This window comes from Polyergus mexicanus, unplaced genomic scaffold, assembly GCF_030449975.1.
Source record: "Polyergus mexicanus isolate NDT 795.1 unplaced genomic scaffold, iyPolMexi1.0 SCAF_12, whole genome shotgun sequence".
NCBI lineage: Eukaryota > Metazoa > Arthropoda > Insecta > Hymenoptera > Formicidae > Polyergus > Polyergus mexicanus.
In genome coordinates this window covers 5,770,457-5,914,635 of record NW_027223332.1, presented here as the reverse complement: position 1 = coordinate 5,914,635, position 144,179 = coordinate 5,770,457, and the positions used below count along the sequence as shown (strand labels likewise).

At 36.4% G+C, this 144,179-nt stretch overlaps 6 protein-coding genes across 11 annotated transcripts in view; 2 read left to right on the top strand and 4 right to left on the bottom strand.

Moving 5' to 3' along the window:
• Nucleotides 1-2,356, bottom strand: part of Toy (twin of eyeless) — a 33,968-nt gene extending 31,612 nt beyond the window's left edge. For all 3 annotated transcript variants that reach the window (XM_070304873.1, XM_070304874.1, XM_070304875.1), the window contains exon 1: nt 1,479-2,356. The gene's annotated coding sequence lies outside the window, so the exon portion shown is untranslated. The remainder of the gene's footprint in view (nt 1-1,478) is intronic.
• Nucleotides 2,357-28,743: 26,387 nt separating this feature from the next.
• On the top strand, nt 28,744-48,852 carry Tsl (membrane-attack complex domain containing protein torso-like). Of its 2 annotated transcripts, none has more exons than XM_070305040.1 (4): nt 28,744-29,508; nt 45,994-46,324; nt 46,625-46,964; nt 47,740-48,852. In XM_070305040.1, the coding sequence occupies exons 2-4, from the start codon at nt 46,023-46,025 to the stop codon at nt 48,133-48,135; spliced, it is 1,038 nt and encodes a 345-aa protein (XP_070161141.1). In that variant the 5' UTR covers nt 28,744-29,508; nt 45,994-46,022; the 3' UTR covers nt 48,136-48,852. The 2 variants fall into 2 exon arrangements, with proteins under 2 accessions (XP_070161141.1, XP_070161142.1); XM_070305041.1 differs by lacking the exon at nt 28,744-29,508 and adding an exon at nt 45,624-45,832.
• Nucleotides 48,853-49,157: 305 nt separating this feature from the next.
• LOC138938210 (tetratricopeptide repeat protein 5) lies at nt 49,158-51,930 on the bottom strand. Its single transcript, XM_070305039.1, has 8 exons — nt 51,617-51,930; nt 51,173-51,523; nt 50,846-51,088; nt 50,684-50,737; nt 50,409-50,594; nt 50,118-50,290; nt 49,870-50,014; nt 49,158-49,787 (listed from the first exon to the last, which is right to left on the bottom strand). The coding sequence occupies exons 1-8, from the start codon at nt 51,698-51,700 to the stop codon at nt 49,668-49,670; spliced, it is 1,356 nt and encodes a 451-aa protein (XP_070161140.1). The 5' UTR covers nt 51,701-51,930; the 3' UTR covers nt 49,158-49,667.
• A 1,869-nt stretch (nt 51,931-53,799) lies between these two features.
• LOC138938267 (A disintegrin and metalloproteinase with thrombospondin motifs 7) lies at nt 53,800-95,326 on the bottom strand. 3 transcript variants are annotated; one of them, XM_070305119.1, is made up of 17 exons: nt 94,544-95,326; nt 87,101-87,266; nt 75,159-75,493; nt 61,215-61,503; nt 59,856-60,175; nt 59,483-59,757; nt 59,155-59,301; nt 58,867-59,017; nt 58,677-58,766; nt 58,196-58,511; nt 57,810-57,937; nt 57,434-57,681; nt 57,045-57,162; nt 56,528-56,790; nt 55,749-56,263; nt 55,202-55,375; nt 53,800-54,331 (listed from the first exon to the last, which is right to left on the bottom strand). In XM_070305119.1, exons 2-17 carry the CDS (start codon nt 87,195-87,197, stop codon nt 54,186-54,188), a joined length of 3,612 nt encoding a protein of 1,203 aa, XP_070161220.1. In that variant the 5' UTR covers nt 87,198-87,266; nt 94,544-95,326; the 3' UTR covers nt 53,800-54,185. The 3 variants fall into 3 exon arrangements, with proteins under 3 accessions (XP_070161220.1, XP_070161221.1, XP_070161222.1); XM_070305120.1 differs by lacking the exon at nt 75,159-75,493 and having other exon boundaries at nt 94,544-95,325; XM_070305121.1 differs by lacking the exons at nt 75,159-75,493; nt 87,101-87,266; nt 94,544-95,326 and adding an exon at nt 69,223-69,268.
• Nucleotides 95,327-101,312: 5,986 nt separating this feature from the next.
• Nucleotides 101,313-111,813, top strand: LOC138938150 (A disintegrin and metalloproteinase with thrombospondin motifs 7). The gene is made up of 18 exons (XM_070304926.1): nt 101,313-101,407; nt 101,649-102,024; nt 104,435-104,600; nt 104,862-105,166; nt 105,493-105,617; nt 105,686-105,832; nt 106,058-106,204; nt 106,341-106,488; nt 106,983-107,078; nt 107,651-107,860; nt 108,380-108,616; nt 109,363-109,486; nt 109,569-109,695; nt 109,920-110,040; nt 110,336-110,479; nt 110,573-110,691; nt 110,925-111,094; nt 111,206-111,813. Exons 1-18 carry the CDS (start codon nt 101,313-101,315, stop codon nt 111,811-111,813), a joined length of 3,465 nt encoding a protein of 1,154 aa, XP_070161027.1.
• Nucleotides 111,814-112,246: 433 nt separating this feature from the next.
• Nucleotides 112,247-125,090, bottom strand: LOC138938149 (A disintegrin and metalloproteinase with thrombospondin motifs 7). The gene is made up of 16 exons (XM_070304924.1): nt 125,003-125,090; nt 122,510-122,877; nt 121,951-122,286; nt 121,788-121,877; nt 121,397-121,521; nt 121,164-121,310; nt 120,392-120,550; nt 119,786-119,930; nt 119,347-119,439; nt 116,793-117,002; nt 116,360-116,474; nt 116,035-116,295; nt 115,214-115,334; nt 114,875-114,989; nt 114,197-114,447; nt 112,247-113,826 (listed from the first exon to the last, which is right to left on the bottom strand). The coding sequence occupies exons 1-16, from the start codon at nt 125,088-125,090 to the stop codon at nt 113,058-113,060; spliced, it is 3,393 nt and encodes a 1,130-aa protein (XP_070161025.1). The 3' UTR covers nt 112,247-113,057.
• Between the last annotated feature and the right edge of the window lie 19,089 nt (nt 125,091-144,179).

Genomic DNA, 144,179 nt, shown 5'->3' with positions numbered 1-144,179 from the left:
ATTTTTTTATATATTTGCGATAGTAAAATTCTCTATATAATAGTGAAATATAATAAATTATAGTGAATTATAATGATACAATAAAGACGTAAAATATAAGAGGATAATAATAACAGAATGACCAGTGAAAACTTTTCTCTCGTTTCTCGCTCTCTCTAAAACGTAATTTCATCGTACAAGCTTTATCATCGAGTTATACAAACTTCAAATTCAAATTGATCCTGGAACGAGATCATAATAGAACGAATAATAATAGAACATAAATAGAGCGTCTCTTGTACGTTAAAAAACCGAAGCTCTCGTAAAAGGCACCGCGATATTGCCTCTCGCACTTTCGTTAAACAAGTGCGATGCATTCCGCTTGCAATCGACAGCTTTTTTTCGCGATCATAATGAGGTACTCGGTCGTTAACAACGCCATTGTGCCACGCGCAATTTGTAGCTAACCGTCGCACCAAGCCGCGCGCCCAAGTTATTACCTCTATTTCGGTTTATTACAGTTTTCTATAGATAGTAAGAGGCAATTCTCTGCGGGCAAAATTCGTTTCCTTGCCACCGTTTTCGTCGAGCAACAAAATATATTTCTCTGCACTTATTATATAAATGAAATAAAAGAATCTCGTAATTTTGTAAATCAAGCTTTGCTTAAAACCGAAAAAAACATACATCATAAAAATCTATAATTCTTAGTAATGAAAATAGTCTATTTATAAGTACAAAACAATTGTGATAAAATCTACATATGTAATTTGTAGTAAATCACTTTTCTCAAAGATTTTATGTGTTAGATATCGTTAAAACTGTTTATATCCAATCGTATAAAAATTATATAGAACAATCAGAAAAATATATGGAAAGTATAATAAGGATATTACATTTATAATGAAGCGATTTACACTAAAAAAAAAATCATAAATATTCTTAATATTCAGATTCTGTATCTGTAATTGATTATATAAAATTCTGAACGTTGGAATTAATTTATTAAATTGACAATTGCGGTTTACTTGTAATTCTTTTTTCTAAAAGTAATAATTATTTAATTATATCAGTAATCAGTTGTCAGGAATTAATATAGAGCTAATATAAAAAGTCCGATGGCTATTTGCAGCATATAAAGTGCTTTAGAAATGAGAAGAGATACATTTCATCCATTAAAAACGAGAACAATATGAATTAAAGAGGAAATACGGAAACCCCTCCTGGCTTTTTTTCGTAGAATCATTATACAATTACTATAATAGCATAGATCGAATAAAAGTATTATACTTGATAATGGATAATTGTATCCAAAGTAATTGAAATTTGAACATAAATCATAATTAGATGACTAATATAAGTTTTGTTCTTAACATTTTACTAACCACGTTTCAGGGAAAAGCCTGCGTCTGCAAATAAAAATCTTAAACTTACACAGTGCCGGTAAAATGTTAAGAAATCCCGTTTAGTTTTTCATCGCAAATTGAATGCGAACGTACCGTGTCGAGAATGGCCGTGGTCAGGCCGGATCCAGGCACCAGCTGAAAGCACAATCCGCGATGACGTTGCTCCGTTCACGATACTTTCTCGGCACAGCTCCCGTGGATCCGAAGCTCTCGCGCTCCTCGGTTTGCCGCGCCGATGAGGGAATCTCGAGGAATCAGCTGTCGACGAGTGGATACGCGGCGATTCAACTTCTGATCTCACTGTTACACTAGAATTGCACAGTTTAACGAGAGTGCATCGAATCTCGCCACGTTGAATCCACACTGTTGACGATTAAACGCAGATTGTTGCTGTGAATTTTGAACGAGGCACGATGACAGATCCGAGAGGCCGGGACCACGTCCTCAAGGTCGCGGCGAGGTCTTGTCAAGCGAGAAGAACGCGCAAATAAATTGACGCCGTATCCCGCGTTACAATAGAAACAAGAATATCCAGGAGCTGTCTTCTCACGATAACGCTTTCCGGGTACAAACGTGGAGAAGCGCGGGCTCTTCCCGGCGGTTTATCGGAGTTTATCGCGCCTGGCTGGCTGCGGACGAGATGCTGCGAGCCGGAGTGCAGTTGAACGCGCGGCGTCGGTGGAGAGGAAAGAAGCACGTGCCCGACTCCCAAAACAGGGGTGCAGTGACGCGTCGCTGCTGCGGTGCGCGGCGCCCGATTGACCACCAGAGTCTGCCTTCCCGCATGCGGAGATTCCTGCCGCACGATTTCGGCGCCCCCACCCCTAAGCGCGTTCCCTCGTACACACCGTCTCCCTTCGGTCGGCGTTGTCCCTGTTCTCTGCCCTGCTGCGCCTCGTGCCGTCTCCGTTCCTCATCCTTTCTCCTTTCTCCCCCGTTCACTCTCCTTCTCTCTTCTTCGTTCTGTACAAGCCGAGTGTCGACCAGGCAGTTGCCTTGCCTCCGGGCAACGTTGCCCCTGACGAGGCTTCTCGACCAGGACCAGCGCTGGTATCTGGGTGGAGCCATACCATCGGTGGCGTGGCCGCGGCTCGTCACGCTCGCCGACAGTGGGGATAAACTACAATCGTGCCGCGCAGCTCGACTCGGCTTGGCGTCGCGCAACTCCAAGCGGCGCTTTTGATGCGGCCCGATCACCGCGATCTGACATTCTACCATGGAGGCGGTGCCTATCGTGGGCGGTGCTCTGTTCCCCGGTCTGATCGAGGAACCCCGACGACGCCATTGTTTTCGGCGCGGGATACTGCGGAACGCAGCGCGTGCGAGGTTCACGCCGACGCCCGGCGTCGCGACGCCACTCTCGCACGCAACGCCGTCGCCGGCCGTCGCCCGTCGTCGTCCGACCGTCTCTTTCTCTATCTACTTCCGCCGAGCCGTTTCGCCAGGATTTTACGCGCCGACGAGGTAAGTCTCTGGTTGTGTGCACGCGTGAATGTGTAAAAAAAAAAATGTAAAATTACGATACTACTTGAGTCTCGCGTAAATTCCTTTCCTCCGCGCGTGCGACTCCGGTTCCTTTGTCTTTTTCTCATTCGCTATCCTTTTGTCAAAGTGACATGTTATAATGCTGCAGTGAAATAATTGAAATATTTGTTCGAAAATTTTAAACCTATTTCAAATTTTAACATTTATTGAATCTACTATTGAATGTTCGATCATATATTTGATTCTACTATAATTTATTTTAAAAAAAATTGTTATCATCTTCTTTAACAATTAAGATTTATATTTAAAATGAGTTTCCTATCAAATAGATTACTTTCGCAGTGTTGATTAGTTTATTTCTTTGCAATTAGAAATAATATGAATTAATTTTAATTTGTTGATTTTTTTTCACGATCTTACCCGTTCATACATATTTCGAATACAAGGTGGATAAGAATAATTTGACGCGTGGATGGACGTCGAGTTTGACATCCTGATGCCGTTTTCACGCGTAACATCCATCGTGCAATCATCGTCATAATCCACCCTCCGATTTATCTGCCTTCGGCAATCCGTCCGATTTTTTTATCTCCGATTCTGTCTATATATGCAGTCGCATATATGCAGTCGCATATATGCATGAGCATTGTGTTAGTACATGGAACTTCATCCAACCCTCTTCTCTTGCTTTTATTTTATCTTTCACGTTTTCTCCATCTATATATATATATATAAGTATGGGTTGACATAAGAGAGACGCGGTAGGATTCCGCTAAAAGAACCCATTCTAATGAGAGATAATGGCTGCCGCGAATAAAAAACGGCGTTTGCTCTTTCTTTGAGAATTTTGTGAGCGCTTTAAAATGATTACCTCGCATACAAAGCAAGTCGTACGAAACAGTTGCGCGGAATTAAAACAAATGAATTTTTGTAATATATATTTAGTAAATAAAGCTGATGGTTGAGTTGAAAGGTAATATTTACTTTTTAATTTATTTTTTACAGTAATTATTTTTTATATTTACTATATATATATATATATTTATATGTGTGTAATTTATGATATAATATTTATAGTACACACACCCAAGACATTAAATAAAAAGAATGCTTTTTGTGCTTATTGTTTCTGAAAATGTAAAACTTAGAATATATTACGTAATAAAAACGTAATCGTTATTTCCAATCTGTAAATTCAATAAATATATGAATAATTAGAGTAGATATTTTTCGGCAGGAAAATAATTTTCATAAGTGATTGAAAAAAATCTCTTTATGGAATCTGTAATTTATTGTCAAAAGGATCAATGCAAGTGTTAGTTTACGAGGAAAGAAAGAGAGAGAAAAAGAGATCAACCCCTTCGCTTAAAATAAATACCGTAAGAGAGTCGAGATTTCTTTGCTCGGTCGGATGGAACAGGTGGGTCCAATTAGGCGCCAATTACCTGCGTATCTAGCTCTTTCTCACCAGCGTGGCAATCGGCGGGATTAACGACGCGCTCGGGAGAAATAACGTAGCAAAAAATATGCAACATAGATACAATGTGAGCCGTCGAGAAAGTTTCATCCAGCCGACGCGCAAATTATTTCATCATTCGTCGCGCCGTATAAAATCCTCCCCCAATCGTTCGCGAAAAAAATCTCGTCGACTACCAATTATTTTTATATTCGAAAAGCGCATGTATGCTTGCCGATTGTTCGTACCAATCATAACTTCATATTGTCAGCATTATACGACGGAAAATTGATTTTACAATACGATTTTATCCCACACGTTGTCCCCTGCCATTAGTAATGTACGAGCGGAAATAAAAAACTGTATCAGCCTGATATAACCGTCGATAAAAGCATTTGACATTTATAATAAAATAAATTGAAGTTTGTGGGAGATAAAAGTAGGAGAAAAAAAACTATCGCATGAGATCCGATACTGAGATTATTCTCAAATTATAATATGAAAATTTCTTTTAATATTCATTTATTTTTTCTATTTTCAAGAGATCTCTAAATTTACACAAATAATTTTTTTCTCTCTTCACTCTTTCTCTCCCCCCCCCTCTCTCTCTCTCTCTCTCTCTCTCTCTCTCTTTCTTTTTACATATATATTTACACAATAAAAAACTGAGAAGAAGAATTAAAAGTCATCTAAACGTTGTAGGATCAGCTGGACTTGTGTGCATTTGTACCAAGTATTGTAGTAATTTCGCGAATTAAGGTTACTTTATCACGAATATACACGCAAGGATAGTACGTAGTCGCAGAATAGGTACTTAATTATCAGGCAAGGTGATCTCGCTACCCTCGCGACACTAAATACGTGTATCCGACCGAGTATGCAATTAATCAGCCAGGCGTGATTAATCGAAGCCGGAGCACGAGAATCGATGTCGTGCGTAGAACGTTCAACGAAAGATCTGTCCTGTCTGGCCTTCAAAGCAACCGATAAAAGAGAGGACTATAGTTAACGAGGGATGACAACATAAGCGATTCAGCGAAAAGTTGCAAAATAAAAATACAGAAACGTCGAATGACAGACAGATAAACGCGGAAGAGATAAGATTTTAAATCTTTAGAGAAATATAATCTGAATATTTTTTAGCGAAAAAATTTCCCGTGTGTTCATTAATCAATTTCATTTTTTGTGTGGCTACTTTTGAAAGTGACTTAAATCAAACCTTGAAGGTTTTAATTGCATCTTAACTTTTTTATCGCTGTATTACATCGTTTATCTTTATAAGATATTTAAAAAAATATATATTTTCTTTTAATTTGTGTATTATACTTTAAAATTTGACTTACGTAAGATTTATCTCTAACATAAGATAAATATATATATATGATAATCCTCCAATAAACGAATTATCGAGAGGATTTTAATATACCGCACTTTTTCCGATCGGATTCGGTAAAATTGCAAAAACGATATCAATCGGAGAGTATGCGATAACCATTGGGATAATAATGTCTTTACTATTATAGTTACGCTAATATTCTTTGCAGCTAGTATAGGTAGGTTTCGGTTGATAGCCATGAAATACGGGGTAGCAAGTCGCTGTCAAAGTTCGGTAGCGTGTCTTTCGACACGGTTCTCGTGTATCTTTCGGCTTTAGCCACCGCGTACAATTGGATTTATCAAGTCGGAATCGAAACGCGACAAATCCCATGTGTACGTGCGTTTGTCTACGATATATACAACATTGACATTTCGGATAATCGCTGATGCAAAACTAAGTTAATTAAAATATATATAATTCTCTTTCTTATTGATACAATTGTCCAAATATGTCTAAATACATTGAAAAAAAATAGAATAATTTATAAATAATAGATAAATCTCTCTTTCTCTCTTTATCTCCATTATCGTATAATATTATTCCGAACTGTTATATTATTTTTTCACCAATTTTTTTGCGGTATGTTCGTAAATTTGTATATGCGGATTTCCGTCTATTACTGTATCGAATATATTGTACGAAACAACTAACGCTTAGCAATATTTTTAATCGAGCCGATTTCATACGTAACGGTGTTATTCGAACGTTTAACATGAACAGAATACTATCGAGGCCGCATTGTTGGCAGCATTTTCATCCGAAGCATTTACAATTCCTCTTTATTGCCTTTCGGCTTATCCGGATTGCGCCTCGCGCATTTACGAGTTGTATTTCATCCTGATAATCGCCATTAAGTTAACGAACTGCAATACGGACATTTGAACGCATGGAACACGCGGATTAATGTACATTAATAAAATTATCCGTGTGAACAATGGATTATGCGCTCGCGGGCTTTAAATGTATCGTTCCACGACAAAAAGAGATCGGCGCAATTGTGATTATCGGAACAAAAAAAATTACGCGGAACAAAGATACGCCGCTGAGAATAATAATTACAATTTGCCAGTAATTGATTTAGCCATGTACGTATAATAACAACAGCGGTAACAATCGAGCAATTTACTACAAACGCGATATCTGCTTTTACTCCATGTATATTCCTCTTATTTCAGAAAAAATATATATGTATAATGATGTAAATATATAATTAATACGCAAATTACATATAACGAGTAACATTTCGTATAAACAATAGCGAACGAATGAGCGCGAGGATATATTATTGAATACCCAGTAATTTGTTAATCGGTTATTCATGCACAAGAACGAATATAAGTTGCGCCTCGATATCCGGCGCTCTTTAAAAGCCAACTTTGCCCCGAAACATAGTTACCCTCGCGAAACTTTCGCCGCCGAACGTATCGGATTACTCTCCGCGCGATCGCCCTTCTACGAGTTACGCTCGTTACGCGGAAATCGGGGACCCGTAAAACACGGCGGCGTTAGGTGAATTTTATTATTCTCTGATTTCAGGCTTCGGCGCCCGGCGACGCGGATCTCGCAGCAAGTGCATCTCTTTTGCGGCGAACGGGGCGCCCGACATCGCGGTGTAATCAGACACCGGCGCAAGAAGGAAGACGGGGAAGTAGAGACGTAAATGTAATTGGAAACATCCGAGAGGGAGATTTGCCTCTCGTTTCTGTTCCACGCCGCGCGGCTTGCCTGTTTCCGTTCCTCCCTCGGACCATACGTCGCAAATGCAAGCGCCATGCCGCCGCTTTATCTCGCGTTCATCTGCGAACTTTCGCGAGGTATGGTAATTTACGAAAATATGTGTATCTTTTCGGGACAGATTGTCACCTTTTGGAACTGCTGACTATTAAATATAAAAGACTCTCGCAGTAATAAAGACTGATATGCTAGAGATGCAATTATCGTGGATCGTAATTAAAGGGATATGAATACGGCTCGATCTATAATTACATATATAATTTTTCAGATATTAATAATATGTTATTTTTTACTCGACTTTTTTCAAAGATATTATATTTACGCGAGAGTTTCACACGACGTACGCATGGCTAAGGGAGAAAAGAGCTTTCTTTGTGACGACGTTTACCATTACGTACGTGCAGCTTTGTAAATGGCAGGGCGCGCGCGCCACGCATGATTAAGCAGAGCCCGACGATAATGCGCTGCGTGCGGCTCTTCGGCGTAAAGAAGGTGTAAATACCTCCGGATGATTCCTCGTCCAAGGATCGAAGCGGATCGCGCAAAGGGAGCCGACACGGAGGCGGCTCCTTTCTCGTCGATAATTTCAATGGAGAGTTTTTCTCATAGAGAGCCACTCGCGTCCCCCTTCTCTCTCTCTCTCTCTCTCTCTCTCTTTCTCCCTTTTTCCGTCCCTCTTCGTGCCGAGGTACGCGTGTGCACGGAAAACGATAAAAAAGACGAGATCTCAAAAGGTACGCGGAGCACCGCCTCTGATGAATGCCGCAACCAGTTGGCCACCATGTTTTCCCTCCGCCGATGTATGTACGCCCTACTCTCCGAAACATCCCCTGTGCCGCGTCCCTCCGTATGCCGACTTCCAACCCCTCGCAAAACCGCGATTGAACCCTTGTACATCCAGCGCGTACATACTGCGTATACTATGGCATACAGAGATGATTTTACTTGCACTTTGTGAACGAGGAATATGTAACTTGTACAGTGTCGAGCAATGCTGCACAAATATGTACATTAATAAATTGAATTTGCAACCAATGATTTTAGAGCAAGAATGAAAAATTATTGATATGCTTCGCAAAAGAGGATACACGTTCTATTTATATAGCATATATAATGTGACTGGTAAAAAAAATTGACATGTATAATGATAAAAAAAAGAGAGAGAGAAAGAAAGAAAGAAAGAGAGAAAAGTCAGGCAACAAAGCTCTAAATCAACATCTGGATAAATACTGATTAAAATTCTTCAATCAATTATATCTGTGCCAGATATAAAAATATTACGTTATCGTCTCCAGTTTAAGAACACGCAAAGATTGCTCGCGAAAAAAGCGCTCTTCGGTTTTATTACTTCGTAATAACGGATCGGACGGATATATACAAAGTGCACGACGGGGAGAGAAGAAAAGGCAAAGATGAAGGAAGGATAGTGAACAGAAGAAGATAGTGAAAAAGAAAAAAAAGGATGACGCGGACAGAGAGCGAGAGGAAGAGAAAGCCGGCCGATAAACAAACTGCCGAGGATCGCGGCACTTTAATCTTCCTTTAGAGGCATCGGCCGCTCTTTGCGGCGTTGAATGAAAAGAGAGCAGGATTGGAGGGGTGAGGGAGACCCGACCCCACTATCCCATCTCTCTCTCCTCGATGCACTCGACCCCGCGACTCATTATAGCAACATGCGGTAAGTATGCTCGCGTTTAAGTCTCGGTTCTATCCTTCGGGCGAAGGCTACCCCAAACGACGTCTCGGTTTTAGTTACACGTGTATATGTGCCCGTCGCAAAAAAGCGATAGTCGAGAGCCAGGAACACGACGAAGGTTACCGCATTACGGCACTGTCGAAACCGGCGCGGCGGGGCCGGGGACAGAGTGGAGGAGCATCCCTTATTTCGCGGCGGGGCTCGTTGCACGGCTCGGCGCATCCGAATAGTCTCACTCCCTTGATCCGGGGTTCCAGGTGGTTTCTGACCCCCTCTCTCTTCCCCGGACATACTCTCGAAAATTAGGCATCGTCGATACTGAGCCGATGGTATGCGTTTTACAGCTGCGACGCGATAGAAACGGCCAGAAAGCCGCTCGCGTGTCTATATCTTTGTCCTTCTAGTCCTCGCCTTTAAAAAGTACGATACTTTCGGTATTCTGTTAGATTAACTATTGGTACAAAGCTTAAAAATATATCTGAAATGATATTGATTTGATATAATGTGTTTAAGTTAAGTTGAATTTTTATGGAAATTTAATGAAGTTAATAAAAAGAAAAAAAATTATCTATTAATTATTACGAGTTTACAGAAGAATAAATATTAAAGAAGGTATACTCATTTCGAAACATTGAAATTTAAATATGAAGTTAAACTATCTTCTTGGGTACTGCGAAATTTATAAGAAAAAAAAAAAAAAAAAAAGAAATGAAATATAAATATGTATTCCCACAAACTTTCTTACTCTCACTTGCAGTTGGAATATATTGACGAAACTCCGTAATATACATCTTACGAAAACTTTCATTGAAACTTGAAATTCTACAATTTGAGATAAGCCATCTATGTAAATATAAAAAAAAAAATTAGCATCTACATAACCGAATATGCAATTTCTGTGAAAAAGCCCGCGACAAACGTCGAATGTGAGGTTTTTATCAAGTAAATCAAAAGCGAAAATCAAACGATTGCAATTGGACGTAAATGCAAAATGCGAATAAGCTCCATTGTGTCTATCGCTACTTCGAGCAATATTTCGCACGGATAGCGCTTAAATTTTCAGAGAGCGCGATCAGGTAAGAGAAGAAGAGCGGCGGCCAGAGAGAGCATGGGAGAGAGATACCGAGGGAAGAGAGAGAGAGAGAGAGAGGCCCGGAGATAATCCCGATGATGATGGCGACCAATGCCGACGTGGTGGGACTTACCCCCACTTCTTGTACCGAGTGCCAACCCCCGGGTAAGAGGCAACGATACCGCCGAGGTCTGAAAGGCCGCTGCGAATAACGCGCTTACGCGCGATCATCCGACCGCGATTCTCGATGCCCGTGACAGATCGTGCCGCGGCGTCCTTGTGAATATCGCGGGGCTAAAGCCTGCGCTAAAGAGCGAAAAGAGCCCGAATGGAAAGGAGGGAGAGGGGTGCTAAGTCTTTCGTGGATGGTCGGGCGCGCGCTTCGTTCTCGACGACAATACGGTGTAGATTACTTTTCAGAATAGGCGGCGTGACGTAAACGCGTCCCGTCGGTTTTCCTTCGCGAACAATGCCCGTGTTTACCAACACAATTTGGCTCGGATTTAGGCGCAAATGTATGTGCGCCTAGATGTGCGTGTGCCGAATGATGCGTAGAGTATCTAGCTAGAAATCCTATATATACGCAAATGTCTATATTTATTGTTATATCATTTACATTGGCAAATATTAAATTTTTTCATAAAATGTTATTGAAATAAAAAATAATAAACAATAGCAGGATGATTAGAATTACTTACATTATCGATTACAAAAAGTATTCAACTGACTAAATGATATTCATATGTAATATTAGTTACGAAAAATATAAAAAATATTGACGTAAATAAAATATTTTCCATAATAAAAATTCGATCTTTTTATTTCATCATTTCTGGAAGTATTCAGTTATCCTCTTAGTTTAACCTTCCAGAAATGCAATTGTGGTTGAACAGGTTTGGTAGCCGAGAAGACGCATCATATGGTGAATAATATTATTTCACGCGGCATGATATTAACGCGGACATCTCAAGAAGTTAGAAAAGGGTCGAGCGCAGCGCGCCGCGATCGAGATTGATTTGATCTACCCCCGACAGGGTGCCAGACGAAACGATACGCCTGGATATTGGAGCCTGATGAAGGCTTCTCGAATGTCGCATCGGACAGAGAGCAACAGAAAAAAGAGAGAGAGAGAGAGAGAGAAAATAAGAGACGAAGAGAGAAAGAGAGAGACAGAAGCTGATTGAAATAGAATGGGAAACTGAGCGAGAGGGACACATTCCTAGACAGCTTACCGGGACAACCATCGCATCAGCTATCGCACAGTTTCTCACATCCAGAGGTGGCGGATTTATTTCTACCTCTTATCCTGTGTCGTAAGGCGCAGTTTCTTGAAAGTCGCGGCTCTCTGTACAAAGAAATCCTTGAGGAAGCAACAACGGTGTCATCTTCGAAGAATTTGAAACTACCAGGATCACTTGGCATATGCCTGTATATGCTGCTTTCTGTTATCTATTGAAATTATCGGATACCTAAAACATAATTAATGTATAAAATATATTGAATATAATAATTAACACCTTTTATATTCTTTATATGTACATTGTTTAAATGTTATATTTTTTATATTCTGTATGTTAAATAATATGATAATAATGAAATTTTAATTTTTTATTGTTATAAAAAAGATGAATCGCCGGTGCTTTTCACGATTTATGCGTAAGAAGCGACAATCGCTCAAGTATTCATTGTCATTATCCTTGTATTATCCCGACCCGTTAAAACGATCAGCGTAACGCGTCTATAAAACATAGCACTTATCTGAATCCTTAACGGTAAATGGGGGTGAAAGCGCCGATATTTATGGAGTACTGATTACATCGTATAATAGCAAGTCGACTCACTGGGCGCGCTCCCCCAATGCATAGATCCCTCTTCCATTACAAAAAGCCAGTCGAGTGTGAAGTATTATCATACAAATATAATCCTCTCTCGCGATTCTCTGTTCGAAGAAATAATATTTGTCCCCCGATCGTACGACCAATTATCTTAACTTGTACGATATGTTAACGTGCATATATATGCACACATGGGAGAGAGATATACTTGCTTTCCTTCGATTATCGTGTATAGACGAATAAATGTATTCATACGCGATATTTAATATAGATGCGTTTCTTCGATCTTCATACTATTGTCAAAAATATATCTTTTTACATCACAGTGTTTTATAAAAAATTTATTGTCAATGATAATCGTGTGTATACTTTTTTAAATTGCCTAAAATAATGAATAAAGAGTACTTTTCTACAAATATAAAATGTGATATAATATTTATTAAAATTCTATAAATATAATTTTTTGCCATCTTTCTAGCATTTTTTATCTTATATTTTCTATTTATAGAAGGGAAAAGATGTTATTCTCTGTGATTTTTATATAAAAAGAAAGAAACATTTTACGATTGACTTGGTCTTACGAAGGAGATGACGTTCCGTTAGATCACTTATTTCCAATATCGAAGAAATGTCTGATACATGATGACACGTAAAGATACAAGACAGGTTGTGTAAAGTGCGAGTTGTGTGAAAATAGAAGAATTCTCAGAGAGCATATTCGCTTATTCGACCGCGGTATAATCGACGACGTTAATAGAACCGTTTATTTTTTTTTATTTTTCTAATTTTCTACGAAACAGTTGGCTCTCTGATTGGTCATCTGCGCGAGATCGATCATATATCATACATGAAAAAATTGATTCGACAATGATTCGTTTTTTCCATGGCTCAAAGTGAAACCGCAAAGTGAGAATCTTCTAAATCAATCTACACGACGGCATTTATCGAAGCACATCCCTCAATCTCACTGCATTTCGGATAGTAACGCATGTCCAAGGCATTAGAAGCAGAATCGATGGCCCTGGGATTTCTTTCTACATGGATATTTGTCTCTGCACTTGTTCGTATAGCGGAACATTGACGTAAATCTCAGCTTAACGTTCTGTCTGTAATTTTTTCTACCATTGTTATTGTATGATAATATTTGGAAGAGTTAAATCACAAAACAATCGAAAATATATATGAGATTATTATTTTTATTATTATTTTTGGGTAAACTGGGTAATCGGCGAATATTTATAAAGCTTTTGTAAAAATAAAATAATTTCAAATCTTTATATATTTATGTATTTTAAGAAACAGTCTTTGTTAGTTCAAGTTTAAAATTATTTTTATTTCACAAAATCGCTGCATATATGTATTGAATTTCATTAATATATTTCATGTTTACAAAAACGTCTTTGTATTAAAGCCAGTATAAAGCATTTTGTTTAGTTTTCTGACAAGTCGTTACATAAGCTAGTGCAGTTTCATTCACATTTTGTCGAATCACTGGCAGCAACTAATATAGTAGCATTCAAATTAGATGCCTCGTTTCCTCTCGCGGGACTTCCCTCCCGCCGTATGACAGATATATCGAGAATTAACATCGTCGAAAATGGAAAAAAGTGCGCGGGATATGGTAGCAGAAGAGACAGGACCTTGTTCCTCCGAGAGACTCTGAGACTCTCGGCATCGGCAAAGCATTCCTCATGTCAGAACATCGCTGTGCATCTAATCTTCGGCGAAGAGGGAATTGGACGAGGTCAGCGGGGTGCTTCCACGAGAGGCTACTGGTTTCTCGTTCGTTCGTGCCCTCATCAAACTCGGGAGCTCGTGTGCTCATCCTCGGGAAGACGTCTCAACGTGAACCCCGCGCCCCGCTACGTCCGTCTTCAACGTCCGCACGAATTTCAGCGGTGACTTCGCGACCCAACCTGCGCATAGGGAAAGGAAAGAGGAAACCCGACTCCTTTTTTTCGAAGAACATTGTGAAGGGTATTAGTTGGAGGTGGAATGAGACAGGTCATTCCGAGACCCAAATTGATATGAAGAAAACCAACTCATACAGGTAGTCGGTATTGATGCAGGTACAGGTATCGGTCGGTCGAGCCCATCGGTGGTCTTACTAAAAATCAAATTACTTTTTTTAGTCGATCAAAATACACAAATGCAAATTCTAAAAGAAGGTACGTTAAGACGATTGAAATGTAAGGAGTTATAGGATACAAAATCGTTTTTTTTTTTAACAAAATAATTTATTAAAATATTCGTAGATCTTGATTGTAAAAATTTTAATTGCAATACAAAGTGATATAAGAGGTGACGAAATACGATACGGGCAAAATCTTTGGAACATTACTTTGATTGTTTCTCGATTTCCCGATGGCGTACGAGACATCGGCGTCCAAGATTATACGCGAATCCTTCTTGCAGTCCCGTTCGTCGTATGACAACGAGATCACTCAGTTCGGTGACAGGGGTGCGTCCGACCGCGTTCTGATATACGCGTGATGAGAAAGACGATGGTGGCAGGACGAGGAAGCGAGCAAAGGGAGAGGAGACATACGTTCGAGAGACAGAAAGAGAAAAGACGAACACGGAGCAGCAGTGGACAAACGGACCACCCCGTCTGCGAGCGATCATGTCCCGATCACGTAAACTAGCCGCCCCCTCATCCATCATGCCTTCGTCATGCGCTATCACATGTTACCAGTCTCTCTCTGCCAAGCTTCTCTCCTCTAATAATTCTTTTTCTGCCGCATCTCCTCTCTCGCGACGTCGCAAATTGGCGCAGGAGAACGCGTGGAACTGGTTGCATCGACCGGTCACCATTCTCAGACGCGTAACATATAAAATGGACTATACATTTATCATATGTTTCTGTGACGTTAATATGTAAAAAAAACTGCAATTAATTTTTTTCCATTGAACGGAGAAAGATTTTTATTGTGTGTGAACATATAATAAATATATTTCATAAATATTTTAATACCAAAATTTTAAAAAATATAGAAAAATTTGTAGAGAATATATGAATAAAAGAGATCTTGTTTCATATAATATATTATATATAGAAATTATAAATAAAAAAAACTATAAATTGTAGAATTTTTTTAGAAAAAATTAAGAAAAAAAGATTACGAAGAACTATTTTCTTACTGTCACTTGTCGTTTTTTGTGTATTTATTTGCAATCTGATTTTACAAATTAAGACTGCGAACACCGATAATTACGAATTGTAATGATACGGTTAACGCACTTTATTCAGGGGGGTTGTACGGTTCCATAATTCCATGTTGTATGTTTGGAGTGGCTTTCATAACTTGGGTAGCAGCAATCCGGCGTTCTCCGCTGGACAGTGAATCGCTAATTGCTGATTGATCATTTCTGAATAACGCAATTAATCGAGCGAGATGTCTGCGCGATTGCAAAGGGAATATCAAGCGGATTGCGAAAAGGGTGCTTTAAGTCGGCGACTCGAGACAAGAGGCTTCTGCAATAACCTGCAATAATCAATTCCTGCATCGTGTATCAATCGTATATCTCGATAGTTTCATCACTTTTATATATTAGCAGGATGTATATAATATTCGTATATAAATATTATATATAATCGTGATTATGTTACTAATAAAAGAATAATCGAAAAATAAAACTTTTAAAAGAAAGGGAGAAAAAGAAGAAAGAGCGAGAGAGTGTGTGTAATTTATTAGAGAATAAACTCGAGTTACATATATACGCGTTTTTATTTGCGTGCGGAACTATATTTAAAACTATTATATTTAATTAAGCTTTTAGATTATCTGAGGATTTTCTCTTAAATAAATCTCTGACGTAACGCCCGTGCGTTGGAATATTGAGAAACGGATCGGGACTCGATAGAGCGCTGACAGCCGGGGGCGTAAGAGGGTGAGAAACGTAGGGCATAAAATGAATAAAGGAGGTTCTGGCGGCACGTGCTAGAGCTACCGACCGCAAAAGAGGCGGCTTATATTATTATAACGTGGGCAGGTGGGCGAGACCGTCTATTGATGGCACTAACGAGGGATCGGTAATTATTATCCACGACTTAACTCCTAGCTGTTCGTGCAAAGACCTTTTATTGTGACGGTTCACCCTACTTCAACCGAATCGATCTGGCACGCGGGAATTTCGTAACACGCCCACGACTATCAATTTAATAAGCATTATGACAATTCAATCAAAACACACACATAAATTGTGCTACTTGATTGTTATAATACTTATATGCTTGGCACTCAAGTTTAAAATTCAAAATAATTAAATTAGCATAACGTAACATTTTTTTATATCTTTTTTACAGATATGTATTTTCGAGAGCTAAAATGTTTCAAGTTTATTTTTCGTGCCATATTTTTTAGTTTTGTTTTAATTATATATGTTTGTTTGTTACTTTTTTGCAAGAATACGTGAAGAGTACTTCCTTACATATATACTTTTCATTGTTCACCATACACGCTTGCATATGATTATGATAGTTGAGATTTACATTACACGACTCACTCTCTTAAGATTTGATGGAGTTGTTGACCCTTCTTATTGTACTCGCGTGCCGCAGCGATTATATACTTTCAGCGCATTGTGAAAGCACATTTACCTGTCCAGTCAAAGTAGACGATCCATCATTGTGTCAACGGATCTTTACAGTATAAAGTATTTGATACGTTCTCATACCTAGAATTCGCTTAAATTTGTTCTTAATCAAGAGATAATGTTTATGAAACAGAGAAAAATTTGGACATATCAAACTGTGTTGTGTATGAAAAAATTTATAAATTGAATAAATAATATATAATATATAGTAATATTTAAATTTATTTTACATTAAATATAATAGTATACATATATATATATATATATATATATATATATATATATATATGATGAGATAGTGTGTCATTCCTTTTTATTATAATATTTAATTCTTCAGTCGTAATTATATATGTACGCGCTTCAAACATTTTACTGATTAATTAAACACATACACAATAAGATACGTAGACATAATTCAAAATTGACTCGTACAAAAATCTTGAAAAAGGAAACGATATGACAGTAATCCAATACATATAATTTAGTAAATTGTTTAGTAAAGCTTTAGAGAGAAAGAGAAAGTAGCGACTATCACTAAATATAATATCAAAACAAGTTAAAACACATATTTAACTTTTTTACGTAGTTTATGTGAAAAACAATATATTAATGTAAAAAAGATCTTGCTGTAATATTTATGTATTATACATAGAGAAACTAAAAAAGATATAAATCTTTCGAATTTTGAAAGAAAGCCAACTACAAGAAAAACGGATAATATAATATTTTTATCAAAAACTAAAATTTTTTTCACTTAATACTTAAACCCTTATTGACATCATAATCCTTTTTAAATAATAAAGTCTTTTCAAGATAATAGGTGCGGTATAATAGAAATAATTTTATTTTTGCTTTATAAGACCGTTTGAAGAGCCGCCAATTCCAGAAACACTTCAAAATCCCTGGTCAAAACGGGAAATAGACCGGACTTGATATTACAATGCGAATATACGTTCTCAGCCTCGTTATTAGCCGAGATTTAGATATTTGGATACCCATAATCCCTTTTTTTAGTTTTTTTTCCGCCGGGTCTAATCCACCTGACTAAAAAGTGACAAAACTATTGAGTATTTTGCGGCTGGCGATGTGGCGCTCCACGAGGCCTGCTATCTGATTGTAAAAAACCTGGCCACGGAAGATGATCTTCACATGACAAAAGGCGTCTCTCAGTCCATGGTTTCCAGAAATTTCGAAAAATTTGCCGCGACACTACCTAAGGCTAAAGCTCCCGGCGAAACGCGGTTGCGGTGCGTTTGAACAGCAACTTGGCTCGCACACACAAGGTCGTCACAAAAAGATCGGGCAAACAAAGATGTTTGTGAGCGGGCCGCAATATTGTATAAATGTTACATTCTATAATTCTGTCCGAGTTGGTTTTTTTTGCTTCGCAGCATTTAAGCCAGGATAGAAAAAAAGGGCTTTTAGATACTTAATTAAAAGTTATCAGTTTCTAATAAGAGAAATAGCGCATAGAATACGTAAAGGTTCGATAAAAATAACGCCTAATTGAATTTTGTGTCGGAGTCTAGCGTAAATTGTTACATTTCGCTCGTATATCAAATATTAAAATATTACAGAAAATATCTGATTGACATGAATGTGGTAGTCGTAGTAGCATAATGGCGGTCTTTGATGTGATAAGAATCGCAAGAAGATGTCTCCAATGAATGTGGATAAAAGAGTAAGAGCCGGATAAATGGGAGCGCGGGAAATCAAGAAATAAACGAAAGAGCCGCGAGTGTGCTGGTGTGCGTTGCGGCTGCCTACCACGCACTTTAACGTCCCCTGTTCTCTCGCGCTCGTTACTGAAATGAATGCCCGATACATACGCGGTGCGATGGTGGGTTCCGCCGAGTCGTTGGTTCAGACGAGGAGCGAGATAAACGAGAACGAACGCGCGGGAGACGCGAAGAAAGAGAGAACCAGCTTCGCGGGTCGAGAGTAACAAGAAAGAGAAAGAGGGAAAGGAGAGAGAGAGAGAGAGAGAGAGAGAGAGAGAGAGAGAGAGAGAGAGAGAGAGAGAGAGAGAGGCGGTGGCGGTCTCTGAAAGATGTCGGCCGCTTTGATGTTCGCCGCCCGTCATCTTACGCGTTACCTCACCGCGGCTGCGAGAACGAATGGCAATGCACCCTCTCGACCTGCGGACGTGTGTGAGAGCGCACACGTACACGTATAACATAGACGTATACTCACGTACTCACCATCTCGCCCGAGAATCGTACGCGAGGGTGGAATTGTTACCGCGGCACCCCTAGCTCTATCGTACTCTCGACTGCTCGTCTCGATACGCGTTACGATAGCGTGGGCCCCCCTTGTGAAACACCCCCTCTAGATTGCGCCCTTCGACCTCCCGCCGACGATACAGTTTGCAAACAGCGTAAAAATGCCACTCGATTATTCTCTCCCGCGATACAAATCGTTGTCGGCCGGAGGCCGGAGGTGACGAAGTCGATTAGCAATGAAGAAGGTGATGAAGCGAGATAAACATTTTTGCTTGAGACTTAGTTGATCAAAGTCGATCGGATAGGATAGATTTTATACTCTAAAGATTTCTTAAACTTAATAAAAATAGTTTGATATCAATTCTTTCGATATAATAAAATTGTATATATTTGCAAAGTCAATAAAATCGCTAAATTTAAATTTTATTCAAAGAACATCACGCTATGATATTTTAAACTCTGTAAATGTGCGACGATCTTCATAAAATATTTATAATGTACGATACTGTCTGCAATATGAGAGTAACATATCCTGCAACATAAAGCAATCATTAGAATCGAACCGGTAATAGTAAAGCGATGGCACAGTTAATTGCACTGGCGAGCGATCGAATCGGGCGAAGAAATCACTATGTCGTAAGAGATCCACCGTTCGCGATATCACGATGATCACGACCTCGATCGGCGCTCCAACATCAATACCCATTAATGTTTATCGCATCGGCGATCGGATCGCGCAGTGGACAAAGATTTCACTGAGGCCGACGGTAACCATAACGAATGACCTGCCGGTGAGCGTGCAGGTCTCGTCTCTACGGATGACGATGTATTAGGACCGAAAACCTGGACTGGCATCCAGAAGAGGAGTCGGCTACTATCCGAGAGACCAACACAAATGATCTGGTGGCACGTTGCTGGCGATCACACGGCAGCTTTCCTCAATGAGGAAAACTCATCGTCAGGGTTGCTTCAAATTTTTTTTAAACACGGAAGAGCTCCTTAATCGTTGATTTTTCATAATTATCGTAAACGCTATTTACATATCTTGTTAAGCTGCATGATCGGCAAAGCCGTTCGACGAGTTTTTATATTTTTCTACAATTACTGTTCTTTTGTAATTGATCATATTTGTTTTTGTTATACGATCAACGCATGAGCCTTTTTAAAAAGTTATTTACGATAAAATCATGCTAAGTTAACAGCAAATTTATTAGCAAATAAAATAAAAGTCTGATAAATAATTATTTTTAATAAAATTTCCTGTTTGTTCTAATACATGATATTTGAAATATTTTACAGCAAATTAATATTTAAAGTATTTAACAAAATCTTTTTACATAAATATAGCAATTGATTGACGTTTTAAAAATTAAAACGCAAATGTATCAGAATATTTAGGCGTGTATTTAGCGCTCGCTAAATTTTATAGAATTCAAGAAACCACATTTTTTCAATATAAAGCACTCGTCGATACGCTTGACAAATGTCTTCTTTATCAAGCGGCAGTATAGTTCAAGTTTACAATTACCGTAGTCTGTTGGGCGCAAAATGAAGTGGTCCGAATGGTCTCTCATGGGACTACGTCCTTTCCGAGGGGTTCGATTGAATACTAGGCGCGCTTCTTCAAGAATCTTATACCTATGATTCGTCACTAGCGAAAAATTGCTTCGATAAAGAAATACGGCGCCTTTATGAATTGATTCATCTGCGTTGCTCTCAAAATTATTGTAAGTATAATAAAGCTAAACTCTTCGGCCGGACAGTAGCGATTTCATCGATTCCCTTTTTCGTCGAATTTCTTTTTTCATCGGGAGAAAACGGAAGAATCGCTCAGTCAGGATGAATCATCCTCGCATTTTCGAGAAGGCCACCGTGAATGAACGAACGGCATTATTCGTCGCGAGGACGATATTGTTCGATGTCCTCGTGAACGACACGTTCTCGAGATGACAATTCTTTCCGGTTCTTTCGCCGACTCTTTTCTCGCGTAAGTTGTGACGAGCGAATGAGTTGTTTGTCGTATGAATACGTGGATATTTTTAATATAGTCCAGTATATACAATAAATTGCAATATATATATTGCAATTTATTGAGTATTGCAGGATTACTGAAAATTCGTTCGTTTTATATGAAATTGTTTATTATGAAAGAAATAATATAAATTTTATAACGATAAACTAGTATATATAATTTTCTTTTTACTTTGGTTTTAACGACGATATCGATTTTTATAATGGGGATACTATTATTAAGTATTATTTGTACTGCGCCGACAATTGCATCGATATATTTTTTTTTTCTTTTAATCGTTACTACAATAATATTTTCCGACATATTGCGGGAAATGACACAATTTATCCCCATGGTCAAAACAGCTTATGAACGCCGATGCCAACAACGTACCCGACTGTCCCCAAGCTTTGTACTGATGTAATCAGGGAATATATAGGGGGGATCGCAACTAATTGTAATCGCGTAACGGACCCGTGCAGGATGACGAGAGGCGTCACAAAGAATTGATTCTACCAATTGTAATCTTGTAGGGAAATTCGGTGCGGTATCTCTCATCATCCAAATTGTTCTCCCGAAATATAAAATGTATGAAACGTATATATATTTCTATTTCATCAAACAATCGAAACACGGAGATCTATATTCTATTATAATTATTATATTTTCCTATAGTTTTAATCTTGTTCTTTCAAAGGAGTTAATCTCATTAATTATATAATTATATATACTTCTAATATAATATTTCGCATATATATATGTCAGTATGTAAAATATTTCGGCTGTGAATTATCTTTAATATGATATTCAGCCTTGGTGGCGTAAACAATAGCGCACTAATGTTTACGTGTGCAAACCTTCTTATTATTTGCACGTTAACACTCAAACAGTATAGTGGTAGTGTAAAATGCTTCATATATTGTCAAATTAATTTTCTAAACGCGATCGCGACTAGTATATTGACACATAATTCGCGATTATTTTAATTATTACAATTAACAATTATTTAACTTTGGTAAACGACATGAAGCTGTACCGCGACAATAATAAAGTGCGTATCCCGTGCAAAGTATCACGCGATCGTTACGTATACGACTTAATTATAATTAAGTATTTTCGCGAGTGAGTATGAGTGCCATACAGAATTGTAAAAAAATTGAGTGTGTGCTAAAGTTATTAACTATGTTGATATTAAAATTTCGCCATCCTACAAAATTCTTCTACTATTCATGCCCACGCATAGCATTACTGTGGAGGACGGAATCAAAGGCAGCGATGAGTTCGTACAAGTGGCCAACATCGTCCGTATCAAAAGGCATCGGCTTCCCTTTCACCGATATACAAAACGAGCGGCCGCCACACCGCGTCGACGATGCGAGAGAGGCTGCTGGGCGGTCGTCGCGTAATCAATCAGTATCGTGGGAGCATCAAAGCCTGCGTTGATGCTCTCGCATAGTCCTGCAGAAAACTGTAAGCGTCTATCATCGCACGCGATTTATAAATATTCGTCAATATCCTAAAATTGATAAATCTTGCGCAATATTTCTTCTGTGACTATAAAAAGAAAAATCCTCTTTTGCGTTATAAATATTCTTTTAATATTTCAGTCTTCAATACGAAATCATTCGTAATTTTGCAAATTTGACATTTTTATATCATATTAAATATTCGAATAGCAAATAATTAAAAATAAATAAGACAATTACAAAGACTTTTTATATTTTTAATACGTATGGAGAAAATCGAAACGTACAACGGACAAAGCAATATATTATAGGCAATACATTCTCCATCTCTGATATTATAGTTGTCAGAAATCGCCACCGTTGCTTTCCTGGCAACCTAACGCGACGTAAGATGCCTACGCTTTTACGATACAAAGTAACGCAATGCAAGCCGATTACGCCACTGACGAGTGCATTGTGCAGCCGTGGCGAGTAAACGAGTCACGCTACGTCACGCTTCGACTCGCCGTTGTCGTTGTCATCGTCACGGCGGCGATAGCCTCCCCCTTCTCTTCCTGTGCAAACACCCCCCATCAATCCCGTCATGCGTACACGGGGTGAATTGCGTTACGTCGCCTCCAGTTTACACCGCGGGCCCACACTTTGCGCTGGCTAATAATGATCACCAGGGACGCGGTGAGTATAATGAGGTTGACAAGTCGTCGACGATGATGATGGACTGCGTCGCGATAGAAGCGAGGGGGTTGAGACAGGCCCTTCTCCGCGACCCCCGCTACTGAGAAGATTCGACACGGCCAGCTGGAGCGATCGCGCTGTTCCGCCTTCGTTTTCATTCTCTATATTTCCGGGGGATGATATCTTCGGTCATACACGGGCGCTCGCAATGGGGGGCAAGACTACATTAAATACAACATTAAATTGGCACCTTTATGCTGTATTTTTTTCTGAAGTATATGAATGTTATATATGTAGACAAAGATAAGGATTGTTTAATTTTTAAAAGCTCTTGTAAATCAAATTTTTTTTCTGAAAATAACAACATATTGAAAAAAAGGTGAGTAATGTTTAAAAAGAAATTATTTTATTTATTCTTCTAATATTAATTTTATAAACACCTATCATTATATGCAAAATGTTGGATGGGTCAACACTTTAAACCTGTTAAGATATTTTATAATATTACGAAAGTAATTTCTCTACAGAGACGCCTATGCTCATGTGTTGACGCGTTGCGTTATGATGAGCGTGTAGAGCCGATTATGGTATACATATTTTATGCGAATGACTTTCATGTTTCGCGTGTTGGGTACGTAGTGAACCCTCCTCGAACTCAAGTGGCCGAGTTGCGAGAATCTCTTTATTATGCGAAGGCTAAATTTTTATTCATGAGACTTGGTCACAGTTACGCTACGATTTTGGGGATATGGACATTTTGAAGATTGATGGCATATTTGCATGCATTAAGCATACTTTGTTTTTATTGCGACAAATGCGTTTGGAATATACGACCTCATATTTAATTCCAATATGTATTTGATATAACAACAAAAGACACAAAAGTAACAAAATATATTTCTGTGTATATCAAATATCGACAATATAAATATTGATATTTACTGCATGTGATGCATGTAGAAAAATATATAAGTCTCTCAATAGATAACTTTTTGATATGAACAAGTTCTTGGCGCCCTCTACTTCTAACCAGTCGATGATAGAAAGGATCTCTAGATCTGAATATGTAAAAAGAGAGTTGTGTGATGCAATTGAAAAATGAAAATAATAGCCTGATAAAATAAATAAAATAAAATAAATTTGATAATCCTTGAAAAAAAATTTTAAAAAGTAGCATTTTTCCTTTCACGAGTATAATAAATATTTCTATTGCTGAAAATTTAAGAAAATATAAATCATAAATTATAATATATTCTCATATAAAGCTTTTACTCAATATACCAGTCATTTTATCCTAATTTATTGTGATTATTTTGTTATCTACAATAACTTATTCAGAAACATTTCTTAAACGTGATGTTAGTGTCATTATACCCTGGAAACATATCTAATCGATCACGATATTTTCGATTTATTATAAAATAATTTTTGTTTGCACAGTATCACGACTATGGAAGAAATCGTGAACTAACATAAAATATTAGTGAGATATTATATATATTCATAATAAAACATCCGTTTCCAAGGCTGCGAATATACTCACACAATCTCGCATGTAGGATACAACCGGTTCCATTAAGCTTCTCTATAATCTGGCAAATGGATGCACTTGGTTGCACATATACATTTATAATATTCTTGTGAAATGTCATTCGAAATTAATAAATTTGGAAACACATACACACAAAATTAACTTGCAAATTAAATATAAGGAAAAGTAGGATAAAACCGGGTACCTTTTTGGATTTGTCTTCCTACAAAAAAATTTTGCCGACTGTTAGTAGTCTTTAGTGAACCTTAAACTATGAGAAAATAAAGCTAATTGCTGAAAAAAAAATTTTTGGATATCAAGAATAACAAGATTTTGTGGAGAAGTTAAAATATACGGTTTTGTCCCACCGGTAAGGTCAAACCGTGTACCTATTTGAAAATATGCAAAACATCGTGTAATTACAAAATCTAGATTTACTTTAATCAGAATCAATATAAAGATGTATTCTATTGATAAAAATCATAAATAAAAATATCCTCTTGTTCGCGCGATATTGGTATAGGACTTCCTTATTTAACTTTTTAACTTTAAGGGTCTCGAGAAGCTTTTTTTTTTAGTGATTTATTTTTCTGAACGTTAATTTTTGTTTTCAACTGCTTTTTGTAGAGATACAAAGTCAGGATAGCATCCCCTTTTCATTATATCAGATGTGTAAATACCCGGTTTTGCGCCACCACAAGGAAAGTAACGAATACGGTGGTTGTATATTTCGGCGTACAAAATGCCGATCAAAATTAATAAATAACAAAACTAATGAAATAATATAATATACTCTCTAATATGTATAGAATGCAATGCCACACTTATCAAAACAGATCCTCTATACAGAAAAAGTCCACGACGATTCGATTCTTGCCTCGGATCTTTGGGGGATTAAAAACTTTAAACTTTTATTAAAAAAGAAATATCAAGTGCATAGGGGCTCAGTTTATTTTAAAATAATGATGGCGTCAATCTACAAGTAATAATATATAAGTTAGCCATAGATAGCAGCCATTATTACGAAAAAACAGGAGTACCCAGTTTGACCCGCGTATCCGGTTTTACCCAACTTTCCTCTATATAAAATTTTAAGTTATATATTATAGTTTATATGTACCAATATGTACACATTATATTTTATTAAATTTTTATATCCATTCTTATATATGCATTTATTAATTTATAAAAATTTGCTGTAATTATTTGAAACACACGTTAAGCTTTTTTAAAAAAAAAATTTTAATAATTTTAATGATTATTTTTTATTGCTTTTTAATATGATGTTTGAGAAACAGATAATTAAATAATAATTAATTCGGTAATCATTGCTAATTATGTTGAGAATTTCAAAATGTTTTCCGTGAAAGCAAAGTTTCCGAAAATTATAGCCTATAGGATATTATTGCACAATTTTATCGATACCATACGCGTTCTTCCTAAGGTTGCTTAAGATATAAAGATGTGCTATAAGGAAAAGAATTTCACGCAGTATGCGGTCTTTGCATTTTCAGTCCGTTACACGACCTTTTCACACTCATTTTCTCGCTATTGTGACTCGTAATTACCGCATCGTTTTGTGGCGGTCGCAGCTGCAAAATCTTGAAATGCATTTATCTTGCGCGAAGGCAAGAAAGCCAAGTAGCGGTTTATTACATTTTTTACACTAGGTTATCACGAGTGTGAAAAACAATATTCGAAAAATCGAAATAATCATAATTTAGCTTACATTTAATAAGACTCGAGGTTGTTATCACTATTAATTTTATTACAATATATTTTTAATATCCAATATATAATATGTTTCTTACTCTAATCAATATGTAAACTAATGTTTAAACAAATTAACGTGAATATCATTTATGATAAGATTTCATCGTATCTATATCTCTGAAGCTAAAGTTGTGTAAAGTTTTCAATTTTTAATTGTTCATAATTTTCTAAGAATTATTAATATCTCTCTCGACAGAAGTCAATTTCAAGAATGTGGAAAAGTCTATGCATATAAAAAAGACGATGAACTTGTAATATCTCGCACAGCATCTTATATGATACAAGTTCTTGAGTAAGGTACGCGTACATGCTTAGGAATGTGTACATGTACATATGCACGCACATATTCGTGGTATTCATGACCTTCACCCTTACCTGGTTTCTGTGACTGGTCATTTCTCTCGCAATGGACAAGAAACGTCTTAAACTAGTAATTAAGTAAGTCTGTTCGATGTTTTACAGGTATAAGTATAATGTGAAGGATCGCTGGAGAAGGGAATATCTTATCATAAACGCGGCTTCTGCGGTTCAGTTTATGTACCAGGCGGAAAATAGCGGTAACCGCAATCTGAAGATCGCGTAGTGTATTATGAGCAGACTCGTGCGATGCGTTATTAACCCCAGAGATACCAATTCTTTCTTGCGGTTATATATATTTTCTCCTTATGATTAGAAAATGTAGATCTATCTAGACGGGATATTCCTGTCGCATTTATCAGAACTGGTTTGTTTGCGTCTCGATAAACTTCGAGTTTTTACATTTAAAGCATTTAATATTTTCTACAACATAAAATAATATTAAAAATGATCATATTATTGTAATAATTATACATGCAATAATTACATTTAAATACAATTCTTATTTATGATTTGCGAATAGATAAGATGAATATAAATTTTTGAAGAACGTACTCGGATTAAACAGAATCTTTAAGACTGGATTATCTCGCGACACAATGAAACATTGACACAATTGCAAGTCCTGCGAGACTCTCGATATAGGCTAAATTTAAATGCCTTTCACCAGCAACATTCATGATCACGTAATACTCCGCGTAACACGTATAATAACCGGATCTGAAGTAAACATTCGTTCGGTGAAAACGATCCAAAAAATTGTCTCGCTTGCCGATAAGCGTACTCCAAAATTCTTCGCCGCTCGACTGCATAAGACTAAGCATTAGCATAGGTATTAGAGAGAAAAGACAATTGAATTTATTTACTGGCGAATGAACGTGAGAACGGAAACGAACGCTAGAGGTAGCGCAAATTAAGCTTTATTGTTAAGGAACGGCAGGAAGAGGCATTATCGTAAGAAGGAAGTTAGTTGGTAATGAAACGACACGAATCGGTGCAAACATTATTATCAAATCTTGCAAAACGTCGATTAAGTATACGCTAAACAATTATTAAATATATTATCTGTTAATTTATATCGTATTAAAAAATTAAAATTGACTAGTTCAGGAATATTAAAATAATTAAATATTTTTGTATACATAAATAAAGCGGCAATTTTATTGTGTTTTATTAATTTTATTCAATCTTTTTTTGTTTAACGATATATGCGTTTTAATCTTTTCCTATTTTTCTTCTCTCTCTTTTTCTTTTTTTCATCTTTTTTTGTATTTTATTGTTTTGAAGATAATTTTTTCTGATTTAATTCTGATAATATTCTACGTTGGTACTGCAAGAGGACATTTATGTATATTTAAGCGCAGTTTTTTTTTTTTAAATAAAGGTAATCAATACACAACTATACTAAGACAAAAATGGAAAATGACATGTAAATCGTATCAGGAACGACGCCTTCACTACCATGCATATACAGGGTATAATTGACATCGTTCTCCCATTTGTTCAGTGAAGGTTATCCGAAATGCTTTACGTATAAAGAGACTGTAACAAAACGTTATATTCCAGTATATTCTTTTTTTCTTAATGTTATAATAAGAAAATATTAAAAATTTCTCTTTTAATAAAATATATAGCAAAAATGATAAGACAAGTAACAAAATAAATATTAAAAAAATAATATACATGACTTCTCTCATATAATTAATTTACCTTAAATTACAACTTTGCAATTACTAACCATATAAAATATCAGAAATTATCAAGCAATGTTAATTAAATCTGGGGAGATGACTAGTAAGTATCCGGGAGTCTGCGAGGCCCGCAGGAAGCCAGATCCTTCTTATCTGATCTACCACCCATAGCGAAGTAAAATGCTCCCTACCATCGCCGATTACTCACACGTGTACACATTTAGCGCACGCACACGCACATAATGCGTGCGTATCTATATAGTGCATTAAGTCACGCTTGCACATGCCGTGCGCTCTCTCGCGGGCACTCGCTCGCTCGCTCGCTCGCTCGCTCGCTTGCCGCGAATAGATTCGAGATTTCAGCCGCAGTCGCAGACGTTCGGTGCCCACGGTCAGATCGGGGGGCCCAGCGCGAGAAAGACCCCCGAACGTCGCGTCGATCGCGCTCAAGATCGATCGATCGGATCGTCGGCGAGATCGCCAAAGTGTCCTTCTTTCTCGTCGACTGGGAAAACCCCTTTCGACGGGGCGCATACATGCTCGTACGAAGCTAAGACGGACGCGGTGGTTATCCGTTTATTCAATCGATCGATCGATCGATCGATCTACGATCTAGCGCGTCGCCGCGCGAAAATCTTTGGTATCTGCCTTCTACGAGAGAAAGAGAGAAGCATCGAAAATCGGGGCGAGTGAAGAGGAACGGCAACGCTCCTCGATGACCGGTTTGTGTTATCGATCGACTGAAAACCGACAGGTCGAGAGATGGATGCAGCCGCGAAAGATTGCCGACAAGATTTCATCCCGGCATAGATCGATCGGTGTACGTGTTGATTGATTTTATGAGTAACGTAATATGTTAATCGAATGATCTAAAATCGATTATATATAGAACGATCGGAATTGCATTACGCGGTTTTCAATTCATTTCAAAATTCAATAATGTTCCTGTCGATTGATTATGAGTGTCGGAATAATAGTGATCGTAAAGAGAAGCCATTCGACTTGCAAATACATCCGACTGCTTGAAGAACCAGTAATGATGTTCCTTGATGCTTCAAGTTATACCGCATGACATTCAACTACTGCAAAAAGTTCCGGATAAACAAGTTGAAGTGACGGAGATGGGGAAACCTAGAAGTGCTTAGGTAAGATTCTGATTAATCAACGATTTGAATATAATCGTTAAGACTATTAAATGAGAAATACACACACACACACACACACACACACCGTACTTGCAAAATTACAATTTTAACTTATGGCGGAAATTTAAGAGTTTTATTATTAATCAATAATTACGATATATATATATATATATATATATATATATTCTTTTTGCGTTGAGAGTATAAAAGAATAAATTAATTATATAAGATAAATTAATCGTAAGAATTGTATAATTATAGTACAATTAATCGTTTTCTTTACATTATATATTGATGAAATATTACCGCTCTACGCTACAATTGTCTCAATAATATTGTGGCTATCTACATAGAGAGACAATTGCGAAATAAGCAATCTTTATGTAAATAAGAATGTTTTTTGTCCCATGATCGAATCAACTTTTATTTTCTATTTATGTCTTGGTTCTGAATCCTAAAATGTTTTCGCTCTGTCTGTGTGTGTGTCTGTGTGTGTTTGATCTTATCTATATAAAACTTTAGATTCCCAGTTGAAGTAAATGTCTGCAATCAAAGTTAAAAGTTTATTAATACGAATTTTTATTTTTAATCTTTAAATTTATATATATATATATATATATATATATATATATATATATATATAAAATCTGTAAATTTTGGTAAAATATGTTTTAAATTTTTTAGCCACAATTATATAAGTAAGACGACGTATTGCTAAAAAAAAACTGGATTTAATATTGGTTAAACGGTTCACGCAAAAGATATAGTAATTTTGAAACATTTCTTACGATATCTTGCCGATAGAACGTCTAGAATTTGGCATATATAAACCGGCATCGGTCGCCAATAGATTAAGAGGTGGAACCGATTTGCCGTGGACTGGTATACCTAAATAGATTCCAGGAAGAAAACTTATCGTTGTTAATAAATATGCATGGCTATGCGTGCGAACTCGCTCTACCCCGACATTGCGTATCAATTTATCCAACCCGTTATTCAACATCACATTCATTCAAACGTTCATATGGCACTCCAAAATTAATCGAAATTCTATCCGGATTATTTGTACTAATCGCAATTTACTTCGCACCGTTTGTTTCATCGGTCGATGTGCAGCTTCCCCGTATATTTGTGATTATGCAATCACAAATCACTAAAACCTAATGAAATTTGTTCGATATATATATATATATATATATATATATATATATATATTTTTTATGATATACACACAATATAAAAATGTATCGACGTGACATATTAAAAAATAAAAGTACAAATAATTAAATTATATAGTTACGAAAAAAGGTTTATATAAAAAATGTTAAAAATGCAAATTATCTCTGATTTAAATGATTGTATTTAACTATGTTATGACTTTCCGCTTCGAAATTAACGTGGGGGTTTAATAAAGATAAGTTCAATATGATGCGATGTGTGGAAAAGTCTCACGATGCAGTAAATTATAATTTTTTAAGTGATGACCGTCTATCTATTTGCATTATCGTGTAATAAACGTCGTATATCAACAAAAATTTAGGTCGACAGAAACTAGGTTTCCTCGCGTAAGTTTTAATGATGATTTTTCTAAACAAGAATAAATAATTGATTATAGAGATATCATCAAGACATGTAATCAATGTAAAACATGCAAATTATAGGCAATAAATGTTTTTTGATAAACGAATAGATATTATGTAATGTTTATTTCGTAATTGTTTCTATAATTTGTAGTTATTTATTTTTATTGTGATAAATTTGGATAAAATAATATCAATGTATGCAATTTATCTTTATTTTTTTTGTTGCACAATATTATTTTATTAATAAAAGGGTGTCTAAAAAATTGTATTACCTTTTCATCATGAAGTACGCTGTGTTGGAAGAGAAATGAAGCACAAAATATTTAGTAATCAGTGTCTGACCGAAGAGGACAGGCAGCCTCGGCAGAAAGTTGGATTGCGGCATGGCAGCCTTGGACTCATTGTACTTAGGGAGCCAAAGAAGTTTGTCCTAGTCATCCGCATGATTTGCTTCGATCTCAAAAGAATTTTAATGCGTTATATCCTCGCACTATGAAAACATTAACCTTCGGTCAGTTGTCGAGTACTTTTTATCGAGTTGCTTTTTATCAAACAATCTCAAGTAACAAGAACGTGAATCGTATTGATAATTGCAATAGATTCATTAAACTCATTGTGGAAAACTTCAAAAGAGCGATGTATCGAACATAGAAATCAAGAAGTAAATAAAAATATTAGACACATTAGCAGCGTCTCTGTCTAATTACGAATACAACCTTCAACATGTGAAAGCAGTACGATTGTCTGTTACGGCGTGCTTTCATACACACATTTATGCGTCAGACTAATAAAACGATCCAGACGGGATTACTAAGAGTTTTATTTATAAATTCGCGCAAAAAACTTTGCGTCGTAGATTTTTATTGCAATCAATTACGACGAAGGGATATCCCCCTTATCGTTCAGTAGTTGCACATGCTGAACACATGCTGAATAAATGCTCGGGTTCTGATTTGTGATACAATACGTGAGCATATTCGAGTGAATACCCAAAGCAGAATTTGTTGCTTGTGTATTAATGGATGCGTATAATTAACCGCTTATGATTTAACGGCAGCTTCTTTAAAAAGTTACATTACGTAAACTAACGCGATATGGCAATTTCGCTCGTATATTTATCGCACATTTAATGTTAAATGCAGCTCTTGCGTTAATTGCGTGATATGCATGACAAATGAATGAAATTAATTTTATATCATTATAATCAAATATATAAACATTGTGTTTATGTGACATACAATGGCACGCCATTAGAATTACACAATAATCACTTTAAATTCTTTATGTTTTCGACTCTTGTTGCAATCAGTAATCTACATAATGATGTGAAAAAAAGTATATGAAAAGGATTGATTTGCTGCACCTGATTCGCTTCAGAAGTTACTGAACTACTTTCGATGATGCCGAAGAAAATGGTTCATTTACTCGCACAGTAAACGTGAATTGCGTGTTAATAGCTGATTTGCCACGTGGTTAGTTGTCCGTTTTATTACATAAATTCAATACAAGTGTCTTTAAACAATTCTTCTTGATAAATGAGCTGATCTTTGATATCGTTGAACCACAAGTTCAGTTACACTATCGAGGTTCTGCATCGAGGTCTGTCTCGAGATCTTGGTCCAGACTGATCTTTCGCACACACACAATCGCGGAATGATTTTATTTCGATGAACTCTTTCCATTACACAGAATTGTAAACGCGGACAAGGAAATTAATTTGTAGATTATCGTAGATAACGTAAATCATAGCGTAACTGATAATTCAAAAAAGATATAATAGAGTATTGTGTGTTTTCAATATATATTTCTCATCACTAGAAAATATGGATATTTTTAAATATACAGTTCTTTTTTGTGTTATCTTTTTACGTTATTATTATTCTGCCATTTGAAACAGTAGGAATCTAACCTTTTTTGCATTATATAAGTGTTAAAGGAATATTTAGGTCATGGTATTGATGCTGCTCACCTGATTACAGTTAATTAACAACAGCTTCGCCAAGTCCTTGATGAAAACCTTCAGACGTAAGGTTGCATGTCGCTAAAAAAAGTACATGAGTTATTATTAAATTATGGAAAAGAAAACAGCAAACTTAGCTTAAGTATTTTTTAGCCTAAGTGATGTCATTCGACTTTTTCTATTTTATAATAAAAGGATATTGCGAAATGATATGGATACTGAATATGTAAATTTAACAAATTTCAACCGAAGGATGAATAAATATTAAAACTTCTATTTCTTAATAGTTTCCACATTTTTAATAATGCTAAGTAAATAACTAACGTATTTGCGATTATACATATATTGTGCACTTAGAATCTTCCGTTTGATATAGTGTGAACAATATAATGTGAAAAATATAAAATGTAGATCAGATTAACGATGACTATATTATGTATCTTTACCTTTCTTTATTTCGTATTAGCTACCTTTTTTTTTATTTGTGTTTTTTATGTTGTTTGTTACGATTATATACATCATTACTGAAATAATGAGTACGATGTTAGTATTAAAATGTATTTCACTACTTGCGCGAGAATTTCGTCAACAGCGTTTATTCACGTATATGATCGCGCAATTATAATCACCACTAATAATAGATTTCACTCAACGTTAAAAATATGATATTATTTCAGCACTTTTTCAGATTTAAACCAGTGGAAGACGCTAGAAAGTAATTGCTATTGATCTTTACTCTTTTTTTGTATATATAAAATTATTCTTCTTAAACAATCTTTTAAACGCTTTTCTAATAACAAATTTAACATTCAAAACTCTCGTAACATCTGGATCAAATCAGTCTTTGGCTGTAACGAAGTATCAAATGACAAGACTGAGTCAGCTTGCTAAGAGTTGCTGTATGCGATCATTATGAGCAACCTTATTACTCATAGACTTTAATCGATCATCTTGCAGGTGCGACGAGTGAATTGTACGCGGACACAAAGCGCGCGATCGACTACGCCATTTAGAGCCGTTGGTTTTCACCGCGTTTATCACTCGTATCATGCACGCACTTTCACACTCTACCGAGGCCGAGCACGAGATATCATGCCAGTAGACCCGGAATAAAAAGTCGACTGTTAGACTCGCGGTTGTATCACAAGACACGTGCGCGAACGAGCTGGTGACCGTCCTTATGCCAGTTACCCATATTTTCCACCAGGAATAAGGCTTATAGGTGTTATAAGGCTTCGCGATTAGAATACCTACCACATGTAAATTTTCAAGTTATTGAGAAACAGATTATTCTTAGATTACATTTACTGACTTTAACGCGCAGCTCGCCTTTGTCTGTTCCGAGATTTTATCATTATTTTAATTATTTAGCATTGGACACGCGATCGCTCTGCGATTACCGATATATAATCGTTATAATTATATTAAAATATTCAAAAGTCTCGTCAAAGAAATAGATACGTTTATTCTGCGATAGAGCGTCAGAGATAAATCTATACTGAAACTATAATGTGTATATAATATATGTATGAAATTATTTCAAGTACTAAAAAGTCTCAGGAGAATAAAAAATGATTAGTTTTCAGATCCGGTGGACTCGAATATGATCATTCGCTTTTATATTACGTCAATAATAAATTATTTTACCGTTACGTTAATATTAAGGACATGCGTGGACATATACGTATATATCGCTGTATAGGAAATGCAAAACAGTTAGCGCCTTTCCAGGCAAATACGCTACTAGATATTTACTAGGAAATCGCGAATCAGGTTGTGTAGATTACAGATCTTTCTCATTAATCATGAAAGTAATAAGGGATAATGCGTGAATTGTCACGATGTTAAAGTGACATGCTACATTGTATTGTACTTTTCCTGCCACTGACTCACCAAAGTCAAGATAATGAATACGATAATCATACTTATAACTTTTATATTTGCGGTGAAAGCGATTACTAAGTTTACATATCGCAATAGTAATGGACAGACAGATCTGAAAATATTCTACAGAAGAGTTTCTTGAAATCCAGTTCATTCACTTTGGAAAGATTTACCTGCGTCATCATATTTTCCTATCAATGTATCGTACGGGTATAGAGTGCCACAGAATTCTACGAAGAGAAAGCATAAATTGAGCTATTGATTTTGGTATTTGTGATGACTTGCATTACGCGATTGTATTAATTATACATTATCTTAACAACCTATCAGTAATATTATAATTAATTTTTTTTTTTTTTTTTAACATGACGCAATAGATGAGAAGAGTTTATAAATTTTATAAGAATCAAAATAAATATTTATAAAACATATTTCTAAGAGTTTTTGTTTTTGATTTTATATCATTATTGTATATTGTAAAACGAACGTCAAAACGTAACATTTCTTGAGCAACAACAGAAAATTTCGATTTAAGCGATATTCTAGGATTCGCTTCGTCGAAAATACTTGTCGAGTCATGCCCGATCGTTTCGTATTCTGCATTGTCAGCGTTCACGTTCTGGACGAATCAAGCAGCGAATTGTTTCTCATGACTTGAGGTTAATGTCTCGAAGATATTCTTCGAGTTTCGTAATATTAAAGAAGAAATCTATGTAAATATATAATTCTTGTGCTCTGGCAATATGATAAACCTATAGAACTGGCAAGAGATTAATTTGAGAACTTTCTTTCAGCAACTCGTTAACTGTTGATCAGATAATTAAATTTATAATTACATATAATAATTTAATATTACAAATTTCGTTACATTTGTGTATAACTATGAAAAAGTGATATATGTCTTTAATTTATATAAATTATTTTTTTCTTTAAAAAATGAATTAAATTTTATTTACAATATCAATATCATCGATATCACATACATAGAAAATGATATCGATGACACATCCTAGCAAATGGTTTTTTATGTTGCACCGGATTTTTTCGTTACCTTCTGATTTTATGTCGCAACCAGAATCACTGCTTGAGAAGACGCACGGTTGATAGAACATCGCAATGCGAAGATGCAGTCGCATCCTCTGGCATAAATGTCATGGGGAACTCTATGTAAGGTATATGATTCGTTGGCGTAAACTCGTGATATTTTCCTCCTAGGATAATAATAGATGAAAGAATTTCTTAGAAAAGCATTTGTAATCAGGCATAATATCTTGCGAGAGATGATAAATTATTTAAAAATAAAAATTTTTAATAAGCTATAGATAAAATATGGTATAGTAATAGTATAGTTAAAGAAAAAGAATATAAGAAAAATAAAAAGAAATAGAAGGGTGCTCATTGTCAGACAGAGATTTACAAATAACAAATATAAATCCTAAAACATTTATTCGCGATGCGAATTAATTAATATTGTAATTTTAAATTGTGGTTAATATATAAGATTGAAAATATTTTTACTTTTTAGTGACAGAACACTGACAGAAAAAGACAAGATTAAGAACGTTCATGCGACAAAGGAATATATTTAAATACATTTGTGGAAATGTATGCAGACGTAAGAAAATATAATGTTTTTGTTGTGTGGAAAATGAGGAGATAAAAAACGAGTTGTTCTGCAACATACAGATAAGAAGATGATAACAGTGCGTAATATGTGTGGTCAACTTATGTACATAGAGAGTAATATATAATCTAAATATAGAAATCTATTTTTTGATTGAGATATTGCGTGCTTCAAAAGTGATTATTCGTAGATTTCAATCTGTATTTTTTTGATATAAGAAACGTCTTTGTTCAAGTTGTTGACAGATTCGATTTATATATTACAAAATCTCAGTCATTATGCATTCGTTCTATACTCGAATCTCTTGCGTTTAAAAAGCGATATTTTACGAAAAAGTATTATACACACACAATTAAACAGGATTATTATCATCCCAGGTTCGCGTATATATCCTCAGTATGATTATATTTCATATATATATAATACAACCAGGTATGAGAGTTCACGGGAAGGCAATACTCTTAGTATCTCATCTACGTACGACCTACAGCGCATTTAACATACCTATGCAAATGTCAGGAGGAATCTCGCGGATATAAAAGAAAGACTTTTTCGCGTCCGATGGTAATAACATCTCGAGGCGAGAAATTACCTTCGCGCAATTTTATAAAAATCTGGTTCTACCCGTTCTGGCTTTTTGCCGAAACAAAGAAAATACAAGTTGGATGGAAAGAAGCCTTGGCACGACCGAAACTTTTAACCATACGACGTACGTTTTGTGCATTTATTTCTGTCTCTCATGAATAAATTTGATAGAATAAATTTATTAGTAGGGGATACGTTCACAGAATTTAAAGTGTAATTGATATATTCTTTTTATACACTCTAATTATCGTATTTACTGTATCATTCGCAATGATAGATTATAATTGCACACAAATCTTAAAAATAATATTTAATAATATTTAAAAAAGAAACATATCTTGATTAAACCATATTTTAAAAAGAGGATGAAAATATTTCTACGCGAAATGAGTAAGAATGTTTCGTATTGTATCTGTTAATGCACTTTTAAAGATAAATCTTCACTTTGCACAATTATTTGATACAACGAGATTAATTTACATTCGTGCGTCAGTCGAGTGAATGACCTCGATCGCGACGTACACAGAATTGGTTTTGCGCAAAAAAAGAAGGCTAACGCACTTTAAAAGTCAGACTGTCGTTGACCGTGTAATTGACCGCATCCGCAAGTCAGACAATCATATTGCGTAATATATATTGATAATACAATAGTAAGACAGCAGCATTGTTTGTACGAAACAAATTTTCGGCTACGCTGTCGCATTGCTTTTTAATTATGAAAAGGCAGATAGTAATTATTTTCGATAATTATTTTAGATTCAAATATCGCTAATCGTGCTATCATGTTAAACATAGACAGAATACACGTTAAACCAATTTACTCATTCGCATTACGAGAATAATCACTATCATATACTGTATCCAAAATAGTAATCATCAAGCTTTCCAAGCTTATATTGACACGTTACTCGGTATAATTAAGTAAGACACACGCAGTTATTTTTTTTATTACGTTGTGCTTAATGACTATGCAAGATAATATCTCTATATATAAAAATTAATGTGTAAAAACTATTATATGTAAATTAATATGATCATATCGATAAAATAATGTTGATGAAGATTTATAGCATTTATAGAATTTACTTATATCCTGGTAAGATTTTTTTCTGAAAATTTAATAATCGGAGAAACGCCGTTTAATTAAATCTTATTCGCAGAAATGTCTACATACACATATATCTACACTCCTTATCAGATAAATTATGAATTGCGAAATGAGCCGCGTCGGCTAAATTGTTTTCATTGACTGCTGCTCGTGTGAAGATATTTATCGATATCACGCAGCGGCACAGAATCGTACGTCTGATTAAATTGAAATTACTTTGCAAGCGTGGCAGAATTGTATAATCTAAAAAAATACATTCACGTTGTTTGATAAAAGAGTGGAAGCAAGAGTGGATCACGATATATTCATTATCAAACGCGAATATCGTTATATTATATTAAATGTCGATTTTATATAATATCGTTATATTATATTAAATGTCGATGTTAACGACAACATAATCAGTAATTAAAAAATTGTAAAAAATTTTTCGTTTCATTGTCAATCATAATTTCTGGACAATAATACAAAAGTAAAAAGAAAAACAATTATAGGAAAGATAAAAATTAATGAAGATGAAGAAATATAATGCAATATTGTGTATAATCGTAACAAGTGTACAGTCGATTGGAATAGCGACATTAAAAAGTGGAGTTATCTTCTGGTGTAACAAGCATATAGTCAGTGACCCGTAACAATTAGCGTCATAGGGAGGGAGCCTTTGCGATATAGAGGGGAAAGCCGATCTCAGCGGAAATGGAATAAACTTGTATGATCTGGTAGAATATGTTGTCTGCATTTTCTTATGGTAGTAGACTTTTTCAATAAAAAGCTTTCTAGTTTTTTCTGCTTTTAATTTTTATATATAGTTATTTCAATAATTTTTATATATGTAAAAATCTATATAAATTTTTATTATTTTGTCAGCGTGTTATTGCATAAGATGCACAATTATAGTTAAAATTAATAATTAAAGATAGTACAAAAAGAGATTGGATATAACTCTGAATTTTTTGCGTTAATAAGCGATTAACGATGGGTGCATGGAAGTTCCGTGCGATAGTTCGATTTCGATGATGAATGATCTCGTATAACGGATTATTAAGTACATGTTTTTAAGATGTTGAGTCACGTTCATATGTAAATGATAGTGCTTAACAGAATTAGCAACGACGACGTGACCGCTTGTCAAAATATCGTGTGAATAAGAAATTAAGCCGGATAACTACAAAATATTTGAGATGATATCTTATACACGTGCAGAAAATTAATATACGCCGTCTTCCACGAACCACGGACATATGTTACAGATTGAATCGTATAAATGTCGTTTTAAATAAAACCAACTGGGTATAATTTAGTTTTTACATAAAAAAATTATATGTATGTACATATTTTATGGTAGGTAAACCATTTTCGTTAAAAATTAAATATATATGTGTGTGTGTGTGTTTAGTAGTTAAATATATTAACCATTTTACAAGAAATGTGCATAAACAAACTGCAAATTAAAGTTGCAATTGAATCAAGAAGTTTCTTGATTTATTTAACAAATAATGCGTTGTGTTTATATGTACTTCGCAATCGTATATTTTGATCTCATCAGTATTTCAAATGTGAAAATATTGTTTCTGCCTCTCAAAATGTTACAGAACTGGTTCCGCTAACAAGCGAGTGGATATATTTACTTCAATACACCTGAAGTTTCCCAGTGCTCGTAGTTTTACCATAATAGTAGCGCGAGATTAAATTCAGATTCTAAATTTCGCAATCAATTTTTTTGCTCGACGATGTGCTTTCTACCGATCGCGTTCAATCGCATCGAAATTTTCTGTTGCCACGTTAATCACCGCTAGTTAGTCCGTTTGTGTCGGTCTACTTCAATTAGATTCAAAGCGGTTCCTTGTGTACCATTCGACGCTCCGTGATCGCGTTTCCTGCGTTTAATAGGACAACGTAACGTGCCCCTTTCAAGTTACGCACCGCGAGGCTATTTAAATAATTCTTCCCCATTGACTTCTGTACTACTGTGTATCACCGGACAAGCGAGTAGCAACCGGTCATACGCTCAATTATTATCTTCAGACCGAGATTTTCTTGTCACAGCAATTCATTATGGACGTAATGATAGTAATATGCTAATAAGAAACTGAGACAAGTGATCCATTCAATTTCTTATCGACTTCGTGTCTTCAGTCTGCATCTTGAGTTTTATCGAATTCTCGAAAAGGTACTGCGGTAGAAATTTTTATAGTTTCTTATTTCTCATGAGATTTATATAACCTCTTCATTATATTACGATTAGATTTATCTTTCTCGATGCAATGACAGATGAGACGTTGTCTCGTTACTATAAAACTCTTTTGGTTGTCAATGATATGAATTACATTATACTGCGATATATGATTATAAACGTATGTATATATACACACACACAAACATAAACGTTTAGAGTCAAAAAATGCTCTGTACTACATAGATTTTTTGACAATAGAAAATTATTCAATAGCTTGCCGATACTATTAATTTTTCATCTATCAATAAATCATATGTCTTTTGTATATCTTATTAGAAATCTCATACTGTATGCTGTCTTTTTAAATTATATAGTTTTCTAAAACTATTGCATTGCATGAATAAATGTTTTTTTACTTTATTTATATTATTTACTCTAAATTGTGTATTTTGATTCTATTTTTATTTTAATCTATATTTTATCTTAATATATATCTTTATTAAATTTTATTTATTTTATTTTATATATAAATACAAATTTTCAGGAGTCACACTCTGCAAGCATACCTTATTACAATACTTTAAAGATATGTATAAAATATTGTCCATATGATACCTTGCATGTGTTCATGTATACATATTACACAATGCTATCTATCATTTGATGCAGCAATTGGTTATATTGAAATGCCGTTTTATTATGGTGAAATAATATTAAATTTCGCAAACTTTCTATTTGATATACTAACAATAAGTATTTGTCACTGCAAAAGCGTCTTTCATTCTAACATTTCATCTAAATATGAAATAAACGATCACCATGATTTGTATAAATTAATATTATAATTTACAATTACCGTTTAATTTTTATCTATTTTAATCCATTAAATAAAATTGTTTTATATTGAAAGTAGTCGTAGTTTAAATTGAAAGTAATTTATTATCAAGAGAAAATTCGTTTCAAGTTCTAATCATGTTGATTTGATAAACCACTCTTACATGTTCGAAAGCAACGGCGAATGCGGAACTTGTTCCTTCCGTTTTTCTAATTTAATAACTTAATTTTTCTTAATGTTTTGTTCTTGTTGTAGGTTTTTCAAAGTCATTGGTAATATATTATCCAAGTTCGTTGATTGAAGATTTAAAATTGAGATGCACAGTTTCCAAAGTCTTAGTATTGCAAAAATCTTTAATAAAATACATTCAATAAATATTTATCAAGGAACGATATTCTTTTGATAGATTATAATAAAATAAAAATTGCATTTACATTTTACATAAAAGTGGCTCTTAAGAAATAAGCCACATTCATAAATATATATAAAAAAGGCGCTTTTATAAATATTTTATTATATAATATAAAATGAAAATATTTGTCAAAAAAATTGTTTTAAATTTTAGTTTTGCAAAATTAATGTTTTTTGATGCAATAATCGACGAGGATAACGATAGTAAATAAAACGATCGAGGCACATTCTTTATTTCATTGCTTTTACTGTAATCTCATGAATATGTATGACTACTTTTGTTTATGGTTAGCAACTTCGAATCTAGGTATATAGAGCGATCTTCCTTTTGCAATAAACTGATAAACGACTTCCTATTACACATGAGTTACCGCAGATTTATACGTTTTGTCTGGTGCCGATGGCATGAAATCGTTTAAATCCGAAACGAAACTTACGCCTATTGTTGCGGAAATAGCACACACAAAAGCGATAATACATCATACTTCATATTTCACACATTGGTATCGTGTTACTTTAATAATGGAACAAAATATATGCGCTAAATAACTCGTATGTCTTAATTTCACTACGTTGACCTAGAAAGATTTAGTCATATGAAGAATACAATTATGGAAAAATTGTGTAATTTAAGCGGACGGAAGTGATATCTCAAATGCTATACCCGGTACGTTTAAAAAGTTCCAAAAAGGATTTTTTTTAAAGACGTGCTAATGGCATTATCTATCAATCAATACTGGAACTAGATAGTATATAATCTTTCTGAGTCTCCCATAATTTTTTCGTTGCGTTAATTTGATTGAGAAATAATTCCATTAGTACATCTTAACAAAGAATCATTCTTGGAACTTTTTGAACGTACTGGATATATCAGATTTCATATAAAAACATACGATTCTCAATAGAAAATTGCTCTCTGCTATTTTTTAAAAGTATATTTAAAATCTATTTACGAAGTGGTGATCAATGAAAAAGGTGATCAACACTTGTTAATAATCTACATTAAAAGACATTTTTAAATAAAAAATAAGATTTTTAAAAAGTTCTTAAAAAGCCATTTATACGAAACCGATATTATGATTGATAACGAGCAATCAACAGTAAAATGGCTCTCGAGAAATGATCTTATAAATATTTTACCTATTTAATTAAGTAAAAAATATTTAAAAAATCTAACTTATAAAGAATTATCATGTTAAATCTTTTTAACAATTATATATCGTATATAATAAATAAATAGTAATTATATGATAATAAAATACTTGAAGCACAAATAATACGTGCTTAATTATGTTAATATTGTTATAAAGTTAATGAAACAATCAACCTCGGAATACCCACGCAAAGTCATTTTTTTCGCGCAAAGATAAGAATCCTGAGCCCTGTTGCATAATTATAACTTTACGCTAAACGGTTTGATAGTATTCTCATGAGCTTCAAAGGCTACTAGGACAAAGAAGACAGGAGCGTATAGGAATGTCAAAGTTTACCAGAGTATCCGATTAAGCCGTTTGACAAACTGTAGAGCGAACACAATAGAAATGCGCGATACGATCCGCTGGGGATTAATTTAAATCGAATTGCCGAGTAGCATTGTGCAAAATTGCAATCTTTTCAATCCCTAGTAACAACGAGGAAGATGAATTGGGGCGTGTGCGTGTATCGTTTGAGACTTGAGAGATAAAAACCGCGTGTTTCAATCGGACTATCGCGCACTCGCGTTATGTCAGTTAAACGTCGATGTAATGCGCGTTCAATTGCACGTGCTCGTGCAATCGCACGATAAATGTCATTTAACTTTACGGTCTCCGTTAATTATTACCAATGGTTGATTAATTATTATGCGCTCCCACGAAGCTTCATTAAACGTTAAATTAATTTCTATCACGATCATCTATCATATTTACTATACCATATTTCACGGTTCGTTACAAATACAACATTATTCACAGACAGGCATTCATAAATGCAATCCATCCAGAGAGTCAAAAAGGTTGAATAATTCTCATCACACGAGCAAATAATCTATAAATACATTATAGAGAAATATCGCGTGTTTTTCTGCTTGAAAAGTCGGAAAATGTTTCGATGTCCCTCAAAAATCGATTATTTAATAATAGAAAGAATGATTGAGAGCTGACTTTGTTGCTCCTGTCAAATCTAATCCATCAGATTCGTTTCCCTTGCGGGGACAAGTAATTTCATCTCTTCGATTAAACGACAGAAAACTTAATTACTACCGTTCGTGTCGGCGTATCCCTGCGGGCAAAGCAAGAGTTCTAACCGTCTCGAGCTCTGACCACCCTTGATGAGATTTCCAAAGCATGTTACGCTCCTATTGAACCACATCATTCTCTTCTTCCGCTTCATTGAACATTGATAGCACACGATGTTTATCTATTTTCCTGTGTACTATGCTTTTAATGCTATCTTAATCATTTCTGTAAGAAGAAACACATCACGTATCTCTCATAAGTTTACGAGTTTCTTTTTTTAGGCTTGTATCCGCGAGGAAGAAGTGTCCATTCGAATGGTAGGCGTTTAATTTCACTTTCGCTCACTTGCACTTTGAACCTACGTTGATTCTGGCGAATGAAAACGCAGAGTGTATCGGCGCATCTCATGTATTACAATACATATAAGCGAATATGCTTAATTGAGTGAAAACATTAGAAGACACAAATTAATCATTTGTCATGAGAAATGCAGGAAGAAACCGTTATTTAACCGTTATTTAACGTTGTCGTTATCCGATAACGTTTTATTTGATATGTAATCAAACTTTCTCTATTTGTAACTACATTGCAACTTTTATTAATAGTAATATATTGAATTTTCTCGAAAACAGCCCCTCCTCTCTCTCTCTCTCTCTCTCCCTAAATTATGAAATTATTATATCTTAAAATATCAATACTTCATGTATTATTCAAACAAGTTGCGGTTCTTATTCATCAAATAGCTATTTTCTTAAGACAAAAAAAGATAATTCATTTTTTATTCTTCAAAAGAGAGAGAAATGGAGAGAGAAATTCAAATTATATCAAATATAATATAACAGTGGCTATGAATGACATTTCAATATATAATACATATTATTTCGATAAAACTATTGATATATTTTCAAAATATAACATTTTTTTGTTCTGTTTTCTATAAGTCCGCGAAATTCTAAAATTATATCCGAGAGATAGTGAGGTTCGTCGTCGCGTAAAAGTGCAATCTCGCAAAATTTGAATCGCTTCACGGTGCCGTTGATAATTATAACTGTCAGCTCGTTTTTATAATCCTCGAGGCATTATGTTACATTCATGAAACTCGTGCAACTGCATATACTCTATTCAAATTCAAATTGCAGAGTAAACAGTATTTTATGCAAATTCTAACTATAAAAAATAAATACATAAATGCATCACTATATTATAATAAGCATCAATATTCGTATGTATCGTATGTATAGCTGCCTTTATCTCTCTATTTATATGCTGTTCGTTCTAAAGGCATAATTCAAGATCGCCGGCGTGCCAAGGTTTGGATATTCATGACGATTGTCCGCATCATCATAATGTCAATGTAAAACGTCCGTTTCCGTTCCGAGATGCGATAAAGTAAAACGGATGCGGGATAATTCGTTGCCCGGAGCCTATTCGTTGTCGACTGTATAGAAGAAATTTATGTGCATTCACCGTTCATCCCGAGCGAGAAGAAGCGACTCATCGAATCTAGATATGCACGGAGGGTAGGAAGGAGAACGAGACGATTCAGATACACGAAACACCTGTGTCAGATAGACCATGGTGCTCGTCCGGTATGAGGCAAGTGGGGACGAAGGCCATGGACTTCGCTCGTGCAAACACCTCGGCGACGCGCACCTAGACCTACATAGCAAGATAGCACGCCGCAACACGGTAACGATTTCTTGCGCCGAGACGTGCAAGTGTGGTCGGAAACCGGTAGTCGCAGCTTCCTCTCGCAACTGATTGTGAGATAGGCTTCCCGGCATCCCAGAGTTTGCAAGATGCAATTTTGCAAACGTTGTTTCGTGGTATAAGATTGAATGGTATAAAAGAATACTCTCTGGTATATCTACGAGATTGAATTGAAAATGAACACCGTCTTTACGAAGAAATGTTTTTATTCATGGAGATACGCGATATAAAGGTAGCCAGTAGGATAAAATCACTCTTTAGATACGAAACATTGCGTCAAGAATGTCAGATTTTTAAATATCTTATGAAAGGATAAATGTGTGTCATACGTTTCGCTCGCTATTTATTCATGGCTTGATTATATCTAATATCTATTCGCGATCTGTGTTTCAGGCATTACTGACCTAGGCAGCCGCCCAGAGATGTGGTCACGAACGCGGCTCTTCCTCTTGGCGTTAACATTCGCGTTGCTGATCGGCCACCACGTTACCAGGTCGCAGCGACCGCGACTCGGCGGTGCCGTAAACGTTTTCAGCCGTTACGGCTACCTGAGTATCAGTATGCGAGTGGTGCCGCGCAACGATACTGAAACTTGGATATTCCGCGAGCCCACTCTCGATGTCTTCAAGAATGCCACGCCGTTACCGTCCAAGCAGCGTCAGGCAAAAATAAATAACGCCGTCTTCGACGGCGACTTCCACATGGAATTCTGCGACAATATAAGGCACGTAATTATATTCGATGCCCTTTTAAAAGATAGAAGAAAAAGTTGGATCAAATTATCAAAATTAAAAGCTAATTTTTAAGACTTTTATGGCATTTATTTGCAATCTGTATAGTCAAATACGAATTTAATATAAAAATTATTTGTAATATATATTATTTGTTTATTTTCTTTGAGTAGAAGGTTGAAAGAAGATCTATCAAGAGATCCATCTAGTCTATCAGGATATTCTCAAATGAAGTAAATGTATGTATTTTTATTATCTGTATAAATGTATTTTGTGTATGTGTGTGTTTACAGACAACTTCTACAGGCATACTTCCGTGACTTCACTTTCGAAAGACTGGAGAGGCCGTGGCGCGCCTTCACTGGAAGCTGGTCGAAGGCGGCAATAGCCAGGCACCTCGGCATAAACTCGTCCTTCATCACGGGCGATCACTGTTACGTTCTAGTGCGCGTCGCTAGATTCCGTGATAATCAACGACTCGCTGGCACCGCCGAGACCCTCGTCCTCGATGATTCCGTGTTGCGGCAGACAGAGAACGTCACGGTCGGTGACACTGCGAGTGTTGTGCGATTCATCAGGAACTTCGGTTCGCACTATATCGCTTCTTACATAACGGGAAACTCGCTCTATCAGGTAAAACGATCAGAGAAGCTAAGATGACAATTCAATAATATATATGATAAAAATTGAAATTTTCTATTTTAACGTCCATTCTTTCGATTCTATGCGAACAATAATCGATTTTAAAACATATTGATTCCGCAATGTGGGTTTATTAAATAATTCGTTTAACAAAAGGAGAAAGAGTAGTACGAAATTACAAATATTTTCACGAATATTAGAAAAATGTATTTCTTTGAAACCAAAAATCTCATTATGCAGGCATATTTAAATAAAGTTGCGCGATTAACCGGTTCAATATTGAAACAATAATAAAAACGGGCATGATATTCGTCTCTTTGCATCGATGCATCTTCCTTAATTATGCGGTTCGCTGATCGCTGTCGCAATCGGCTCGTCGTAAGAAGAATACAGTCTCGATTAGATAAAAGTGAAACAAGCCTCATTTATCGTACGCTCTATCGCGCAACGGAAAGAGAAAGAAAGACGTGCGGCATTTTTATTTCCATTTAGGCGTAAAAACTGCACAGAAACACCTCATTATGCCGAACCTAGTTCTCACTAGTAGTAGTTTACGACATCGCGTCAATGTCAGTAAAAGTGAAATTACGAAACTTTCTGCTTGAAATGCGATGCCGCAATATGGAGATTCAATCTCTGATCTTCGTTAATTGAAGAAACAGCCAAAATATAAAGCATCTCGTTATCCTAAATACCTATATAAAAATTTAATGTCATTTGAGAAAAACGTATGATGAAATATTTTTTGGAATATTTTTTCTTCCAGGTTTTCGTGTATACTCCTCAGGTGTATTCACGAATAAAGGAACGGTTGAAAACACGAGGAGTTGCAGAACTATCGGCTCTCGAACTGAGTAACTATTTCTCGCCTTGGTACGCCGAGCACATGGGTTCCATACAATCGGCGAGTGGCAATCGTAGCGTAGAAGCATGGGCCGTACAACGTCTTCGGGTGCAATATTATATCTTCACTTACGCCAGTCTGCTGAAATTGCACGGCGATACAGCATTGCTTAGGCAACTGAACGGCCTCTTGGACGACGAGGCGCTGCTGCAATTACAATTGCGGACATTGGCACCCGCTTTCAAGGATCCAAAAAGACGCGAATGGTTTATGGAAGTGATCGATAACTATTTCAAACTCTGGGAAGTGAATATGTGATAGTGTAATATGCGCCGATTGCAAACAAACTTGAAACATTTAGAATATGTGTATGTCAAACGGCGTGAAAATATAACACTATTAATTTCAGCATGTACAATCTATGTAGGTATCTTTGGATCAGCTGAATTGATCGCAACGATTTAGCGGTCATCATGACTCATCAACGAGAACTCTATAGGTTTTTGTTGAACGGAGATATATCCTTCTGCCACACATATATATATATATATATATATATATAATGATATAATCCTGCGTAAATGCTGTTATTGTTAGAAATAAGTATTTATTATTATAATCATATTAGAAAAAACGCCTTTGCACAAATATTTTTAATATATCACAAACAACACACATTATTCGTACGATTTGATTGAAAAATATTGTAAGTTCTTTATTCAAAATTAATCCATTGATATGTGTGTAAAGATGTATTTATATAAAGATTTGTATACGTTTTGCATTTATTTAACTTGATATCATTGTATATACAATGAAATCAAATTAATGAATCATTTTTTTCGTCTCAGATACATTCGTATTTTATAATGAGTCCTGTTATTTTTTCAATCAGAAAATGTTTCCATTTTCATATTTTTTTTTTTTAGATATAAATTGATAAGGAACGGTGCGTATGTATTTGCAAACAAGTTTATACTGCGACTCTGTGGACCAACATTATAGAAGATTGTATACATTATATAACAAATCGGACTTATTGGCATTGCAAAATAGTTGATTATAACATTACAAACACTTCCTTCTTCCTCCTTTTCTTTTTCTTTTGAAAAGCTCATAATATAATAAGATGATTAATTTTATAATTTCATGAGAGACTTCAACAATAATTTTAATGGAAACTAACGATATTATAAACTTTATATGCAAAATAAATTTTTTAACACGCCATTTAATAAATGTCAACAAAAATTGAATCGAAAAATTATAACAATTTTATAAAAATATTTGTTGTTTTTTGTTCTCTATATTTTAGTATTTTTATATAATTTAATTGTTACATATGACAAATTATTAAACACCGAACAACACAATAATACAAGTTAAAATATATAAATAAAATATTATGTTTTTGCTCTTTCTCTTCAGTCATGAGTTAAATATAAAATATATGTATATATATACACGAGTCTTATCGCTCTATAAATTGGCAGATATATTGTTTGTTATTTGTGCAAACTATATATTTATACATAATTACTATAGCAATATAAAAAAAAAAATATCTTTTTTTCTTACAGTTCTTAGCAGCTTATAAAATATGAAATTGATGTAACATATATTCTGATTATTAGTTTTGATTATTGCCAGTATACTGTTTCGAAATATATTTGTTTGAAATTCATATATATCGCAATATATTAAAAACGATTAAGTGTGATTATTCATTGTTAGCTATTCGCGCGCTATTATTCAAAAGCAAAGATAAGTTCAAAAATCGTCTATTACTGAGAACCGATTATGTAATCCAATGTCGAATCAACTTATTATCTGACTAATTCATTAAATTTTTAATCTGTTTTTTTATAACTATGCAAATTTGCGCTGGCTTGTTGTTCTCGGCCTAACTTTCTTCCGTTAACTACGAGTACAATTGGAGTCTCAACGCGAATAGATTTGTAGTCAAATTCCTAAAAATAAAGAAAAAATATATTATTATAAATTCGATAAAATCGTTTTGTGTGAGTTTAAAAACATGCTTATAATACTGACATTATTCATGTAGGAGAATTTTTGATATATGACAAAAGGCTCTGGTATACCAACAGAATCCCCGATCGTAACTCCTCGACCTTTAGCTAGATTGTATACAGTAACAACAATACATGTCTTTTGCTCATCCACAAGACAAAAAGCACTGAATAAAAAAAAATAAAGTGATTATTTGCTTTAATAAATAAATATTAAACAAAGAATTGATTTTCTACTTTATATGCACGGTAATATGAACAAATACTTACAATGGAACACAATCAGAGTCTTGTATCCAACAAATCACTTTTCCAAATACAACTTTCTCGGTATTCAGTCCAAGAGCTAATTCTTTCAATGGAATCAAATCTAACCTTAAAGATTTTTCTCCAGATATGTACGAACCACCTTTGTATGGTCCTAAGTGTTTAATATCCAATGCCTATATTTAATCATAAACCTATAAATATGTTTGTTATGCCAAAATCATATTATAATTATTAATATTTTAAATTCTACTAATTATTACTATAATTTTTATATTTAATTTTTATATATACCCGTATCAATTGACATAATCTTTTTGGTTTTACATGTCCATTGTGATTAATTGAATCTTGAATATCTTTAAGATATTTTAGTAATTCATCTCGTTTATTGTGTGGTGTTTCCCATAGGGGATCGAGTGCCATTGCATTTTCAAATGATTGTAAAGCTAATTTATATTCTTCTTGATATTTTAGAGCCTAAAACAAATTTCAAATAGTTTCAAACATCTAATTAAGAAATATTAAATATTAAAATAAAGATTACAAAATTTAATCACGACACTTACTACTGCCTTATTATAAAATAAATCCGGATTACTTTTTGCAACAATATCTTTCTCCTAAAAAAAAAAAAAAAAGTACAATTTTAATTTTTAGAAAACCAAGTATGTATTATACAACATGTAATTAAAGGAGAAAGAATAAATAAATATTCATAACTAATTTACCGCTTGTACGTATGCTGACATGCATAGACGTAAGTTATTTGGGCTTTGTGCAACTGTAAAGAAAGAAGACAAGTAAGAATTTCCTAATATAGCCCAAGAGATTCCATCGCTTGTATCGAGGCTTACAGCTTCTTTAGCATATTCAACTCCCTGTTGAATATTTTTTGTCCGTTGTTCAATAGATGAAGTTTGTTCTTGTCTAAGCACCATTGACAAATTCCGCAAAGATACTTTGTTCCTATCCTGAAAAAAATAAAATATATATATATATATACAATAAATTCTTAAACAGAAAATTTGTAGAGATTGAGAAAAAAGAAAATGTACATGTTGCAGAGCACCAGCAAAACAATTTTTTGCTTGTTTTATATCATCATTCTTCCAATAACTTTCCCCTAATTCATTCCACGCTTCTATTAATTTAGGTTCTAATTTCACAGCTTTACTTAAAAGTTCCTCTGCCTGTGGAATAAAACGATCCACTACATTCAAAGCCCTTCCTTTTAAATAATAATATTTTGCACGTGAGCCATCAATCTCGTATCCTTTACATTCATCAAACTTGCTCAGTGTGTCTTTCATCTCCTTTTCGACATCAATATTTTTCTTTATTGCTTCATCGATAGAATGTGTTTCAAAGTAGCGATCTCGAAAGAGATACAAGGCTTTAACTTTTTCCTAAAATTAAAATTATAACTAGTAGATATATATAACAACAGTAACATGTTGCTTTAAATTAAATAAATTATACAAAAAGAATATTTAACATACTGTTAATGCTACAATCGGGTCTTCCTTGATCGTATTGGAATTCTTCGCACCTGCAACAACTTTATCATCTATAATTGCAGACATTTTTCTCAAGTTATACTATGTGATGTGCAATAAATAAACATTATTTTTTTATGCGTCACATGTCTTTCAGGTAACGGAAGGCTTTATTTATAATTTGCTGCAATTTTATAAATTTTCTCATGGCATAAAATCATTCCCAAACTATCAAAAACAATAAACGTACGTAATAGTGCGTAAAGATTACGTATTTGACGTATTGTTATGAATGGAGAATACGTGAAAATATGTTGCATTCTCATACAACATGAACATATGATTGACTAATCTATTCATAGTGCATTCGAAAATCCTATTCTCGGGTAGCATTTAATTGACCAATCAAAACAAAGGAGCAGAAATTTCTTGGTTCTGATTGGTCAATTAAACACTACTTTACCCTACGGATAGAATTTCTGAACGCACTCTTACGGCAGAAGTAATTTGTAGCGCCACTTGTGGTAAATATATGCATTAACTTGCGCGTTTCGTATTGCAAATGGCGGTTCGAAACAAGTAACGCGTCACGAGTGTGTGTGCAGATTGAGAATAAATTCAGAAAATTTTACGTTAAAACGAGTTTTGGTAAGCCACTTTTGTATGAGTTCTTTTCCTCTTTCATTATTTAAGAAATGGAGATACTGAATTGATTATAAATCTCAAAATAAACCGCGAAAGATAGCGAATAAGGTAACGGTCGGAGAGAGAGAGAGAGACGAAAGCACAAAGTAACGGTCTCACGAACGGCGGAAACTTCATCGTGTACACACGAGCTTCTCGTTCTATCTTTGTTCAATTTTTAGTAAATAACAAAGATAGAACGACGCTCGTGTGCACGGGTGATGTTTCCGAATGCAGTCACAATGTTATAAATGCTTGGATTACATTGTATTTTGGCAATCATAACGTTTGTAGGATCATTCCAGCCTTGTTGTTTACCAAAAGATAGATAATCCTCGGGTTAGAGTTCCAAGTGAAACGTAGCTTTAAAAAATAATAATTCTTCGCCCCTTCATATCAAGGCGAGTACTAAACATTTACACTCAGTATAAATCTAGGTAGAGTATAATATTCATTTGTTACTTTGTGTGATCATTATCTAAACTGACAATAAATAAAAAATATAAATACATTGATATATATAATATATATAAGTATATATGTTGTGATCAACATATAATTTTTTTTTCTTCGGAATTCTGTATGCTTGCTCAGATCGATTTGTATAATGTAACTTATTTCATCGATTATTTACTTACAGATACTGACTGATGTTTGGACACTTAATAAGTATTGCGGAAAATCAACGAAATTCGCAGAGAATCAAGAAAATTCGCAGAAATTCGGCAGCGGTGAGTGCTAAATATTACTATTTTCAAAACTTATGTTGCAAATAATTACAATAGCCTTCTTAGACTGCAAAGGCTATAAGTATAAAATTTATACCTTTTTTTTCTAAGAAAATAAAGAATAGAGAGGAATTTTTTTTAAGCGAACACAAAATAATTTAACAAAAATAATAATGAAAGATTTCAAAACACATTACAATATCCAATATATCAATAAATCAATAGCTATTACAAATTCATTTTATTCTTGCTGCTATTTAAAATGATTAAATCAATATGCAGAAAAACAGATTTTATATTATCGTAATATAAAAAAGTGCATATGAAAGATACATTATTTATAAGCTCCATATAAATATTTTTATATCAATCAAATATTTAAATAGCAAATTTATTTATTTTGTATCAAATCGCCGGATACGATGTAGCAATTGTATCCTTAAAATAATTGTACATCCCAGACTTTTTTCCTGTATTACGTATTTGCAAAGATTCTTTAACTATAAAATAATTGAAATTATAATTATCGTTTTGTGATAATTAATTCATAGAAAAGCGTTGCAAGTCAATTAAAATTTGCACATATTTAAAAAATTATTTATTTAACAAAATATTGAATAAATTAACAAAAATATTTGATTACAACTCATTAAATAACATTTTTTACATAAGAACTATCTTTGTTATTATATGTAGCAATTATTTAAATAATATGTAGTAATTTTTAATAATATTATAGTTTCTCATTTTGTAATCAATTTTTTTCCTGTAAAATATCACGTATATTTGGCGTTTGCAACGTTTTTCAATTAGTATTTTAACATATCTAAGGTGGATTGATAGAAGATAATCTAGGTAAGTGACATATCCATGTGGCATAAGTATGGTTACATCTTGATACAAAATATACATATACACATACATACACGCAGTAGTACAAAGTTACAAATATAATCTCGTAATATCACCTCTCTGTCATACGTTCTTTTCTAATTTTTCTTGCCATACGTTAAACGTGAGATTTTAAATTCTTATCTCTTATCTAAATTTTATATTCTTATCTTAATTTAAGTAATATGAATAAGATCAGGCGGATGTATCTATTGAAAAAATTTATTTTCAAAATACTTTTGAATTTGCAGTTTCTCAGATTTATTTTGTTATTTGGCAAATACGTGTCGTCTATTGTGACGGACGTGTCGTCGTCGTTTCATGCACGTGGCACAACACTTTTCTCGCACGATCGATGATGTGTCGCACATACGTTTGTAGTTTGCGCACGACGGAACTATGCTATCCTTGCAATCTGAAAAAGATAAAGTTACATATCAATATATATATTAGTCATCCGTGCATGTGTGTGTATGTAACCACACACATATAATAATTTATAACTTGATGAGAAAGTATAATAAATAAATCCACATATATATTATATATGTGTGCATTATCGTAAAAAAACTAGACAATGTTTTAAACTTTTCTACACGCATTTTCTCACTTTTCTTATAAAGAAGAAAACTAATATTATAAATGAAAAAATTCAATTGATTAAATCTGGTAAGGAAATTTTGAGAATTCATTGCATATATGTTAATAATATTTATTGTTACGGAAATTAGAATACTTCATAATAATTATTTATACGCCCGCGCGTGTTGGATGCATCATACGCGTCACATGCAAATCGAGCGACGTAGCGTGTGATCTCATAAAGTAACTCGTTACAAACCGTAGTTTTCTCATTTCTCGACGCCTTTGGATAAGAGCATATTCCGCAACTTTGGACAAGCTAAACGCTCTGTAATCTAACTAGCATAACTTAGAATTACATGCGGCTACGTGTTCTAATTCTCTCGACTCCATTACTATTCTGTTAGATTGCCTCAAACTTCCATTCAACATCAATTACTATGGCGCGACAAATGTGAGTTTAACTTTTAAATATCACACGCAAGGAATATAATTATTAATATTATTAAATGTATGTATGTATGTATTTGTAAATTATCTTAACTTTTTATCTTAATTTGATAATTCTTTTCTCAAGATCTCAAAAATATATATTGCAATATTACAAATTCTGCAAGATTCTCAGTATAAAAAGAAATGAAAATTTTTAGAAAATGCACGTGAAAAACTTTTGTGAATTAAATTTAACTGCAGATGTAATTACCATTTTTCTCATTGGTGCATTGCCGTCGATAATAACAGCGCTTTGTATCAAACGGTCTTCTGAAAAGATTGCAGTCGTCGGAGAGCAAGTTCGTCGCGCGATCACGACATTGTACTTCTCTATGTTTGATTCCAGACTTTATAAGGCAGGTCGCGTTGCAACTTCCCCAATTTCCTAGAATTTAAATTAATAAACTGTCTTACATAAAGAAATCTTCGTCTTAACAAATATTTAACAAACTTGAGAAATTCGCCTCTAATAAATGACAAATTCTCATTTCGTCTTTTATTATTATTCAAAAGCGCTACTACCTTTCATCTGTAATATCATAATAACGTTTCTCAATGAGATTCTATAAACATACTTTAGCTATTCCATAATATCCTTACAGAACTATACAAATATCATAAAATTTCAATTTTAAATGAATAAAATATTTGTTGTAAGTTTAACTTTTTAATTTTAGTTAGAAGAAATTCTATTTGTGTATATTAAAAGAGAAGACATATTCTTTGTATTATAATATATCGCATCAATTATAGCTTACCGGTAACCCATTTTCCACCGTAACAATCCTCGATGCTAGTTGGTTTGTTATCCGGATTACAATCGGCCGGTACGGAACAGATGACTTTCCTATTCCTTTTGCCATTCGAACAGTGACTCCATTTCGATACCGTCCACTTCGACTTAGTGTTGTACATGGAATTGTCCGGGTTCTCGTCGACAACGTTGTCAAACTCGAGGATCTCCGGCTCCTCGGTGGTGAGGCTGTCGACTATCGTAATACCATCTTGTTCGTTCAGACTGATATTGTAGAATGACATATCCTTGTTGTCGGCGTATACGAATAGTGGTATTTCCGAGGTGGGCCCGCATGGCGGCAAATCGGGGCACGGTTCCACTTCTTCGGGTCGCATGTTCTTATCGCAATCGCGATCGGGTAGTGCCAAGTCTGATCGATCGGTACCGGCACCGGAGAACACGCACATGACCGATCTCTTGCGCAGCGCGTTATCACCGCATGTAACAGGGCACATTTGCCATGGGCCTACCCACCATCTAAAATGTTGCAAGTCTTTTTTTACACTTACTATATACATATAATACATAGAAAATCTGCGTTGTGTTATCTTCAATTATTTTATAAGATTGAATCAATAGAGAAAGTTTCTCCGTCGTGGAGTAAGAATTTAGAAAAGATGGCAATCGAAAATTGAATAAAGTTTTATTCGGTCGCTTCCCGAAAATTCCCGTTATGAGATAACAATGTTCTTCAAAGTTCTTCGAATTTTGTTACAATCATTTATTGAATTCAAAGTTTACCTTGCGGGACACGGATTCGAATTGCATTCGCGCGACTTCGGCTCCGGCTTCTCTATACCATCGCAGAAATAGTCCTCAACGGTACCGCTTTTTCTTTCGCGACAGATCGCGTGCGAAGTTTGAGTGCCACCGCCGCAAGTGACCGTACAGAGAGTCCAATCGGAAGATATCCATAAATATTCTGGAGCTCGATCAGGCTTCTTCTTCGATACGGTGTATTCATAACGTAGTCCGAAATTGCGATAATGACCTCTGTAAATTAACTGAAATAATAAAGCTTGATAATTATTAATAATGACAGCCGAAAATGAAAGTTGTTTTATTAAATTATTAAATTATCATTATAAATTATAAATTATTATTATTTTATTAAATTAAAGCTTATCGAATCACGAACTAGACATGTATATATAATATACATAGAAAATTTTAAATCATGAAAATACATAAAATCTTTTTGATTTCAAACTAATTAAATATTGCATTTTGTATGCTATTTATTGAGATAATATATTACATAGACAACGATGTCTTCTTTGATAGGTCCTGGAATTCTAATCTTCTCTCTGTCTCGATCACGTTCATATAAAGCTGGCGTCCCGGCGACTTCGTATTCGCCCGCTAAAGTGATCTGCCTATCCAATCAGAATTTTATCAGAGTTTAAGATTACGGTCATATTAACATTACGAAAATTTTATTTATCAAAGTGTGATTAGTGTCACTGTGTAATAACTCTTTTTGCATTGTCTGATAAAAATATATGTACAATGTAGTCAAGCAAGCGATACGATACAAGCGTAGATTATAGTCACGTTAGCTTTGCAATCTCAATCACATTTAAATATCGCGATTAGCTGTCTACGTTATTGCACAGTTTGGAATTTTGCTATCTGAGTTATACGCACCGTTTTCCATTTAGGAAATATTTGTCAGAATTCGGCACTCCGATGCCGATATAATTTTTACTGTTACCGATCTCTTCGATCTTAATATTTCGCGAACCGGACGGAATAACAATGACTTCCTTGTATCCGGGACCATCGTTTTTATCATAAACGCCGCTGGTAGTCTCGCATTGAGTACCATCGCCATGACAAATTCCACAGCGATCTTCCGTAGCATCGGAATCCACCGTCCAATCACAACCGACTTTCTAAAAAAAAAATCTTAATTTTTTAATGCTTAAATTTTTTTAAAAGTATTAAATAAGAGATTATAAATTTAAAAAAATTTGAGATTTATAATTTTTTTGAAAGTCAATTTTTTTTAAAGAATACTGACCCTGCATATGCCAGCGATGCACATATCCCTGGTACCAACGTTGCATGGCGTACCATCGAGAGCAGCCTCTCCCCAAGGAACGATTACGCTTTCCTCTGTATCAGTGCAATAAAGCTCGCAAGGCTCCGCTAAATGAGAAGATGTATATCAAACTGCGCGTCATAAATCATGTAATGAATCATTACATGATTTGAATATTTCTAATCCGTTTTGTTTTCATATATTATTTTTATATATGCATGCATTCTGATAATGTCGATAGATAATTAATTGAGAACGCGCGCATTTTGAAAAACCGTAAAGATGTAGAATTCGAATTTTGGAATTACATATGCGATCGCGGGAAAAAATTTCGTGCATCGAACAACGCTTAAAAGTTTACTTACTTTGGTCGAAATATGGCAACCAGGTATAATTCTTTCCCTTATATTCTTTGCCGTCGTAGTTGCTACACTGAACCGCGCGGAAACTCGGCGTACCTTCCGGGCAAGGCTGCGTGTTGCAGATTTTATAGCGGCGTCTCTCGCCTATACAAAACTTTCCGCCGTGCGCGGGTTCCGGATGATCGCATTTCCTCTCGACTATCGAGACACCGGCGCCGCAAGTTCTCGAGCACTCGCTCCACGATCCCCATTCGCCCCAACCGCCGTCGATTTGCCGCGGTCGATCGACAATGGGTACACATTCCTGATTTTGACACCACTACGAAGTACGACATAAAAATATATTTGAAAGATTTTAATATTTTGAATCGTATTTCCTATATCTATATATAACTCGCCTATCTAGATAAATCTCAATAGTGGTTTAAATAATGGCAAAAATATTTTATGAAGACAGATTGTTATTGAGAGAATTTGAATTTACCATGTGTTTCCCACAATGTGTTCCCGGAGCTGCCGGATGCAGCATAGTAGTGCAGGAACCGTCCACGATGCACCATAGTTTCGAGCAAATCTGGAATCATAAGCGGTCATAAATCTTTAAATTGTGGTTATTTAAATCGAGCCGGTTAAATTCAGATCGACAAAATTTATTATCGACGATCTTTGTTTACCTCCTGCAACGGAGAACAGACAGAAGCTTCTCTTACGCCGAACTGCAGCCTGCATTGATGCTCGGCATTATACATTGCACCGGGTGGCAAATCCGGATACGCGTAGTCATTGCCCGCAGGCTCGTCTTCCAAGCAATCGCCTTTTCCTTGACTGAAAAATTCCGGGAACCACATACATGTATATATATATATATATATTATATTTCCTTGTTTTTGTCACGTAGAAAATACATAGATTGCAGAATCCTAAATTAATTAGATTTTTTTATTGAAATATCTTTTATTTACTCCAAAAAGTTTGTAATATCTCTTCTAGAGCATCTGGACCAGGCTACTCCAACAGCGTCCACCTCAAAAGTTGGCGTCATTACGTGTAAAGTATCGCCTTCGCGTTTACTGCAGCCGATTTTTTCCGTGTCGTGATACATTCCAAAACTAAACAGAATATGCGATTATTTAAAACTGACGAATACATGCCTAGATAGATGTTATATATTACATTAAAAATTTTAAATAATTATTTCTAATTCTTCATATAAAACGTTTAATTTAATATTTCATATATAAAGAAATATTCGACGTTCTTATATCGATACAATTTCTCACTCTTGCTTACTTATGTCCCAATTCGTGCGTGATTGTATGCGCCAACGTGATCCCATTATCCTCATTGACGCTGCAGCTACGATCCGGTTGGCACATACCAGCAACGTGAGCCACTCCCAAAGTGCTGCAAGGGGTATTCGCACGCGAACAAATGTCCTCCCTCGTCACTAGAATCGCCACGTCGTGATGATTCGGGTGCGAATCATCGCCGGGATTCAATTTCTGCTGCCATTTGCAGAAATTGTATAGAGTTCTGTCCGCGTTTATCGCGATGTCCAGCCCTTGCTGGGACAGAAATGGTTAATTTCGAATAATCGCTTTCGAGTAATCTTGATATTATCATTGAATACGAGTAAAAGCGATTTTAAGCGTAACGTAGATACCTCTGCCTCTTCTTCCTCGACGAGAATAATTCTGACCACTACGATATTGATGAAATTGCCGATGGTAGGATCGAGATAGAGCGCGGACACCATATTCATGATTGTCAGGAGATAAGTTTCCACATCGCCATCCTGGTGAAAAGCCATCATCGTTGTGTCAGCGACGACGAGAACCTCGACGTGACGCGGTGTACTGATCGATCTCTTGGAACGATGCCATCGTTTCGCTTGATGATGTTTCCTTCGCCCACGGCCTTGAACTTGGACGAGGCCTGGTTGAGTTTGCCATTCGAGCCGCGTCTCTGTCAATCGACGCGGTTCTGTCGGATATTTCACACGCTGTCATAATCAATTGCTAATCTTCTTTTTTAGTCTATGCTTTTACCATCAGTTTATTTGCTGCGGAGTCAACGATCTTAAATGTTGCTAAAAATATGCAAAAATATACGCGCGATCCTTGTCAATCGATCGAGATAGATAGTAGCTTCCATACTGTGGAATGCTTTAACAGCGCGACTGATTTATGCAGATTGGCAGATTGTAGGCGTGTAATTAAGATTTCATTTGGTCCATCCGATAGATCGGCAAGCTTGCCGAAATGAATACTCATTGTAGTTAATTACGGGTTTGCAACGAATTGGATTATCCCTTCGTGGGTTTCATTATATAGAGGAACGTATCAACAGAGCGATCTTAGTTCTCTATATCGGCGTACTCGTGCACGTTTCATTCGCTGAAATGCGGGAACGTCAAAACGAGTGGCTAGATCGTATCTTGAAGTTGTGCCAAAGACTATACGAGCCATAATAATTTCGGGATTCGTACGATTCAAGCGAATTAGATCGGGTTAATCAACTTGTTTTGCAATATCGTTCAAATCGTGAGCAAATCGATTATCGATGCTTTCGCACATGTTATACATATGCAGGGAATCTTACAACAAATTATGAAACTATTATGAAGCTAGAAGAAGCTGTTTGTATTGTAATAGAATGAGAGAAATTAGTTTTAGGGAGGATCATTGTAATTCTCTCTATTATTACTATATATTTCAATATTCCTGCACGAGATTATATTCTTTCTCTCGCCCACCCTATCTTTCTTCCTGCTCGGATATTATTGTCGGCGAAAAATAAAGGATAGACAAGGCGTCGATGACACGCCCACGTTCCGTACGACGGTGCGTCCAATTACATTATACGCGCAGACACATAAATACATGCGATACATATTACAAGAGAGGGCGAGAGAGAGAGAGCAAGGTAGGTGTAGGATGGCGATGCGTGCGGGGGAGCGTGCGGTTGTAGGACGCGCGGGCGAAAGTCGAAATAGGAACAAGAAGAAGGTGTCTGTTCTCACCGCGGGTGCCGCAGTTTCTCTCCTGTTTCCTCTTCTTTTTACGCCGTCGCCTGCTGCGGCCGCCGGCGCCAATCTCGATCTGCTGTTGCTGCTGCTCGGCCGAGCGCCGAAAGACGAGGTGAGGCCGGCCCCCAGGGACCGTCGGGCCTCTACAGATCGGCGAGCGAGCACCGGCGCCTAAATCGTCGGTCGTCATTTCGTCGGCCGACGACGTGCCGCGTTTTTTTTCCAGGGACACGGCGACTGGTTCCAGCCAGAACTCGCCGTGGTCGCCGTGCAGCATACCCGCCTGAAACGCAAAACCGGGTCTCGTGTTACTCAGACACAGAGAGAGAGCCGGTGTACACCGGCGAGATTCTCGTCGTGACGTCTCCCGGCGACGCCGTATACGAATGGGCTGTTTAGCTCGAAAGTGGCGCGTATGTCATCCTGAAAAACTTGTTAACTCTTCACGGCGAGTACCCTCCCTCCGCGCGTATTATTTCACGATTAAGTATTATTTTTGCATAATAAAGCGCGCGCTTAAGTATTGAAAATTTATATGATGTACTTGGAAAATTTATATTATGTCAATCATCGTGAGCATTTGTTGCGGCACGAAGCTGATCGAATACAAAATCTAAGTATCGTATTTCGGAACATTTATACATCATATTTTATATATACATATATTTGAAACGTCGTCAAAAATCATTACCTTTTTAGCGTAACATTTATGTTTACAATTAGAATAGAATAAATCACGATCTTCAGTGTGGATATAGTCAAGATCGACGGGCACGAAAAATAACAGACTGGCGGGAGCGTATCTCTCTTTGCAATTTTGCGCGAATATCATTCCAACGGCGACGATATGCGAAAATATTGATACGATATACGAGATCATAAACGAAGTTATATGAAAGCGAAGCGCTACTGGACTGGAGATAACGCGTATTCAGCGCAAGATAACAGCTAGATATTAGTATTATATATAAGTATGCTTCTCTTCTCTTAAGCACTTGGGAATTGAGTTTCCACCGAGTTGGTTTATATCAGCGAATGCCGCCGAATATATATTATGCTTAGTTCTCGTGAAATGTAAGCACAGCTCCAACGTGGGAAGGATACCGCTCGATATCGCTCGGTATCGCGAAAATAGAGAGACGTTAATGTAAAACTTATTGGAACTTGCCGCTCATTATTTCAGCCATCAATCGCTATCTGACAGGAAACGGCGAGACTTGTCAGTGATCGCGGGTGATTAATGCCGTGGCGTAGCTGCGGGCGTGCTAATCTGCAGCATGATCAACATCGTTTGGCATTATTTTATTTCTTGTTCTAAAGGTGTTAGAGTTCGGACCTCCGACGGCGCGCCAAGCGTCATGGAACAAGTATTTCGAAGGTTCGCGTGATCGGTATAAAAAAAAAAAAGAGAAGACGGTTTCGTAATTAGGGAAGGTTAAAAGTTGGAGCAAGATAACATTCGCATATCTCGGTTAACTTTTTAAATAATACAAAGTTTTCATATAATTATAAAAAAAATATATAAAATAAACTTCTTTCTCTCTCTCTCTCTCTTTATATATATAATTAGTTCGCTTACTTTGCTTTTTTATTTATTGCAAATTGATATTATTGAATATTAAACAAAATTTTACACTAACGCGCGATATTATCTTATAAAAGCAAATTTCTTAATTTCATGATACGGTAATGTTGGAAATACATGATAGCGTTCTTTTTTATTGCGGAAATAGTTCCTTTTTATTAAGGAAATTTTATTAATAATGCGTATTTAGAGAATAGGTATAGTAAGATATATATTATAAACATTATATAAAAAATTCAATCTTCACCGCAAATCAAAAATTTCGTATATTAATATATATTAATACTTATAATCGGGATTGTTTATGCCATATCATCATCATTGGTGTCACGAGGCAGATATTCCCGTGTCCCGGCAAAATAAAACGATCGGCGAAGCCGAGAGCGAGAGAGGCGGTAAAAGGGCTAAATATAACCGGGCCGAGGTGGCGCTCGCTATTTCGATTAGTCCTCGACGCAGACCGTGAAAAATCACGGCGCCAGTCTCACAAAGGCGATGAAGAGGAGGAAGAAGAAGAAGAAGAAGAAGAAGCGGAGCCTCGTCGTCGAAGGATCTCAAAGCGAAAAAGATCTAGCCGTGACTCGACTCGACACGGGGCCTCACGGCGTTCTTGCCTTTTTCGCTTCTTCTTCGTCTTCTTTCCCTTTGTCACATTATCTTTGTTCTATTTTGCGTCTTCCTCTCTCTCTCTCTCTCTTTTCTTTTTTTATATGCTCACAAATTTTGATCGCCTATATAAAGAGTAATTTGTTATCGCGATGTCTTTGACGACGACGATGGATAGGACATTTTGTTATCGATTTTATTAACTCTTTTGCAATCCAAAGACATTAAAAATATAATCGTTAAATATACTATTCTTATTATTAGAGTTAACGACATAATTGTAATTGTTCATTGTTATGAATGTATTTGGAGAGATATCTATTTCGTCAAAATTTACAAGGGGATCAATAATTGTGATTGATTCCTTTGCCGGGATTTATTCATTAAAAATATAGAGTGCACGCTCAAGTAACGATAAATATAACATAGAGAATATAGATTGAAGCGCGTGCTCTCAGCTGAAATAAAATAATTGGGAGTTATGGCGCATATGTTAGTTGCACCTATGCAATATTTCATTCTTTAGTCGAGAAAATCTTCGATTTGCCAATATCCGTCAATTGGCAGATTTAATTTAATAACTACAACTTCGATTCGATATCGGATTCTGCATTTGGAGTGTTTTATGTAATTTAAAGCCGTACTTCTGCAAAGAGTACTTTTCAAATTATCGAAAATATCTCATAATTCTTCTATGGTAAACAAGTAAGACAAGTAAGAATTTCACTTATCTTTAAAAAGCAATCTGCAGAAAAATGATAAGGTAATAAATGTTCAAATGTTTCCATCTTTAATACATGACTAAATTTCATCATACGATCAGCCATGCTTCCGCGAATCTTTAGAATGCATATATATAAAAATAATATCGGTTGTACAATCTATTGCACGTTCTTTGGCATTACTATCTGAGAATTCGCTATCCTAGCTGAATACAACTCTAATCTCGGCAAACAAATATATCTTTATAGTAATATGACATTTACCAGGGAACTATACGAATATTTTTTTTAATTGAACCGTATCGAACAGGCCAACGGAGAATATATGCGATATATTTGCGGGATTCGATTAATTTCGCATATCGACCGATAATTTACGACAGTTTACGTTATAGTCGCATTCTCGGCGGAGGAGGAATTATATTGCAACGGTGTGTTGCAATAGAGAACCGTCCCGCGATCGTATCTCTTGCGTCTTTTCTAATTGCCACGAATATGCAAGAATCGTGAAACAACCCCATAAATTCGCCATTTATTTCCCGGAATGGAATTAACGAACGAGTATGTCAGGCTTGTCGAAAGTGGCTTCCGATTTGCATAAAGCATGCCGATCAATTATGCGTCGTTATAATTACGTAAAATATTATAAAGCAACGGCGCGGATACGTACTCTCCGCGCGACCGGATCGCGAGAGCGGATTAAATTATTAATGGGCGCGCAACTCGTTGCAAACGGTTGACATAAATTACCGCGAGCCAGTTCGCTATTCGTGCGACGCACACCCGCACTATCGACGCAATCGATCGTGACGATTGCACAAATGCCGATCCGCGGGTAGGAGGTATGCGCATAATAACCGCGCCGCGCACATCAAGAAAAACCTATCGCGCGCGAAAAGTTCCGTCCACGCGTGTTTAACGCGACCGCGATCGCGCGGTCTCGAACGGTCCCAACAAGGTGAATTCGATCAGCATAAAATCGCACGCGGGATTGCCATCGATCGTGACGATGGTCACGTATGTATCCCGTCATACGTATCTCGCGGCGTCATTTGTTATGTTGCTTAGCTTGCAGGCGATTGTCAAATTGGACATACACTGCCGTTGTGTACGCATAAATTATTATTGAACGACCAACGGGGAATAGCGATGGGCGGTCGCAACATCGAGACACGCCGACATTCATGTTTAGCGACCGACGAAGCCTACGATCCCGCTTTTATGATGCATATTTGCACCTATGTCTAAGCACGTATTGGCTCCCCCGTCGGCGATTGTTGCGCACACGTGAATAATCTACCGCGCTTGTCGCGCGACTCCGACCGCTGCTGACAGCCGTAAAAGACGATTAGAATTGCCTGGTTGGCGAAGCCGATACGATCCGCCGCTATTACGGAGGCCTGTTGATTATCGCACTACCGTTAACCGCAGTGATCGCCGAGGGAAATTAATTATCGAAATCCGTGAGAATGCTTGACGTCGGTGTCTCGATTAGCGCGCCGTTAATTATAATTCGTGGTATTGTTGACAATGATTTTATTCCTTGAATGCGTAATAAAATTTAGAGATTAAATTTTTACAATCTCTGATAAGAGGCATAGAATAGAATTAATATTCGTATATTATTTTAACAAAAATAAATGTATGCGATAAAAAAAATTAGAGCCATTGTTTTACATAAAAAAAATCATATTTCAATTTATAAATATATATAGTTAAAAGAGTCTTTCAATCGATATCATTTAAATAGCAAAATTTGCTTGTTTACAAATTCCCTTTAACTATTGTATTACGCAAATATTGTAACAGGAAAAATTTTGCTTCACAATTTATGGAAATATGAAAACTCGTTGCGCTCCACTAGGTTTATTTGTTTTATGATACACTCCAATTACGGCATCGATAATTGCCATTTTATTCGCATTTGAGATTAAAAAATTTTTTCATTATTAGTGAATGCAAAATTTGCTAATAGTTGATTACGATATTCCATGCATGCGGACTCGAACATTTCTTTTAAATGCAACGTTGCGTGTCTGATGCATATAGATTGAGTCTGAATATTATGACAGAAATTTCAATTCAATTACACGACATTTCCTTAATTTATTCGATTGCAATGCACATCCCGGGCATTTGAGTTTATTTCGTAAATAGCAATTAATTCCGGAAAGCGCATCACTTTATACGGGTTCTGGCATTGATTCCAGAAATTCAGACGATTCCGCGCAAACGGCGCGGTTATACGCGGCGCTTGCTTAATATGCACCTTGTTAGTACCGGGATTATGCCCTTCTACCGCAACAGGGAATTTAATAACGCGCCGATAAATTATTGTAAATGTCAATTGCCGTCGCCGCGTTACGACCATGTAACGAGTTATGCGCGCGGCGATCGTGTACGAGAGATCGCCGATGACATCAGACTTTTTATCCAACGAGTTATCTTCGTTCAATCGATGGTTGAATGCAAAAGGCACATAAGCTATCATGGGTGTGTTCGACTGTCACAACACCATAATGCCGCGGGAGAGACGAGCAAGGTTGAATCGAGAATATGAAACCTGCAACGAGATTATACCTGGCAGAGACATGATTCTTCTCTTGAGATCTTTTAGGTGATTCTTTCAGTCACTGTTCTCAGCAATTCTTCTTCAATCTCGAGAGACGATACTTCGCGTTCTATCGATATATCTAGAATTTGTTTTAAGATGAATATCACAAGATTAACGGACTCGAGAAAAATATTTTCTCATGGAAACAGAATCTTGTTTTTATTTCGATTTTTTTTTTGTCATACGATGCTTTCCATCCCGCTTGTATTTTGTATCGTGAAAATTCCACGACGACGAGGACGATAATTTTCCCGTGAGAATATTTCAAACAGGATACACGATACACTGCGTAACAGTTTAGATGTGCTAATAGCTATACACGTCAATTGCTGTTTTATGAGGGATGCGACAAAGATGCGGGGATAGCGCGCCGTGATTGCGTGATTATTGCGACACGTAGCGTTTTGCGTTACATGATTTGACGAGATTAAGCTCTTTGAGGTATGTGATTCTATCGGCTTCAATAGTATTATCCTGGATTATGAACGCGCGGGGTAAACTAGGCAATGCGAAATAATGTCTTCCGTTACACGTCTGATACCAATCCGACAGTTTATCATAGAGTGTACGGTAACGGATTTTCCAGACGACCGAGTCGAGAGATACTAGATGTCGTGTTCTTTGGCACATGAGGATGAAACCGGATGTCCGTCCGAGAGATAAGAAAAAGAATTCGGTTGGGGAGAAAGACTATGATTCCGATGACGATAAATGCTTCCTGCGGAGAAACATGATTTATACCTTCATTGGAATAGTCGTCCCGGACTCCCCGCGTAGGTGGCGCATAATGATGGTTACCGCACGTATGTGTGTGTTTGTGCGCCGGTTCTGGTTCGTTTTCCATCGGGGATAGATTGAAGATGCCGACTATAAAAAAGCGCCCGCGCACGGCGGTTGCATCGCCCATAATCCTCGACAATTAATGATGCATATGTATCTTGACGAAACATCGCGGCGAGTTTAGGAGGAGTTAGGCGAGCTTGCATATTGTTCAGGTTACTGGCATCATGAGATACTTAATTCATTCACAAAATCGGATAATTTTGTCTTAATGCATATTGAAGTATTGATCGTAAAAAGCGATCGATTTTGAACGAACGTTTTACACGGTTCGATATATTAGCTGATCTCTATAGATTTTATCTTATACTTAAAAGATGCTGCGATCGATTGATCGAGGATACTGGAAGGAAGTTGAGTTCCATTATACCGAAAGTCTTCAGCTCTCGCATATATTCGGGAGAGTGTTCATAAAGCGGTTGCATCATTTATCACGAGATCTCGAACTCCTTACCGGCTCCTTACACGGGGTGCCTCTTAAATCTACGAGATGTTATCTATGGATATTGCAGAATATATATTCTTCCGGCGCGATAAAATGTCCGTGATATTAATTACTTCGTTATTTTTTTCCCGCCATGACTAAAGACACAAAAATATATATAAGTACGTCATTAAGTTCTAATTGTCGAAAGTAATAAGGACCACCCATGTCCCGCTTAGATCCGGGGGAATAGATACGTATTAATTGGACGGAGAGGAGCAACTCATCGTTGATTACCTATTACCGGTAATTATATGTTAACCGTGTATACGTGCTCGTACGCGCCGCGCATAGATTCTGGAACCTGTTCCCCTACTGCCGAGCACATTGATTCGAATCGCCTGCACATACCCTTGTGCGTGGTACCATATTCACGCCTTCTAAACTTTCGCTACCGGAGCAAATAGTAGGAGCAATAGTCGTAAATATTTGCCGCGGTTTACGGTATTGCGTATTATGTTGGACTCGCGGCCATGATTCTTTTTTTTTTCTTCTACCGAGGCTCCAATCGTATTTCAATTTTCCATTCCATAGAACATACTTGTATACGAGAAAACGGCCGGCGGCCGTGGTGTATTCGCTTGGCATGGCGGGCCTCTCGTCGCATATATTGTACATATAGTGAATAATGCCGCGCAAAAGCCGATATCTCTCCCGGCCGCCTGTCATTGGCGCCGCAATAACGATCATTCTCATTTTTTGCTTGGTTCCCGGTGACAAATCGCTCTTTGTTGCGAAAGCGGAATTAATTGACTTATTGATTTATATCGTCCCCTTTTGTGTCTCGGGTTTCACTTCTACGTATCGCGGACTTGCTCGCGCCGACGATATTTTGCTTTTTCGTATAGAACATCAACGCCTTTAGTCGAGGGGTTCATGATAAATCAACTGAACGTGTGGCTGATTGCTATCGGCTCCGGCGGGACGGTACATACATACATACATATATGTATTAATTGCTGATATTAATAGCTATCCGTTAGAATGACGAACGGGGAGAAAATTGTTTTGATTTGATGAGGCGACGATTCAATCTTACCAAATTTATCCGATAAATGATACATACATATAATATTTTCAGGACGCAGCAAACTGATAAATTAAAGCGCGATACCGATAATGAGAGGGTCACATTGATCGTTTATACTCACATGGGTGCACATATTGCATCCGTGTCGGTTGTAAAGAAGATATATAACGGCAATATATTACCACTGCACGAATTATTGACACGATAGCTGTTACTGTTACTGATATAATGATCGTCTTGCCAAATACGGCCACGGGGATGGCGATCCATTATTGTGGAGGATATCTCTATGCAGGCGATAGAACACCATCTATATTTAAAATAAGTAAAATTGGCTGAAATATTTCTTTTTGCAATAATTTTTCTATGAAGTAATTCAACTTCCACAAAAATTGATGTTGCTTTCATTTATTTATCGTACCGCTGCACCAGTTGATAAATTCGTGCGGAAAACAGTGTCGCTAAAGACTGAGCTTGTAATGTTTTCGCGATACCGCTTGTATTTCAATTCCTCGTCCATTGGGACGCTTCTGGGTAACCGCAGAATAATTCATCGGGACAGTCTTCAAGGAGTTGTTTCGAACTCGGTCTCAGCGGATCGTGAGTAATGCGCGGCAGGAGCCGATATTTCTTGCCAGCGGCTATGTCGCTGCCGCTTCGCAATAACAATTATTTTCAACGGTTCTTTTTTTATACGGTTACGACTTGGGAATTGGCGGAAATGGAAAGCGCGGAAAAGCAGAATTTATGAAGTGAAATAGCAATCTCATGCACGTCATGATTTATTTTGCGCAATGAGCGGAAGATATTTGCTTATTAGCCGAAAATGTTTTCGTATAGATAACATTGATATAGTCCATCATTCACGAGACTCGCGTGATCATATACATATGTCTCAAAATATTTATATCAGATGTGTATCTCTGAAGAAATTTGGAGTCGGCCTTTGTCTCGTGAAAATTTAAACTAAATTTAAACTTAATTTCGAAATTTTTCTAATTTAAATTTAGTGTTACAAAAATAAACATAAAAAATAAAGTTAAAAATTAAATAGTACAAAAACAAAAATTAATAAAATTTTTTCAACATAAATATATTTTTTCAAGAATATTATAAAATAATCTATAATATAATGTAACATATAGTAATATAATTTCAAGATATATAACCATGTATTTAATCAACATCTGAAAAAAAATATTACGAAAGATACACTTGTCGACGAGATTCAATGGCAGTAGTATAGTAATTATAAATCTTGCGAGCAATTAATCGAGATATATTGTAAAATGCAATTCCATTATTACGTTCGTTTACGATATGTTGGTTTATGATGAAACTAATTGCGCAAGGAGTGACCGTTTTCTTCGATCACGTAGAATAATGTTAACGGCTTTTACGTAGATAAATGCTGCTCGTTAAAGAAGAGTCACACGATATAAGACGCATGTCTACGATACATTTTGCAGTCATCGTGACTAGAGCTTATCGGCCCTCGCGATCATTCTTAGAAATTTAATAGACACATTCTGACTTTGATACTCGCCCAACAATACTAACTTGCGTTCTTGCGCCGATAAAGCGTTCGTGCACTTGCAGATAAGCGAGTTAAAGAATCCGCTTTTTGAAACGTTACGAGGGTGAAATCCGCCCCGCAGAGCAGATATCCTAGTTCGTTGTTGAAAAGAGAGCTCGATTGTGCACGATAAAATTTCCGTGTGAAAAACAATTTAGACTATAGTTAGCGAGTGTATAGCTTGCGAGATTTATAAAGAAGACAATGGCGACATTCGCGATTGCGGTAAAAGACTGAGACCTAAAGCAGAGAGTAAAATTAATTACGATATACGTAGGAAGGGAAATATAGTATACGAGATATCACGAGAGCGATTGCTCTACAGATAACAAAGGGGAGTATCGGACAATAAATTTTGAACTCAATGCGAATTTAAATAAAATCTCAATTTTCACTCTATCTCTCTTTCTCGCGTGTTAATATATATAATGTTAAAATAATAAATTTCAATCTAGTAGAGCTATTTAATTATTGATTTAGACAATTTTAAATTTAATGAATTAAGAGAGATGTCATGTCATAAGAAATGTATATCAATATTTTTTATAAAGCGATAAATTTAATGTAAATAAATCATTAAATTAAATCCTTTGAAATAAAAAAAGTGATACGATTTGAAATTTTCTAATCCAACTTCTCAATAGACAATCAATATTTAGAATAACAAAGGGATGACCCAGCGTTAGATTCAATTCTAATTCAACGTTACGCAACCAAAGTGGAGATTGCATCGGGGGATTAACCCAGGAGATAAGACCATTATCAGGCACGCCTAAGATTACTGAACATTACGTATCGACGCCAATTACATTTGTCCTCTTGAGTGCATACATACATACGTGTACACGTGTAGTACGAGTATGAGAGTCGAGACGATTGTTTCGCTTATATTACATACTCGTAGATCTGTAAAACAAGTAACATACAAACAAGTAACGATCCGAGTATATCATCACCAATTACGAAGATCGCTCGTGGTATTGCATCGGGAAGCAGGTATTACCCTATAATCAACGGCAGCAATGAAAGAGAAAAGTTTGCTATGCAAACAGCGTATCATTTACAATGCAAGTTCGAAAATTTGAGAATTAAATAGTTCGATATATAAATATATGAAGCATGAATTTACATTTAATATAAATTTTGTGTGTGTATGTATCAAGTATTTTATCATCGCAAATTGAATCTTGTTTTGACCAACATGTTTGCGTTTTTATTTTAACTCGTAAATTTCAGCTATTAATAATAAGATTAGAATATGTTTGATGACATATATATAAAATATGATTCAGTTTTTTGCAACGCAATATTTTACATTAATTCTACATTTCTAGAGAGATAATTTTATCTAATTGTAAGATGAGCTAAGCACTCGTAGTGGAAGAATTAAAGTCTTTCGTTAATCGCTATGAAGAAACGGCTTTAAAATCGACGGTTTAATCCCAATTTTAAAAGCCGAAGAATATTTTATAATGATGGTTTTAAGTCAACGCGGCTTATATGATCCGCCGCTAAATAGGGCTTTAAGTCTCGCGTAAACCGAGCATAAGTGGCATGAGTAGACTCGAGTTTTATAGTGGTTACGCGTCGAAATCACCTTCTCTCATACGGGGGCATACTCGCGTGCCTCTGTGCTGTAGATTTTATGGCCAATAAAAACGAGTATCACCCGTAAGAGGTAAATACACTATGTAAGATCTTGGTAAACAGTTACATGTACCAAGTAGCTGTATATGTCGTTTCATTATTTATGATAATGTAAGCATTTATTATTGCACAAAGATTTAGGCTAATTTTTGTTTTAAGAATTCGTCATATTTTATTGCAGTTGCTATATATATTCTTTATTGTCGCAAAATTCTTCTTTCTTTCTTTCTTTCTCTCTTTCCAATTTATTTTTTAAATAAAGAAAAAAATTCGAATAAATTTTTTAGAAAAGCGAATTTACCATGGTAGCCTGCGGCATACAAGTACCTTCACTTGAACCTGCTCGGTATAAGTCTGTCTTGTGGCGTTATTGCGAAGCGCTATGATTTCGCGAAATTTCGTGTCTCTATAATATCCACGATGGGATCGATTACCGCGGCCGAGATGTGCAATTCCGCAAGGTTCCTGCAGAAAATTGAGCAATTACACGGTATTGCGTGAGAACCGGGCGTCCATAAGGTGAACTTTGCTAGTGGGTTCGCGCTGGCCGGGCCGATGGGACATTTACAATTAGTATCGATGTTGGAGCAACCTTAAGCGCGTGTGCAATTTATAATGCGTACGACGCGGACAACGACTAGGTGTGCCGTCATAAATCTGCCAAGCCGTAGCAAATTAAATCATTATCTGGAAGCTGCGAGCAAATTGCGCTTACTCACAAGCTCCTATATATTCTCCATGCACTGTGTCCCGATGGATTCTTTTACCCGTCTTCGCATTCCTCCGTTCGTCCGTTTATATGCCGTTACCACGATTTTATGTTCACACGAAGGGAAACTTTGTGCAAATGTTTCCTCTTCTTGCAGCTCACGCGGTCGATGGGGCGGTTTGCGCGATTATAGCGCGTAGACTAATACACATAAATTTCAATCCAAGATGATGATAAAGGGGTTGCGGCAGCTGCAGCCGAGAGAACGTGCGTTATTTTGCGCCCGGTTTCCGGAAAATTTTCAACTTTCTCAACAGTGTAATCTTCGTTATAGCCGACATACCACTTCGTTCCTCTCAAGTGTTAGAAACATGCACCGCATATGAAGAGCGTATATCTTAATTAAAAAGCGTCATATCGCCAAGAAGAGACTTAAAAGAAAATGAACATTTTATAAGCTATATAAAGTAATCATGAATTATATTATATTCTATTTAATATATTCTAAATATAGGGAAATTATATCGCTCAAGTCAAAATTTTTCTCCAATTTTCCATGTTCTATTGTCAATGTTCTTACTTTGATTAATATTTTGATACTTTAAGCTATCAAATTATTCTATAGATTTTAATATGTAACATCTTATATTTTTCTTTTTAATTTTTATTTGTTGCATACAAATATGAATAATTTTTTATGTACTTGGCGTGGGTTTTCATCATTTTTTTTAAAATACAGATAAATGCATTTTAATTCATCGATTCCTAATAATATAGCACTAACGATCAACAATTTTTGAAAAAAAGTTCGTCGCCAGAGAGCCGTTCTTGTCCAATTTGAATTGCCATTGACAGTTTCGGTTCACTTCGTCGCGATATTGGTAAAAGAAGTGCATTTCAGATACGCAATAAATCACCCCTAAAAAATTGGCTCGTATGCTACAATCAGAGTATTCGACCCGATTTCGTTCGAGCTGTTGGCCGTGAGTTGTCGACCGGATCCATTAATTAATCTGCACGATAAACTGATTTTTAAGCGCAGGAAGAAAAAGACACACGATTCTTATTATTGCTTTCATCAGCGAGCGCTAAAGGCCGCAGGACGCAAGATATATTTTATTTTCTTGCCGTCTTGCGAGTCGCAATAACTCGTATAGTTTGCAACTCGATTCGCTACAGATTTGCTGTCATATGGCAGACAAGCGCGTATAATATGATTGATTTCAAATCACCATGGAGATTATAGTGAAAAGATCTAACGAGCTAAAGTATGTTTTGTATGCTGTTGGTTTAAGGGCTATACGCCATGAGTGCTTGTATGAGTCGCTCGCGAATAAGATAACGCTGATCATTTGCTTGATATATCGGTTGTCTTATAGTGCCGCAAACGCGTGTGGGTCTCTCTCTCTCTCTCTCTCTTTCACTTTCATGAACAAAGAGATTTTGACGAGCTGAGTTGTATCCGAAACTTTATGTTTAGTCGTCGACGCGAGCATAACCAACCAGATATACAATGCTGATTGCGTCGCGCACGTGTCCGACAGTTCATAATTTAACCGACAGGACCCTCGTGCTCGATTCTCGTTTCTACATATGGACGGTTAATGCTCGACAGTCGTCGACAGTGCAGATTTTATCTCTCGTTATACTCTTAATGCGGTTCCGAGTTACGGCGAATGCATTAGATCGCCGGTAGCGCAACAGGGAAGCTGCCTTCCGTCTGCAAATTACAGCTGACGATTCAATCGCGCTTGCCACGTTACATCAATTCAAACTTCACTCGTTCCGTTTAAGTTCCTAACGTGATTCGACACATTGCATCACGTTGCATCATAGAGCATGCAAATAATCTTCGCGTAATTTATCTAGACATAATTAGCTTCTCTCTTTGCCGTAAATAAAATTAAAAAATTGAACTTTATGTGATTTGTTATAATTTATCTTCTTGTTTCTTTTTTTTTTTTTTTTTTACTGGATTACAGTAAAATTGAATTACGTTTACATAATTAAATTAGATCGGGATAATTCTTCATAAATTTTAGATTCTTGATTAACGATTGCGAACGTGATACGAATATTAGTCTGTGCAAACACACTGATTCGTAAAGTCGAAAGTATAACTCACCAGGCCGTCGCAGGCAGAGAGGGCGACGCGGGAATTCCGATGGCCCTTAATAAATCCCCGATAATGACATTTGCTGCCGTGACTTTTCGCCGGGTTGCGGACGTGCAGATCCCGTTTCCGCCTTTCCACAACCATCGCGCGGCCAATGAAGTTATCGGTAGCTGTCAATTCGAGGTGGTATTCGTTACCAGCTACTGTCAAATGATAATGAACGATTGGTCCGTCCTCGTGATGATGATGCGTAACATTATGCGAGATTAAGTCGCCTCGGTGATTCACCTTCCGTGGTATTACAATCTCGTGATCGTGTAAATGTTGCTGTGAAGTATATAATCCTGAAAACAAAGAAACATAGTCGATTGCGTATGAAAAAAATTAATATTGCAAATAGTGTTTCCGTCATGATTTCAGATTCTTTCTACTATGTTTTTAATAGCTGAATGTTTATATAAGTAAGCAACTGAATTTTTACGTTATGGTATTGTACATATATATAAAGAAGTATAAAAAGTGCATTTGCCATTAGCCTTACACAAGTTTCATTTAATATTATCCTCGTAGCAAAACTTTGATTGATTTACAGCCAAATAATATGCCGGATATTATTAGGTGTTTATTATTAATTTCGCTCAAGCAATAAAATGCAATGTTTATCGTATTGTACACGTAACTAACAATAAGTGAAGAGGCTCGTAAAAACTGGATATTCGTTCGCGTGCATGTACGTGATAGTGAAATTTTAGTGGCCGGAAAATAAAAAGCGGTTGATTCTTGTTGCGATAACACATTAGTGCGACATATGCGCCATAGTTATGCATCGTAAACCTGGTGCAATAATTTGCGATAGATTTAGCATGCACTCGAGCGCCTGTTACTACGTTCAATTAACGCCCTCCTTAAGTATCGCCATCGCTGACGAGATACATGACCGAATACCTAGTCGACTGGTCGGATTTCTTCCTACGTCTAATCTCTCATTGTATCTATTTCGCGAGATCATTTTGGATAACAAATCTTCTAGTCGAGAAGGTAAGATCACTGCTAATGTTTCGGAACGAATGGTTCTAAAAGTATCTTGTGTAACGAGAATGAGAGACTGGCATTCTTACTTTACAGCTATATAAAGTGATAAAAGTCAACTGCCGTCGACGGTCAGTTGTATGTGTACCCATTTGTATTAATTATATTTTGCAACGAGTCTTCGATTTTTCATGCCCAATTCTTGAAAAGTTTACTTACGCGATCAAGTTGTGCTTCGAGCAACGATACGACAAATCGCATCGATAGTATAGATACCACTGGCTACATCTTATAGATTGATCGATTCTATTCTTGACTATACTTCTATTGTTGCTGATGATCTAACGCTTAATGGAATAATTGTAGTTAACCTCTGTTCATGGCGAATAAAAAGAAAAACACGCAGTTGAGGACGCAGACGCGATTCAACTGCGGCAATGTGTCTTCATATAAGAGCCGCTTGACAGCGTTGTTACGGTTCCGTCTGCATGCCAACTGCGGGCATCGTCTGCGAAAGACGATTTGTATTTTTAACATTTTCCCTACTAGAAGTCAGCAATTAATCCAAATTAAACTCTTCATTTCTAAAATTAGGAATATAATATTTGAAAATAAAATAATTTATAATTTAATTAATTTAAATTATAATTTATAATTTATATTTTATAATTTATTTATAATTTGCTTATTATATACATATATATATATATATATATATATATATATGTGTATATAAAAAAAAAATTATTTCTTTGTAAATAAAAATTACAAGGGGTAATCGTGGATAGTAAAACAGAATTACCCTACATATTGATACGCAATTAGCAGTCATTGCATAATTGAATAAATTAAAATCCAATGAAGCATATATTTTTCCCGCCATTAGATATGAGTTATTAACTTATTAAAGAGCAAAGTACCGCGGGCTAAAAAGGGACAACTTCAAACATTTCCATTAGTCTTACGTAATTCTGCAAAACCTTGTGAGATTACGACTGAAACGTAGGTGTATGTCATTGGCGTGTACTGCTCTCGGCAGTCTGTGCTTAATAGTTTCTGCGGTTAATGGTTTTCTCGCCATCGCACTGTAAAGCCATGAAATGTCGTGTGATGTTTTACGTGTACATACGCGCTCGAACGAGAACGCAATGGGTGGGTTTTCTAGCTTGCTGATTTACACCATTTATCGGTTAATTTCAATCTCTACATTAATATTAAACAGTAATCAGCCTATTGGTTAGCCGGGCTTCCCCGATGTAATGGCATTTGCTCGATATACAATTACAACGAAGCGTCGTTTATCTAACGGTTTATTATTGGCGTTTAAAATATCTATGAAATTCCGTCATTTGTTTAAGTATCTAATGCGATATACATATGTTCGTGCCTCGACTACGACACATTGCCTCGTGATACAGAGTCGTCAAGGCAAACAAAAACATTTACGCAATGCTTGGATACTTTGCTATAATATTGCAATAAATCATTACGAAAAAAATCAGTGTGTAAGCTATTAATACTTTGTTTTGAAAAAAAATATTGATCATTTTATTAAAATTCATAACTCTCTATTAATCACATTCTATAATCGTTATTAAATTTTATTTTGTTGCGTCTCTCGAAGTAGTTCTCAGGCTAGTTTGAGATGAAACGCGAGGCTTTAAGTCGCCTTGACAAGACACAGAGATCAATCTATCCGCTTTCTTGACGGCGATTGCTAGAAGGCGGTTAGATAGGTAGATGGACAAGACGAGAGAGACGGGAAAGGGAGAGAAAGAGAGGTGCTGTCTAGTGCAGGTAGTTGAACGGTGTAATCATCATTATCCCATTATCATTAAAGTCTGAAAAATGGTGGGGCGACCAATGAATACGCTTCTTAAGCTGGTCGGGGTTAACTGCAGGTGGGGATGTCGGATGTCGGATACTCGGACCTCCCATGCAGGCTGTACCTACTGTAAACGTCTCGGTGCACGCACGATCGCGGCCGTTCATACGCGGGATATATGTATACGGCACATTATATTGCAGCTACCACGGTTTTAAATTGCGTATAATTGACGATGCACGCTGTCCCGGGTTAACGTAATTATACGCGACTTATACAGCGAGTTATTACCTGCCAACGGTTAACTTTCTGGCGGTCGCGTCTTGTACAGAATAGAGTAATGAGAACATATTTCTCGCTAGGACTCTGTATAGATAATAATTTTATATTTTTATTTAATAACACATAAACATAATAGAAATTGGAGTATATTTGTATACTTTTAAAATGTATGATATGAAAAAGCGAGATATAAAAAAAGCGCCAAATGATTAATCAGTGTACGATATTTGTGGGTCTCTCGATTGTCGGGAAGAAACCGTTTCGCTGAACATAAGAGTTCTGACAGATTTAGAGGTAACCGAAAGATCGACTCTCTCGTGGAATTTATGGGAATCCGCGCATATGGAAATCCCGTATTGCAGATCGACGCGATAATTCAGGAGCCGATGGCATGGTCGATACGCAAGGCATTTCGTATGTCCGATATAACGTAATTTATCGTTGCACTGCTTGTCCGCCTACCGTCCGTCGTCCGTTGATCCGAACCGGTGTCCTGTACTTTGTCAGTATCGTCGGCTTACTTCGCGTTCACGCAAAGATTGACGTTGCTACGATTTAATCGATAAAACATTCGTCTTCCGCCGTTCTCCTCGTGGCTGCGATCAATAAGAAGGTATGATCGACGCACGCGCGTTCCGTTCTTGAAATATAATCCAAAATTTGAATTGGAGAAAATATTATATGTAGAGTACTATCAGATATATACAGACATAGATTGATAGATAAGATATATATGCAAGACACGGATGAAATCCGTGAGTCATCCTTTTATTTTATATATATTGTATATACGCTAGGCAAGAAACTATTTTCAAATTCTATCTACGTCATAGGAAATTTTTGTATCTGCGATACAAGGAAAGTTTATTATGTGCGTTCGCTTTCTGGAAAGAGTGCGGATATGACCGCATTTCAATTCCGGTTTCATGGTTTCACGGATTGTCATGGTCGAATCGCGGAGGCGCAGCAGCCAAAGTTATTAGGCGTCGGAATGATTCTTTATCGGCGATACCTGGGTATTACGGTAGAAACCAGTTTCTTCGAGATGACTCACTCCAGGGTCCATCTCACAGGCCATCGGCAGTCCCGCAAGAATGGACCTCCTCTCTTCTGCCGCCCTCTCGTGCGTCTGCCCCCATTAGCATATACCTACTTATCGAATTCATTAAAGCCGTTACGATACGCGGAAATATAACCGAGTTACACAGTGAGATGAGAGATGTGTTGCGTCTCCACGAATTTCTCGTATTCGTTGGCTTGAATCGTCATTGCCGTAGCTTCTGGCCTAGACGATTTAATCGCTGATTTTACGACATTTTTCGACTCACGGCGACATTTATTTAAAATTCGGTTAAGCGTGTGATGTTGAGTAAATTGTCTTGTTGAAGACGAACCGTCTTGCGCGAAAGAAAGAATAAATTATACGAACTGTCGATGTCACCGGTTGAAGGTTTTGTTGTGAAATGTATAGCTTGTTATTTTTTATTTTAGTTTTTAAACCTCTTTACAAGTGTTCGTAAAATTTTAATCTCTGTCAGCGACATAAATTCTTGACTAAATTCGAATTAAAAGAAGTATGAAGAACGCCTAATCATTTTATAATTATTAATTTATTTTCAACTTATTAGAGATTCGACACTTCCTTCTTCCAGATTTACCAAAAAATTATGATTTTATACAACATCATAGTGAAATGTTAAAAGGAGCGTAAGAATAAAGAGAATTTTTGATTTAAAAAATACGAATGTATAAACAAATGTATAAACTTTTGTCTGCGACAGTGCTTCGCGAAAATCGGGGATACATATTTAGACTCGATAAAATCTGCAAAATTTAACATCCACTTCGGCGAATTACTTGAAGAGTTAGTGGTACGACGTTTCATGCGCAGCCAATCAAGATAGTTCACGAACAACAGTGTATTCTCGAAAATCCAAAGTGTAGAGTACATCGCTGTCCGATTTTACACAAACGTTACACTGTATGCCTCGAAACTCGTCGCGTTTGCTGTACCGTCGACCCACAACAGCTGGTCTCGCTTTTACGGCAAACAAGATAGCTTTGATTAAACAAGCCGCGCCCAAGGTTCCCACGGATGCGGTTAATGTGGTACTTGTAATTTATTTTCACGATCAAATGAGATCAATAGGGATATTAAAGAATTTACCTGAACTCGCTGACAAATCGTCTCGACATTGCCTCGCTTGATTTTCATGGAAACGCGACGAATCATCTGGATGGACAATTTTCAAATTAAGATAGTTTATATGGTTGCTTGATTAATATAATTTTATGCATATTGCGATAAAATCATGACAAGTATCAACATTTCGAAATAACGTTTAACGCTCTAAATATATATTATTGCAGTTAATTATGGGAATCTCTAATATTATACCAATTGATAATTATAATTGCAATTATTGTAGAAATTATGCATTCTAATCTGATTGCATATCTGCCTTGAAACAACTTTAACGAATAATGTAACGATAAAGCAAAATAAATAAAACGAGTACTATCAAAAGTTTGTTGTACGTGCCGAACACTATCGCAATAAATATACGCTCGATACTAATTCGCTCAAAGTATATAAAAGCGGCTGTACCGATCGTTACCATTGTAACGGGAGGTCGTTAGACGCAATATCCGAAACACATTTGTGGTATAATCATTCGAAAAATATAGCCACGTCGTCATTTGTATGATGATTCCCCTCCTTGTGTTCGCGATAACTCAGCGTTTAATTTTCCCGATTGTTGTATAATGAAACACGCTCGCAAACAAACACATTACATACATCGTACGGTGATATTCGTCGAGCTGCCTGGGTCGGAATGAAATGTAGTTAGGTCGACCGGAGACGACGATTAATCACCAGCGGTACAACTTAATTATGTTCGTGCCCCCGTTAATTTAGCCGCGCGCATTGCACTCGCACGAGCAAATTTACTCGCTTTATAGTGCGTGTTTCATCGCGCGACTCGGTCGCGCTCGAGCAAATACGCCAATCAGTCTTCGAGGAATCCGGATCGCGTAATTAATCGAATTTAATTTTTGCGGATCAGTGGTCTCGCACGGAGATTGGACGCAAGTGGCCTGCATCGGTGTATCGCCGGGAATAGGATTATTCTTCAATGCCGCCGTCGTCGCTGGACCGATGCTCGCGCGTGGGCAGATACAAATTAAGCGCGGCGCGATACTCTCGATGCGCAACCTTTCTTTAAGTATAATTGTGCGTGTATGCGACACTTTACGCGTTTTAAGCGAATAAGGATATTGACCAGTAAATTGTTGCGCTACGCTAATAATTATAAAAATGATCTCAAATTGGATGAAATTTAAAGTAGTGATTTTAGACAATCCAATGTTAAATAAAATACAAATATATAACGACGCGTAATACACGAAGCGCATTTTCGATTATCAATATAATTCAAGACTTCGCCGCGAAAAAAGACTGGTTTCCACAAGAGGAGGGAAAGTAGCATCTTGCCGATATTCCAACTTCCGGTTTTCCGAACGATATTTTCTCATCATTTACGCGCACAGCCAACTATAAGATCGCGAACACGAAACAATTTTCTCCCGTCACAGTTGCAGCCACTATTATTTCGCCACTTAGCGGGAGTGACGTATACTTTGTACGAGAAAAGAGTGACTGATTCGCACCTGCGGGGGCAGACAGGACGAAGATGCTGTCGTGAGCGTGGGCCGTGTCCGATCAGTAATAACGAATAAAACCCACGCGGCCGTGGTGGAGCATGTTGCAGGAGTGATCTTTTTTGAGAGAGATACCCGAGCTCCTCACCCACGGGTACTCGCACGTTTTGCGAATATTCGTCGACGAAACGCCACGATACTGACTCTAGAAAGCGAGTTGCTTATTCATGTCGCGGATAAATACAATGCAGCTCATTCGTCTCGCATAGCTCGTACCGCTGCGGTATAATATACAAAGTTGATCAAACGCGTCGTCGCCTTCGGGGCTCCGCGAGGAGTTCATCGTTTCTATCGTGAGAGATATCGTAACTCGGGGGCCCCAGGGAAATCCGTTGAAGTCCGTTATTGCAATGTCCCGGCCAGAAGACACACACAGTGGCAGGTAGTTTACACGTTCGATAAGCGACGGCGATGTCAAGTCGGACGACGCGGGAAAATTTCTCACGTGCCGATTGCGCATTCGAATTTCTTCGACGACGGCGATGTTCTCCCGCGTTCCACAGGGAATAGAGACCGTATGATGCGCAGTTCCGTTCGACAGCGGTGCGAGCTGCGGCGTCGTATTTCGTTCTTCCCGGATACGCGATGAGATGGATTAATAGCCACGCCTCCAATTTTACGCATAGCAGATTTAATTTGAGACTTTAGATAGTCCTCGAACGTGACGTGAATGAAATTACGCCGGAAACGAAGTGTTGATCGAGAGCCAGAGTTCCTCAATGCTTCTCTCTTTTTCTCTTCTCTCTTTCTCTCTCTTTCTCTCTCTTTCTCTCTTTAAAATATTTTCATTTCTATTTATAAAATCATCAAATATCGCAAACGGATTCCATCGTGCTCGAAATAAATCGTAAATCACTATTTACCGCGGTCTCTTAAAACCGGCACATATAAAGTTTTACTCTTCCAATAAACCAGATCTTTGTTGTCGCGCTGTCGCTCGTGACTCGCGGATTTAGATACAGAGCAACAAATGTACAGTAAGTTATAGGAAATATCTGGATTCTTGCGATGTTCCGGCACTGTATCAGAACCGTGACGGTTCTTGAGAGAAATATCTCCAGAGTTCTTGTTCCGCAGAAATGATTACCGAGATAAGGCGGGCACGTCCATGTAGCATGCGGCCACAGGGAATAAGTGCACTAAAGTAAATGGCTGGTTATGTTCGCGATTTATTATCTCACAGACAGATAGACGCACCTAACGCATCTGGGTACAATATCGCGTTAAGTCGCAAGTAGGGTCGTCGCTGTACCTGTCATAATGGCCGGCTACGAAGCAATGTTTGCATTACGTATCACCCATTGAATCTTTCTCCTGTGTCGGTATACATGCACGATTTTCTTATGATTTATATTATGAAATGTTAAACGGAGGTAAAAGGGATACGCGTAGGGTACTATAGCAAGGGATTCGATGCACAGTTGATCTTTTTTTTATATATATATATAAAACAAGTTGATCTTTTTCGTATATTTTATATATTATATAAAATATACGAAATAATAATAGACATCACATGTTAATAAGAATAGAAAGGATTAAGCGTGAAATTACAGTAAATAACAAAAACTTACAAAAAACTTGATCGTTGTGTTGATTTAAATTTTACTTTAATGTTAATGAAGAGTAATTCTTTTATTTTAATTTTTATTTTAATGCGAAAGTAACTTCTAGTTTTAACACGCACAAAGTTTATATTTGAACAAAAACATTATTATCATAAATGTGTGATAAAAAATACGATATTTTCATATTTTCATGTTTCCATTTGCCTTTTAGCTTTTTTATTTGAAATTTATATCATTAGTATTATCATACTTTTTCGACGCAAATTATGCAAATCTATCATCAGCTATTAAAGACAACCAGGACACCCAAATAACCAAATCGAACAACTCCGCAATATTCAAACCAAAAATTGCAGTGATGTCCCCGAATATCGAAGATCGTTGTCATCGACGTGCCTACGCGACGCGACGTGATGCGATTTACATTGCAAAGCGTTTTCAAATTTTGCTCGTTTTTAGATGCGTATGTGAATTATTTTTCATCTTGCATTATCACACACTGCGTCATCATCTTGTCCGAATCAAAATCCACCGAAGGAAAAACGAGGAGAAAAAGAAATCTAGCGCGAGAGAATGACAACGTCCATTGACAGCGTTTGCCCACGCGATCGCCCGCGCCTGCATATACCCCCTGTGCCTCTATACAGGTGCGTTCGGATGCGTCGTCGTTGCATTCGCGCTCTTGTGTGCGTATACTATAATATGCTGTCACAGATATATATACACGACGCCCACGCCGTTTTGCCGTGCGCATTTATGCGGCTAACGAGCGAGCGATTTTTCAACGTGTTCGGACTATGAATGGACGCCTCGTCGTGTTGGTTTTATTCAGGCGCTCTTCTCTTTCTCGTGGTCGGATTTTGCGGACGTTTGGCGCCATCGCAGATCCATGATTCCCGCCGCAAGATAAAAAAAAAATTATAATACGCGAATTTCTTGATGGCCGAATGTTTCGGAATTATGATATTTTGCTTGATTCTGAGCATTTTATTTTACGTACCAAAACGGTCGAAATTTTTTTTTTGTATTTTCATGTGAGCATATATTTACCATATTTATGTCATTTTCCAATTTGCTTTATCAGGATAGGCTATTTTGCATTGTTTTTGTATCTGGCAAAAATTCATGTACTATTTGTTCGATATAAAAAAATGTTAGGATTTGTAACAAGCATAGCTGACATTTAAATTGGGTTACTCTGAACAATTATATATATATTTCAATCGGCCTGTGTCTAAACGATTTTATGATTCCATATTCAATCCCGAGGAAACCAATTTCAAATAGTAGTCCATATTGGTCTAACAATAAATCGGGGATAGAGGCACGATCGAATATGTTTTCAATCGAAAAATTAATTGCATACGGCGGCCGCAACTTGACATGTGTAGACAAAAATAGAAGCGGCAAAGATATATGTCGTTTTCGTGAGTGATCTTTATAGGTTTGGTAAACACATTCAGGATGCTTTAAAAGAACGCTGTCAAGTTAATTACTTAGTCTCTAACAATTCACAATGAAATGCTTTCCTGTTTTATCGCAACAACGTATGCTCAGCGGTTTACTCCGATACGTCAAATTTATCCCTTATCGATTCTGGGACTTTTTTGCTTCATTGGAAACGATCACGAATAGAGTGATAACTTCCCTCTTTTATACCGATATGACAGTTAATTTCTAAATTGGGAAGAGATAAAGAGAAAGAAAGAGAAAGGTAATAAACGCGATGGGGCGCAAACCGCACTAATGTCTCGTCATTATGTTACCGCCGGCGAGTTAATAATTCCGCAATCACCAAAGAGAGACGCCGGTGGTTATTGCGAGCCGGACAAATTACTCTTACCTTCTCAGTTACTCGGCCCGGAGTTTCAGTCCATGGTGTTCAGTAAACAAGTCCTCCGCGCGCGTGGCGTGTAATTTTCCCTCATCATAATAACTACCCTCTAACGAGAAGGTAATTTTGAAATGGTACGTCCGGCACGTTTCTCTTTCTTTTTCTTTCTCAGTCTTGTAATTCGACGTCTTGCGCATTGTTTTCCTCGCCCAAACGTATAAATATTTACCAGTGACCGATCTCATTAGAAGACGCTACCAACAACGGCGATCTACATACATTGAAAAGGTCTTGAAATTTTCAATGCAATGCCAACTTCTCGGTATTTCTCTCCTTAGTATTGTCTTTCGAAGCTCGTCGACGTTTTTGTATTTAGTAGCTTCGTTCATCTTTTTTGTTTATTTTCTTGCTCGTGACATTCGTCTTCGTGCGTCATCACGTCGGAGGACTTTTGTCTCCGAGTAAGCGCTCGATGTTAACGAAGTAGCTCGCAGTAAAAGGGTTTCGTTTATCGGTCGAACATACGTTGAAAACGACCGGAGCTCAGAGAAGAAAGAACGCATCCATCATTCCGACATGTCGTGCTCCTAGATACACGGTTGACAAACGATTCGACGTAAGTAGATCGCGTAAATGGTACTTAAGATATTCCAGATCATGACAAAAACTATAGATTTTGAATTGTAACATTTGATATTTTAAGATATCCGACTTTTGACGTAGATATAAAAAAATTTCTTACACGGCAATCATTGTGCTTCTATTGTCGTAAATAAATATATTTATTTTCATTAGCGTAAACTGCTTCGAAATCTGAGTTTATCGGCTATATTATATTGATTTCTATATACATTTAGCAATTTCGAATTCCTTTAGGACTTTGCGACCTTCGACGTTGCAGCTTCGCGGAATCAGCATTTCTCGCACGGTACAGCATGTCAAGAGCAGTGCTAAAAGTTATGTCGATTGGCCGTATGCCAGCCGATGGCTTCGCGTTTGGCCGATATTCTCCGATAAGATCAGCATCTCGGACATTACCGGATGACAATCAATTTACAGAGCCGAATAACGGCCTAAGTTACTACCGCGCAACACACACTTTCGAAATATATATTTATCGGTATAATTAAAAATCAGCATAAGTCTTTAACAGCCATTAAGATGTCCCGACGTATAAATAAGTCGCGAATTAGCATTTTACGGCACATCCCGCCGGTCACTTGAAGGAACTGCGCCGTCCGATTCTTTCTGCTATTCTATTTCTTCCTTCTTCGCTTTGTCGCTTGCAGAATCCAGTATCGCGCTTATATTGTACGACTCGCTCCTACTCTTAATAGGATCGCATCCCGTAAAGGTAAGATCTTCTGCTCGAGAATCCGCCGCGGCCAGTTTTCATGCAAGAAAGTTTTCATCGAAGAAACTCGAGAAAGTGGATGTGAGACTGCATGTGAATTGATGAAATCGTCGTCTCATTCGATTTAGATTAAATTTCTTATCAAACGAAACTCAAGGAAAAGGGTCTCGATATTAGAAAGATAATAAATATCGAGCTCAGCATCATTTTTCTATACCGTTGCGGTTAAATTACAATGATAGAACAAAGCTACAATATTGTTGCTAAATCCTATGATTAATATGACAGAAAGCAACACGATAAGTAAAGATATATACAATTGGATATAAAGCTCACCTCTGACGTTAGGTACATGTTGTCGGGCTTCGAGATTGGGTTGCCCCACGATGATTAGAACCTGGAGCATGGATAATAGATACCGCATGATTGGCATTGAATCGAACGTATTTCTTGCTAAAACGAAACGCGATCTTCTCGATGTCTGCCGATGTTCCCCTTTATTCTGAAACACGCATATGTGACCGCAGCATGAATTTCACATTAAATTTTATCTCATTACAAAGCAAATGGGTTACTTCCGTGATTTAAGTTATGAATTAAAGCTTTGTTTAATTTAACGGTTGTTCCGGCTACATGCGCGCGCAAATTGTAAGAAGATAATCCATAAAAAAGTAATTAATTAAACTCTCTTTAATCGCAGTCCGGCGAAAAAATCTTATAGATTGAAAGAGAGATGAAATGAGAATTTTATCGTAATTTTTTCTACGAGAATAAAAAGAGTAAGATATTTCTTTATTCATTGTCTACTGTTTCGAATAAAAAATTTCACGAATGAGAAAATGATATGAGTAATTAGTTTTGTCTTATATTTTCTATGCGCGAGGCTTATCTTCGAGTATAAAGCTTCTCGCACAATTTTCTCGGGCACGTTGGCTACCGAGCTGTTTCAGGGTCGTTTTGTGGCGACGCTCCGTAGTTACGATAATTGGAATTCGTTCAACCATGCCGACGATCGAGCCCAACAAACCACTGAATTCTTTTACCCGTGCTAAAACCAGAGCTCGACTTGAGATATGACTCTTATATTATATTTCTCGGTGACAATAGAACCATAGTTTTCATCGAAAATGTAACCTAAATAATGTCTCGATGGATGCTTATTAAAAATTTTAGAAATATGCTAAGTCGCTTAAAATAGCTGTCATAATTTCTGGACCACATGCGGAGAACGTCAAGATTTGCATTCATGCAGATATTATAATTCTATTTTCATGACAAGGACAACTCATAATTTTTAGTACAGATTTTTTAATAACTGGTTAATTAATATCAACTGTAAAGTTCACATTTTATAATATATTCGATGAAAGACACGAATGTGGTGATACTGTATCGTATAAGCTGCTTAATCCACACGAGTAGTTAGTGTTCTTTTCAAAACAGACACTTCCACATTAAAACCAAACTAGATGATCCGTGAAAGCACAGGAAAGATTTGCAGCCGAGGTAATGGGTTGAGTGGGGGAAAGTCAAAGCAAGTTCATTAATGCGATGCGGAATTGGTAATTAGTCTCGCGGGAGTATCTGTCGGATCGAAGGCAAATAAGCTTTGCATGTGTACGAGCACAGGAATGAACATCTATCAGTGAATATTTGTCGTTTTTTTTTTATCCATTGGTATTGAATGTGATAAGAAAACATGTTTTAACAATCGAACCGTTAAAAGAAGTTATAAAAGTCAGGGCAAATTTATTTTAAGAAAAAAATCATAAAACGTTTCGTGTATGTAATTAATTTAATATCTAATTCTTTGGAAATAATATTTTCTGTTATGAAATGAATGCTATGAAAAGCAAAATTTAAAGTTTGATGTTATTTGAAATCAGTACACGCAACAATATTGTAACATTGTCGGCCTCTAGAAATAGAAGCAGAATATTATGACAACAATCAAAAACATTACACATTATAAATAACATTATAACTTGTACTTTGAAGTTTAGTATTGCGCGATATTTAAAGTGTCGAGACGCTGTTATGAATTTGCCCTTATTTTCAAAATAAGCGCGAACGTTGCGACGCATAAATTATAAGCGTCCATATACTCGTGTACTTGATGATTGTATGCCGTGTCAGTAACAGACGTAATCACTTACAGTGCAACCGTGGAATATTAATAAGCGCGCTGTACGTTTTAAAGTATCTCGCGTCATCTCGATTGAGCTGTCGCGCCTGTAAAATATCACATAAGATGAGGACATCAATATTAAATTAATGGCACGAGTGTCATAGACGATGGTGAGAGTTTATGGTGAATAAGTATGCACTCGGCGCTTAACTCGGGATATATGTCTCTAATTGACATTCGGAAGTGGATGGTTTTGCCACGTCTTAAATAAATATCTATTTCCTCGTAAAAAAGAGGAAAATTCACAATTAAAAAAATCAACGGGATAATAATAATCATAGGAAATGCATTTCGATAATTGTTGGAATATATACATATAATTATACGTGAAAATATCGAATTTTACGGAAAGGGAAAATGAGAAAGCAAACAAATTCTGAAATTGTTTTAGATAAGATTTCGGAATTCATTTTTATTAACGCTTGCTACTATCCAATTTTTAAATTTACATATTTATTAATGAGATTGATATGAGAATATATTCAGAACTCGAATGGAATTATATGATATGAAGCCGAATGATCTGACGATTATCATACGAGTTTGCGTGCTTTCTTTAATAACTATAATAGATTAAGAAATGATACATGCAAATATTTGCTTTCATTATTAACTCATATTATTCCGGAAAACACATACGATTTTCGAAAAAAATATGCACAAAGAACAGGCAAACAGCAGAACCATAGGCTTAACTGATATTACAATACATATGAATATCAATGTGAATGCCTTATAATCAAGAAATACAATTTAATATTTAACTCTTGTTGTAAGACTTCTCTCTTTTGTCGCGAACAAACTTACGATTCCCTTTTATCTATCTAACACATCGCTCCTCCGTCAGTCCGTTTCCAAATAACTTTCATTTCCATACCTGAAATCTATATTATTTATTTTATTTAATCGTATTTATTACCTTGTGTGGTTGTCCTTCTACTTCTATATTTCCAGAAAAATTTTCCTTTATATTTTCAATTTTTTAAAGATACTATGCTTGTTTTATGATTTCCGGACATGAAAATTGACACAAAAGGATTTGTGTTCTATTACACACGTTTCATGTTTTTGTTTTTTTAATGCTAGATTCTTCAAATGTAAAAACAAACGAAATACATTTAATTTATCATTTAAAGTTATAGAAAGATTTTGTCAAATAAAATACAAATAATAATAAAATCGCCACATAATCCACATTTTCGGAATTCAATTATTTGAGAAAATATATTTCCTGCGTTCTCTTCCTTTTACGAATATCGAATATAACTGCATCTATATATTTCGAATTATCAAGTTATCAAATTTGTAATGCGTTTTTTTTTTTCATAATTTTCATCGTGCAGCTCTGATAAATCAAGCGGCTATAAATAAAATTTTTATTGGTAATAAATTTTTATCCGTGCGACAGTTATCGCGTATGCAATGCAATATTTTACTTGTATTTGCAGAATAAGAATGCATGATATTATTTATGCTTATAATACTACGGTGTAGACTGCGTGGTTTCACGCGAGTGAAACGAATTATACTTTTTTACATTAAATTTATGCCATTATAAGTTTTAATAATGTATCGATCACGAGATCGGATTATCAGCGAATATATTGTATATAATACCGATATATTTATACCGGTTTCTTTATGCAAACATAAAAGTAAAAAGCCGATTACAAGGATACACTCACTGTTCGCCGGATAATATAGCTTAAAGTTATATAAAAATTATTTATATATTTTTTTCTCTTAAAATTAACAATGTTTATTCATTGGTATCATTCTTATGCAGGCTATCGTGATATCATCGTGTTTTTGAGAAAATAGAATTATATCCTTCTCTCTCTTTCTGTCTGTTTCTCTTAGAAGTAAATATAGCGAAAAGGGGACCCAGCTCCAATGTCCTTGACCTTGATATATGTTGTCAAGGATACAATTCTGAGTAACTTTTTCTTTTAATGTAATCGTTGCTCGTTGCTTATTAAAATGTTATTAACAAAAAAGTTTGAAATATACCAAAATAGATAGGAACCACGCGCGCTCGCGCACACACACACACACACACGGGGGGGAGTGGAGGTGCAAAGGAGGCCTTTGGTCCCTCTCCCGCACCCACCCCGCCGGTAGGCAGGGTAGACCTCGCTTAACAACTTACAAAGTACATGCTACATTGTAAAACAAGGCCACCCTGCACCCCCACCCCCGTGTGTGTGTGCGCGCGCGTGCGCGCTTCTTGTACATCCACGTACTTTGATATATTTCAAACTTTTTTTGTTAATAACTTCTTAATAAGCAACGAGCGACGATTAAATTAGAAGAAGTTACTCAGAATTATGTCCTTGACAACATATATCAAGATCAAGGACATTAGGGCTGGGTCCTCTTTTCGCTATATTTACTTTTTATACATCGAGATCTTTTAAATAGAATAATAAAAAATATGATTCATAAAAAAATTTATTTTGTTATGTTTGAAAGCAAGCTTTAAAATATTTCCACGAAAAATTTCCATATTAATTTAAATGTTTATAAAATAAAATCGTTTTCATATAAATCGTAAATGAGAAATATACTTGAATAATATATGGCGTAATTATTAGACTAAAATTAATATGCTTGTGACTCTTAATTAAGAATGCAAATATAATGGCGAAAAGGTAGAAACAGCGGAAATAGGAAAAATTTATGGTGCAGTAACTTTATATTAGTTTATTTAAACGCGAAATGTCAGAATTTTTTATAGTACTTGCGCGCGCGCGTCTTGCATAGTTAAATAATTAAATAAAATTGAATTATTACATTTTTTGCGTTACTTCTTCAACGTTGTAAGTTGCTCTTGTTTATTTACCCAAAGAGAATGTGATTTATTTCTTTTATTCATTTATATGTGATAAAGATAAAAATATTTCCAGACTTTTTATTACATCGCTCAGAAGTTTACAGAATATATATATAAGCATATATAAAAGGTTTTTTGTTAAATCTTCATATAATATAAATCAAGCAAAGCTTTCTTATGTGATGACAGAATATAATTTTTATATTACTAAACGATATTTACGAAATTCTATCATTACGAAGAAATATTCATTAAATACAAAAATATTGAATTTGTTGGAATGTGTTTTATTGCTTGTAAATAATTTATATGTTAGATTTCATGATATTAAACAATGATTTTTGGAAGATAATTGCTATTAAATATGGATATGCAAAACTTTCTTTTAAAATAATTTGACAATGCATCGTTTATATTGTTTAACACTGCCAAAAAAGGGCGAAGTTTTATTCTGATCGATGCTCACTCAGAAACACAAACGATAGTTGCTATCGATGCGACCAACTACCGCATTTCATCCAGCTCGGTATTAACGATAATTTGAACATCAGAGAATTATCCTCATGCGAGATCGCGAGAAGCAATGTACCTGTCTGCGTACGACCCTCCATAACGATTTAATAATTACGTGGCTTTCTTCGAAGTCGAAACAAGTCTCTCATTAACTGCAGCATAATTTGTTGACTTTCGATTTGATATGCAACTCCTTGAACACGTTGACGTACCGCCGTTGTCGGGTTATCATTATCATGATACGTGTAACAACATAATGACGTAAGAGTAAGACCATTTTTCTACATCTGGCACAGGAAAGGTATACGATGTGCAAATAGCGGGTTTTCATTCAGCAAATAATGCTGACCCATTTTGATTAATTAATACGCTCTCTCCCGCGCCAGGGTTGGATGATCAAGAATTATACATATGAGCGGTAAATTTAGTCTTGGGTGGTTTCGACTTTAAAATCTTGAGATCAGTTTATTTAAGAACAGCGATGATTTTTAAAGCGAGAATTTTATTACATGTGGAAAAAATATCTACTGATTTTTGGCGATCATGTTTAATCTCGATTATATGCTGTTTGCTGTTGGAAACACTGTCATATGATTTATAGCTATGACCGATTAAGATTGCATGATTATTCGACGGGCGGGCGTGCCGTTCGATGAATACACGATATTCAATCCATTAAGCGTACATGTCAATGTAAAATCGCAGATGATCCGTGACGCGCGATACATTTCCTCGGGCGATGCTTTCTGTAGAGCAGAAAAACAAGTCGGGCGCGACTCGCGGATAACTGCCGCCGATACGAGAATCTAAACGTCTTTGTCGTTCGTGGAAAATTATTAATTCGATGAAAAATGGAAGTTGACGTCGAAGGACGTAAAGCGAACGATTTCCATATTTTGTTCGTATAATATCGAACAATATATGGAAATTGTTTGAGAGTTGGTTTTTTTTTTTAACAATACCCGAGCAAAGTATTACGCGACTAATTATTGGTGATGTTATACACACAACTGGCGTTTTATTAATATCTGTTATTTCTTATGAAATACGCCAGAAGGACTTTGATAAAATATTGCAAATTACGAAGGTTACGCGATTAGATAAGTAACATAGTAACATCGGTGTATTCTATATGCATATTTCATATAAGTTGAAAATGTTCATATATATATTGTAAATAAATCATAGCGATTCATTTGAGATGTTTAATAAAATGCCTGCTATCCGAGGAATGTAATGTTCGCGTTGCGTGGATTTTTCCGTCGGAAAATTCGCAGTCGTTTATTATGAGCAGGCGTGCAAACGTGATTTAAGATGAATTGTCGTTTACGTAATTTCTTGTCGAGATTTGTGGAAGGCGTTATTTTTTCGCGCAGTACTTCGGCGCGTCGCGATGTAATTCGCGACCGGAAGAAAGGCCTTCCGTCTACCAAGGAAGGGTCGCCATCTACGATGCCACACAATTTTTATTCTTTCGTCTGGCGCGAGATAAACGAGGCCATTGACGACGCCAACATCTTTTCGCATAGAGAAATATGTGGTCTCGCTAAAAAAGCAAATTTGAGAATCTGTTACTTCTTAAATGGATTTGCTTGAGCATCCGTGATGTGTGCGTGATTAATTGTTAAAGTACCTTTTAATCGTTTATATCTAGAAGTAAGAGAGGCTAAATCGTTTATCGCCATGCATTTTCATGAGACGAAATTTACTTATTTATTTTAAATGACCACAACAATGACGGTTCTTAATATTATTAATTCGCATTTCGTGAAAGAGGTGGTATCACGTAGTATCAGGTGTTATCAAATCATGCATGTTTTGAATATAAAAAATTATATACTTATTTTTTTCTTAATTCAATAACTCAATTAATAAAATTAAACCAATAAGAATATGCGGTAATTATAAAACCGCAGCAAAACACGCGGCTTTATTTTAATTTGAAACTTCGAAGGCATCAGTCTGACGTGATCTAGCACCTTTATCGGCAACTTGCGATGCAGAAGCATCGACAATCCAATATGCGTTCTGGATATGACACGAATCGCGGAGATAAACTTAGGAATTCTACGCGCGAGACAGATGTAGCGCGAACACGTGGCTACGTTGTAACCCGGCTCGTCAGCCGAAGTCATAAGGTCCATATAATACGTCATTTGTGAAAGATGTTTAGCGTCATGCGGTTGACGTTTGCCGCTCGTAAAAATGATGGAAATCTCGTCATATCGCAATGCAAGTCACATACCCGTTGGCGATGACAGTTCGCTACAGCACGTGGCGTGTGTTTCCGGAGCACCTGCACTCGTACACGCGTGGACACCGAGCTTGATCACGCGCGCACTTTACGACGACGCACCTCCGGTATACTTCCAGCCGCGACGAAATCAACTGGTTCGCCTCTGAGCCTTCACTTTTCGGCCGGAAGTAAAGGCGCGTGTCGCAGAATCGCACTGAGGACGGAGAGGAGAAAGGAAATGCGACAGAGAGAAATCTTTAAAATAAAGAGAAAAAAAGAGATTGGGAGTAGAGTAGGAGGAATCGTTCTCAACAAAGAAGAAGACACTAGGGGGCCTCCAGAGGGTGAGAAAGAAACTCGACGTGACGCCGGAGATCAGGGAAGTCACGATGAAGAGGAAGATAGACGGATAGAACGCGGATGCCGGCTCGCCGGAGAAGTCGTGGGCACGATCGCCGTCACAACACTAGTAGCCTGGTACACTCTTCTGGTGGTACATACACACGGTCCGTCTCTCTGCCTCCCTCGCTTCTCTCTTTCTCACTTCATCTCTGTCTTTCCCCCGTTGTTCTCTCCCTCTTTTTCTCTTTCTCGACTTCTTCTGCACGTACGTGCGTTTCCTCCTGGTGCGCACACATATGTGCAACGATCATGTTCATATTCACGAACACGCATACACTCGCGGACCGCGTGTATCCTCGTGTGTACGTGTGCGCGCTCTCTCGCCTCTCTTTTTTTTCCGCCTCCTCTCTCTCGCGTTGCGTAGAAGGGAACTCACGTTCCCTCCTTCTACTCTCGTTCGCGTCTCTGTCGGCCGCCCGCGAAAGCACACACCGCGACAGGGCGATCTACTAGGTGAGACTAGTTCCTCCACCCAGCCGTGGACCCGTTTTCTGTACGCCTCTCTCCTTCGGTCGCCTTCCGTCCGCCTTGCCATCTCCCTCTACTTATCTCGCTCGTTCTAGCGGCTCCTTCTCTCCGTTTCGCGACTTCTTCTCGCGCGCGCCTCCGAGAGGATTCTTCCTGATTTTACGAGAGCCTATGAAGTGGTACGTTCTTGTTCTCCAATCCATAATCCTCCGACTAGTCACGGGATGGACTGTGCGAAATGGATGAAAATATGCTGATCTCTTCAGCGAGCGAGGAGAAATGGAATTATAATAGATTTTATTGAATAGCTTATATTCTGCATCATTCATGAGTGTTTTTTCATCGTATTATTCAAATAGAAAACTTGCGCTTCGATTTCAACGTCCGTCAAGATCAATCACTTTGAATAGTGGCCTAATAGCGGAATTCCCTTTCATATCTTTTTTATTAGTGCTTCGTTCTTACGTCAAAAGACACGCGAGAAAATGCTTCCTGAGTTTACGAGCTCTTATGACACGCTCCGCCGATCCTTTCGGATTAATTGCACGATATACCGTTTTATCCTCTCGACGGAACCATTAAGCCGATACTGCCGGTAATACTTTTTCCAGACGCCGACGATAAAGAAAAAAGTGAAATTAATTTCACCATTGGCTCGCAAATCCAACTTTGCTGCAGTTTTCGGAAGAAAAATGCCCGGATTAATATTTTTTCTCTCCAGTAAAAATAGATCTAACACGGGAATTAACGGAATAGAAAGATAAGAAATACGTAATACGGTTAATTGATGTCTATGAAAAAAAAAATATTCAAACATCTGTAGAAGATACTTACTTTTTGTGTTTTCGTCTCTTTTTCATGTTACTATTCATCTACATCTTTCGTGAAATTATTTCGCCCCATATTCAATTTTGTTCTTGCATCCTGTATATTTAATCGACGGATCGAGATTGAGGCAGAGCATGAAAGGAGAAAGAGAGAGAGAGAGAGAGAGAGAGAGAGAGAGAGAGAGAGAGAGAGAGAGAGAGAGAGAAGACACGAAGCATGATATCGCAAAATCGCGTCTATCTTACTTGACAAGCGTTTCCATTCTCGATCCGATACTCTAATATGTATGCAGCGTCGGCTATTCCTTTCTTCCTCAGACAGTGATAAATTTATCGTTACGTTCATTCTTAATCCTTTCGATCCACCGTCCCCCTTTGTACTCTCGTCTCGTCTCGTTCTGGTCTCGTTCTCGCGAAGGTATCCGTTCCGATTTCGCAAGCGGTCCCGAGATACTCCGGCACTCTCCGGTGGATTGTATCTCTCCTCATTGAGTTTGCTCGACCGAAAATCGAGCCCATCGGCATCCCACGCGCAAAGGAGCTCCGACGTGTAATGCCGAAATGGGAAGCGAGGTGGGATCGCACGTGTGCAGCATCGAAGAGAGACTGATGATGTCGGCGAGATTATATACGAAAACCTTGCCAAAGAGCAATCTCTTGTTAAAGAACGCCAAAATACGCAACATACTGTGCGTTTGCTTCAAAGAGATAGTTCCTTTACGTATTCAGTGAATACGATTAGGCAAACTGGTAATTGATAAGGCGGAAACTGTCGAAGAAAATGTGTTCAATTAATATACATTTTAATATGGATAAATGGATGAAAAATTTGTATTATTAATAATCAATTATATCTTATATCATTATGTATTTGAACACGAATGGCGAGATGATATTTCTTAAGTAATTGACGCAATTTCTTGTGTATACGTACCTTATATAAAAAGAGAAAAAGAAGCGTGTGTGCAGGATATTGCGAGGTCGATCTCAAGAATTCTTATCTTCTACTTTGAATTTGTTTCCGTAGCGAATGTAGCGAACTACGATAAAAAGTATCTTTTACTACTTTTAACAGCTATTTTATGCACGCTTGGTATAATTATCAATTTATGCGCATAGATATCGCATTATCGGTGCACTGCTTGATCTTTCCCAGCAGCTGCCGATTGCTGCCGAAAGTTGTATCAATTTTAAAATCCACGAATGGTCGGCCTACGCGAGCGCGAGTTCGTAGGACGTGCGAATAGCTACCAGCTACCTGCTTATTATCAAGAAAGTCGTTGTCAAAGTCGTATATCTTTCACAAACAATTAATTAATACGGCCCGGGATCTCGACAATAACGACGAGATGCAAACTTGTGCTGGCTCGTTGTCATCCTCACAAAGAATTGTGTCGTGTATTGTATTTTCAGCAATACATTGAGCGATTTCGACAGAATTACGATGACTTTATTAGCGTAGCGCATACTACGCGCTACAAGCATAACTTTGACGGCGACGTTGTTTTAATAACGAATCCACTGACAATTCGCAAACAAAGCGATGATTCAACTTCGCTTATAAGCAATAAATCCTACCTGGTTCTGCAAAGTCATTACCGCGCCAGATTAATTAACACTATCGCGTTGCCGTGCCTGCGACTTCTACGGCGCTTATATTCGATGGTTCGATGATATCGCGACTTCATCGTATTATTCATAAGGATAGGAAGAGAGGGATTGATTTTGTTGCTCGCATTTTGTAGGTATTATTCCTGACAAAATGACATTATCACTCCTAAGCTACGAGAATACAGAAGCCATCTATATTCTACATTTACAGCGGATGCCGCATTTTTGCCTACTCCGGTAAAATTTAGCTCCGCATGTGGTACAGACCCTCGTGCATGACGAACGTTCGATTATAATATTGAATTAACTATCGATCGATGTATATTTGATTAAATCTGTCGTAGAGAAAGCGTATGTAGCAAGATGCATCGAGTTTTTATTCGTGTGCATGACACATGAAATACTCCCTGATATTTAGCGGCATACGCGACATATAGAGCATTATATGAGCGTCCACGTGATTATACTAATTTAAATTTGAAATTTTGTAAAATCCATAAGCGATAAACGCGTCGAAAGAAAAGCGTGAGCGATAATTTACGAAATTAATGCAGAGTATAATTAATCAGGATAAAAAAAATTGAAACAATAATCGAATAAATAAAAACAGATACGGATTCTTTGTCACGTTAATGCCATTTAAATCACCTATAAGAAAACTATAGCGACTCTTCCTCAACTCCCTTTCCATGTTGCGCTCGACCGCGCCCCGATGTCATATAAACAGGAATTAGGCGGGATTCTGGGGAAGGAAGCTCTCGTCTTGGGATACCCTAATCTCTCTCTCTCTTTCTCGCTCGACGAACCGCTTATGCAAAATCCACGAGTGATGACCGTAAATAACGGTGGGGCAACTTTCTTCTTTCTTTCTCTATAAATCCGTTTACGCTTCGCGCGCGTTTGCCATCGATCGTTTAATATCGCCGATATGTGGTACGCGCTTGTAAAACGAATAACCAGCCGTGGCTCTCGATACGCCGATGCGTGTTTTCCGCCACCAGCTATGACGTCGCGTCGCCTCGGGGTGCGTTCGCATGGCATCATCCCTAGACATCATGCCTCGGCAATTTAGCACGTCCCCTTTCCCCCTTGCGACGCTCGCACAGGTAGGTCTTTAATTTTATCCTGCCGGCCAACGACCGGTTGTCATCGACAGCGAGAATGATGAGCGCGAAAAGACCACCCGCAACTTTCCATCCGCACCTTTCATCTGTGAACGAGTATATCTGCAGGATTGACATAGCGAAATGACGACGAAGGGATATAGAAAAAGAAGAGAGAAATGCTATATATTCCGACACTTGATACATGACTCTTATTATGTGAATTACGCAACGACAATAAGATATCCACGTATATAATCGATAATAACAAAAAATAAAAGATAAAAGAAGGAAAAGTTTTAACGATTGGGAATAAACATAAAAAAATTTGATATTACGTTGCATTATAGAATGCAAAAGCAGAACTGCTATATCGCGTTTATTTTGCAAACGGTCTCTGTATACGACGGACTGGTTGATCCGACGAATTTTTAGTGTCCACGTTAATAGATGCTGATTGTAGGATATCATTCCGTAATTTATTCATTGTCTTCACTGGGAAAATGTTGCGATCGTTGATCGATGGCGCCGCTGATTCTAGCTGGTCGGCTCCGTGTTGTTTAATTTATTCATTGAACTTACTCTTTCTTTAGCCCGGAAATTTATGATATTATGTTTTATATGCAAAGTCATCGATTATCTATGCACCATTCTTGCCGATTCTTGCACAGGTAGAAGAGCGGCGGTTATAAAAGCCGTTTTGATTTACTGTTTTCGAGCTTTAATGTATATAGTATGTTCAACTGAAACGTGGACTAAGGTCATTGTTCCATAAAAATCTATGTTCCACTTGAACGTATCTAATATAACAAAGCATCGATTATTCTTACTCACGCGTTTGACGTGACCGAAAAATAAACTAAGATTAAATTATAAGGCCCGTCCCAAAGCCGATTCCGGTCCATATTTGGTCCGATTGGGCAGACACAGACTTGCATATATGCATTCGTTGGATTGGGTGGGCGGGTTGAGAAATAACTTACAATCTTTATAATAATTCTTTAAATATATTCTTGCTCCATTATAGAAAATAATTTTTTTAAAGTATTGTAATATTTATTCGTAATAATAAAATCTAAACATTTATCGTCTAAACATATGATTTTGAATAATTTAACTTCAAACTTATTTATTAAATATATTGATATTAAAAGTGTAAAATAATATAAATGATACTAAAATTTATTTATCTATTTTTTCCACATTTCTACATCATTGATTACCAATTCATCTGTACTTTAAATTTTGATACTTTTTAAGTAAATCGTTCTTTTTGATATCAGCAATGCTTTATTTTTTTCATCTTATCGTTGGCATTGAGTCAGGTGCAACAAGTATGCAAAACGCTGTTACTGCAAGCTAAGCGTAAAATTGAGTAAACGTCGTTGTCGATAATGCGAATAATAACATCCGCATATGATATAACGTCGCTCCTAACTTTAAATGCGACTTACCCTTCTGTGAAATCTAAATGTCGTACGGAATCGTTCCCGCGAATTTTCAGGTTTCAATTCGTCTATTGCTTTATGTTCCGTTTTTCGATAACGCGGTCATGTACGAGGAAGTTTGTTGAATAAGGTCTGGATGTATATGACACAACGAGCGATATTGAAGATTGTACCGGAAAATAAGAAAATCGCTTTCTAGATTGAATGAGAAATAAGAAGCGATATTTGCACACTACGAGAAGCTTAATTTTTTATTAACCTCATATATTTCTATGAATTTTCTGCTTACATCATAAAAACATGCAAAATTGCAACAGTAATAATAAATTGCAAAAATGTTTGCAAATGATGAGAATCATATTATACATAATTAAAGCTATTATAATTTTGATGTTCCATTATATTTTAATATTATATTTAATTTATTACTCAATAAGCTTGGTTTGTAATATAAATTTATAATGCAAATTATGATATTGTATTATATATTTTTTCATATAGATTTTAATCAAATGATCATCCGTAAATTAATATCTTATTTAGCACGTAAAATATATACACGAACGCTTTTCTCAAATTGCTTCATTATAACAATCATACGATGTTCTATCAGAATATGAAATAATTGCGAATATTTCATCTACAATATATGTATATATATATATATATATATATATATATATATATATATATATTTATAGTTTTATAATTACTTTTCGTGTGATTGATGCCGCTAGTTAGATCAGTACATAAATAAATAGTTTGCGTTTCCGGCTATTGCGTTTCCCTATATATGCAGTTTCTGGATATATATATGTTTATGTTCGTTCTCTCTCGAAATAATTTCGTTTCTACGCTGTTTATGATATCAGGCAATTTCAGACACGTATTGAGATTGATTTAGCGCAAGCTAGTCGTAATGATACTTCTGGCATTTCTAACGCTTTTTATTGTGATTGCCGATGGCGGTATACTCGAAAAATACGCCAACGCACCTAGAAATATACACGGTAGGTAAGTGCACTGACATTTCACAATCGCCACCACTTTTGTTGTAATAAAACCTGAGACTGATACTGTCATCGGATTTAGAGTGACAATTATAAAGAAAAATTGAAAAATGTGTACCTAATAATTTTTAAAACAGAAAGAAATATTTATACATAATTTTAGAGCATTGAACATTTTCGTAAATTATTATATTATTCTCGACATCGTTGTCTGTGACTATTTCTCTTTCGAGCGAATCATTCAGATACACTCGAGATATTCACGGACCGGAGCTTCTAATACCGAGACGAGTGTCTGACGATGGTAGCTTCAGCACGTATTCCTTACCGAATTTCTATAACCGCCGAGAGATCAGCGGGCGGGACAAGCGATCCCTCGGGACGATCGATAAATTGCACCTGGTGCTACCCTTCAACGGGATCGATCACCACGTGGAGCTCAGCCCGTACCATGAATTCATCTCGCCCGACATGGTGGTAGAGACACGGGGAGCCGGAATCAGCACTAATCTCGATGAGGGCTTGAGATTCAGAAAGGCGTCCGATCGGCAGTGTCACTATCGCGGCACTGTTCGAGGCCACGACAATTCCAGGGTGGCCCTGTCTCTGTGCGATGGCGTGGTTAGTATAGCATATATCCCCGCTCCGCGTGTAATTCCCCTTCGAGAATCTCGTTGTTAACGAACCGAGAGAAGAATTTCGAGCACGTTTGTGCTTTGTCGCGTTGACATGGCAGAATACCATACAGAGGTATCCTGTAAAGGGACCTTCGAAATTTATTCGAGCATTTACGACTACGCCTCAATTAATTGTCTTCTATGTTCACAATATTTATATTATATATATATATATATATATATATATATATATATATATTTAATATCCATAGCAATTGATATATTTTTCTACTATCATGTACAATGCAGTGCTCTTATATTAATTAATCATTTATACACTTAAATATGTATAAAATAATTAATATATTGCGTGATTGATTATTTGTTTTTAATGGGGAAAGTTAATCAATTTAGCCAAATTAAGAAATATTGATAATATTACGAGTCGGATTTTAATCTTCATGTGCACAGTTTGCACGGATCATAATTAATTTTGATTAGTACTATTGGAAATAGAACAGAATTTCGAAGTGATTGCAAGCGTGCGATTGGTGCATGTAATGCATTCCACAAATTCCTTCGGGAGATTAACGTTAACGAAGCGAGAGGAGAATTGCGATTAGTAGTCGAATAGATATTGCAGAAGGGTTGCAGAAAAATCTAAAAATCCCGTCGAAACTCAATATATACATATATATATATATATATATATATATATATATATATATATATATATAATGAAATTTTTAAAATTACATTTTTTTATTATGTCTGCGAAGTTTATCGCAGTAATATACGACAGAATGAAAGTTCGCGAATTCGAGTGTTCATGATGTAATTTCAATCTATAACAAAACCTCTCAATAGTCGATGCTAGAAGCTATTTTGGTAACACGTCATATCTTTAAACATATAGAGCATCAGACGTTTATATGAAGATGGACGCGGTATTATTTTGATGAGTCTAGATTTCGAAATTGCAGCATATGACGCACATTTTTCTGTATTTATATCGTTGTAAAAATTCTGCAAATTCTTTTTCTCCCAAACATTACGGGTATATTCCATCTGAAATTGATAAACATATAAATGGATTGATACGTGCAATAAATAATTATAGAGTAACGTGATTCTTTCATATACAAATGCATTATATATATATATATATATATATACAATATAAATATATCTGATTCTAAATGCATAATAAAAGACTCAGTCTTATAAATGCGCTGCATAACATGTCGACACACACAATCGGCGCAACGCAGTGTTGTGGCACACTGCACTTCGGCCAGATTGCATGGCCGATTTGACTATGTGATGTAGCTTTTCCTCGATAGTAGTAAAAATAGAACCAAAAAACAATCTTGTAAGAATCACGTGACAGCTATGAGTATGTATTGTACTATCGATTCTTTTTGTCTTGTAAGCTATATTTTATTTACGAATCATGAGATCAATTACGACATGAAAAAAGTTGAATTTATGAAAATTATTATTGTAAGCAGATTTAATATTTGTCTCAATATATATTTAAAGCGATAAATATATTACGATATTTTTAATAATCTCAAAAATAGTTTTCCAACATGATTCGTTGCTTTCAGAATATAAGGTAAATGATTACTGTATAAATAAACTGCAAACTGCTGAAACGGTTGAATACCTAATTGATCCCATTAAATGCAAAGTCGCGAGATGTATTTCGAGAATACGATTGCTATCTATGATTTTTCAGGCGGTTGCATTACGTGATAAATATAAACATACGCATACATAAATAATCAAAATACGACTCGTTTGACCTTTTCCATTATAACATTCATGATGTCGATAATATCGGCACCTCGGTTTTATCAGTCTCTATACATATAACATCTTCGATATATTATAATGTACGTAGAAGACATCATTAATGCTTTAACACACGAATTTATGCACGTATCGGAACACGTATGCAGTTTCCATATATGTATATGCAAAATATATAAATGTGTCGATATATGCATAAATTCGTATGTTCAAGCATTAATGACGCCTTCTGTACATATATTATGTATTGAAGATATTTTTATACATCAAATTCAAAATTCTAATCTGATATAACTTTTGATCTGTATTGAAATGTAGAAAACTGACCCGACCAAATAGAATCTTCTATTAATTTAATTAGTTATAAATTTTTTAACGTGCAATGGGAAGGAAATAGCGTTTACAATGTATTAGATATAGAATTTTATACGCTAATGAAATAATGAAAATTCCAATTCTTAACATATCTTTAACATTTAGAATCTTGCAATAACAACTTGATATTAATCAACTAATATATTGTGTTGTAAATGTCGATATTTTATTTTCCATTGCTATTATTATCGGCAACATGACACATCTCTCGCGCGCGCACACAGGCTGGTTACGTGCAAACTAATCACGGTCGGTACTTCATCGAGCCAGTGTATCAGGCGGAACCTGACGCGGACGGTCAGCACATTCATGTAGCTTACAAACGGGATGCACCACACGAGAGTAAAGGGCAAACTAATGTTGTATCGAAAAGACATTGTGCAACTAGCGGTTAGTATTTTTGCAGACATTATCCTTATCCTTATTTTTATCTTTCGTTATTCTTAAAAGTAATTTTTTAGCTAGGCATTGTTAAGCATATCCCATTTATTACTTTAACATTTTACTCCAACTTGATATAATATACAGTTCCCCGAGACCATGTCGCATAGACATTTATTATGTAGTGTAACGCGAGAGAATTTCGCATAGTTACGAACGAGCGACAAATAATGGCGTGTAGTTTGTGAAAGCTCATTCTCGCTTTAATAGACAACTGGGAGTTGGCGTGGGCGGAACAGTTGGCTAAAAGGCAGATGCGGTTAATGGAAAATAATTCTCTCGGTACGAAGCGCGACACCGCAGTATCCTCGGGCACGCACAGTATACACCGTTACATAGAAATTGGATTAATCGCCGATCGGAGATTTCTTGATTTTCATAATAATACTGATTATGAGCAATATCTTTTGACAATCATGAATATGGTGTCCGATTTTTATCATGACAGTTCAGTGGGAAATCAAATAGACGTTGTCTTAGTACGCATGATATATTTGGAAAAGGAGAAAGAGGAGGTAACCTGCGACAATATAAGATAAAAATTAAAATGTGTTTAATAAGAAAAGAAGAGAGAAAGAAAGAGAAAGAGAGAATATTGCAACATAGTAAATATTATCGTTGATATAAATATAAATATTATCGTCTTATTTACTTGTGACAAAATTACTTGAGCTAGTATCAATTCACGTATAGGCATGAAATTTAGAATTCTATTCACAATTTCTTTAAGGCAAAAACAAAAATTGTATATGTTACTCTTTTTAATCGAATCAAAAGCGCTATTCGTTCATGCGTGACATTGATATTCGATTTATCGAAACTCGATGCTGCGTGCTCGTAGATAGATTTGCTCATTAGTCCAGCCGCCGAGGAAACGTTGGAAAGTTTCGCGAAATGGGCGGAGAAAATGAATCCGAAGGATGATACGCATCCCAATCATTTTGATATTGCAGTATTAGTTACGAGGTAATATTTCCTAGACATCGATTTAATCGTCGTATGCGCATCGCATTGCAACTCGCATGTATTCTTAGATACGACATTTGCTCGGAGGGAACTAATTGCGATTTGATGGGTCTCGCTCACGTAGCAGCGGCCTGCGACCCAGCAAAGGCTGCTTGTATCAATGAAGACAGTGGACTTTTGCTTGGCATCGTGGTTGCTCACGAAGTTGGTCACGTGTACTGTATCCATCATTTCAATCACAATTATGTGTGTATAAAGTATCTTTAAAAATGATATAAGTGCGGAATTTTTAAAAAATCTTGAAAAAGTACGATAAAAATTTCCAGTAAAATACAAATGAAAATGTAAAGTTTAACATTCTCATTTCTTTTAACACGAAAACTTCTAATCTAATATCCTAGCTATGAAAACGTTGTCTTATAAAGTATTTAAATTTATAGAATGGGTTGTTCTCACGATGAGCCGGAGACTAGCGGATGCCCATCAATGGATACAGATGAAAGCTACTTTATTATGTCTCCTATTGTCTTCCTATATACCATTAGATGGTCGACTTGCAGTAGGAAATTTATAACAGCTTTTCTCGAGTAAATTGAATTCGTACACGAGTAATGTCTGCTTTTAATTATACAATATCGAAAATTCTAAAATTTATTTATGAAAACTATTACGGGTATATAAAAATTGCCAATATAATAATCGTGACACTTTTCTATGAATAAGGAGCGGATTGGGCGAATGTTTGCTCGACAATCCAAGAAATCCTCCGGAAAAACTAAAATATCCGAACATGTTGCCGGGTGCGATGTACAACGCCGACTTCCAATGTGACATGCTATTTCGTGGCTCAAAAGTGTGCCCGCAATCTCATGTAAAATTTTAACAGATTTTATACGACGTTTATATTTTAGCGTTTTCAATTCAATTAACGTAAATTGCAAATTACTATTCAGTGAGATTTAAGATTCTCTTTATTAAAGTCGATAATTTTACTGTACATCAGTTACTTACAATCCGTGTTTCATTTATCACTTACTTGTCGGAAAAACAAAACAAAAAAAAACAGCTTTTATTAATCAGTTATCATTTATACGGATAATTTAATTATTTTGTTTAAATTTAATTAATTGCTAATTAAATTTAATTATCTTTCGCATTTGGTCGCACCGCTGAAATATTAGTTGTTTGAGTAAATTAGACAAAGTTACGTTTTTGCGCATTATTATTTCTATTGATATCAGTTAAATTTACACAATATACAATAGTATTGTCAAAGATTGCGCTCAAGTTGCTCCGTCCCACATTCTACTCCTTTAAGACTAATCTCATTAGTCAGAGCTCTTTGCTACTATGTGTATATTTCAGACGACTGGCTGCGAGACTTTGTGGTGCTTGACCAACACGAGCTGTTATTCCTTAGGGACGCCAAAGGCTGACGGTACGAAATGCGGTGAGAACAAGGTGCGCGCAGCTTACGTAGAACCTGTTTTCCCGGCGAAATATATTCCCAGCGCGGATTATTTAGCAGTCGCTTAGCGTCATTGTTTATGCATCCGCGGATATTGCCGGCGACATAAATAATACGTCGCTGCGAGGCGACATCAATTATTAAACGAACGCGAACGTAAATGGCGATCGCGTCGAAAGCCATTTACGAGGCGCGACCCGCGTCCCGGAACGCCGTCGGAAACGTAGCGGAATAAAAGACGTTTCTTCGTCCCTCTCCCTATAGCGGGAGAGATTTATTAAACAGCGCGCTTCCCTTTCTCGCGTGCGCGTCGCTCCTCGCGGATGTAGATTTCGTCGCCTTCGGCGCGCTCGCGAGAGCGGCGGACGTAGATTTAATCGCGCCGGGGAAATAAATTGAAGTGTCAGGAAACTTCGTGCGACTCACCGCGCTGGAAATTGGTATTCGCGCGAGGCGGAGAGTAGCCCGCGAAACATATTGCATTCTTCTAACCCGCGGGACAAAGATAATATAAAGAGTGTCCTGTGTGTGCGTGCGCGCGCTCGCGCTCGCGCTTGAAATCCAGTGGTGCATACATAAAAAATGCGTGGACATGGGCACTCGACCGGCCGCGGTTCACGGTGGATGGGGCGATTGGGGTCCCATGGGCTCTTGCAGCAGAACTTGCGGCGGTGGTCTCAAATATTCCGAGAGGGAATGCGACCGGCCGGTACCGGCGAACAGCGGTAGATACTGCATCGGCGAGAGAAAGAGGCTTTTCACTTGCAACACCACGGTAAATTGCATCTGTCTTTCGTTGCTCCTCGTGAGCCATTATCTCGCCCGCGGTGCTTCGATAGTCGAGTTTCGCCTCACCGCGATACTCCACGTTGTCCGCGTGATTATTCCGGCCGACACTTCGCCGGCCGAATTACAAATTCCGTGCTACGCGCTCGCGATGCCGGTGTGTCTCTGTTTTATTCTGATTATCGCGCTGAGGTGGCTGACAGCGTTGCGTCGTCACGCGCGTATGGGATTTTTATGTTTCCTAACAGTGAGATATACGAACGGTAATGCGAACAATACAGCGTGCTGTCACAAATTCAGTTCGAGAGAGAAAGAGAAAGAGAGAAAAGGAAAGGGAGACTATCATTATCGCGAGCTTCCTCGCAACGGAGCTTGCAGCAAAATGTTTTAATTCTTTTTATACACGCGCGACGATTCTCTACGCTTTCGCAATTTTCCCGTATGCTGTTCCATATGGAATTCCGTCACATATTCGCTGTAACATTTCCGCGCGCTAAATTACACACAGCCCTGCGATCCGACGAAACCGCCGTATCGCGCGGTACAATGCTCGGAACATGACAACGAAGAGATACTGACGGACGGGCTCCATCAATGGAAACCCTACATGGACGCGAAATTAGAATCCTGCGCGCTCTATTGCATCAATGAGAAGAACACATACGTGAAGATCTCGCCGATGGCGAACGATTCGACACCCTGCAAAGCTGGGACCAATTATATGTGCATCTCCGGAACGTGCAGGGTATGAAATCGTAACTTTTCGGAGCAAAGTCGTTTGGCCGAGAAATCTTATGCTCTTCGCGCTGAAATTGTCGAGCTGATTCGATAAAATTCTTCGGCTAAAAATATTGAATTCTCTCAATTTTTCTTCTATGCTATTTCTTGCAGAATTTTTCTAATATCTAATACTCTAATATCTATATTAATATATATTCAATAATATTGAATTTTTAAGCTCCTATGATAATTTCATAAATATTCATGATTTTTTTCTGTGTCTTTAACTCTTCGCGATTTTTTAAACATATCTCCACAAATTCGTAATTCTTATTTAACAGAAATTATTTTTGAATATACATGTTTACAAAGCATAAACATGTACACATAATCAAATTAACAATATACTCGGGAGAATAGCACGTTAGTTAAATACTTCCCCGACAACCTTTGCGTTGTTCCAGCATAATTAAATTTAGTGGTAAGCCTCTTGGTATTTATTACACGCGCGTTTGTAATTGTTTTGTTCGTGGGCTAGCGTAATCTACCATTAATTAACGATATAAATTTGTTAGAACTACGTGCAATATATTACAGTGGACTCAAATAATTGGACTTGATATCAAAGAAGCAGGTAATACTACGAGTAAAATTTATAGACCAAATATTATTTTTAGACATTATTTTTACAATTTTTATCATGTCAAATTGCATGATATGACATTTTCTAGTCATATAAAATCTTCGTAACACAAAGTTTTCGTACTGTAGAAAGTCGGATGTGATTGGATGATAGACTCGGATGCGATTGAGGATAAATGCGGCATCTGTAAAGGTGATGGAACAAAGTGTAGTCCGGTCAAGGGTGAATTCATTGAAACAGTGTTGCAAAGCGGTAAATTTTTAGATTGCGCTCGCAATTTGCCGTATGGGAGTCACATTCTTTTTTGCGATACATCGTACGTCTCTCTTTGTAGCGTATACGAAGATCGTAACAATACCGAAGGGAGCTAGCAGTATAGAGGTTTCCGAGAGAAAACCTAGCGTGAATATACTGGCTGTGAGACTCGAAAAGGATAAAACATATTGCATCAATGGAGACAAGTGAGCTTTCGCAAACTTTTCACACGAGAGAGTCGTTCCTTTTATTCTTTTCTTTCTGTTCTCTATTTAATTTATAGTGTCTATAACACATACGTACACATATACACACAAACGTCCGGAAAATTGATACACATAGATAAACATTTTACAATAATGGTAAACGCGTAGCGTGTTTTTCATGCGTGTGTTTACTATATATTTTTATAACGTTGTCGTTCATGTAGTCGCGAGTTTAAGAGCGGAGATTACGAGTGCGCTGGAACGATAATAATCTATACGCATCCGGAACCGGACAAGGAAATAGTGGAGATGAAAGGTCCGATATCCGAAGATATTGAGATACAAGTATGCTATGTTTATTTTTCGACTAATATCTCAATATGATTCGCGGTGTAATTATCGGTTTAGTACCCGAGTACATACGTCTAATTGTGTCAAAATCAAATGCCGTTATCATAAAATCTAATCATAAAATATTTTCTGGCTACTACATAAAGGCTCTCCATAAACATTATATATTTTATTTTTTCATTTTTCTTAATTGATATGTAGATTAATAATGAAATATGTATTTAATTCTCAAATAATACATATGAATGTTTATAAATGTTTATCTATCCAACGATTGCAAATCTTTTAGTACGCGTTCTTCAATCCTCAAAACAATCCCGGAATAGATTACAAATATTATGTAAGATCGAGGAATGTATCGTACACGCCCAAATATATGTGGGACTTCGTCGAGTGGTCAGAATGCAGTGCTAAATGCGACGGTGGTACGATGGTAATTAACGTAACAACATTAAATAGGCGCGCGCTTGATACGCCCGCGAATGCGACAGCTTTTATGCGACGTATGTGTTATCGATTTACATAGATATCCGAAGCGTCCTGCATTGAAGAGCAAGGCGGGCGAGTAACGCCAAATTTCTGTGACAAAATACTACGTCCGGAAGCGAAAAGTCGCATTTGCAATCAAACCCCTTGTCCCGCGAAGTAAGTCACAAGTTCTAAACTTCTTTATGAGTTTTGTGTCAAAGTGTCAATCAAAGTATAAAGGCGATGACGCAGTGCTGCACGTCTATACCTGCATACGTTTGCCAATAAATAAAATGTTAATGCAGTATCGTATAAACATCAATTTAACGTTTTGCGCATACATTAACGTTCGTTCGACGAATCTGATGTAAAGCAAATAAATTCTTATCTATCACCGATCGATTATATAGATGGCGAGTGAGTCAATGGAGTAAATGTAACGCCTGTGATGGGAAGAAGGGTATAAGACGTCGCAAGGTTCAATGCGTAAGACGTGGTGCTCGACCTGGGGAGGATGATACGCAAGCAAATTTAGACGCGTGCAAAGGTCGCGTGCCGAGGCAGAAAGAAGAGTGCATAGGTATACAAACGTGACTTTTCGCGTTTGCGATATATTTGAGACAAATATGATAAAAAAATTCAAAATTCTCAAAGATTGAATTTTGAATGTATTGTATGTACAATGTACCAGGTACAAGATCCTGCAAAATGATGTGCCCAAAGAAAACTCGACAATCCAATGAGCATGAGCTCGTAACTATAAAGGAGGAAGCAAACTTATCATCGGATGATCAGCGGAGAATAATTGACAGATTCGTCGATCTTGGTCTGGCCCATTACTTGGAGAAGAGCCGTGACAAGTTGCAGGACAATGACAAGCTCGAAGGGACGAGCGCCGCTCGGGACTTCCGACAGCTCCTTTACGACTGGGCGATGACAAACGAGGACAAGCGTAAGCGCACCTGCGAGACGGAGGAGAAATTCACCACACCGAAGCCGGGATCCATCATCAAGGATTCGATACCTATCGAGAAGGTTGTATTGCTGCAGGCACCGTACATGGACGAGTCCCTTCAGTCTAATCTGTCAGACAAGGCTTTCCAGGAAGCCGGCGATCTTGTCGGCGTTGGAATTGACACGAGCCAGCAGAAGGTTTACAAGGGCTCACAGGCGGTCAAACTTATCGAACAATTAAACTATCATAATCTGACAATAAAACCGCGCGCCGTTTCTACTTCAGAGACTGAAGATCTCGATCTATCAGCGGATACCGCGTCGGAAAAGAGACGCGTTAAATAATAAAAAAATTAAACGTTCACGTAGTATTACCTTCATATATGTATAGTTGTCATAGATGTATAAGTTTCAAAAATATACAAACACGTATGTATTAAAGAGATGACATTAGAACTTTGAACATCTTGGTATATATTCAATCATAAAACTCTTTGCTGATTCATATCGTCATCACGATATGATCGATTGTACGAAGACCGTCAAATCAAATAAAAAATATACGTATATAACTATACGTATATAAATATACGTATATATAATACGAGAAGAATGAAACATAAGATATTGTTAACGATAAGCGACATGTGGTCGGTCAGACGAACAAACAGACAGATATTTATGTTACGAGATGGAACAAGTATAAATTCAAGATTAATGATTCGCGCATTTTTTGCCATTTAATCTTTATTAATACAAGAAAATGTCGTGCGCCAGACATTTCTCAATAATATTACCAGGATACGGGCCATTAAGAAGGGAAAATGTTTGCAATCTTGATTCATTACAAAATATTGTTTCCGCGATAAATACAAACGATGAATCTGAAAGATCAATGGCAAGACGGGTTAGTGGGTCGCGGGAAGGTATCCTCCTCGTATCGTTCAGATGTAATTTATGTCGTCCGTCATTCTCGCCGCGTATATAGCCGCATATTGAGAGATTATCTTCGGATTCTAGCAGATCTATCGCCGCTTTATCGTCAATTACGGTCGTGTTAGCCGGACTTAAACAACATTGCTGATTTAATCGAACGATTCATTTTACGACTCTTTACAATCGTCATTTAGCGTAGGCTGAGATTGTGATCGTTAAAATTCGATACGCCTATATAAAAGCTCCGTAAGCATAATTCGGTCGTATAACGTAACGATTGTTTTTATCGCTTCGAGTATCGGCAATCTCCACATGCGCACGTCTCGCTCTGAAAAGCAACACGCTGATGCCGTGATTCTATTCAATGACTCGTAAAAGTCTCTTTGATGGATCACATAACCGTCGTTTGAATCGACACAAATTCGTCATATAAACGCGCGTTCTCTGTTTGCTTATGCCGAGGATGCCGTTTCGAAGAAGCAAACGTTTCGCACGAGAGTAATCGATCTATTCACACATGTGGATGGCTCGTACGATAATAAATTCTTCTCTCTTTCATAATCCAAAGAAACGCCTTAACTTTTTTCCTCAATCATTCATTTTCATCGATCCAGTTTGTCTTTGCGTATGTATTTTTCGCAAAAGATCGATATTCAGAAAGATGCACGAGCTTCCTCCTGAATTCTTTGTATGTATCTGAGAGCATCCGTACCGACCAAAGTAAATTCCGTGCTATTTTCCGGCGGATAAGGTTCAAAATTCTTTGGAAAATTTGTGACGACGTTCCTCTCATCGCGTTCCAGAATAATCGTAAGCATCATGTTCTCTATGTCCTCTTTATCGATCACTACCTCGTTCTTCTTGATCTTACTTTCATTAATCTGTTCCTTCTTATATAGGTTCGGTATACTCTTTGATCTTTGATCGATCTGAGAGTGATCTTGATACGCCTTAGTTGAATTTCGAATTGAGCCATCCAGTGAAATTAAATTCATCGTTTTATTCGGAAGTGCATTAACATATCCGGTGCCGATTAAATAAGAAAGATTGATTGGATTCCCAGTTCGTCTTGCCGACACGGACAGGTTATTCTGAAGTTGGTCTTCTACTATGACGCCACTTAAAGGCGTCTTAGATTTAGACTCTCGAGCGGCTTTAATAAAGTCGTTTTGTCGCGTTAGCGTGCTCGAACGAGCGGAAGAGAGCCCATGTTTGCTGTCGGCGGCACTTCTATCTTCTCGTCTTCGTCGGCTGGCTTCGCAAGACTCTGACTCTCTTGGCTTCGGTCCTTGGCAGTAGCTGTCCTCGATCACGTCGGCATCCTGCTCACCACGGCCGACAGGTCGCATACATTTGACAGCGCGCCTTCTCTTGCAGCCTGGTGTGCACGGCGTGCAACCTTGCCAGTCGCCAATGATCCACCTGGAATCGCGCGCGACGATAGGAGCAAGATCTTAATTAGTCCGCGACGGCGAAGCAATTAACGCATAGCGTCAAGTCCATTAGTTAGTTTCTTCAGATTAAAGTGACTATTCTGTCCAAGACCTCGATATGATATAATCAATAAAATACGATGAGAGAAATATATATATATATATAAATAAACATTATTACTATCTACATGAGAAGCATACATATACGGCGTAACTCTTTCGATACATAACCGGCATTTTGCCTCTTCGCTATGTATGAAGAAGTTAAAAAGATTATCGATAACATTTTTTCTTATATAATTAGATATGTTTATAAATATTTCAAGCGTGGAGAAAGTCGTAGAAAGATGTAGACTCACCGCGGTATGCAAGGAGCTTGATTGCATGGTTTGACCTTTGCGTCTGGTTTAGTGATGTTTCTGCAAAATTTATTATCTACTAGCCCACCAATTTTTTCTATACAACGGGGTTTCGATATTTGTTCCCCCGGACCGCAACCTGCCGAACATTTTTCCCAGTCGATCAAGTCCCAAGAGAACTCTGCTTTGCGAGGAGTTCGTTGCTTCAATCCTAATGAGTATTTCAACGTAACGTTCTCCTTTGGAAAGACCTGTCAGATTTACTCGCTATTAGAAAGATGCTGGGAGAGGATGAAAAAAAATTTCTCTTTAATAAAGTTTTTAAAATGATCTAGTTGTTATTTTAACTTGAAAAGAAAAATAGACACAATACGTTTTCGGAAATAAAATTGATCTTTCGTTGTCTCTTAAAATGCAATTGTAAATTTTATTATTTGTCGTGTCGAGAAGAGTTAAGTAAAAATTACATTGGAAACAAAAATTAATTCAAAACTTGCATCGAAAAATATAATAGTTAATTGCTACAGTTATTATGATTATAGATGTTCTCAGAAATCGCGTTTCTCTTCGCCCGTTTTTGCCGATAGCATGCTTACGTTCGAACACCCTTATCGAGATATGTTATCGATTTAGCGTCAAAAATGACTAATTAACACGGAATACATTCATTATGTTTACCAATATAACTAAGTTCTCGGTGACGGGTCCTGGTATGTTTAAAGCTTCTTGTCTTGGCCTTATCATTCCTAGCCACGCCTTAGAGCCTGGCACATCGAACATTCCTAGACGATTACTGAAATAATTACATTGTAGCGTTAACTGAATAGTATCAAGCTAATTGAATAGTATCGTTATTCTTGGGATGTAAGATCGATTAAAAACAAGTTGAAAAGTAGCGTCAGATTAAATGCTGTTTGAAACGTTTGATCGTAAATCTTGTGTAAATATGACCAGCATTAGTTTTCTTAAAATGTTGCGGAAATAAATATTAACAAAATGAGAAAAAAATTTACTTACCCGTCAATTAATACGGTTTTTGTCTTTTTGGTGCGTACTACGATCCTAGACTTTGTTGGTTCCGCTTCCTCGACGCGGATATTCCTGGCGCCAGTCGGGATGTCCGTTATCTTCTTGAGTCCTTAACGCGAAAGTTCGCACTCGAGAGATTATTGTGAAAAGCTATCTCGCAGTATTATTCGTAAAGATTCCAATTTCGGTGCAGTGTCGCTTTGCCGTGCAGTACGGGAAGATTTATTTGGTTGTCGCGGTGCTCAAAGCGCCGCTCAGAATTCCTCTGGGAGAGAAGACTGAACGCGCGCCTTATGCTTCTGCTCTCGCGGAATTTTAATTCGCGAAAAAGTTTCCGTTCCCCGTACTTCTTTATTCGTGCTGTGCCGATGATGCGAAGTTTATCGGTATTTTTGTCAAGTCGCGAAATTCGACGTGGAATAATAAAAGAAAAAGAGAGCGAGCGAGCAGAGGAGAGAGAAAGGAAAGAAAATACTAACAAAAGGATTATTATAAAAAATCCAAGAGAGGAATTGATAGAGATTCGCGCGAAATCTCGGCTTAAAAGTATTGATACAAAATTCAACCATCATGTTTGAAGTTTTCTAAATATTATAAAAAGTCTTTTAACAATTCAAAAAAAAATTCTCTTTGATAAAGGCTTCTTTTTTGAAATCTTAATATATAGAACGAAACATAAAATATTATCTTCATATATATTTGTTGTTATAAGAAACGCGTATTTTATACTTGTATTGTATAATTAAATATTGTTTATTCTAAAGATATACACTAATATTATCAGTTCAGATATTATGTTTTTTTCTTACGTGTTTGAGTCATAAACGATAATGTTCCTTGCTTTAACGTACACGATGTGCTGTCGCCTCTACAAACTCCGCAAACGTCTTCGACGGCAGTTGATTCCATATGTAGATCACAGGGTATCTCCCTGCACACACCCCCGATACAAATGTCTCGAATACCTCTGTAGCACGTAGTACCGTCTATTACCTTTGGTCTCAGCGAGGTCACTAAATTAGTTTCGCTTATGCAATAAAGAGCACAGGGATTTTCAGACATCTTCAAGCCTAGATATGAGAGATAAAAATAGTGAAGTTGACAAAAAGTTGAAAAGATTGCTTATGATCTTACTTTCCGGTAGATTATACGCTATCCATTGATGAACTTTTCCATCCTCTGGAAATACCCAATCGTTGAATTCGGCGCATTGCACGTCACGAAACGATGGCACACCGATTTCGCAGGGCTATAACGAATTATTCGATATTAATATTGATTTATGTATTAAAAAACGCTTTACTTTTTTAACAACTTTACAACGCGTTTGAGGCTTCTCATTCAGCTTTTTTGTCAGTCTTACAAAAGCAAAGTATCGTGGCACTTCTTTTTTATTTTAACGCGCGAACGTTATCATTTATCACGCTTTCGTTTATCAAGTTCTTTATTTCAAAAAAACATTTTCGATTTCTGTGAAAATCACGTGAAAGATGCGATTGTCGCACATGTCGGATAAGTTCGCGATATGCTTGCTGAAAAGCTGTTTGCGAGCGCTCTCGAGACTAACGTTCGTGGCGCAGATTTTGTGACGTTTCCTGTCGCCGATACAATAAGAGCCGCCTCTGGATGGGGGCGGCTTATTGCATTTTCTTACGGAGTATGCCACGCCGGAGCCGCATGTACGAGAACACTTGCTCCAGGAGGACCAGGCTCCCCAACCGCCGTCTCTTACTCCAGGCCGTTCTCCCATCATTAGACATTTCATTCGGTAACACCACTGTAACAGTCATTAGCCATGGCTTTAGAAATAATTTACGTCATGGAGAACGAAAGGTCATGGAAGAGTACATTATGTACGAAACTAAATAATGTACATCTTTTAAAAGCGCGACGTGAAAATTTATATCTATATAAAATTTATATTTATATTTATCCCTTTAAAACGTTCGCATTAAAGTACGCGCCCGATTCCGCGATAACATGCTAACACATCGAATCTATCGTCGACCGACGACGAGATAATTGTTCTTTGTTTCACGAAGTACAATTGTACATTTATTTGTCTATTTTATTCCACGATGATTGCATTGGCTGTTACGAGATAGACATACAAACAAATTGAATTTTTACGCATGTAGGTAGATCAATCTATTTTTGCAGCTGATGTTATCACTTCTATTTCAATTTTTTAAAATTTCTCAATCCCCTATGTTTCGTCCAATTTTAATCATTAAATTTCGTCAGACGGAATATTGTTTCTTTTTTTACGTCAAATAATTTAAAAATGAAATAGATTAAATATCTTTATTTTAAATAAAATATCAAGCGTCTTTTTTCTAGCAGGTCATATTTTAAGGAGCTACATATATGTACGTCTTGGCTGATTTCATTGGCATATTGAGAATATTTTACTATTTAAATTAATGTTTATTTAAAATATACATTTGTGAAACTAAATATCTTTGCGTGATTGGTTTATTTATTCGGATGTTTGTAAGATCTGCAATGAAAATAAGAGTCATCACTTATTTTGGCGTGTTGGATTGATCTGCGGCGCGTGTCGACCATTTGACTTTATTCGGGGTAATTACAGATTATTCGCCGACCAAATTTATGACGAGCTTCATTTCTCAATGGTGATGTTCGACCTCGCCGACATCCCAAAACGGTAGTCGACCGGCGCTAATGACTCCCGTCTGCGCGGTTCGACGCTTCGGCACGTCCGACTATTAATATTGTCACCTAAATCTAATATCCCGTTGATGTCTGGCATTTGAACCGTTTGTTGTCTCGCCATTATGACTTCATGTGCATCTACATTCTATTACATTTCGCGGCGTTTTATTTTATTTACAGCATCCCTTTCACGTAATCTCGCATCTTTTTGACCAGTCGCAGAAAAGACTTTTCGGCCGACTTTCCTTGTTTCGATTTCCATGACGCGACTTGAAACGAGTTTTATCTGATAAAATGTGAATTTTTATGAGAAATATGCCAAGTTCTCGGCGTATGTTCTGTTTTGTATATCGAATTCCTTCAGTAAATTTGTTGCTGACTTTTTTGCTTTTTAAAAGTTATGAACTTTAGGTACACATATATTCAAGCGAATTTTTTTATTTCTAAAATAACTTACGCACTAATTATTATATATTCTACCATCTATGTTTCAAACAAATCTTTTGAGATATATATTAATATCTTGTAATACTTTCCTGCTCATTAAACAGGAGGGTAATACAAAACGGCTGCATAAAGCTCGTTACTTTTGCAAACTCGCAAAAGCATTATTATGAAAGATTTTACAATATATTTACTCAATGTTAACTTAACATACTTTGAATGTATTTTAAGTTAATAAAGTGAATTTACAGTCTTTAATATTGCCATACTTTATTGTCTTAAGGAAAAATAAAATTTAAGGACTAAAACTGATTTCAATTCTAAAGAAGCGCGTGATTTATGATTTATGGCCGATGATAGGTCGATAATATTGAGAAAAATTTTTTAGCTTTCTGCTATATGTATATTCTCGTCGTATTTTTTTCATGAGATATCTAAAATTTTTCGATGTAAGCTTCTTGGTGAAAAAAAGTTTCCGTGAACTCTGATTAATTCATTAATATATAATTCTTCTTTGAATCTGCACTTGAATACGCTTTTAAATCTCTCAAAGGTGAGTAAGAACTTATTCATTTAATTACATATATATCTAAAATATTCTGTGACGAGTAATATATTGAAGAAACTATGAATGTATATATGCAAAAGTCGAGTAATCATCATAAATTTTTAATAATTTCGAAATAAATTAGCTTCCTTTGATATAAAGGTAATTGGCATTGATCTACATCTCTAAAATAAAATTTTCAAGATTTGGGAAATATCTTTATGCTTCTTTAAAGATTACATAATATATTTCAATCTAGGAACAAAGTTGGATTATTTTAGTTAAAAAAAAGAAAAAGATTTGTTAAAATTTTCTAAAAAAATGTTTATTTCTGAAAAATAGGCCTAGATATCGATGAATTATTACTTTTTCATTTTATCACAGCCTTCGCGATATACCGGCTCATTATTTATGCCTTACTTTACACTCTTTATTCGTAAGTGATAATTTTTACCCTTTTCTCACCGCATGAGGTGCCCTCCGCAGGTGGTTTCCTGCTAGACACGCAACCTCTACCCGGAATAGCGCATCTGAGGGTTTCGCAAGTCTGAAAACGAGAACGAGATCGTTTCATTTTAGTTAAATGCGTACCGATCACGATATCTTGGCGCGATATCGCAACTCCTCCGGTCTCTTATCTAACGCCGTGTGCAATCGGCGCGCGTATTTTCCTAAACGGATAAGGTAGGCCGCAAATGCAAAGACTTGTAGATGCTAACAGCAGATGGTGCCTCTTTACGGGCGACCTGCGTCCGCAAGTCACTGATACGATAATATAAGCATTATCGGATTCGTTAACGGCGTTGATTACACTTGACGTTTTTGTCATTAGCAGTGATTAAGGCGACATTACTTTTTAACAAGGTTGCGTTCTTAATCTACGCTTGACTTACGATCCCCATATCGCATTGCCGAGCATCTGGTCGATATAGTAAACGGCATTGATCGTCACCGTTATACATCACGCCAGGCAACATTTCCGCGGCGGGAAAATAATGATCTTGTGGCTCGTCCTCTAAGCAGAATGCCAAACCTTGCCTGAAATTGATTTCTCTAAAGTCTTATCATTTGAATGTCGTATATATTATATGTTACCGTATAAAGTTGGCAATTCCTTATCTGCTAAACAGATTCCAGTCTTTATTTTCTCAAAGAATCTCAGAGTTGTATGGTTTTAAAACGTTTTGAAAAGATATGATAATTAAATAAGTCTGAAGATCAAAAAACAACTTATAACTTCTACAAAAATTAGCAATAATTTTTTACATTTTAATCACAATTGTTTACTTCTTCATATTATCATTGTATTATCATCGAACTTTAACGAGAGACAACGATTGAGGTGCTGTTAATTTAATTTGAAATTTACGGCCATAGATATAGGACATTCTATACTTCTCTACTCTTAGAGAACACGCGGAGTAGATGAGGAAAGCAGCTTGGTTGGTGGCAAACTTTAATAAAGCCGCCAGCGAAAGAGCAACAAGCATTAAGCTCACTCGATGTACGAGCGCAGGTACCGCCGAGAGCACTCGGACCATTTTTTCGTGATGTACGTGTCGCCAGGATGCATAACGGTGGTCTCCGCGTATCCGTTCCCGTGATAAACTATACCGGGGCAGCCGTTCTCCCGTTGCACGTCGTGGGACATACCCAGGCTGGTAATGAGAAAAAGAAAATCGGCTTTTCGGAGTAGAATATTTATTGGGGCACGCGCGTCGTCCGGACTCGCTCTTAAAAGGCATTCGGGGTACACGACGACAAGGAGCCGCTTCATACATTAAACAACGACCTCGACCGTGACTTATTTACGACGACGCCACGGCATACCATTATTTCCACTCTCGGGCAAAGAAATGGTCTTTAGGAATTTATTTCGAGTTTTTTTACCCTCATCGGCTGCAAAAAGGGACCAGTCGATGGCGTAACCAACCGAAGGGGAACGACTATCGGGACGGTCTAGAATCCGTTCTAGAATATTCTTTTCGATCGAAATGAAGGTATATGAAGCATCCATTATGGTGAAAACAGAAACTGTTTACCGCGTTAATGTTACGTATATACGCGCATAAACGTGTATCGCGCGTATAATTTATCAGGTTAACATTAAAAAATTAATGTGCTTGTTTAATACGATGTTTCGTACGAAAATGACGACAATATTTACTCTGCAGAATTGCCATTACGTTTTTACGTTGTAGTGTAATTACTCGAAGCTTTTCCCACCGCGTCTAATCAGGTCGGAGCGGATGAAATTAATTTCACGCTTACGTGTGGCCGATCTGATGAGCTATATGATAACCGGTTGGCAGACCGGCATCTCTCACAATGGCAGCGCCTCTCAAAGGATCACACGTACCAGCAATCGTGGATGTTCCGGTGAAACCGCAGAGGTTTCTCGAGACACAGATATCTAACCTGGCGATTCATCGTCAGAAGGGTGAATATCCGTAAATCTCGAAATTAGATTGAATTTTCGACAAAGCTGCCTGTGCTGAGCATACCTGCTAATGAGAATCGCACAATCGTGGTGATTCGGATGGGAATCGTCGCCAGGATTCATGATGTATTGCCACTCTTGAAAATGCTTTAACGTCGTATCCGCGTCTTGATTTATCGATAAATTCATCTGCGATATATTTAACAAAATATTAAATCCATGTTATTTTAAACACGTGAATCATATATGTAGATTTTGAAAGTATCTAAGAAAATATTTTATAAGATATACATACATACATACATGTATATATATATATATATATATATATATATATATATATATATATATATATATATATATATAATATGTCATATAAAATATTTTCTTACATAAAATTATATAACAAAGAAAATTTTACTCAAAACAGAGAAAACTTCTGTTGATTACTTTACCTCACTTTCTTCCACTTCTAATCTTATAATTCTCACTATAGTTAATTGCATGTGTACACCTAAACTGACGTCATAAAACAACCCTGCAGCCTGAGAAGAAAAGATTTTTCAAAATCTCTATTATATATGAATTTGTAACAGATTTTGAAAGTTTTCAACTCGCCATGTTGAAGAGCGTCAGTATATAATTTTCGACATCAAACGACATTTCTCTGTAATGATCTAACACAGATTTGTCCAATACGATCAGCAATTCTAACGTGTATGATTTGGTCTCGTTCGATTCTGTGAGTGCTTTCTTCTGCGCATTTAAAGCACGCTTGGCAATGATTCTAGATGTATTTCTAGTGACGTTGCAGAGATTCTGCATAGCAGTAGTCTGAAAGTCATCTGGACTCCTTTTATACACAATATGCGGTTGTTCTATTTCTTTGGTAAAATCATGCCCCGCTACTGGCTCAATCATGTACCACGCACGTTTCGTTTTGATGTATCCAACCTGAAGATTAAAATAATGGATCGTGGTTTATTCAAACCTCACAGTTAATTTATTTGTATTAAAATTTAAAAATTTCCGATGCTTTCTGTCACTTAACTTTTTCCATTCTATATATTTCACACAACAATAGAGATGCAAATGGAGTTTAATCAATTAAAACTGGCATGCTATATAGTCGCAATCGCACAATATTTCAATTGAAAAAAATTGATATTTAACTAACGAGTCCATAACAGGTAGATAGAGCGCTATCTTCCAATTGGTTGCGTACACGGGCCCGATAGTGGCATTGTGTGTCTCGTAACCGCTTCAATCGCATGTTATTCAAGAAATCCTGCGATCCTCGATGTTCCTCGATTATTGCACCTGGTCCAAGAAGTCGATAATTGGGATATAGCTCGATGTGATGCTCTTCGAGACCAATACATAAGCGATAGTGAACGATGTCGTCCGATGTAGTTCGATTTCGATAGAAGGAACGCTCAAAATGATGAGGTATTTGATGAGATACAAAACTTCCATCCGATCTAACTTTCCGTGGTATTATTAGTTCGTGATCGTCTGGTAATTTAGCAGCACGTGTATAACGCCCTTAAGAAAAGATTTAGTTTTTATTATTGATGTATATTGATGATATCGGTATTTTTTTTTTTTTTTTAATTATACATAATATGTTTTATGATTACATAATTGTATCATAGGACAGTAATTAAGTAAGTAGTTAAATATTAAGCTATGTAATTAAAAGTAAGCCTATATCAAAATGTATGGTACATTTACAATTTAAAAATGTATCTTTCACTTATCAATAGTGCGCTTCATATATTTTATTTTATTACAAATTTTATACAAATTTCTGTTTATATGAAAATGTTTGTGGGAATTTAATAAACCAGAAAACATTTATAAATAATAATCACATTGACCATTTCCCATTATTTAATTTTCAACGTTGCATAATAATAATAATGCTACTCCATAATATCACGAAATATCTATTAAAGTTTTAGCGTCCTACGGACGTTTCGATTAATAAACGTACAATTAAACAGCGATCAATCAATTATAATGTACACATCTAAAAAATTGATTTGTACATACTATGTATCATGTTTCAAAACTGACGAAAGATATGCAAGGTCAGATTTTCATTATGCAAATTTTTGAAAAAAATTTGTTATTTGAAAGAATCGATCTATAAAAAAATGTGTATTGAAGAAACCTAACACACAGAATCAGACAGATGTCGATATTGTAGCAAAGCCAAAAATATTTTCAACAGTCACAATTTTTCCATTTGCGTTGTATTATTTTGTTGTAAAAATATAGGAAAAAGCTTTCTCGTATAGGTGAAAATGTTACAGATAGCGAGGTCTCTCTATATCAGGTATCAATTTTATCGTTGTATACTGCGGAAAAGCATGATAAGACGGAAGACGCAGAGAGAGAGAGAGAGAGAGGGAAAGAAAAAGAAGGAAATAAATAAAGAGAAAGAGGAAGAGAAAGATGAAGCTACGGCAAGCACATATAATAGATTTTATGATATAAGCGCAGCAGTTTACCTGCTGTGCTATATCATAGAATAGAGAAATGTCATTTGCAGTCATGGCATTTAAACTTAAAAAATTATTTATTCTATTTCAGACTATGGACACTCAATTAACAATTGGGCACTTAATTAACTAACCATTTAATCAATATATATTTAATTAAACATTTTAGTATATAGCTGTCAAATTGTTATATTTATGAAAATATTTAATATTCTGACAAAACAAACTTTTTTCCAAGAAAATTTTTTTTCTTTTATATATTTTAAAATATTTTGAGAGACATGTTATTTTTTTTTTGAAAAGACATGAAATGTGAGATGGATAGTTTAAAAAATGCCATGCTATCATGCTACAGCATCCAAAAGAATCCTCTTAAATCGAGCTTGTAACGAAAAGAAAGCATGTTTTCGTTTTCGATGTCTGTGGCTACGACCGCAATCCAGACAAGGAATGTCCGCATAAAGATGTGATGTACAATGGGTCATCTTCTCGTACTGCGACCCGCTACTCTTCTCTCTGCTGCTCGCGAAACCGCGAAAAATAGCTCTCGCGTGCGCGCTGTGCTCGACAAGAGGAAAGCTCTGGTCTGATAGATGGCAATGACTTTCTCGAAATAACACAGACTGATGGAATACGAAAAAATACTGGAATAAAAAGATTGAAGTAGAAATATTTTCTGTAAGAAATTATAAAAATAATATTTTGATTTATACACAGCATTATGTAGTTTATATATTTTATTTGTTATTTTTCTATGTTTTTCCTATATTTCTTGCGCTTTTATTTTTCAATATTTAAAAATTTATATGAGTATGCATATTTTTCTGAAAATTATTTCTTTTCGTTTTTATGTATGTATAAACTTGTAGTATTAATCATGTATGAATATGTATGATTAATATTACTGTTTTAAGAGGAAAAAAAGGATGAGAAGTTATAGATTTAGTTGAATAAAGCAATTAATCACATCATAATTTTTTTGAATAAGTTTTAAATTTTTATTTTTATTTATATTAACACATAGCACAGCACATAGCACACATAGCACATAATCAAATCTTATTAAAATTTTTCAAAATTTGTAAAAATGAAATAAAATAAAATCATGAGTCACAAAGAAGTCACAAAGAAAATTTACTGAATTAAATATACAAATTGCATACCATGATAATCAGTATGAATTTGCTGGCTATGAAATGTCACGAGCACGAACAGGCAAATGAATGAATAAGGCGACAAGCGTTTCATCATAATATCGTACGATCTTATCGCAATGTGCATCCGTCTTCAGCAAACATTGAGCCAGAAATGCCAATTTGGTTAATAAAATTAAGGGAGTCAATCTGTTTGACGTAACACATGCCATACTACATATATATACTGTAGAGCGTCGTATCGATCTCGAAACAAAGGTCGACGACCACATGTATTGCCTGTCAAACCTATCTATTTGTTCCGCAATATTTTTTCCATGCAATTTTGAATATTATCATATTTACAGATACTTTATTTTGTAAAATTTGTCAATATATTTTAACAAATTATGATTGAATGATATCGAAGCATATAATTCAAAAATTTCAATTTAATTTTACTATGTGTAAAATTAAATAATAGAATTTCACTCTCAAAATTTAAAATTATGCTTAGAGATGCGACACATTATTTTTAGAGAGTAAATAAATAATAATACTTTTTAATTGCCAGAGAAAGCAAACTCACAAATATTATTATCAGTGATTGATATAGGAATCAATAAATGCATACAAAAAACTAGGCAATAATAATGCCACTGTTAGAAGAATTACACATGCACAACTATAACAATAAATAATATATAATATATTATAAAAATATTAAATTATTAAAATATATTATGAATTTTTTTCTCATCTTTTTCTCCCTTTATTCTTTCTTTTAATATTATATAAACTGTTCAACAAACAATAATCTATCAAAACGTTTTAATCACAAGTTTGTTTCAAATTTAATAATAATTTAATTTATTTAATTGTTAACCACGATATTACATACTACGAACGTTTCATTCAGTTTTCGTGCGCACATGTGCATTCGCGATGAGCGAACGAAGAAGTTGCCCCTTAATCGTCTGCAGTAAAGGCTACTCTCGGACGTAGCGGTAACTTATAACGGGTCGTTCGATGCAATCTCCTTATCGTAAAGCTCGGATTAAAAGGAACAAAAAGCTTGGCTATGCTTGACCTGAAAACTTGGCCTTGCCGCGTAATTTCCGTTTTTCTACGCGGATTGCGAGCGATTTTGAAAAAAAGATGTGATTATTCGTGGGAAAGCGAGAGATTAATCGAGCGAGCGGAAGTTTGATGGACGGATTGCACATTGCCCGCTGTTTTGCGTTGTTGCAAAAAGAGCGTCCATTAACCGTTGCACACATGGTTGATGACTTTGAATTCATATACTATTTTCACGATTTTTATCGATTTTTTTCATTTACTTATTAATGAAAAAATGTACTTTTAGCATAAAGATAAGAAGATCTTTGGTTTACATAATAATATTGAATATATGATGATAATACAATACATTTAAAATTTAAATTAAAAGACTATATTTAAATGTAGATATAAATATGCTTCTCCCGTCGTCGCTATACATAACAATTAAAGCGAACGCAATGTCCATATGTATACTCATTTATGGCGAGTATACCATTGTTATAGCTTTTCTGTTTTATAACCATGAATTCCATGAAACTGTTTTCCTGTAATGCGAGCTTTATTGTAAACAGTGCAAACTTTCTCTATGCCATTATTCCGATTGTTTATTTCTTGATTCAATTTTGCTACAATACAAAAAAATTTATAATTTTATATAAATATTTCTATATATTTATGCCGCCTTCTTATATTTAATATTACATGGAATTCAATATTATTATCGAAAAAACATATTTTAGAAGAAATTATTTCTAATATTCGCGAGAAAACTAGATTATCTATCTTTTTTTAAAAATATTTATAATTTAACAGATAAATTTTCTTAACTTTAAATTTTCAATTCAACAGTGCTGTGTAGATTGTATTCAACGATTTCAAATAATATTTTTAAAATAATGCTGTTTACAAATATGCTTTTAAAATAATTTCGTACGCGACTATGTTGAAAAATTTGCTCGCGACTATTTTTATTATTAAAATTTTTCTTCAATTTAATACGGGGCTTGGTTTTTTTGACCAAGTATTTTTTTTATCTGATAATTCATATGGTAGCCTATATCGATTCGGTTTCTTCTTACCGTTTTAAAACTAGACTTGCTTGCAAGAAGCTATTTGATAAATGGCACTACATATGGTGTGGTTTCAGCTACTAAATCGATCGTACAATATCAAATATTGATCATTCGGTGTGTTGTCCAACACAGCGCACGTCTTTCACGAAAAATAAACAACATTCGTAAGTATAAGTTAAACGCAACCCGTCCGTATAGAAAAAATTATCAATTCCAGTCGTCTATATTTTTTAGATGTATGATATATGAAGTACCAAATATAAAAATTTAAAATTTAAGAAGTATTTTTAATAAAATTTATATTTAATTATTATTGTAAATGTCTCTACGTTATGACATAAATTATTTTGTAATAAAAATTTGAAGATAGTGTTATTGAGCCGTATATTAATTAGTATACTATATATATATATATATATATATATATATAATATTTTGTAATATTGGACAATATTAAATAATTAAAATTAAATTATGTTTTGGAGCAATAAAAAATCGATTTTCAAATGGAATGCCATTACGTCGATTTTCTGCGAAAATATTGCTGTCCATAAAATTACACAGTTACATGACGGTGAAATGAGATAGATGGTGGCTACTACTTGTGTAGTAGCGTGTACAGCTGATTCGTTCAGTCACGTGAATCACTCAGACACATTGCGCGACTCGCATGTTTACGCATCTCTATAGATTCACGTGACTGAGCTTATCAACTGCTTGTCGACGCGAGTGCTCATCTCGGCTTATAGATTGCCGTTATTACTAATTAGAAGAGTTGAGTAGACCAAGTAGAGACGAATCACGATATGAAAACTGAAAGCGATATTATATAATGATCCACTTTACGTTATTATATAATGTAATGCAATATTCTAAATTTAATTTTACAAAACTTCTCAAATATTTGATAGAATATATACAATAATAATAATACTCTTGTATAAAAATATATATATACTATATTTATGTTTTTCTTCTCGTATAATAAATTTAATTTTTATTTCGCCATTATATTGCGAGCTCTCGTTAACGATTTCGTAAAGATAATATTTTTCGTCGGAGACTATCTCGCGTATCGACGAAGTATTACACGCTGTTATTTCGAATTTGTTCGATATTCCATTACGTACCAACCATCGAGTCGACTTCTCTTGGGCGCACGTCCATGTATTTCTGAAAACTCGTTTACAGTTACTTACGACGATGGATGAGTCGCGCACTCAAGGCAGAACGCTATCCATACATCCCCTAAACGTATTTCACGCGAGAAAAATAAAAACGAACGAGACTAAACGACAATTGTGCTGTTGCTCCAAACAGTAGTAGTGCAAGGCTATCGTTGATCAGACGCTGATAAAATACAGAGTAGAAAAGCTGACGATGAACTGACATAATTTTTTCTTTTTAAGAAGGAATATATTTGTTATATAAAAGGATATATAAAAGGACTATATAAAAGTAATTTGTTATATAAATGGAATATATTTGTTATATAAAATGTTTGAAAATTTTAATTTTTAGTACATTTGTCTGTAATGATGTGAAATATATTTACATAGGATAGCGTATAACAATCGAATATTTCTAAATTTTAATCTCAAATTGTAATTATACAATAGATTTTCAAGCTTAAAAAAAAATTAAAAAGTAGATTGTTGGAATTAACTTGAGACGATGCTCAAAATTCGAATAATTAGCGAATTTCACACTACTATTATTAATAAAACTGAGATTATAAGATTACAACCGTTATAATTATTAAGTCTTATCGTTCTGCGCTCAGCAGATTATTTGGAAGATAGCACAAACATATTTCATCTCTGGGGATAGACGTGCAGTGCTCTACTGACGTTCTTGATCAATCAAAGAGTCTGGCAAACCCAGCGCGAGTACCGTTGACCTCTTGGGGTTACACGTCACGACAGTGAGATCATTTTAGAAGATGAATCTCGGAAATAGTTTCTTCGAAGACAGATATGTAACAAAGTGTTTTTGAAAGAGAAGTTTACCACACTTATACACTCCCACGTATCATCATAAACAAAAATCTATAATCCTTTAAAAAAAAAAAAAAAAATTGTAATCATAATTGTAAAATACGCGTCGGATGATATTGATCGTTTTGATTCGTGAATATTTAAGTATTATATTATTAATATAGAATTATATATATTATTAGTCACGTGTCACACAAAGAGAACTTTCCAGATGAGGACGCGTAAAATGTCGATTTCCAATCTATGAATCATTCATAGATCTGGTAACGCGGCGCATTTAAAATTCTCATACTCGATCCGTCCGTTACTGATATAATTCCCTTCTTCCTGCGATCCTTCTTGTCGCTCTCTATCTACCTACGCGGGTGTGGGCACATTCGCGCGCGTGCATACGCTGCAGATAAGAACGATTATAAGGTCGCTCATTACCATTTTCCCTCGCGTCGGGGGTGGCCGTTTATGCCGAGAGAATAATAGTGCAATCAAAGTCAACGACAGGCCGATCTTATCGGCGCACGAGAAGCATTTAAATATACCCTCGTTTCGTTTTCACGGAATCTTCGCATTCAGTCGCGCCCATACTGCCAACCCTCGAATTAACCTTCATCTGACATAGATTTAACTCGGTTTTATAGACGTGGTGCCAACGAGCGACACGAAATCGATATCGCCGAGACGGACCGATAACGAAACCGTCATTTCGCATCTTGTCATCAATGCGGAAATCAGTTTACGAAACCTTGCGTGTGCGTTACTAAACCCTATATTTAAATAACCTCCGTCGTATCAAAACGCAGTGACGGCATTTTAATTCATCGCGATAAGGTCTACGATAAACGGGCAACGCAAAATAATCGCCGCTAAATTCGCGATTCGCGGCACGTTAAAAAATATAGATTTTACCGGAGCGACGAATCTCTTCGTTCGAAGGAACATTGCGAACAGCCGCTACGGGAAACGAACCGCACGAAAACCAAGCCATTTAGCTTAAAAAGCCATAGACCGTATAAAAGCTCGGTCGAATCGAGGTGTTAAAACACTTTGAATTGCCGACGACGCGAAAGGTGGAATAAGAACAGCGCGCCGGAGCTGCATAAAAGAAAAGAAAGGAAAGAGCGGCAAGGCAATGAATGCCAGGAAGCAAAAAGAAAACGAGGGGGATGGCGCGACTCGAGATAATACATCTGAAGAGAGTTTGCGCGAGCAGGAAACGAAGGTATATCGCGAGATGCAGCGCCAAGCGATCAAAGAGAGCGAAAAGATCTCGATGTCGGACACCCGGTAGAGGCAGCGATAAGCGTTATCCTAGTTAAAGCAGGCTAACTTGCCTGGAGGTAATTACCCGAGTGTCGGCGAGGCGAGTCTTATGGTTCTTGTGGTCGAGGGACGCGCGCGTCGCGACGCGAGCGAAAGGCGATGAGATAGATTGCGCCGAGTAATCAAAGGCGATCCGTCATCATCAAATACGATCATGGGGTAGATGCGACAGTTAGCACTCTTGCCTTGGCCGTACCGTTCGCGTTAAGCGCGTGCATATCACCTACACGGCCAGAGCGAAAGGCGTCCTTATCGCCTTTCGTATAGATAAGAGCCGGCTCGTACCAATATCACCTATTACATCGCGGTGGTCCAACACATATAAACACGCTTCTAATGTGTTTCTTGAATACATAGTTCTAATTTTATAGGGTATAGACGAAAATACCAGTCGTGCCGTTCTGAAACTTAATGGCATCACTGAGGATAATGCGAAAATTGTTAAGCTAAGCATAATTAACTACACGTTATAATCAATAAAAATTAATATTTATAAAATTTTTATTTATCTAATTAGTTACCTAATCGCCTAGTGCAACGCTAAAGGTCAATCTAAGGAAAAAAACAATGAAACATGAAATATTCAACAATTTTAAAGTAGACCTATAAATAATACGAGCTTGCTGTTGTTGGTTGCGAGAACGCGTCAATCCCTCGATATACTGTTCACATTTTTCTATAGATTGCGCGAACAATGCGGAAACTGGAGCGCGAGATGAAGAAAAATCAGGTTGGCGTTCGCGCTTGGCACGTCTCCTATATAAAAACGAGGCGCGGGCGTCGGGGTGAATTAACAATCGACGTGTGGGAGAATACGTAGCGCACTACTTAGCGTTATTCGCCGAGCATCGAGAAGCAATCAGTCGCGAATCAAGGTCGGTTCTTTTCCCGGTCGCATGTCTTCATTACCCGCGTACCGCACTGAAAACCATGGGGGAAGAGGCAGATCTCGAGAGGTGCATCGAGGAGGAGTCGTCACGTAAAGCGGGCGCGTGACTGGATTCGCGAAACGATCCGTTGCAGGGAAGCGAAGCATCTAACGGACCGACATTCGTGACGCGATCGGCATCGGCACGGATGCAAAATGTTACGGGCGATTTATTCGCGTCCTCCCCGCGAAAATACGTTCGTCCCCGTCGTTACGCGAACGTGGTAGATCGACGCTCGTTAAAATCCCGAACGATTCTTGGAGACCCCGAGGGAAGCTCTCTAGAATGAGCAGGGGTGTGCGACGATACCCATTCCTGGAAATCGTTCCCGTCAGCGAACTATTTCCACGATTATTTCTGCACATCGGGTTTACTATTCCGTTCTTATCCATCTTAGACGTCTTAGACCTATTTAGATCGAAATTGAGTTTAACGCTAACATTAAGCAGCTATTTGCATCTAAATTGCAAAGTTTTTCTTGCGATTGTAAAAAGAATTTATTTAGAGAAGCGAATAATATTTATATTAATTAATTTTTGTGGTTCTTCATAAACGGAAACATATTTTTTAATAGTTATATTGATGCTGACATTTTTTTCAATTTAATATAATTAAGATAGCAACGAAATCACACAAGAGAAATGGTTTTACGTTTGATAAATCTAAAAAGATCATTTCTTTAAATGAATTTTATTTGCTTCGTACCTTGAAGAGATCAATTATTTTTCCTCTTTGCGTTCTCTTTGTTTCTATTCGTTTTTCTTTTCGTAGACAATTTGACTCTGCCATACTTATCCGACAGAACAAAATTTTTACTAATGACTCGACTGTAGCAATATGACAATTCGTTGTTCAAAGTGCGAGCGAAGTATCGCGATCCTCGATGTGCAAGATGTAAATATATAATTGAATGCTTAAGTTGCAGGTCGAAGCCAATTTAAATGCATTAGAGTTTAGGAATTTTCTTATTAACCGAAGCATTCGTGATCGGGTTCAGAGTGTGCCATTTGTATTCTGAATATTTCATGCTACATTCGCCAGATGTACCTTCTTTTTTTAACTTCGGAAATATCTCTTTTGTAATCGCTACGGGGGATGACGACTTCGAAAGAAAAAGGATACAAAAATACGGCCGTCCCATATTTTTGCCCCGGCACTTGTTGCCGCAGAACTATTTATCTGGACTTAAATCATTGCCTATCAGCGTGAGGCACTCTCCGCCTGGCTCGAAATAAATTTTGTCACGCACGAAGCTGCGTGAAATTTATCTCTCGAGGGGAACGATGACACACGAGAGGGAGATCAGCTGGTCACCCGAAAGCCACGTAATAGGGGTTAAACGAAACGAAATATCATTTTTCTTTTACATTAGAACGAGGGTCGTATTATTTCACATTTAGAAAGGATGTAACGATATCATATTCTACATCACAATGCAAATATCTTTGCGAATATGTATCAGAGTTTTAAATTTGTGCTTACAATAATTTCTTTTTTTACTTGTTTTGTTTCAAAGATCAGAGATTGAGGCTAAAAATAGCGAAACCTGCCGCTTGAACTACCTCGCAAAAAATATTACACGATCGTCCGATATTAAATGTCAACGATATCATTCGAACGCTAGGACGAAATATTCAACAATGATATTATTTCTACAGTAATTTATTGCAATGCGAGGTCATTGCGATGAAGACTAAAAATTGATTTCACGATCATTCATTTTATATCACCTGAAAGAAATTATACAAAAAAGTATAATTTGAAGCAATTAACATTATCATTGAGCGGAATTAAAACTGCGAAGACAATACAAGATTTTATTTACTCAAACATCTCTATTTCAAACCGACCAACTTCAATCTGGCCATAATCTAAATTTGCATCAGCAATACTATAAATTATATTCTTATTCGTGACATAGGCGATTTTCCTGAACATAAAACAATATCACGTCACGTAACATATCGTGGCTATATTTTTTACGATCCAACATTACGATCAGTGAGCCATAAGCTCATCACTGATCGAAGTATAACCAACTATAAAGAATTTATACGCGTTACCTCTCGCGTTACCGTTGATTACAATCGTGGCCCATCGGTCATCAAACATCTATCGGCGATTCCGGCAACGTCGAAAACCTATTACAGCCAGCACACCTCGTCGATGTCGGCTTTGGACCGTTGAATCCGAATTCACGCGATATCGACTAGCGCGAAGCGTCGCAACGATTTCATCCCGCTCACGTAGCCGCTCGTTCGCAATGCAAACCCGCTTTGACATAACGGCCGTATTCCCTGTCGATATACAAAGGTGCATCTAAATCCCTTTGCTCCTATGGACGTCCCGAATTAGTTATGGAAACTCGGCATCGGGTAGAAGGCTCAAGGCATCCGTTGTTGACGACGCACGGGGAGATTTGTCTCGATGTTCCTCGTAGACGAATGGCAATCTCGACCAACGTGTTGTTATCTACATTTTAAAATCTGTAGGGAAATGTGGCGGATTTACCATATGAAAAAGACATCTAAAGATTACATATTTCTTTAACTATTTTTTTTAGATTGAAAACTAAAACGGTCTAAGTCTGATATATTGTATTTATGCAATTATTACGTCTCAGTAAATTTAATTTCGAAAAGTTTACTTTACGTTTCAAGTAATTTTTTTCCCATCAGTTGCGCGATAAAAGATTTTATTTTATAGCTCGCGATAACTCAGTAAGCAAAAAATATGGTCTGTACGTAAATTATTAGTCTTCTTGAGCATCGAATCGATATCACGCAATATCATAATTAGAATGTTGTATGATGAACTGCGGTGAAAGGGGATACATGATAGCAATTGAAAAATGGTGCACAATATCAATTATCCAATATATCGGAGTAAAACGATTAAGTAAACATACTGGCAGATTAAAAATCAAGGTACGGATATTAGTGTGCAAACTTATTATTGTTAAATGTTATTAACAAATGTGCGTTAAAATTGTACGTTTCAGACTATTTTTAGTTCATCTTCAGCATGAATATAAACATATAAAAATTAAATTGGAATTTTAAAACTTGACATGCAGAATAGTTATTGTTGCAGTAAAATTTCAGATTAAAATTAATAATCAGAAAGGAAGGCACGTTAAAACCCGCGTAGAATCTATACAAATTAATGGACAACGTCCAAATGCCATACGTGCATCGTCGATGGTTTACATTTACAATATAATGAGGATTGATATTGGTCAGTACGGTCACAAAAACAACGATCATAAGAATGGTTGTAAACAAAGGTCAAAAAACAAAAATCCTAAAAGAAAGATTAATGCGGCAAGTTTAGTTTATCTTTAAATCCAAATCAAATTTTGAAATTAAATTCAAATTTAAATATTTATTTAATTTGTCAATCGATCAATTTTTGAATTTTTGGCAAACTCTTCATTATAGAGGAAATATACTTTACAAAAACAAAACCGCAAACGGTGGAAAAAATGCGACAAGATTAATTAATTTTTAAATTCAATCCAAATTTTTTTCAACTTAAATTCAAAGTCAAATTTCACAATCCATCAATATTTAAATTTTGACAAGTTCTCTATTATATTGGAGATATGTACAGGTCACAAAAATAAGTCATAAAACAGAGTTATAGAAACAAAAACGATGGGAACAAGCGATGTTTGATTAATTTTGAAATATCGGAATAAAATTCACTTTAGATGAATTTGACAGGAATCGCGCGCAACTTTCGACGTTTCAGGAATATAGCGGGCACGAAAAGAATAGATTCAATTATTCCTTTCCCGCGACTGCGATTACGCACGCGAATGCAAAAAACGACCACCCACGATGATCGGGGACAATGTAAAAATTGAATCGATCGACATGCGACCAAGGTGAATATCGTTATGCGCTCGACGTTGCGCGATATACCGTATGTGTTGACAGAAACGGCTTGCTCGGAATCAAGCTTGAACGATGTAACGAGCATCGTTGCCGGAATGTCGAGTCACGCAGCGTGAACGAACGTAACGTGTCGCTGATGCATTTACATGCAAACGATGGCACATTTTTCTCTCGGCGTTTACTGCAAGAGATAACGATCTTCTTCCAGAATTATATAGATGGAATAATAATAAAAAGATAATAGTAAAAATGCGTAAAAACATTAACGCAGTCGCCGTCATTGCCGTTTCGTAGTTACAATGCGTTATAATTTAGATGCAACTGCAGAAAATAGCTACGATGACGGAAGAACTATGAACTTGTGCTTTATGTAAATCTGACATCTTCCAAACACCCTTCAAACTCCCGTCGCGTTGTATGATGTATTCGAGCATTATCATTATACTAGGTACATTGTACCTAAGTATAAGTACCGGCACATGCCCGGACACGCGCCACTCGGAAATGCAAAGAGGATTTAATTATTCCTCCGCGTTGTAAGAGCGCTCACGCAAACGAAAGGGCGAATCTCACTTCGACAGAGTTATTATGATAACAAAAACAAAATCAAAGCAAACGGTTGAATGTTGCAGAAATTGCGGAAAAAAAATTATGTGATAAAATGATTTTTCGTCAATATAGATCGTGTTGCTCATGGCAATGTACGCAATATACTATCGTATAACAATAGAACAAAGCGATCCTTCAGATATATCCTGCGAAATATTTGTCACGCTGTTGTGTAACCACAGGTGCGATAAACGTCCGATTTGATCTTTATCCTTCATCGTTATATCATGCTGCGTTTAAATCGATTTTTTACACATATAATAAAATTTTTACTCAAAACCTTTTATATTCTGAATTAATAAAATATAATAATTCGCACGCATATTTTTCTTTTCTTATTTTACAAATATTGTAAAATTAGTTTGGAATTAAGTTCTTTCATTCACCAGTTAAAACATGCGTTTCTCATCGTGTACGATAAATTAATGAATTTTGCAAAGTTTTAATTGAAATATTCAATACGCAAGGTAACACGCGGAAAGACCTCGTTTCACGACGAAGCGCTACCAAATGGCCGCTATGTAATAAAGTAAAACGCGGCCGGATATATCGCTCGATTTCACGAGCAGTGTGTTTTGAGGAAGATAGAAACGGGCGCCGTAATACACCGAGAATTTTACGAGGTCGACGGGATCGATAAAGAAAATAAAAGGGAGGGTGGGAAATAAAAGGGTAAGAAAACCGTGCGGTAAACGAGTGAAACAGGAGAGTGAGGATATTTTAGATAGTTTTACGCTTTTCCAGTATTTATTGTTTCCGACGCTGCCAACGCAGCAGAGGTATATATATGATTTGATTATTCTCTGGTTATTATTTCTATTTTATAATCCCAGGAATTAAATTCCGTTTCGAAGATACATTTGCGCCGAATAAAAAAATCATTGATCGCATCGATTTCGAGAGTGTGCTCTATTATACTAATGGCTCGAGATCTTATTATTGCAACGTCAGACACACGTGCCCGTTCTCATCTCAATTTAAAAAGTGCAGACAAACATAATTCAACTACGAGATATAACCGTGGAATTGTTGATTCTATCGCCGCAAATGATATCATATAATCACATACGTATTTTGCTGCGATATTCTTAATTTTTTTTTCCCCCACATCCTCTGACGCTGAATTAAAAATCCTATTCGTGCGTAACTTCTTGCGTTGTCGCATGCTATTTTGTGGGATAGCGATAAATGCTCTTTGGTATTATCCACCCACATTTGCGATTCAGAGCACATATACACACACATGTGGCGATTTACTTAGCTGATTTACAAATGTATTTTACTAATTGCCGCTTCGTGCTGCGTGGCCGCAATATTTGCACGCACATTGCGGATACGTGCGTGTATTCATATAAATTTGTTCGTGGAATAATACGTGCCGAATTTATCTCGCGGAAATATATATTATATTATTTCCGTCAATAATTTACATAGCTGAGAAATATATATTTAAGATATTCTATATATATCCAGGCTTCTCAGATTTTTGAAATGTCATTCGTAATCATGTCATTATTTAGTTTAAATCAAATAGCATTTTATTTGTTTTAATATTTTCTCAATAATATAAAAAATTTAAAACATCTAGTAAATTTACTCATTAAAAATAATAAAAGATCAAATAAAATTAATAAAAATGTGAATTATATCGTATGACACTGTTGATATTTAATTTTATTTCTTATTATGTCGTAACAATATTTTTTATTGACGTCACACAAATTAGCCAAATATGCATGCAGTTCACTATCTTTTAAGGTTCGGAAAAGTGCGACAAACCAGGTCGCGTGTCGGTAATACGCGTCGCACATATTTCCCATGTATAATGATGTTTGCATGCTTCTGGCGGTGTATCCGATGCGTTCGCTTATAAATACATTTACGACGTTATTAATCACACAAACCGACAGACGAGCGCTAATTGAATGGATCGTCGCCGTTTATTCTCGGTCGCGTTAATCTAACGATCGCTAATACGTAATAACTAACAAATGTTCGTTTAAATTCGTATTCGCGCGACCGCTATACAAGGATTATCACCGTCCGCTGCGAACCCACCGAATCCCTTTAAAGCCGCCCTACGAAACATTAGGCTGTTACGTGTCGGACCGGTTAAAATAGAGACTGTCCGGTTCTCTGGCCAGTCCACGTTCTATACCGTCGCGTATCACGATCAATGACATTATGGTATTTTAATGAGCGTCGCGTGTTAACCAACGAGACGTGACATTCGGATGCAATTATGCGTGCGTTGTTTGATACTTGCAACGAAGTGCAAGTGCAGTGAAACGCCGGCCGACGACGCGATACAATTGATACATCGAAAGAGAATCCCTTTGAAAGGAGCTATTTGAAACGGTATCGGCAACGATTTGTTTTCAGATGTCCTCAGGTGACTATTCAACGTACGTTGACACGTGTCGAAATCGTGGGAGAAATGGTCGCGCGATGCATAAAGTTCGGTAAAATATGACTTTATGCATCGTGACGATTGTCAACTACATTTGACGTGAATTCGTTTGGCACCGTAAATGCTAAAACGGCCGTTAACGCGCGAGATTTATAATACGCTTATAATTCTAACTGCGTACAAATAATGAAAAATTGTTGTTATACATTAAAATTTAAATATTTTCTTGGAGATATGAAATGCGAATAGTAATCAAATCGAACAATGAGAACCGGTTGATCCATTAAAATATATAAAAAGCAATATTTAAAACGCAAACATCTAGTTTTACATTCATGCAATACATAAAAATAAAATATTTGTAAGAAGAATTAAAAATTTTAAAATAAGAGGAGAAAGAAAATCTATACATAGAGTCACTATAAAAAATACTCTTAAAACAACGCGATTCGAAGGGATGAATAGAGGAAAATGTGGTCATCAACCTCTTCATGCAATTATAACTCCTGTGGAAGAAAATTATTATCCTTCCTTCTCTACAATCACCCTCGCCTATCACGGGTCGTGTATCTCGAGACATAATGCAACAAACAGACAAGGTAAACGGAATGCGGACGGTGAAATTCGTCGAGTTTACGAAGCATACACGAGGAAACGTACACATGCCATATAGTATAGAGACTGTGAAGGAGATGGATAGATGGATAAAGGAGGAATATGTATGCGCGTATATGTATGTGAGGAGAGAAGAGAGCAAACCAGAGACGGGGGATAGAGAGTACGAAACGGAGGCGAGGGAAAATAGTATAGCTGATGTTTACACAGCGTTTACCGACCAGGTAATTACCCGCAATGCTTCGCTCTCTCTCTCTCTCTCTCTCTCTCTCTCTCTCTCTCTCTCTATCCTTTGGTCTGCGCACTGCGCGAAACGCCTTCAACATCAATCACTTACGGGCGCGATACGGAACTTTGAGTTACGGCCGACCGCCACGCAAATAGCCCCTGCACGACGAAAAGAAGAAATAGTGGACGGATGCAACAACCGTTGGCGAGGCAGCATACGCCGGTTGCATGCACCTGGGCTGCGTGTCATTCGAGGGTCGTTCGAGTTTTTTTAGCAACGTGGAGAAACGCAAACAAAGCGACTCGATGTTGTGCTGCGTTCAAGATCATCGCTTTAGAGCGGATCTTGTAACATTAAGCCACTTACACGTAATCCTACGCTCGTTTGCGATAAGAGATTCTTGATAATAACATTGTAAGAGATTCGTAAGATCATTACGTGATTAACTGAATGTTTCTCTTCCCTCTCCCCTCCCCACCCCCACCCCCCCGCACCCCTTGGATTATGATTCAGGAAAAGGTAGAAAAAAATCAAAATCATACTATACTCTTGGAAATCTTACGCGTCGAAAATTTAACGATCATTTAATAGATTAACGCGTTACGTACGCAGCAATTCCAGCAATTTCGCCAACGCGAGAGCTGTCTACAGACGTCGCGAGATTTACCGAATACGCCGGTATTCTGTAGGATATAGAGATAAAAGAATCTCGTCGAGCTAGACAAAACGAGCGATATGATACGAGATTATTTTATTTATAAACGCTATTTCCTGCATATCTCGTACTCGCGTTTGGCTATGCATATCTCCGCTTGTGTACAATATGAATCATTCACGAGAATTTCTAGTTATAGTTCATTAAGTCTTTGACATATTAACAAGGATGTATGACAAAGGCAACGCAATATTACGTTACAATGCACGGCAGTTTAATCTTGTTGATACCGTCGAGTATCGCGAGCGAATGACAATATTAATATATTGTCGTAAAACCTCGTTACGCCGAGTAAATAAAGCTCTTTGTATCGAAACGCGATGGTGTTTACAAAGAGAACTTGAAAATACTTGTGTAACTTTTAATTACGATGGACTTTATAACGCCAGCGCGTATATATGTATGCGAGGCGTTAATAAGTTTAATCGATGACCGTTGTATATTTTTTTTATTACGATGGCTTTAATGTCTCGTGCTCGTGTAATGTAATTGTAATAATGCCGCGCGAGAACATTACGCGCTGAAACGTCAGTATTAAAATCTAATCAAGTTTACTGCGATACCATTGCAAGAGGAATTTAATGCGCTACCGGCATACTCGAAATCCCTATCGGGCGCTCATTTCGGTTGACTGAAGAAATCGATGTCCCCGATTGTGAATGAGCTATTTTGAAAGTGTGTTACATATATCGCCGATTGCGGTAAATTAGACGCCACGAATATTACTGCAAAACTAGTTTACTGCGTCAGTGTATTATAAATAAGAGATATTAGAAGACAGATGATAAGTATATATGTATATACTATAATTTGAAAAGCGCAGGGAATAAAAAAGAACATTAATTCTTTACGAACGCACGGAGAGATCGTATATATCCATGGTCATCCGTCAGTGTCATGCGTTGCAGATAAGCTAAAAAAGCTGCGCGAGAATACAATATACTATAGCAACTATGGTGCAGCGCGACAAGATACAATATATATCAGTATATAAATGCTAGTATATACTGTAGTCTATAGAGTTTTTAAATATTAAAGTATTTGCGATAAGTTTTCGCCGTAATGGATTCAACGTACTCATTTCAGTTGGACCGTATTATGTCGTACAATCACGTTAACGTGAAATTCGTTCCCTGAAATCGATCGCGTTATTTAGAATTCAGCGACGAACAAAACTCGACTTTTGTTTTAACCGATAAAGCGGACACGGTAACGCCGGAATACCGGTCGAACTTCTTACAGAGAAGAGTTCGACAAACTTTAATGGCGGTACAAATCTTAGTGAAATGGAGCTATTTCCTGCAAAATCCCATTGTCCATCCTTATCCGCTTTCCGGTCCACTCACATGTACACGTGGACCGGACAATCATCACCCCCTCTCGCCCGACCCCGTGCCTCACATGAGAAAAGAACAACTTGGATCAACGTCCGGTTTGCTTAATGGAAGAGAGCCTCTCCATTACGATGGAGACACTCGAACCGCTTGACCCTTCGAGCACTCCTTCCACTCTCGAAATTCCGCGTAATACGATGAAACGCCGGAGAGAATCCTTACCTAATTAAATTTCCACCGCTCCGATTAACCCGGTATCTCAACTCGATATCGCTGAGTGTCCGCGAAATGTAGGGCAATGTATCTTTCTTTTTTCACGCTTAGCAGTTTCACCATTCCCCCCCCCCCCCCTCTCTCTCTCTCTCTCTCTTTCTTTTTTTTCTCTCTCTTTCAATTCGGGTCAGTCGACGCTGTTTAATCTACGTGAATTTTTTCATCGCTTTTATTATCTTTCGTACGCTCATATTTTTTGCGCATAATATATATCAATGTACATATATTAACAGTTAATGTATCCGGCGGTATATTTTAAATTGAGCACTGTAATATTTCAGTGATTTTAAAGAAAAAATATTTCAATATCATAATTATAATTATTTAATATTTTTATTTTGTAATTTTGTAATTAAGATAAAAAAGGAAATATATACATATATTATCGAGAGAGATTTACTATTTGCAGGCAAATATAAACATATTCAGTCGCGTGGGAACAGTTGTTCCGTATGCAGGCTCATTTTGAGCAGAATTAGTTAAAAATGATTAATTAACGAAGCGCGCGACGTGGCACGACACATTTTTTTCACCATTCCGAAAAATATGATAATAAAAATGGAGAATACATCTTTTCCCGTTGCATTTCCCGTTGCTGATTTCACAGAATATGCAATGCAGAATATACGCGTGCACTTCTCGCCCTGACAAAGTTGAATGAGGCACACAATAATTAACGGAGTCTCAGTTCATTAGAAATTTGCGTTCGGGATTACCAACGACTAATTTTCGAAACAAAATTCTCAACAAAAGAAGCAGATAAATTTTTTTTAAACTCGACTAATTGTCTTAATTATGCAGAAAGATCGCAGTCTCTCTCTCTCTTAACAAGCTACTCTATCTTGGAGTAAAAATTAATTAAAACTATTTGACCTCTATGGAATAAATTATGATTAAATTTCTAACGAGAATTTTAATGGAAATGATAACAATACCGCTTCAATTTTTGATATCTTACTATAATAACTACATGTAACTAATAATGAACTCTGGAGTTGATTGTCCGCTTTGACGAACAAATAAAACTACATATTTACAATGCAAAAACCATTCATACAAAGACAAAGCTTAAAAATTTGCGAGCTATAACGTAGCGTACCATATAGCGTCAATCGGATGCTTTCCTGCATAGCTGCATTCAAATAAACTGTCAAAAAAAACGCGCAAGTGCAACGATGGTCGCAGACTTTTGTATTTGTGTATTAACGCCACGCTGCACCAACATGCATAATACGACGTTATCTAATTCGGTAACGTACTTAATATTCAATAATACATACAACTTTAATCGCTTAAATGATTGTATCTCTACTCTGATTTCGTACTATAACCGGCACGAAGAAAGCAAATTGCAACAGCGGTTGACATAGAGCGTGAATTTATCAGATTAGCTGCATTCGTACCAATAATAAATAAATGACAAATAGTACATGATAAATAGACCAATTTATCGAAAAAGTCTGTCAATTAATAAACTATAAGGTGTGTAATAATTTTTAATATTACAATAATTCAATACGAGATTAATACCAATGTTAAACATACACAGAACAAGACATACACATAACAACATACACATAACAACATACGCATATACTTCTTATACGATCACTGACCGTGAATTAAATTGTTGCAATACGACAGATGTATATAATGGATTATTATAAAAAAATTATTATTTATACATATATAGAATTATTATTATATACAATACACAATGTATTATTATTGATGCTGCTCTTTTTGATTTAGTTTAAGTTTAAAATAATAATTAATATATAACATTGTGTAACATACAACTCGTAATAATGAGAATTGCATCAAATCTTCCGTACAGAACTTGAAAATATTCTTTTTAAAAAATTTACTGTGCAATTTGCAAATTAACTATTAATGTACTTACATAATTCAATCAAGACATTTAAAAATTCTTTTACTTTCGTCACTTTTCGCATATTCAGAAACGTAAGGGATTTATTTCATTACTACAATACTCGATACGACGTGTCGCTCGATTATTTAGCTTGCATAATTGGACTGTTATCGATGCTGTCATTAATAATGAGTAACCGCGGTATGAGTAATCATCCAACGTACTGACATTTTGCAGCAAGTGTGGTTCACGATCGTTCCCAAATTAATTCGCTCAGGAACATGCACGAGCCTCCACGTCCGACTGAATATTCGCATGGCTTTATTTCGCACCAAGCACACCGTATAATGCAAATACGCGTAGAGCACGACTCGATGAGATCGAGTTCATCGTCATGCATATTATAATATCATCGGCGCATACAAATTCAACGAGTTCAAAACGATCCAACAAATCGTTTGATGTTTACTTGAATAACACGTCGACATTCGGATTATTTGTTCAAAGGGGAAAACATGATACTATATAGAAAAATATATTTGTCAATACTTTTGCGACACATATATTTTTAAAATAATTGTTTTTTCAAATATAGATATAAATTTTTCTTTATCAAGCATGCATTACAAGAAACTGAGATTTTTCTTTGTAAGAAATCTAGCTGGTACGCTTTTTCTCTCTTTTAATGATTTATATACAAGAATTTTCTAACATCAAACACATTACCTTACGAAGAGAATAACGGAACTGCGTAGCCGGCATTCCGATTCTACATGAAAGAAGCATTCAAGATGAACATGCTCGATCAAGCATAGACTCTCGCGTCATGCGATATTAAATTGTACCGCTGTTGCGCGTTGTTGGCGAACTTC

Coding starts and splice junctions, on each gene's coding strand:
- LOC138938150 (XM_070304926.1), top strand. CDS start 101,313: ATGATACTTCTGGCATTTCTAACGCTTTTTATTGTGATTGCCGATGGC. Junction 107,861..108,379: donor TTTTCACTTGCAACACCACG/GTAAATTGCATC, acceptor AATTACACACAG/CCCTGCGATCCGACGAAACC. Junction 110,692..110,924: donor CAAACCCCTTGTCCCGCGAA/GTAAGTCACAAG, acceptor TCGATTATATAG/ATGGCGAGTGAGTCAATGGA.
- LOC138938210 (XM_070305039.1), bottom strand. CDS start 51,700: ATGTCTGCAATTATAGATGATAAAGTTGTTGCAGGTGCGAAGAATTCC. Junction 50,738..50,845: donor TGTCAGCATACGTACAAGCG/GTAAATTAGTTA, acceptor TTTTTTTTTTAG/GAGAAAGATATTGTTGCAAA. Junction 50,291..50,408: donor GATTATGTCAATTGATACGG/GTATATATAAAA, acceptor GATTAAATATAG/GCATTGGATATTAAACACTT.
- Tsl (XM_070305040.1), top strand. CDS start 46,023: ATGTGGTCACGAACGCGGCTCTTCCTCTTGGCGTTAACATTCGCGTTG. Junction 46,325..46,624: donor GAATTCTGCGACAATATAAG/GCACGTAATTAT, acceptor GTGTGTTTACAG/ACAACTTCTACAGGCATACT. Junction 46,965..47,739: donor CGGGAAACTCGCTCTATCAG/GTAAAACGATCA, acceptor TTTTTCTTCCAG/GTTTTCGTGTATACTCCTCA.
- LOC138938149 (XM_070304924.1), bottom strand. CDS start 125,090: ATGATGAAACGCTTGTCGCCTTATTCATTCATTTGCCTGTTCGTGCTC. Junction 121,522..121,787: donor TAGAAGTGGAAGAAAGTGAG/GTAAAGTAATCA, acceptor AATATATCGCAG/ATGAATTTATCGATAAATCA. Junction 114,448..114,874: donor CCGAGAACTTAGTTATATTG/GTAAACATAATG, acceptor TAAATCTGACAG/GTCTTTCCAAAGGAGAACGT.
- LOC138938267 (XM_070305119.1), bottom strand. CDS start 87,197: ATGCCAATCATGCGGTATCTATTATCCATGCTCCAGGTTCTAATCATC. Junction 59,302..59,482: donor ACGCACGAATTGGGACATAA/GTAAGCAAGAGT, acceptor TATTCTGTTTAG/TTTTGGAATGTATCACGACA. Junction 57,163..57,433: donor TATTTCCTAAATGGAAAACG/GTGCGTATAACT, acceptor CTGATTGGATAG/GCAGATCACTTTAGCGGGCG.